This window comes from Clarias gariepinus, chromosome 25 (genome assembly GCF_024256425.1).
Source record: "Clarias gariepinus isolate MV-2021 ecotype Netherlands chromosome 25, CGAR_prim_01v2, whole genome shotgun sequence".
NCBI classification, from domain to species: Eukaryota; Metazoa; Chordata; class Actinopteri; order Siluriformes; family Clariidae; genus Clarias; species Clarias gariepinus.
The window spans coordinates 16118856-16263034 of record NC_071124.1 but is presented as its reverse complement, the minus strand read 5'-3'; the positions used below and the strand labels follow the sequence as shown (position 1 = coordinate 16263034).

The 144179-nt window shown below is 39.1% G+C and overlaps 3 protein-coding genes and 1 long non-coding RNA gene across 5 annotated transcripts in view; 2 read left to right on the top strand and 2 right to left on the bottom strand.

The window, feature by feature from the left end:
- rorcb (RAR-related orphan receptor C b) overlaps positions 1 to 14637 on the bottom strand; it is a 21879-nt gene extending 7242 nt beyond the window's left edge. The window contains exons 1-5 of the mRNA XM_053486836.1: positions 14384 to 14637; positions 3451 to 3536; positions 3059 to 3200; positions 2218 to 2664; positions 1 to 110 (exon numbers count right to left, since the gene is read on the bottom strand). The exon at positions 1 to 110 is cut by the window's left edge and continues 12 nt beyond it. Of these exons, the coding sequence (XP_053342811.1) occupies positions 1 to 110; positions 2218 to 2664; positions 3059 to 3200; positions 3451 to 3536; positions 14384 to 14390 (792 nt within the window). The 5' untranslated portion in view covers positions 14391 to 14637. The remainder of the gene's footprint in view (positions 111 to 2217; positions 2665 to 3058; positions 3201 to 3450; positions 3537 to 14383) is intronic.
- A 37124-nt stretch (positions 14638 to 51761) lies between these two features.
- LOC128513337 (uncharacterized) lies at positions 51762 to 59914 on the bottom strand. The gene is made up of 7 exons (XR_008356370.1): positions 59854 to 59914; positions 59660 to 59714; positions 53265 to 53325; positions 52384 to 52466; positions 52212 to 52257; positions 52029 to 52120; positions 51762 to 51873 (listed from the first exon to the last, which is right to left on the bottom strand). It is a non-coding gene; the product is annotated as an uncharacterized LOC128513337 (long non-coding RNA).
- A 6003-nt stretch (positions 59915 to 65917) lies between these two features.
- LOC128512754 (G-protein coupled receptor 55-like) lies at positions 65918 to 143680 on the top strand. Of its 2 annotated transcripts, none has more exons than XM_053486157.1 (2): positions 65918 to 66493; positions 142677 to 143675. In XM_053486157.1, exon 2 carries the CDS (start codon positions 142680 to 142682, stop codon positions 143559 to 143561), a length of 882 nt encoding a protein of 293 aa, XP_053342132.1. In that variant the 5' UTR covers positions 65918 to 66493; positions 142677 to 142679; the 3' UTR covers positions 143562 to 143675. The 2 variants fall into 2 exon arrangements, with proteins under 2 accessions (XP_053342132.1, XP_053342133.1); XM_053486158.1 differs by lacking the exon at positions 65918 to 66493 and adding an exon at positions 138208 to 138290 and having other exon boundaries at positions 142677 to 143680.
- Positions 69168 to 70645, top strand: LOC128512755 (G-protein coupled receptor 55-like). Its single transcript, XM_053486159.1, has one exon. It carries the CDS (start codon positions 69168 to 69170, stop codon positions 70047 to 70049), a length of 882 nt encoding a protein of 293 aa, XP_053342134.1. The 3' UTR covers positions 70050 to 70645.
- Positions 143681 to 144179: the final 499 nt, after the last annotated feature.

Here is a 144179-nt window from a genome sequence, read left to right as displayed (position 1 = left end):
GGAGCGGGTTTCCTCTGGCGTATACAGACTCCAGGTGAGTCGTTTCAGCTCCTCTGTGCTGTACTGACACGTCTCTAAATGGGACTTCGCCACATTCTGAGTGATCCGCTCTGGACACACAGGTCAATACTTTAGCGTTACTACATAGGTAAATATCTAATATAATAAGAGCATGATTTCAAAGAACGCATTTTGGAGGCTCTGTATAAAAACAAGGCTTTTTTTTGGCTCTGTATTTTTTATTATTAAAAAATCTTCAGAATAATAATTTTATTATTATTTATTATTATTATTACTACAGCAAGCTGATGAAGGCTTTTAAATTCAATGGTTATGAGCTGCAGACAGTCCTGTATCTGTTATTCACAGTGAGAGGGTGTTATGCACTGCATAGCATCTATGGGTGTCATGTGACAAAAGAACGGACGACGCGGACCAAAAGATATGAACAATGAGCTGCTCATTCTGTTTATCATAATATATTCTTAGTGGCATTGTAATATTTTCATTACTGTAGATGTGACGGGTTTGTTTAGTAAAAATGTAACATTTTATTTTATTTTTGATTAAAAACTGAAATTAACTAAATGGCAAAAAAATATCTGCTCATTTTAATGAACAAGATTCAAAGAACCGAATAACTAAAATGATCCAAACTTCCCATCACTAGTAGGAACTGTTGGAAAAGTCTGAGACTGAGAAGGAGCTGCAGCCAACCAGGAAAGAGCAAGTACACATGTTCAATGGATATGCAAGAAGTAATAATCTTCTTTTTTTTTTTCCTTCTTGCTGAATAAGTAATGAGCTTAGGTTCTCTGTCTGTCTTCTTTAACTTGGGAGTAAGTTGCTCAGTTGGAGCACTCATTATTTTGTTATTCTTGTACTTCAAACTCGGATATACCAGGCAAGAGTGTGCGAGTGTATGTGTGCCTTCTCGTTTTATCTTCTTGTGTGAACTTTTACTAGCCTGCTTGGACTATCCACAGGCTGGAGAACAACGTACAGCAAGTTAGGTAACAAAACATATGTAGAGCACAGACTGGGATTAAAAGATATTTGAAAGATTTGTTCCCTACAATAAACTTTAGATGGCTAGTGAGAGGTTAGTGGAATAGGTGTACTTGTTAGGCTCAGATGTGCCTTAGCTTAAAACTTAGCTGTACAACATCTGCTTAAGATGAATGTTGGCATTGGCATTCGAATAGAGTTAAGGATGAGAGTTTTTTAATAGATATGTTGACCGATGCAGTTTAAGCACGATTCCCTATAAAGCTCATAAAAGAGCACTTAATCTTGAATTGATTAAGTCATGAGCTGCTAAATTAAGAGCATATGATCACAATATGAACTAAATATTTTAATAATGCCAGTGTTTTTGTCAATTTAATGCATTCACCAGAGGACAATTATCCAGATAAGCAATGTTCTTGATTAAAATGGTGTCTCCACCGATGTCTTCAAAACAAAACATTTGTGTGTTTACAGTGTAATTACAATGTCCAAAGCACAAATAGTATTTTAACATTGTTGTTATTAAAAAAAATAATAAAAAAACAACTGTCACACAGTGGGGCTGAGTTTAATTTTGTCTCTTGCTTAAGTCGATATTTTACAAGGATAACAGACCAAGGTCAGAATCATAAATGGCTTAGACAAACCATAAATTTTTAGTTGCCTATGCCAGGGCAGTTAAATGAGTCATGCGTACTGTTCCAGGCCTAGTAACAGAGGTATAATGACTAATTTGCGCTGAAGATATCAATAACAGTCAATTGTCATATACCATTATAACCATTTAATTCAAGAAATAAAAATTAACAGATTAATTGTTAGACAGAAAGCTAACAGATCAGCTAACGCTCAATAAAAACATCTTCGTATGTCCATCTCTTGATATAGGAAATATTTTGGTACTTTAATGTGAATTTTATTCAAGAAATAAAGTAATAATAGCAAGAACAACATGCTAACATTAACACTCATGTTAATCATTTATGAGTTAATCACTGACGCTAAACACTTCACAAATGGAAATTCTGAAGCTTTTATTAATTTACACATTATTAAAGTCATACGGTTGTCCTGTCATGAGCTAAGATTGGTTATTCATAAATAACACTGCAGTTATCATGACTCTAGCTGTGTATTATTTTTGCTTGATTCCAGAAGACGCGCACACATTGCTAACCATGTTACCTCTAATTAAAAAACACTCACCTATATCAAGCAGGGAGCAGTCATCGGATAGCGCCCCCAGCAGCGCGTGCGTGAGAAGGCTGGGTTCAGGAAGCAGCTGGTACTCGTGCTTCACCCGACCTGCTTCCACTATATCCAGCATGCTAGGCTCTGGAGAGCTTTGATTGGATGAGCTGCTGCTCACTGCACTTCCTGTTCCACTACTGGCCCCACCTTCGAGCAGCTCGAGGGCACAGTACTCAGCTGCCTCCCCTGGTGTAAGTGGCAGGTCGAACAGCAGGCCGTCGGGCAGTGTGGTGATGTCGTCTAGATCACTTAGGGTGGTGTTGGAGCCTGTGCTGCCGTACGAGCGGCTGTGTACACCTTCCTCGCCTGTCTCCTCAGGCTCCTGAGTCAGCTGCTGGTGCCGCTGCACCTCCGCGTACAGGCTGTCACGTTGCTTTTTTGACATGCGCCCAAACTTTACCGCTATGGGACAACGGACATGTAGGTGATTTTTAACATGTTGATTACTTTTGATAAGTTTGTATTTTAAGAACTATAATATTTTGTGCTATGTTTTTCATTTAGTTAAAGCTAAATATTACATTTCGAATGAAATGAAAATAAAAAAGAAACAGAGAGTGAACTCTTTGCTTTTAGTTCAGTCAAATCATGTCCTTGGATTTCTAATCAGTAAGCAACAACATAATGGAGTCATTCGTGTATCCATCGAAGGGTTGGAGAATTAAAACAAAAATTAATTTGCTTGGGAATGCTACAAATGTAAAACATCCTAATGATTTACAGCTGCCGGTTTTTAGCTAGCAAACAACAAGTCCAATTGCATTTACATGGCAGAACTATGTGGTCGATATCTTACCATCTCGGCTCATGCCAAGTGCCAAGCACTTCTGGAGACGACAGTGCTGGCAGCGGTTCCTGTTGGTCCGGTCGATCAGGCAGTTCCTCTGCCGTGAACATGAGTACATAGCGTTGTTCTGTTGGCTGCGTCGGAAAAATCCCTGTAAAATGATTTTTAAAAAACTATAAAACTATGCAAGTATGAAAGATGTTGCCTTGGTTGTAGTTAGCAACTAAAATTGCTAAGGACGATTCTTAAGAAATTGTTGTAGAATATGGCTTAGCATCAGTGCAGTGTAACATGTACAGTATATGGCCTTGTAGGAGGTTCTGTTCAGTAGGTTGCAAATTTATGAAAATAATACGATATGACTCAAAGAAAATGGAAAATAAGATATAACGAGTATCTACCTTGCAGCCTTCACAGGTGATGACACCATAATGGATCCCAGAAGACTTATCACCACAGATCTTACATGGAATCACCTCTATTTGAGCTGCGGAAATATAATGAATAGACACAAAATGAGATCATAGTCATTAGGAAACCACCCACTCACATATTACATGCTATAGAAAACCAACCCAGTGCTGTTGATAATTCCACTGAATGGTACAAAATAATGGCCTCTTCATAATGACCTTCACTAACACTGCCTTTGGCCATGTCTTTTCACAAAATAAAGGTAAGAAAACATTAAAAAAAGAAAGAACATGAACTAGTGATGTACCTTAAAAAAGAGACACAATATTTTTAAAAGATGCTACAATTGAAAAAGACCTGCAGACAAAACAAAGTACCACAGTGAACAGCGCCATTGTTATTCACACATTTCTGACACTAACTTTAGGATGAATAATATTAAGGAGTAAAATGCATAAAAAGCAGGGTGACTCAGCAAAAGGTTAGATGTTTAACAGCAGCTCATTAACACGACGGCTTTTGTGATAGAGCACTTATAAGCATGTTGAAATATGAACAGATGGGCTGTGCATTTCATTAATTATATGGAAAAGAATACCATTCTGCAAGTCCAAAACAGTTATCTTTCTATATCACACGGCTCCTGTTAAAATGACTGCTATAGCTTTTGTTCGGTTATCTTTATCCAAATGTACAATGTCGCATCTCTCAAACCATTACAAGCATTCTTAAGAGAGGTGGGTGGAATAAACCTTAGATATCCAGCATGAATACTGGAACTATTGTCAAACCAATGCCATTTCCTCTCCTTATTTATAATTCGAGTCCTGATTTTAACTGAGTTGGCTTGTTAGAGCACAGATTACCACAGAAAAGTCTACATGTAGAAGATGCCACAATCACACACTTATTCACACACTACAGGCAATGTTGTGAACGCCGATTAGCCTAATCTGCAGGTCTTGGACTGTGGAATGAAGTACCCGGAACCCCATGCACACAGAGAGGGGGGAATCGAACCCGGACCCTGGAGGTACAAGGCGACAGTGCTAACCACTACACCACCATGCAACTTGTATAATAAATTTGTTCTGAAAGATCATATTGTTTTATATATGTCACCTAAAAAGTAAAAAAATTCACTGTTTGTGTAAAGTCTTCTCCAGCACAAGTCTTTCAATTGGATTGAGGTCAGGACTCTGTGGTGGCCAATTCATGTGTGAAAATGATTCCTAATGCTGCCCGAGCAAGTCTTTTACACTTTGAGCCTATTCAATATTTGCATTGTTGCTGTGGAACATGGCTGTGCTGTCATTATTAAAAAAACGATAACCTGGTCATTCAGTACATTTAGGTCATCAGTTAACTTTATTTTATTGCCACATAATGCTGCTGAAGGGACCAACTCAACTCCAACTCCAGAGTCTTGTACCATGGGCATGATGGGTGCATCGCAGCATGCGTTACCTTTTCTAGATAGACGTCCCCCTGCACGAATAAATTTGCTCTTATTAGATACACATCACCCTTTTCATTCCTACAAAGTCTAATTTTTAAAACCCGTCTCCTAAAATGCTTTACTAATAAGTCTTCTTATGATCACACACTGCTCTGTCCCGATCCTATAAGTTCTCATCACATGTTTGGCAGGAATAATTAATGAATAATGAATTTTACAGTATGTTATGTTTAATTTTGAATGCACCAGAAAAAAATAAATCTACCGAATACCTCTTTATGTTCAGCTCTAGCATACTGCAGTGAATGAGTGGTTACGTTGACTTTGCCAATGTTGCTTTTTTCTGGGTATAGGCCTATTTTACAGATTGTGCAGAGAACAGTTTGTCCTCCATTTTCTACTCTTTTCTCTGACGCAGCAGACAGCTGAAGGCAAATGACCACGACATTGTATTCTGGGGCACGAAGCGGAAAAATCAGTAAAGCCCCGAGTGCCCTTGCCCCTCCCGCTCCGATTTTTTCAGTTATATAACCGCCATCTGTGGGCACATTGTCTTGATTGTTTCTCCACCTCAAATCACAATTTTAAACCCATCCACCCCACTACAAATCTTTCCAGACTGTAACTACATATCTGCAAACATTGGGTAATTTTTCTCCAGCCGAGTTTAATTACACACAGTCTACAGATTCTCTCGGGGGTTTTCGGTTAAGACGCACACCAGTCCCACCCACTCAGTGTTTTCTCATGTGTACTGGTATAGAAATATGTAGCTTCATCTCTGATTGGCCAAAGAACATGTTACGCAGCAGGTCTTGGCTTTCAGCCCATGTGCACTTGATGTCCTACTGACACACTTTCTCACTCAAAAAGCAGGAGACAGTCTAGGCCACTTTATTTGATTTTTTTTTTTTCCTATTTTCTCTGTAAAGGTGAAACCTATGTGATAAACATATGGTGATAATGTTGTAAATGGTAAATGATCTATGTCAGGTAATAATATATGTGCATATCCAACTTGTACATTCTTTAAAATGTATGTTAAAAAGTACAGCCTAATTACAGATCAATATCTGAAAGATTACATTTTATTTAAACTGGTAGAAAACCTCTGGGAGTGACAAAATGATAATAAAGAAGAAAAGCATATTACATGACCAAATGTTTGTGCACACCTGTCCATCACTCACATATGTGCTTGATAAACAATCCTTTCCAGATTTAGTTCTGCCTTTGTTCAGTTATGTTAAGCCTTTATTTGTCACATATAGATACCTGCACAGTTAAATTCTTTATTATTTGCATATCCCAGCTTTGTTAATAGTTTGGGGTCAAAGCGCAGGGTCAGCCATTAAGCGGTTCTGGGCCCAACAGCAGCAACCGGGCAGAGGTGGGGCTCAAACCGCCGAGAACGCAGAGCCTTTACACGATGAGCCACCACTGTCCCTAAAATTTGTGACATCGAACCACCAACCTTGTGGTTGACAGCCAAACACACTAACCGATTGCCAGAGAGTCCCACTAAGCCTTTGCTGTTATATAATAAGTTCCACTCTTTTACACTTTACTTATATACTATATTAAAAGCTGCTGCAATGCCATGCTCAACATGGGCAGTCAACTTTAGAGAATAGTTATCCAGATACTAGCTTACTTGTACAGTATTTCAGTGAACTATGGTTTAAAATTTAGCTAATGTTCATTTGGCTTGCTATGAAAGGAGTCAAAAGTACAGCAATTAAAAAAAAAAAAGAGAGAAAGGTTGCTGTGATTTGTTTAAACAATCAGAGAGACTTTGAACTTCACACAGACATCCACCAGGAGTGAGCAGAGAAGCATCACCAGACATGTTGTATACAGATTCATGAGATGAGTGAATATCCTAGAAAGTTTTGTGCCAGACAGTTTGGTTTAAATATGGTCGAGAAATGCCTATGTGAGTGGGGTAGGTATATTTCCTCAAAAGCTGCAGTTTGAAACAGAATGAAATCAAATCCCATTACCTTTGATATGAAGATGCAATTTCATAAACTGCTCATGAATTACGAAGGGCGTTCAAATCAAACCAGGATTTGTGATGAAATTCCGCATGAATGAAGACGCAAATAGAACTTCAGAACTACAAAAGCCAGGAACAGTGAGGAGACTCTTATCTGCAACGAAACATCTGAATGGAAGAATGAAGAATCAGATGTTGAGCCTAAAGTGCCCACTGCAGTTGTTCCTATAAACATTCAGCGAATGGAACACATGACGTTTGAAAATCGATGGATAACTTGTGGAAGAGACACATTTGTTTGTAATAAATGCATCAGTGTAGCAGATTATACAGAAAAATAATGGTAGTTTTTACTTTCAGAACTGTGTTTCTGTTATTCTGCACAATTAAATCCCGGTTTGACTTGAACATCCCTAGGAGAATGAGGATCTATTTTACTATAATTTCTGATAGTCTTGACTAAGATGTCTAAAATGACTAAGGTGGTGATCAGTACTCTGATCAGTCAAAGTACAGAGCGCATCAAGAGTCCCAACACCCTATTCAGTTGGGAATTGCCATGCAACAGTCAATATGCAAAAGTCAGAATGACATAATATGGCTCTGAGAAGAAATAAATGAAAATAATTTGATAATACAAGATAATAGAGATAATTAGCAACCAAGATAATATAAAAGTTTCATGTGCAGTTCTTTAATAATCACCATATTAACCTATAAGCCATTAAACTGGCCAATAACATAAAACATATCCAAAACCAAATAGGTTTTAAGGCATTAAGGCTGTTATATGAGGAAGATACTGTATAGCTGGTTCAAAAACTGAATATTTTTTTAAGGATTGTCATGAAGACACAGGCAAGATTTCAAAATTCTTGGGTGTGTATATGTTTGTAGCCCACTGACTGGTAATGGCAGCAAAACAGGAAATAATCAAAACTAAATCTCAGACAAGGCTGCCCTCTTTTAACAGGAAGGGGTATTGTCTTGTCCTGACTTGTTGGGACAAAAGAAAGTCAACGCACTTTAAGAGATATCCTAAATGCGTAAACAGACAAAAATCTGCTAAGAACAGTTAAGAATTAACTGACAAATTTCCTACTAAGAATACCTGTACAAAATCTTATTTATTTATTGTATTACTAAAATGTACTAGTATAACAGGACACACTTTCTAAAATGATCATAAAAAACAACCCAAAGCGGAATGACAAGAGAAACTGATATGACTCAGTTTGCCTTTATGGAATTTTTCGAATAGCCAATAAGAGATGGATAGCTTATGACCATCGAGGTACGAACATAGTCAGAAAGAACATGCTAGCTGTAACATGCAATTAAGGCTGTTATTCACTTTCTTACTCATTGTCTTTACTGCCTTATCCAGTATTCAGGGTCACAGGGAGCCTGGAGCCTATCCCAGGAGACTTAGGGCATGAGGCAGGGTACACCCTGGACAGGGTGCCAGTCCATCGCAAGGAACACACACACACACACTTACACACTTAGGGCAATTTGGGAACATCAATTAGCCTAATCTGCATGTCTTTGGACTGTGGGAGGAAACCAGAGTACCCAGAGGAAACCCACCAAGCACGGGGAGAACATGCAAACTCCATTAACACACAGACAGGAATCGAGCCTGGACCCTGGAGATGCAAGTCAACAGTGCTAACCACTACACCACTGTGCCGTGGCTGTTTTTCAAATATTGTGTTAATCAAATAATAAAAGGCAAGGATTGGGGTATGGAATCATGCTGGTGATGCCAATCAGCAGAAATCAAGATTTATCAGACTTCAGCTACCAACTGTACAGTTTTGTTAAATCCTGCCCTAATGTATCCTACTGCATGCTACTGTATGTTCTCGGTCTACAGGAGTGGAACACAAGATGAACTCAATGTGTAGTCAATCCACTTGTTTGACAGACTGTGCATTCTAAGATGCTTTTCTGCTCACCATGGTTGCAAAGAGTGGTTATTTACCTTGAACCAGCCTGGTCCATCGCCTTTCATTTTACATTAACAAGGTATTTCCAACTCAACAAGATAATTTTTTTTCCAAGTAAACTCTAGCAACTGGTGTGGTTAAAAAGCATCAGTGTTTAAAATACATAAAAAGCGTCCAACCTTGCAACGTTAAACAAACAAATCACATTCTGTTGTCTCCAATAAACATTACCTGATGTTATTGTTGATGTCCTAATAAAAAGGCTGGTGGGTGTACAGTACAGTATATTTTCATCAATATATAATCTGTCTCTGTGGCTGTCTAATGTGGTAAAGTGCATTACACTTCAATACATTAGATTAATCAACATGCTACTGAATGCAATGATTTGACTTTCCTTCTGTATCTATGCACGCTGTCCTAAACATATTTTTATAAAACAAGTGTTGCTTTTGAGAATTATCTCCTTAATCAAATACTAGAGTTTCAGATGAACAGAGTGCATCAGGGACATCGTCATTGGGATTAACACTCAAATAGTGCAAAAATCGCAGCTCAGTCTCAGAGGGACTGCAAATCCATGACGCTGTTTACATTACTTTCCTCTGACCTCAGGACTCGGTGATAAAGGATAAGAGAACTAATAAACTCATAAAAACAGAAAATGAGCTCTGACAAAGGGCCTTGATGTTCCAGGTTCACTAATAAATCTCAATGGGAATAATCACTTGTTCCTCATTTACTGTTTACTTTATTTCAGTGTATCTTCTGATGCACTGTTATTACTACTAGCATATAGCATTTACATAAAGACACGTACGACCATATAATAATTTTCATTCCTGCTCCAGTGCTACTGAATTTTTGAATCTGTTGTAGTTAACAGCTCCTAATACATTATCGTTTCATAAATTATCATTATCGTTTATCGTTTTAAAGTAACAACGGATTTCTTTTCAAAAATGTGTAAATGTTGTAACAACAGAAAATACATAGTTTCACACACATTCTAAAACATTAAAAATAAGTATAATATATATATATACACAATCCATCTTTATAAATTAGAGTTGTTGTTTTTTGATTATAGATTATAGAATTTCGAATCATTTTGTTTAATTCTAAAAAAAATTCTCATTTATCTGTAACAGAGAAAGTGCTGTTGTGATGAATAGCAGCACCCCAAACAGTACCAAAAAACAGCTTTTAAATACAAAATACAAAAAAAGCTGCAAAAAGAACAAAATATATGTAACCGATTTTCTACCTTCTAACTAGAATCAGGTACAGCTCCCCAGCAGCCAGCCGACCCCCGGAGCAACTGTGAAACATTATGCTCAAGATGTGTGCTGCTCATTTGTTGATTTGTTTTTTTTTCACACCCACTTCATAATTATGAACTATCCTTTAAATATGGCTACTGATTCTGAAAACAGTTTAAAGGTCAGCTCAACATTAATCATTCACATACAGCAAGTGACTTCTATTCAAAAAAGAATGACTGGATCTAAGGAAAAAATTCAGAACAGAACAGTTTGGCTTGTAGTACTGTACGTCTACAGCAAAGTGGTACGAAGCAAACAGGACCACAACAGCATTGATTTGATTTATTGATGCTTCCTCTGATTTGCAAATATTTTTCATTCATTTCCTTGTATGTACTGTACATCGATGCAATATTGCATACACCGTGTCTTACTGAAAAAGGAAACTGCTATGCAATCTCAATGCTGTCTTTTTGAACACAAACAAAGTGTCTTATCATGCTACATCTCGCAGGCTTAAAGAGCATGGACTAAGACTCTCTAATGTTTGTGTCTTGCTCTGTCTGTTTTTTTTTTTTATAAAAACAGTGAAAATCTGTTCTCTGCAGCACTGTCAAAAACAGTTTGTGCGATAATTATCTACATCTGTTCTCTTCATTTTAAATGTGTTAAACAACTGTGATTACTTGCATTACAATAAGGAAGGATATAAAAATAAACGTTCTTTATATACACTGTAAATGCTGTATATACATTCGCCTCTGAAAGTACTGGAGCAGGAAGGCAAAGACGTTTGGGTCAAATAAAAAAACTTAAGATGGGAACAGTGAGAAACAGGTGCTGATGATTACAGATGTTTAGGCTGGTCATTGGTATACTGGTGATGCTCAATGCTGAGTGGTTGGAACAGATGAGAGGGGAAATTAGGTTGCTGCGACCAATTTATAAAATTGCATCTTTAGGCAGTTCACAGCTTGTCACGGTCAAACATTTCTTCCCATTACTTTAATTCAATTTACATTATTTTAATTTACCTATGAGGAGTGGCTCAAGATCTTATGTTTGAAGCCACCTCTTTTTTCCAATGATAAAAAATATTGAAACATTTGACTCAGAGGTAATTATTTTTGCCCAGATATGCCCTTTTAGACAGATTGTTTACAATTTTTACTTGCTCTAAATGTCTGTACTTGGTTTGATCCTTGGGTTTTGACTTTGAAGACTGCATTTTGGTAAACCAAAATAAAGACAAGAGAGCTGTCATTGGGAGAAAAGCGAGCCATTTTAAAGCTGAGCAAATAGAAGAAATCATAACAGCATAACCAGGATTGGATTGTAATAACAGACAGAAACCACTATTATACCCACAACCAGACATCAAGGACTCAACAATGCAAACAATAGTGAATGATCACAAACAATTTAGGAGAGTTATGAAGAAAAACTAAAAAAAAAAAACAATAACAGGTTGTGACATAACCAACAACCTCCACAAGACAAAGATGAAGGTATCAGACTTATCCATTCAATGAATACTTTGAAAGCAGCAGTATAGTAATGCGCCACAAAGGTTATGGAACAATTATCCTCTACCAAAGGTATGAAAATGATTAAGCAAAATATTTTTAGGTTGAAAGAGCTCTACAAACATAACTACATTTTAAGAATAACACATGATGATAACATGTAACATGAAAAAAAGCCATTTTATGACTGAGTCCCAAAGCATGCACTTGTATAGCAGGTCAACTCTGTTATGTATAAGTGAAGTAGAGCATCAAACATTGTGTTAATTAACAACACAGTATTGTGGGAGAACAGGTCATCACTGAGGTCAGGTCTTACATGATCCACAAAAATGCATATACCGTATAACGCATAAATTTTTGAAAGAGATTATTAAATAAAAATGAAAAAAAAAAACCATCAATGCTCCAGAGTATTACATAAGGGCTTTTTACAATCTCAGTAATGCACTACAGTACATGTAGACCATGCTATACAAGCTTCCCACAGAAAATGTATTAGGGAATCTTTATTTATTTATTCATTTATTTATTTATTTGTATAACAAAATAAAAGTACCTCATATTCTTTTTATATTTGTGTAAAATTAAAACCTGTCATTTAATTCTCCCCTAATAATCCTTTTACAAGTAATAATTCCTAAAAAAAAAAAAAAAAAGAAAAAAAAAAGCCATCTTAAGCCAGGATGAACACTTTTAAAAACGCTTTTTGTAAAATATGTTTATGCCTTTAGGCGTGGGTGACTTTATGTATGCATTTATGTACAGTAGGTCACGTTAAAGAGCATGCGGAATGTTGTTTAAGGCAACAATTAAAGCACAAGAGATCTACATCTATATTCTGGCAAAAACAAAATTGATGCACTCCTAAATTTAAGCAAACACATTATTTACATGCTTTCTTTTGTTATATAAACTTGATGTTAGCAGATTTTTTATCCAAATACAGTGTGTTTTTAATCTTTTAAATATGCTATTGTACATCTTGTAAGATTATATTAAAATTAAAATATGAAAATCTTTCTAAATGCCAACAAGCATAATGACAAATTTTGGTTTGAAATTTACATTCAATATGACATTCGAAAAAACTGCTGGAGCTTCAATTAAAATGAGAAAGAAAAAAATGCTATTATTATATATATATTATTATATACTTAGATTGTCTTTGGATTATTATAATATATAAAAATTCTATTATTAGCAACAAAATGTTGAGCAGCCAAACACCTGATGAAATGTCGTACAAAAAAGTAATAATCTGATGCACTTTTGTAACACCAATACTAAGGGTCTTACGCTCTTACCTTACCGCTGACGTCTGAGGAGTTCAGACCCAGGGAGATCGATTGGAACAAAAAATCTCACCACCACCAGGTGAATGGAAAAACGCTTTTAACCCACGCTTTTCAGTTAGGTGACAGGTACTAGCAGTGCCATTTTCACATACTGTACATCATTTCAAAAAGGACCGTGCATGATGAAAAAGAGATTGTTTATCTATGAAATTAACAAGATGGCTTAGCACTTATTACAAGAATAACAATCATAGTTAACTAAGTGAACATTTATGTAGTTTAAAAAACAAGTTAAAAAAAAAGGAAAATCTCACATTCTAGTACCTATGTGCCCACATGGATAGAAATAAAAATAAGATTTTTGCAATAATGCCCAACAAAATAAATATTTATTTTGTTAGTAAATAAACATAGTTTGTAGCATGATTTCCTTGAGCTTTTATATCTTATAACATCGTGCACCTGGAACTGCCGATGAAATACATAGAAACGTGGTAATGTGGTAAGAACGAGCAAGTGGTTGAGGCCGGTGCGGCTCCGCAAAACAAACCGCGTGGCTCTGCACGACTCTGAGGTAAGCCCCGCCTCCTAGCTCATTGGCCCCTCCCCTTTCCTTCGGCGTATAATACGCGCTGACTTAAGTGGGTCAGTGGAACAGCCGGCTCTTCCCTGCTCACGCAGCCGGCCATGCTGGTGCGCAAAGAACAACAACAACACCATGACACAACACCCACCACAACAAATATATTAAATAAATACACAATAAAACACGCATACTCTCCTTCTCTCTCTCTCTCTCTCTTTATATATATATATATATATATATAAAACCCTGTATATATGCATTTTAACTTATTTCAGATGCTATGCTTTATTTTCTTACTGTTTAGTTCAAGATCAAAGTCAAAGGCATGGACTTGAAAGCGAATCCCGTGTCATGAGTCATCCAGCTTTTTCTTGAAGTGTGAAACCCAGGAATGCATCAATTCTGTTTTTACCAGAATATAGATTGTGCTCTCTTGTGCTTCAATCGTTGCTTTAAACATTTCGCATGCTCTTTAACGTGACCTAATGCATACATAAAGTCACCCACGCCTAAAGGCATGCATAACACTCCCAATGCGTATGAAAAAATAAGGGCATGAAAAGCTCATCACAAACTTAAAACACACACACACACACACACTGTGAGGAAGGATTAGCTCGGTAGCCATTACTACGCAGTTTAAAATACCGGCCGACAAACATGCGCACTGCACGTGAGGAAACGCGCATATGATCCATACAAACAAACATAAAAATGAATTCAATCTGCGTGTTTTACTTATTAGTTTAGTTATGTGTTCATACAAGATTAATAAATCGGTACGTACGAGCAATGTCTTCAACCAGATTAGGGAAAAGAGATTAAGCAGGCTTACCTCTCATTTCTGAGTTTTTTTCTTCCTCTTCTTCTTTTAAAATGTATGAATCCGCAAAATGCTGAGAATGAAACAAGTTCGAGAGTTACGTGGCTAGCTTTAGTAAGCTTAGTAAGCTAAACCAGGATAATGTTTCATCTCCAAAGAAGCGCATCATCGGGAAAAGCAGCGCGTTAAACTCGGTCCAGTTCCTTGTGGCGCGCGCAATAAACCTGACCAGACCACGCTGATGACACGTTTGTGCGTGCTCGGAGCTGGTGAGTGTGTGTGTGTGTGTGTCCCTCCCTCTAAGCCTGCTAACCTACTTTTCGGACGCGTGGACTCGCACATGATCTCGCGCACAGTTCTCACGGGGACGCGCATCCCTGCTCGGGTTTTAAGGTGGAACCGCGGAGTCAGTCTAATACCGTGATGTAATAAAAAAAAAAAAAAACGTGCCTAAAAGCCTTTTCTACACTCACTCATCGTGTACACCGCTTAATTCTTCATACAGTCTGTCCAGGAGTTCCATCGCAGGGCACACACACATACACACGCTTATTCACCCACTACAGGCAATGCAGGAACCCAGTTTGCTTAATGTCTTTGGACTGTGGGAGGAAACCCAAGTACCCGGAGGAAACCCACCATGAACATGCAAACTCCATACACACAGAAGTGGGAATCGAACCTGGACCCTGGACGTGCATGGCCACTAAGCCACTGTGGCTCCACCTCTGATTATTGAAATGAATAAATAATAATAATAATAATAATAAAAAAAAGATCAAAGGTTGAGTGAAATGGTAGAAATAAAATGGTAAATAAATCACAGTGTTTTTTGTGCCTCCTATAATGTTTAACTGTGCGCAGCCATCCATGCATTTCGGTTATTTTCAGTGTAACACTATAATAAGCGGCATGGTGGCTTAATGGTGGTTAGCACTGTTGCCTTGCACCTCCAGGTCCTGGGTTTGATTCCCTGCATGGAGTTTGCATGTTCTCCCCGTGCATGGTGGGTTTCCACCCACAGTCCAAATACATGCAGATTAGGGTGTTCCCGAATTCCCCCATAGTGTGTAATAGTTGATGGGGGGTCCTACCATGGTTGTACTGTACAGAATAGGAATAAATACAGTGGTCACCTTTGATCGTGATGGTCCCTGGTTGGACTACAGAGGTTCTTGGATAGAATACTGTGACTGCTGCATTTGAGTGCACTTAATGACCTTAAAACATCAATCGAAATGCGGCTTTACAAGAAGCAAACCTTGAAAGACTTGTTTACTTCTATTACAGGAAAGTACCACAGGCAGCGCCTGTCACTTCTCAGGCATGTGCTAATTGATGCTCCGAGAAAGAAGTCATGCAGCATGTTTGCACGTGCATGCCCTTATGATGTATTATAAACATCTGAACTCGCCAGAATGCCAATAGCAACACACAGTGTTCGTGAAGGTCAAGGTCAACACTGTCTGGGAGGGGGACTTTCAGAGAACAAGTCAGGGGTGGAGGGATGGTAGTGTGGATGAAAGAATGTCTAAAACAACCTATTACATGTAAGCTTGTGCCATACACCATGGCATTGATTTGGCTCAGCATGATTCTGAGTCACTTTATATAGGCAAAATGTCTTCCTTTTAAAGTCTATATACTAGGTAAGTTCTCCTTTGTGCCACCAACATACAGTAGCTCTTAACCATTGAGGCATGACTCCACAAGATCTCTGAAGGTGTGCTTTGGCATCTGGCACCAGGACATTGGCAGCAGATCCTTTAAGTGGTATAAGTTGCAAGGTGGAGCCTCCGTGGAACACATTTGTTTGTCTAGTGGTGTTATTTCATGTTTATTTTATAACTGATTGGTGTATATATTTGATAGCCTGTAAAAATCCCAGTGACACTAAAATTAATGTATTTAAATCTTTTTCACGACATGGGTCATGAAGCTATCATATTTAGAACACTCTGGGAGTACAATTGCTATTTGTGTTTGAATAAATAAAAAAAAAGGGGGGGGGCCCTTAAATCTGGCATTAGTGGAACGGGCTTGAAAAAGCTGACAGGCTAAACAAAGTTAATTGATCAAGAAAGCCACTCATTAAGATCAGATCCATTGTGATACGACTAGTTTGATTGATATATATCATATCAATCTAAATAGTTTATACTGTATATGGACTGGAGCCTACCAGGAGACTGGGTACACCCTGGACAGGGTGCCAATCCATCGCACTGCACACACATTCACACACTCATTCACACACTACAGCCAATTTGGGAACACCAATTAGCCTTTTAAAGATTATCTGCAGGTCTTTGGACTGTGGGAGGAAACAAGGCCCAGTCCTACAGTTTCAGGTTTTCCCAATTACAAGCACAGACAATCCTGTCACTTGGCAGAGAGGAAATCATCGTCACCTTACAATTTCTATCCTGAGTTCAAGTTGCTGTCAGTAGAATTCCTCCACATGTCCTCCTAATGATTGTGTGAGATTTCTCTGGCTTTTTACCATGTAAATGATGGTGGTAATGCGAATGCCATCCGGCATGCCATCCAGGGAATATATGGGGTGAAGGTAAATCAGTAGTTAAGGCATTGGACTACTGATCGGAAGGTCCCAGGTTCAAACTGCAACACCACCAAATTGCCGTTGTTGAGCTTAACCTTTAATTTCTCAGATATATAAAGAGATAAAACTGTTACTGTCAAGTGCTGTAAATGTAAATGAGTACAGTATACCAGGTTCTCGCTTTCGCTTCCTGCGATAAACGCTAAAAATCACTGCAACCCTGAACTGGGTAATGTACAGTAGTTACTGAAGAAGAAGAATTAAAGGTCATGAAAATTACCTACTTATAAAATATACTGTAACAATAACGATATAGACCGGTATAAGAGGCGGGGCACAGGTATAAAATAAGGTTCAGATTTGAAACACTGTGAAATCCAAACTTACAGTTGAACCACATTAGTCTTGTGTTACACTTCCCATTACTGTAATTGTTCCTTATGTGCATGAACTGAACCATTTTTTAGATTAAATGGCATACTACTGTATCTGGGGAAGTATCACTAGATCCTAAAATTGGCCTGAAGTATGCTGTTAAACACTACGGAAATACCTTTTTTAGTCTCTTAAATTCTTTCTTTTTATATTACACTTATAACAAAGAACGCCGTCCGTAAGTGGCTGAATAAGCTTAACAAGCACTCGAAGTGAAAAACACTCCCTGATGAGTCAGCCTACCTCATGTCAGGGTTACACGCTGCTCAATTACGAGTCATGATTTTACCATGGAGACTTCAATTAATTAAAATTCGGCACTGTTTCTCGTGGCATCTTACTGCTAATAAATTGTCTTTCATTTAGTAAAAGTGTCATTTTAAGGTGTGGGGATAATCCCGACCGCCTGAGCGGTGAAGTTGTTTGTGTAAGTCAGGTGATGTAATTCTCTGCCATTCTCTGTTATGAAACAGGGAGGCGATTACAATAAGTAGGTTAGTGGAGCAGCAGTGTGAATTCCTCCTTCTCTCTCTTTTTTCCGGTCACACACCCTGATTGGACGAAACAGGTTCTTTTCACTGACTAGACTTGAAATGTAACACCCAAATCAGCCTTCAGGAACAGTTTAGAGTGAAAACTATTGAGAGGTGAAATAAATGAGAAATGACCAGTATGAGCATGTTAGTCAGCATAATAATAAGTTAGTTATTGCAAGTTAGTTATTGCCTAAAAGTATCTAACATTTAACTGTAGTGTAACCTTTTTAAAATAAATAAATAAATTAGTAAATAATAATAATCACAATGCAATTCTTCAACTTCTTTTTCTTTCAAATTCACTTGATGCAATTATGCTCAAATTACATCATGTATATTCTATCACTTTTAATAAGTACTGTAAATTTACGTTTTCTTGAACCTAGTAAAAGGTTTATCAAAAGTTTCTTATTAAAACAATATAATAAATCAGATATCAGCCATAACCTTAACACTGCTCAATTATATAACAGTAAGGCACCAGAATACCCAGATCTCAATCCGATCAATCGTCTATAAGATCTACCAGACAAACAAATCTGATTCATGGAGACTCCACCCTGCAACCCAAAGCATCCTCTGCCATCCTTCTGGTGCCACACATTTCTTTTATTCTTACACTAAATCATAAAAGTGAGCACACCCCACTAATGTCAGCAAACATATTGTAGCATTTTTCACCGCTAAGCAGGAACTTGGAGAGACGAGTGAGCTTCCTGGCTGTGCAAATGGCTGGGAGTACTTTATTCAACACCAGCACAAAACAGCACATCCAACCTCCATATATACACATCCACACTAATTAAAACAGACATCTACCCACACACACACAACCTGGCCGAAACCACTACCCCAAACACCTTTCCCCAACACGGTGAACACATAACAATCCCTCCCGCAAAGCATGATGGTTGTCACTCAAACCCCACCCACGCCACACTGCCCCCACCTGAGCTGTGACTGTCCCCGGTCACTATGGCAAACTCAGTCTTGGAGGCGTGACGGTGGTCGGCGCTGGCGTTGTGAACGCCGGAGTCTTTTTTTCGGAGGAAGAAGGGGTGGAGCCCTCTTCCTGAGGCGGACCGGCCTCCACAGAGTTCGGTGTTTTACTGGCATTGGGCCGATAGGGAGCGAGACGGTCACGGTGGAGCACGACCACTCGCGACCGCCCCATCAACCGCACCCGGTAGACTACATCGGAGAGCTGGGCAATGACCGTGCAGGGGCCCACTCAGTGAGACATGAGCTTAGGGGAGAGCCCCCTTTTCCTTCCGGGGGAATACACCCATACCTGCTCCCCAGTAGCAAAGTCTCGCCCCCGGCTGTGAGTGTCACAAACGCCTCCGGCCACTTTGTGAAATAATCCATGGCCACCAGCACATACCGGTTCCCGCGATCGGAGATGGGAAACGGCCCAAGAATGTCCACGCCCATACGCTCCATAGGTGCCCCCACCCGAAAGTCTTGCAGGGGTGCTCGCGAGCGCTGGGTAGGGCCCTTCTTTGCCGTGCAGACGTCGCATCTGTGCACAAAGAGTTCACTATCAGTGTGGCAGCCCGGCCAGTAGCAGCGAGCGCGCAACCGCCGGAGCGTTTTAGTGACTCCGAAGTGTCCTGCACCCGCATGCCCATGAACCATTCCCAACACTCGTGCCCGCAGATTCCGCGGCACCAGCAGCTGAAAAGATTCGCCAGCGCCACACGGCCGTTCCCAGTGGCGGTAGAGTAAACCTCCCCGCAACGCTAGTCGGTTGAACTGCGAGTGGAGAGCTTTTTCCTCGGGCCCCAGGTGAGCAACAGCGGCATAATCCGGTCTTTGGCCCGCGTTAACCCACCCCAGGACCCGCTGCAGCACCGGATCTTTCTCCTGTTCGGCAATTAGCTGATCACAGTCCATCTGTGGCACAGGCGAAACGACTACAGGCGATGGTTTATGCGACGCAATAACTCGGCTGCACGCCGGCTCGGACAGCTGATTACCGACGGGGGCTCCGGAGGACTGCGCGGGGAGAACTCCCGCAACTTCGCCCAGTCCTTCCGCTCATCCGCCCGGAGGTCTTCCAATGCCCGGAGTGCTTCGCCCTCCAGCGAGAGGGCCACCCGGACGGCTGTTTTCCCCGGGGACCAGCCCGCGAAGCTGGAGCTGTAGCTTGCTCCGGGGTGCGCTCTAACCCGTTACTCTCCATCCCACTTCTGACACCAAATGTAGCGTTTTTCACTGCTAAGCAGGAGAGACGAGTGAGCTTCCTGGCTGCCCAATGCAAATGGCTGGGAGTACTTTATTCAACACCAGCACAAAACAGCACATCCAACCTCCATAAATACACATCCACACTAATTAAAACAGACATCTACCCACACACACACACAACCTGGCCGAAACCACTACCCCAAACACCTTTCCCCAACACGGTGAACACATAACAATCCCTCCGGCAAAGCATGATGGTTGTCACTCAAACCCCACCCACGCCACAATATCTTCTCAAAGGACAATAATATAGAAATGAAACTTGGATATATTTTAGAGTAGTCAACGTGCAGCTTGTATAACAATACAAATTACTGTACCTCAACATACAGCCATTATTGTCAAAATAGCTGCCAACAAAAGTACATCTGGACATCTAGAGTACATCTGAACCCTATTGAGCACTTGTGGGGCATCCTCAAGCAGAAGGTGGGGAAATGCCATTCAGCTCCATGATATCATTATGGAGAAGTGGAAGAAGATCCCAGCAACAACATGTGCAGCTCTGGTGAATTACATTACATTCTGGTGAGGATTCAGACTGTACTAGATAACAATGGTGCTCACACAAGATATTGATTGACACTTTGGACACAGTTTTGACATGTTCACTTAGGGTGCACTGATTTTTCGTTGCCAGTTATTTAGAAAATTAATTCTGCACGTTGAGTTATTGTTTAAGGACAGTAAATCTGTACTGCTATACAAGCTGCACATTGACTACTCTAAAGTATATCCAATTTTTATTTCTATAGTATTGTCACTTAAAAACATATAATAAAGTGGTTGCTGAAATGTGAGGGGTGTGCTCACTTTCGTGAGATACGATGTATGGTACTCCTGAGCTTCGCAAATCTTTGAATCTTTTTAGTATATATTACATTTCTTATTTTTAGAAATACCTGGTCTTACTCCATCAACATCATTGCGTTACTTTTTTATGTCCCTTTATCTTTCATACAGCAATATAAGCCCCTCTTAGTTTTAAGTAATTCTATATGCTTTTCCCTTCTTGGAATAATTAACCAATCTGAAAGCTCCTGTTGCTGTATGGACTAAGCTGATCCTCTTTTTTAATTCACTTAACTGATGTCAGCTGTATATAGGCTTAAGTAATGCTGATGCTCGGCAGAGACGGTATTTGTGAAACATCTGATACTTCAGTAAACAGTGTTACGTTCCCCTCTAGTCTAGGGGTGGAAGGGAAGTAAAAAAATGAATTGAGATAGCAGATTTTGATCTAAAATTAAGGGAGCAGACACTTCAGGTGTCTGCAGCCTTTAACTCCACAGAGCTCTCCTCGTTAGCCAATGTGGATCCAGCGGTGATTGGTGCAATTAGGCACAGCTGAGCTACATCAAGCAGGCAGTGTGGTAGACTAGAGAAAGAAACCAAAATACTGTAGCATGACAGTTCATGTTTACACAATATAATATAAACATAAAATAAATACGTCAGAGGACGTAACAACAGTTAGACACACCGAATTGTTGTTGTGCACATGTTGTGTCTCCAGGGCATTGAGAGAATTCATCTATACCATTTCATAGCCATGAAGCATGAAATCATTCACCAAGGGAGCTCATAAGCGAACAAGCCAAGTGCATAAAACACCACAGTACTAATGAGGGTATAATTTCTTGCCTGTTGTATCCTCGGTTGTTTTTATATTATATACACCATGTTCATTTCTGTCTTGGTCCCTTTGCATCTGTGAGTCTTGGTCATACAGTATGTTCTCTAGTGCTTATGTAACAGACAAAAATGTAGGTTTAAAAATATCTGGTTATTTAATTTCAAACACTCATTATTTGTGTGTGTGGTTTTTTTTTCTTATGTTTTTTTCTACAGCAATGCTTTAACTAAGAGCTACAACGTGACCTTCTAACCCTAGGTCTTTTATAACCGCCTGCAGATTCCAATCCTGTATTACCATTATTTGTGCCGGAATAATACAGCCATTTATGCTCTGCTTCAAGGCCACACCCAATAAAACATACATTGTTAACTGCTGAACTATACGTTATTATATTTCGCTGGTCATAAGACCCCTCTGTATACAAAGAAAGATAGATATAAACATCAGCAATGACATGTTTTTATAGAGAAGTTATAATTTTCTAGAGAAGTGTAATACAAGTTATATCATACAGAAACCTAATAAACCATTATTGCTGATTACTAGATTTAAAATTCACACTCATACAGTATTGCTGCCACATGATGAGTTTCTTTTATTCAATTATAGTACAAGCAATGTAATAATAAATATTTGACTACAAGGCTAGTTATTTGTCCAGCAGGAATTAGATTGTAACTCGAAAAAGCCAAAGAAAAGTTTTCCAGATTTCCAGTGAACTCTCAGTCCAGCATACAGTATGGTGTCGTGTCATCATGGCCACTCACACCATCACCCCGTAAATTAAATAGTTTAATTAAATGAGTTTATATTTTTTCATTTATTTCATTTCAAATAACTCATAAACATGTTAGTTCTATAACATTTACTTTACCACTGCTTTGAGAAATTAAATACATCATAAGACAATGATTACTGTAGTTACTGTAGCTGACTGAGTTGTTGTTGTTATTGAAACCGGGTGCTCCGGTTTCCTCTTACAAAGACATGCAGATTAGGCTCAGTATTCCCAAATTGCCCGAAGTATGTGTGTGTGTGTGCCTTGTGATAGATTTGCACCCTTTCCAATGAGTATGCTGTCTCGTGACCAGAGTCTCCTAAGATACTGTGGTCACCAGGCCCCTGCAATCTTGTACAGCATACAGTAAGTGGTATAAAAGATGAATGAAAGGAATTTCTTGGCTTTTTATGTTCAAATGAGGAAGAGTACAGCAAAACTGAATGAGTTTGGTTAGGATGGGTGATTTCATGGCTTACACCTCGCTCACAGCAGACAGCTCTAAAAATCATAAATTACTACCTTGACTTGCATCTTGCTTGTCACCAGTGCTATTTTCTTATACTGCTACTATACTGTATATCCCTGCAACTGCTACAAACAAAGAAAAAAGAAACTAGTATTGATGCAGAATTATAGTAGTTTAGTGAATCGAGTAATATAGTATAAACTGGATTGGATTCTTAACATTATCAACATGAAAATGTTACTAAATTATTATTATTATTATTATTATTATTATTATTATCATCACTAGGAGCACCGCTAGTCTCTACGGGCACCTTAAAGACCAATATACTAGGCTCCCAACTATACCCATGCCAACACTTTTTAACTGCTACTGTATATAAGGCATATTTGTGGGTCCCACAACCAGTCACTCAGGGGCCCTTGAAATCATCCTTAACATCATCTAGCCAACATCTATCCAGGTTAAAGAACACCACTACTGGAAAAGGTAAGCATATCAAAAAGGTCTACATTCAGAAGACACCTTCATGAATGTACCATAAATACAGATGGTTTATCTCAAGATGCAAAGCATACCACATGGTATGGTGAAGTGAATAGATATAGGTGTATATTGCTGGCATTTCACTGGTATTTATTTATGACCTGATTGCTGAAAGAGATATCAGAGTTAATTTTGTGTATAGAGCTCTGGGGGTGTATAGATTCAAATGCTGCAAAACTGATAGGAACCAAAGGCGGAAAAATAATGTTTTTAAAGGGATGAGTTATTAACCTGACCTTTACAGGACTGAACATGCATTTCTCTTACTGATGACAAAACTGAAAGTAGACAGAACCACAAACAAGCAGCAACTGAAGGTGACAACAATAAAGGCCTGATGAATCAGATCAAGGGAGGAAACTCAATATTTGATAATGTCAATGGGTTCTAAAATCCGGGCAAGCATTGTGTTTAAAGTTTTTACTTAAGTATTAAAAATAACCCTAATAATTTTTATTATGTTAGTTTCTTTAGTTACTTTTAAGCCTGTGAAAATCGAGGCAAAAAAGAAAAAGAGTAGAATTCCAAAATGGTTATTGTATTTTTGTTGTTAAACCTGTGAAATTAAACCTGAAATTTCCATCTCCATCCCATCCTAATTACTTTTTTATTTTTTATTTTTTTTACATCCATTGTGGTGGTAAATAGTCTTTAGTCACCATCCAAATACTCATGGACTACCACAACCAATACGAGGAAAAAGGTACAGTCAGGCTTATTGTGAGTAAAATACAGTATATGCCGAAGGATCCTGACCTGTTTTCATTTGAATAAAGTGAGGAAAGATGCTTCTTTTTATATCTTTTATTCAAAATGTAGAAACAAAACATGACTCTTTTACATGTGGACAAGAATCTCTAGTTTCAAGCTGATTGTTACTGAATGTTTTATAATTACAGTTCTAGTGTGCTTCATGTACAGTATATGATTTTGCAATGTGTCACATTGTAGTTAGTGCCTGAATGAAAGGCTCTTAATGTGATTGCTCTCTCTCTCTCTCTCTCTCTCTCTCTCTCTCTCTCTCTGGCTGTTTCGTAGAAATCCAGATATCCACAGGGATTACGTCTGAATCACACTCCTGCCTGGTGGTGTAATCCTCCTCCCCTCTCCATTAATCCCTTTCATTTTTCCTCTTTTGAAAGCTCTCTAAGCTGAGCTCACTTGGGCATAGTAATCTGATGTGACCACAAAGGACCACACAACCAGGTTAGTGTGTCAGGAGAGCATGCAAAAACATACCTTCTTCTCCAGACTCTTCCTTATCACAGTTAATTTTTACATTCCTCTTGTTCTGATACAAAGTATTAGGAATATAGGATTAAATTATTTTGCGCTAGTATATGGAATGATTTACCAGTACTCCTTGTTGGGTTAACTTGGGCTAGTATACTTGCCATTTTCAAGTGAGGTGGCTAGTTTGAAACCAACAACTTTATTCAAAATGTTCCCCATCTGACATACTTTCTCTAATTTTTCCATGTAAAACGCACAACATGATGCAAAAAAGGAATGGGTATATACTGTGTGTCCAGGAGACAAGGTGGAAAGGTAGCAAGGCTAGAGGTGGTGGAACAAGGAATTCCAAGAAGCTAAGAAGAAGTGGGCCACTAAGAGGACTGAATAGAGTAGGCAGGAGTACAGCAAGATGTAGGCTAAGGCTAAGGTAGTGGTGACAAAGGTCAAACAAAGGTCATATGAGGACTTGTATGCTACGTAGGACAGTATGGAGAGGGAGGTGGATTTGTAAAGGTTGGCAAGGCAGAGAGATAGAGACAGAAAGGATGTGCGGCAAGTTAGAGTGATTTAAGGTAGGGATGGTAATGTACTGACAGGTGCCAGGAGGGTGATGGGAAGATGGAAAGAGTACTTTGAAGAGTTGATAAATGAGAAAAAATGAAAGAGAATGAAGAGTAGAAGAGATGACTGTTGACTGTTGGAGCAGGACGTAGCAAAAATTAGTAAGAGTGAGGTGAGAAGAGCGTTAAAGAGGATGAAGAGTAGAAAGGCTGTTGGTCCTGATGACATACCTGTGAAAGGATGGACATGCTTAGGAGAGATGGCAGTAGAGTTTCTGATTAGTCTGTTTAACAAGATCTTGAAGAGTGAGAGGAACTTTAAGAACAAGGGAGATGTGCTGAGCTGTGGCAAATACAGAGGAATAAAGCTAATGAACCATACAATGCAGTTTTGGGAACATGGTTTCATGCCTAGAAAGAGTACAACAGATGCAATATTTGCTTTGAGGATGCTGATGGAGAAGTACAGGGAAGGTAACAGGGAGTTCCATTGTGTCTTTGTAGATTTAGAGAAAGTATATAATAGGGTGCCGAGAGAGGAGCTGTGTGAGGAAGTCTGAAGTGGGAGAGAAGTATTTAAGAGTGGTGCAGAACATGTATGAGAGCTGTAAGATGTGGTGAAATGTGCTGTAGATGTGACAGAAGAGGTGGAGGTGGGCCTGCCTAAAGGATCGGCTCTGAGCCCCTTCTTGTTTGCTAAGGTGATGGACAGAATGACGGATGAGACAGGAGTCTCCATGGACTATAATGTTTGCAGATGACATTGTGCTTTGTAATTAGAGCAGAAAACTGGTGGAGAAATGCTATAAAGAGGTGAAAGTGTGCTCAAGAAAGCAGAGGAATGAAGGTTAGCTGTAGCAAGACAGAATACCTGTGTGTGAATGCAAAGGACCAAAGTAAAGGCTACAGGAAGCAGAGGTAAAGAAGGTGGAGGACTTTAAGTACTTAGGGTCAACTGTCCAGAGCAACGGAGAGTATGGAAAGAAGGTGAAATGGTGTATGCAGTCGGGTTGGAATCAGGGGAGGAAAGTGTACAGGACATTTACATTTATATTTAGGCATTTGGCAGACGCTCTTATCCAGTGCGACTTACATTTTTCTTTTTATCTCATTACACATCTGAGCAGTTGAGGGTTAAGGGCCTTGCTCAAGGGCCCAACGGTGGCAACTTGGTGGTTTTGGGGTTTGAACCTGGGATCTTCCGAACCGTAGTCCAATGCCTTAACCACTGAGCTACCCCTGGCCCAGGACAGTGGTGAGACCAGCGATGCTCTATGGCTTAGAGACGGTGGCACTGAAGAAAAGACAGAAAGCAGAGTTAACGGGGACAGAATGTAGCAGAGATAAAGATGTTGAGGTTCTCTTCTGGAGTGACAAGGAAGGATAGAATTAAGAATGAGTACATCAGAGGGACAACCCATGTTTTGAAAATAAGGTCAGAGATGCCAGATTGAGATGGACATGTTCAGAGGAGAGATTGTGAATATATCAGTAGAAGGATGCTGAGATTTGAACTGCCAGGCAGGAGGTCTAAAGGAAGACCAGAGAGGAGATTTATGGATGCAGTGAGCGAGGACATGAAGTTAGTTGGTGTGAGAAAAAAGGCTGCACAACCCTCAAAAAGAAAACAGCCGAAGGACAAAGGAGATATGTCATCATTGAATCAATAAATACATTCAATACATTTTAACACACAGAATAAAAATAAATAAATAAAAACTTGTAAAATAAGTCTTAAATTAAATAGTTAAATTTATTATTCCACTTAAAGATGGTCTATTGTACCCAGGAGTGAAAGTAGTTTAAAATTCTTACCAGTACTATGTAGCCGAAAGGTGAGGAAAATAAACCATGTAGGTGGTAGACAATCCTGTAATTCTTGTGAGTTTCTTTTTGTGTCTCCAGATATTCCACTTTAGAATAGCCTTAGCTAACTACCTGTCCCGGGCTTAAATCCCAATTAACCTTAAAGGGGAAAGCTATTGTGCTATGTAAGATATTTAGATAACAATCCCTTGTTCCACACATCAAGTGATGTTCTTGTTCATGGGTTAGAGGGGGATTTGGGATTCAGCCTTGTGTTAGCCATGAACAAAGATTTGAGGTTAACTAGCAGTAATGAAACATCATAACACAACACAGACGGTTCAGAGGCAATGACTTAGAAGCAATAACTGTAGCCTACTAATAAGACAAAGTGTTGTTTAAGATGTTTAAGATCTTGCTGAAAATACTTCTGTAATTAGTTTTTAATATGAGAAAACCAAGCCATGAAAAAAACCTTCTAAATTGGACAGAACAAAATTTATCAGGGTAGCATAAGTTGAACATAGAGGAAATTTGCCAAAAGAGACAGCTGTGTGCAATAAGATGAAGTTTCACTGTCCCCTTTTTTGTCTTGATCAACACTGTCCTTTCTGAAAGGATGTCTAGATCTGGCTTTGTAATGCATTAAACTGGGAATACACTGTAAAAAATGAAAACTATCATAAATCTTGCTTGAAAACGACTTCCATCTCATGTACTATGTGAATTCCAGAACATTTTTTAACTTGAATAAAATTAAAACTAAAAGACTTTCAAATCACAATATTTTATTCCCAAAAGAACATAGAGAACAAAAATGTTTCAACTGGGAAATGCTCCAATTTTATCCACTCATTTTAAATTTCATGCCTGATACAGGTGTTAAACTAGTTGGGGCTATTGTTTACCATGGTGTAGCATCTCCTATTGTTTTCAGTAGACTTCTGGGCATCGAGGTTATGAGTTTCTGGAGTTTTGGTGTTGAAATTTGTTTCCATTTTTACTTGATATGTGTAGGTTTCTAGCTGCTGAAGAGTTCGTTTTGGTCTTTGATGTACAAAGCCATGCTGTTATTATACCTGCAGTACTGTATGTGGTTTTGCATTATCCTGTTTAAATACACAAAGCCTTTCCTGAAATAGATGTCGTGTAAAACCTTTATATATGTTTTTGCATTCATAGTGCCTTCCAAAACATGCAAAATATACACTTACGCACCCCATACCATCAGAGTTGCTGGCTTTTGAACTGAATGCTGATAACATACTGGAAGGTCTCCCTCTTCTTTAGCCTGGAGGACACGCCATCCGTGATTTCCAACAAGAATTTCAAATTTGGACTCGTCTAAACATGGAACACTTTTCCACTGTGAAAAAGTCTTATTTAAATGAACCTTGGCCCACAGGACACAATGGCACTTCTGAGCCATGTTCACATATGGCTTCCTTTTTGCATAATAGAGCTTTAGTTGGCATCTACAGATTGCTTGGTGGATTGTGTTTATCGACAGTGGTTTCTGAAAGTATTTCTGGGCCCACTTAGTGGCAATGACACAATCACGCAGATGAGTGACGCAGTGTCGTCTGAGGGCCCGAAGTACATGGGCATCCAACAAAGCTCTTCAGCCTTGTCCCTTAAACAAAGATATTTTTCTCTAAATCTTTTGATGATGTTATGTACTGTAGATGATGACATTTGCAAAGCCTTTGCAATTTAATGTTAAATAATGTTTTTTTTTAAGTATTCCACAATCTTTTTAAAGAGACTCTGCCTCTCTAAGACATTCCTTTTATGCCTCATGTGATTTAAAAGTCTTCTAGTTTTCATTTTATTTATATTTACAGTAAAAAATGTCCCAATTATTCCGGGATTCGGGTTGTACACTGTCAGAACACGTCCACTGAATGTCTTTGTTGCATTGGCAACACCTCGGGGTAATATGTGATAAATTGTTACCTTTTTCTTATTGATAATAAATAATACAGATATAGCAGTTAAAGGTTTGCTGTAAATGGTAGGGATTTAATCAAACGCTGCATATCTTCTTTGAGAAAACTGTACAAGCATAGGAAAAAGACATCTTTCAAGCTTTCTTTATATAGTAGTTAAAAGGTTATTAGCTTCATTAAAGGCTGGTACTTGATACCACTTCCTTACAGTGAAATACTATATAGGTTCTGTTTAGAATAAGGGGTTTCCTCTATAATAGACAAACTAAGAAGCTTAAAGGGGTCATACGCTCCTACATGCATTTTTTCATGCTGTTTGGACTAAAATGTGGCCATTGCCATATATATATATATATATATATATATATATATATATATATATATATATTCTTTATATAAATGTTTGACAGAATTCAGTAACTTTTAGCATTTAGTGCTTTTATTGTAATGGCTCATCTCCTCCTTTTCATAAAGCCATGCCATCTCTGAATCATTTAGCTCAGTGACTCAGTCTCTGAACATAATGCATGCCATAGGTCAACATAAGCCTAAATAACAAAAGGCCAAGTTCTCATCATCTCCTGATCTTCAAATTTCTTTTTTTTTCTACAGATGAACAGGGGCCATGGGCTCCTGAAATGGCACCAATACATGAAGGGGGACAAAAACGGAAAGACAAAAGATATTTTATATATATTTTCTAATTGATTTCTTTCCTGATATTATTACACAATTATTTCTTATATCCATACCTCATGTTTTAGAAAGTCCATAAAGGCTCTCATGAAACACAATATGGCACAACTAAGAAAATTAGATAATTTGGTAGGCTGATAGTAAACTGTTTTAAGCACAAACTGTATGAGAACAGATGCTCACAGGACCATGTGAGGCATGTAAAAAGGATGGACAATAATTCCAAGGTGGTGCTGCCATGGAAACGAGAGAGCAGGCATACATGTGTGTGTGTGTGTGTGTGTGTGTGTGTGTGTTATGGCTCAGATGAGTCAGCATCAGATGCCATGTCAGAGTGACCTATATACCCAGCAAACATAGATAGATAGATAGATAGATAGATAGATAGATAGATAGATAGATAGATAGATAGATAGATAGATAGGTCGATCACATTTAAACATCAAAAATATATATTTTGCAATAGATTTTTCACATTTCTGTTCTCTGCAAACTGCAATGCTTTCTATCTGGCCTGGTGGCCGACTTTTGTTGTCATTCTTCCCTCCTCCTCTTATATCCCTCACCGCAGGACAGGCACTCTCTCATTTCCTCTCTTGCTCCCTAACCAAGCCCCCCCACCTTTCTGTCTCTTTCTGCCTGCGCTTTTTTTCATGGCTCACTTTTTCCCCATCATCACAATTCCTGTCTCCTAATTTACTCCTCTCTCTAAATGACCTCTTATCCAGGTTCTCGTTAGCATCACCGTCTGTCCTTCTCGCTATACATGAGTTTTTATTTAAATATACTGTACAAGCAGGCCAACCTCTCTATCACCATGGTTACCAATCTACTTGTCTAATATATACTGCAGTATGTTCCTCGTTTTTGGATCATCGTTTCCTGTGTTTTTAATAACTCTAACAATAACGCTTCTCGCCAGCTCTGTGAGTGTCACTGAGAAGTCAGCATGAAGTCACACTGTGTATGCTATTGCCAATTGTCAGGATTTATTCTCTGTTTATATTGATGTCTCATTCAGTCCCACTGGACATATTTAAGTTGAGGAAGAGATAGAATACCAACAAAGTATGTATCATTCTTATCTTTCAACAGCAATATAGCAAGTACAGAGTTTCATTAACATGATAGAATTGACAAAAAGCTAATAAAAGGAAGAGTCACAATCTGGCAAGTAATAACATGACACAATCCGAGTGACTGACAAATCGCAATGGTCTAATGCTGTTCCATATCATCATTGCACAGGCACAGCATATCTTGTCATACAGTATCTATTGTGCCTAGTCTCTTTTTTTTAACTTTCTTAATATCTTGACATAAAAAACTAACAAACTCAAAATGACTGATGCTACTAAAGATTCTTTCCACACACTAAGCAGTGCTTGACTATAATGCATGCAGTTGTGGTAATAACTCATACCTGTACTATCTGGTTTCACCCGGAAGAAGCTGGTTTCACCATTTTGGTACTGGTTTGTTTCAAGGTCTCCCTCATGCTGTCTTAGAGTTTTTATGATTATATAAACAAGATATAAAATGTCAGTAAATGTAACTGATTTTAATATTTTTGATTTCATCTGACTGCTGTTGTTGGCCCTTCGGGCTCTCCCGGCAAAGTGGACCCATCCAGTCCACACATACAGTACTAGCTTGGCCAGAGTTTTACAGCAGATGTCCTTTCTGGCGCAACTCTCCCATTTTATCCGGGCTTGGGACCAGCACTGCATCCAGTTGCTTGGGTTTGGGCACTGGCTGGGAATCAATCCCGGGCCTTTCGCATGACAGACGAGACACCTACTAAGTGGACTGCTAAAGACACAAAATGTTTATGAAGCATGGATGGGATGTTGGAGTTGGAAGGTATCAATCATGAGAAAGGTCCCAAAAAATTAAATTAACATTGGAACACCATAAAGTTTATAATCAACAAGTGAAGCAAACGGGCAACTAAAGTGGCATTACCAAAAACAGAAATTCTTGTTAATGTGAAAATTTACAATTGAGAAAAAAGGACAAGAAAAAAATTTGCCTTTTGCCTACAGTTGCTGTAGGAATATCTGGCAAGTACTATGCTCTTCCTTGCATGTGAAAATAATAGGCTTAAAGAATGACTCAACAGAAGCCATATCTCACAAATAATCATCTAAACCTAACATATTTCCCCTATGTTACCCCTATATTATTTTCCCTTGTCTTAAAATGTCCTAACATTTTTCTCCTATGTTACCCCTATATTATTTCCCCTATGTCTTAAAACGTCTTTGACTGAACAAGGGAGAATTTTTAGGAAAAAAGTCTAACATATGTTTGCTAAAAAAACAAGACAGCTTATCAAGGAAGGAAGACCATACCCCCAGTGAAGCATGGTGATGGTAGCATTATGCTGTGGCATACCTTTAGCTAGTACTGTGGATCTAGTCTAAACAGAGGGAATCATGGATAGGTCCAAAAAACAATGTATTTTGGCACACAACTGACAAACCTTGGCTAGACAGTTGAAAATGAAGAATAATTTCATGCTTGCAGCATGACACAGACCTTAAACCCAAATCCCCAAAAAATGGTTAAAAAAAAATTAAAAAAAAGGAAATGCCTTTGGAATAGTGCACTCAGAGACTAAAGGATTCCTCGACAGTTTGATATATCTGGAGATTTTTTTTTCTTTCAAGGAAAGTATGTTAAGGTGGGAAAACATTGTTTATTCTCATTACATTACAAAAATCTTTAGAATTAACAGAGACTATGTAGACATTTTATATAGACTGTATAAACAATAAAGATACATTGAATTTTTGATATTATTTACTGTCTGTACTCTATATTGCAACTATATTGTATAATGCTTCCTGCAATTTCTGGGCCATTTGCACCTTAGCAGAATATCATCCCATAATGAGATGTTATTATCACTGAATCATTAATCATCACTGCTCAATGACTAAGTCTTTGAACATGATTCGTGACGTAGGTCAGCATAAGCCAGCATAACAAAATGCCATCCTACCAGATATTTAGAATTATGTTTTTCTTCTACATAACAGGAACCAGATTGCATGAAACCTTCCATTAGACTACTGTACATCTTTATGTATGAATTAAGACAATTGTGCTCATTTAACCTGCTATTGAAGATATTAATTTGATCTTTTTTCATAATGTTATATGTGGTAATGATGGTTAAAAAAAGAATATGCTGAATTAAATTTAATATAGACAGATAATGTACTGTACTAGCAAATTAATGAATAGATGGAAATGTTAGACAGTGCCATCATGGGATGCTAGGATCAGCTTGCAACATTACATTACAGTACAACATTACTGTGCCCTGTTAAAATTAAGGAACATTCATAAGTAGGTTATTACACTGCAGTGAACCAGAACGACCATCAGAACCAGATAGTCAACATGGACACCTAAATATATACCTGGCCAGCAAGAAAATGGTTTCAGTTGCTGTTTTCACTTCCTGACCAACATACTGTTCTTTCCTCACCTAACATTTAAGTATATGCTCTGACAATACTCCAGTTTAATTGAAGAATAGTCCAGTTTATGCTTGGTTTCTTATCACCTGACCCTTATCTGATATGTTTTAATATTGAATAACCATGTGTGCCTAATTTTAATAAAATCTGTTTACCTGCAATTGAGTCCACCACTCTGGATTCTGACATCATTATTATGTCAGAAGTATTATAAGTTTATAATTCTATGTGATTTACAAGAAAGACTGCTTTCATGTGTCTTGCAGGAAGCAGGTGTTAGTCTGCATACTCCATGATTAGTATCTGGTTGGAGAAAGCTGGCTTGTGGCAGGTGACCACATTGGAGAGGACATATTGGGATGAACTGTAGACTTCGCACTCAGCTCTACCACCATTTTGTTTCAGCTGTTTACGATTATTGTAAAAAACAAACAAACAGACAAACAAACAAAAAAACACTATGGCACTGTAATAAGCCAGTTAGCCATAAAATTAAAATGACCTATAGGCACCTGTACTGTGTACACTATCAGTCAAAAGTTTGGACAAAAACTTTTTGATCAAAAAGCATCACTTTTTAGTGATCATTTTACAGCACCTTTACAGAGAATAAGTAGCAGACAGATCTCAATGTCTAGGCATACTGTAACTATTCAAATGAGATCATTGCATATTTTGGATGCCTTCAGCATTGTTTTACAATGTAGAAAGAAATAAAAATCAGAAAAGACCATGGAATTAGAAGGTGTGTCCACACTTTTGAGTGGTAGTATATGTCCCAAACAGTTCTGTCCCAATGATCAGATAAGTCCAATGCATTAATAGGCTCTGGCGCCATCCCAGTGTAAAGTGGTAACATACAGTATCTTACAGCTGGTTATGGTCATTGGATGCCCAGGTTGTATTACAAAAACAATCCAGGTTTAAAATAATAGTAAAGAAGGTTTATTCGAATGGTTAGGGTCATTCATTATTCTAACATTCCTGATGTTAATTAGTGACTCATTAATGGCACAAGTACAGTAGGTCCTTTTCCTCAATTATAGCCTTAGATCCTGACATACTGACACACTTATAAAATTGCTTTTTACCCAAAGCCCATCTCCGTCATGTTCTAAGAATGACTGTAGTCCATTCAGCATCACTGTTTTTTGTTATTTTTTCTTTATTCTGTGTGTCACAGTGACCCACAAAAGAGACATGTGGTTCGTATATGGCACAGTCAGTCAACCAATATTTCTGTCAGTTTTTTATTTTATTTCCTTTGTCCATGATGTATGCTCCACCTGATTTTTTCCCTCTAGACATATGTAAGATGGAATAGAGTGCAATTTTGAGGGAGAATGAGTAGGAGTTCTTTGCGTTGGGGAAAATGCCATGCGGACACATAAAATGTGGGACAGAGAGTGAGAGAGAGAGAGAAAGAAAAAAGAAAGAAAAAAGAAATAAGTAAAAGAAAAAAGAAAAAGAAAAGGAAAGAAAGATCTTTTGCATATGATATATGTATGTTTAAGTATTGTGATTAATAGCATTATTGAACAAAAAAAAATGTCTTCAGGTGCACATAGAATTCTTTTACTGTATTACCGTTGTAGTATCTCTGCTGTAACCCCACAAGTTTTCTCTCCTGAATAAACATTTGAATAGAACATTGTCTGTAGCGACCCGGTGGCCATTCTGTTTTTTTTTTCAATGAGTGTGCTTTTTAAATTAATTAATTAATTTCTTTATATGATGATGATGATGATGATGATGATTATTATACTGTGTTGTAACATGACAGTGACCTAAAGTCTACCACCAACAGAGGGTGCCCTGCACCTTCTCAATGCAGACCTTAGTGTTATACACATGCTGTGTTCTTGGAATTCCTAGACAATGTAAGAGCAGAGAACACTTGTTGAAAACCTTTCAAATAAGGAAAGGAGGTTCTTGGAAAGACATTTAAATGAATACTATAACAGAAAGAAAAGAACAAAAATGGCTTATTTCATTTCTTTCATCATGTCAGACACCACTATACAATTCACAAAATGCTTAATGGATTTATTAATGTTTTTTTATGGAGGAAGAATTCAAATCCCCAGTGCTAGAGGTGTGGAGTGACGATAGATGAAGGTGCATAGTGGATGAAGCAGTGACAATTAGACAGAAAATGACAAATGCAGTAGTGTAATGGTTAATATTCTACAATGAGCTGTTCAGTGCAGTAACAGCCACAGGAGAAAAAATGCATTTATGTCTGTTTGTGTGGCACTGAGGCAGCTGTAACGCCTGCCTGATGGAAGAACGGTGAATAGCCCATGATTGTGGTAAGAGGGATCTTTAATAATCCCTCTCGCCCTATTCAGACAGTGTTTCTTGTAAATGTGCTTCGAGCTCTAAAAAGCTTTAAGGTGCAAAGAAGTGCATTTGCCATACCACACTGAGATGTTTGTCAAGATGGTCTCAATGGTACAGTGGTAAAAGATCTCCAGTATCTTGGAACACAGGTGGGAGTTTTTAAGTCTCCTCAGACATACAGGTGCTGTGGTGCTGTGTCTAATCTGTAGAGAAAAGTTTAGAGACCAGGTGAGGTCTTCAGAGATATAGACTCCAAGGAACTAGGTACAACAGAAGTACCGTTGATATGAACTGGAAAATGGGATCCACATTTAGATTTTCGATGCTTTACAGGTATAGGACAGGAAGAGCTATACAAACTTATCACCATGGCAAAATCAACAACATGCTTCTTAGATCCAATCCCAACTAGATTTCTATAAGGACTGATACACACAGCTGGAGAGCCGCTTCTAACATTTATTAATTCCTCATTATATCTAGGTCACATCCAAAAATCTTTCAAGTTGGATAGTTAGTAAGTCTCTTCTTAAAAATTTTAATTTGGACTTGAATGAAATAACAAATTACAGACCGATTTCAAACCTTCCGTTCATAACAAAAATATTAGAAAAGGTGTCAGCTCAAATATGCACCTTCTTACAGGAAAACAATATCCTCAAAGAATTTCAGGCAGGTTTCAGGCCCCATCATAGTACAAAAACTGCACTAGTTAAAATCACGAATGATTTGTTTTTATCTTTGGACCAAGGCTGCACCTAAATACTAGTCTTAGTGCTGCATTCAACACTATAGATTATAATATTCTCATAGATCACTTACAAAATCACACAGGTATTTAGGAGCAGGCATTAAAATGGTTTAGATCCTACCTGTTTGTTCAATATAATTTTGTAGATCTGAATGAAGAACTGTCTGGTGTAATGGCAGTAAAATATGGGGTCCGACAAGGGTCAGTTTTAGGACCTCTGCTGTTCTCCATATAAAGTACATGCTTCCCTTGGGTAACTGTAAGGGTCCGCCACTAGAGGTCACTGTTTTTATTTTGTAGTTTTTGTTGGCTGACTTAGTTTTCCCTCTAGTCTCTACGTGCCATCCCTCTAGTCTCTACGTGCCTCCCTCTAGTCTCTACGTGCCTCCCTTTAGTCTCAGCTCCACGCATAGTTTGTGTCCTGTTATGTGTTTGTCTTCCTCCTGCCTGTGTCTCGCCACAGGACGTGTGTTTGTCCTCCAGTCTGTGTCTCGCCAGAGAGCCCCTGTTAGCACAGAGTTAAGTATTGTTTGAGTTTGTTTGTTCCTTTGTTTGTGTCTTTATTTATATTTTGTATTTAACCACCATTAAAAGACTCTTTTTGATTACACAACCCCTCTGCCTCTATGCCTGCTCCTTCTGCCCACGGCGTTCAACACCTGCCACAACACCCCGTTCGTGACAGTAACATCATTAGAAGACATGGGATTAGTTTCATTGTTATGCTAATGATACCCAGTTAGACATCTTAACAAAACCAGACGAAATACCCAAGTTGTCTAGATTAACTGAGTGTGTCCAAGATATAAAAGATTGGATGGCTGATAATTTTCTTTTACTAAAGTCAGATAAGACAGAGATATTACTCATTGGCCCAAATACCAGTACACAACAGCTCTCACAATTCAGCCTGCGTTTAGAGGGATGTACTTTTACTACCAGCTCTACAGTGATAAATCTGGGCATAATATTAGACAGTAACTTATCCTTTGAAAACCAAAAAAGGCTGTTTTGTATCATATTTCCAATATTACAAAAACAACCTTTTTCCACCTTAGAAATATTGCCAAGCTCAGGAACATTCTATCCATGTCTGATGCGGAAAAGCTGGTTCATGACCTCCAGACTGGACTATTGTAATGCATTACTAGGTGGTTGTCCTGCATCCTCAATAAACAAGCTACAGTTAGTCCAAAATGCAGCCGCCAGGGTTCTCACTAGATCAAGAAAATATGATCATAAAACCCCAATACCTGTACTGGCTACATGTTCAGTTTAGAATTAATTACAAACTAGCATTACTTACACCATTTCGGCTCTTAATGGTTTATCTCCCACATATCTAGCCAGTCTTCTGACCCATTACAATCCACCACGCTCATTAAGATCGCCAAACTCCGGACTTCTGGTAGTTCCCAAAATATTAAAATCTATAAAAGGGGGTAGAGCGTTCTCATGTTTAGCTTCTACGCTTTGGAATAGCCTTCCAGACAGTGTTCGAGGCTCAGACACAGTCTACCAGTTTAAAAGTAGACTCAAGACACATCTCTTTAATTGGGCATACGCATAATTCATTCCAGAACCTCGTACTCCAGTATATCCAAATGCACACTCCTATCTAGTGCTGCTAATATCCTGAACTGCATCTACGCTAATTCTTTTTCAACTGTTCTTCCTTTCTCTACCATTGAATTGAATTGGATTGAATAATGGTTGGGATTGCCAGCTCATATAAAATCCACACAGACCTTTTTCTTTTTCTTGGTGTTGAGTTCCAGGTTATTATCTTTCCACCATAAAAACGGGGTACTGGATCTCCTGCAAGGTATCAACTCATTGCTACCTCTGATCAGGCCTACCACCATGGGTAAGTACTGTAGATATTGCAGTCATGGGTAAAAAGATAATATAGGAGAGGGGGGCAATGCACACCCCCAAAGAACTCCAGTGCTGAGGGTGAGACTACAGGGGTTGAGGTTGTTATTCAAACAGACTCAAAAAGTCCATGGTCCAGTCCTGTGCTGATGCCAAGCTGTTTTATCTTCAATACTAGCTTAGAACGGCTAACTGAATTACAAGATAAGCTAACAATCATTGACTGTGTATAAGATCACACACTACCTCTAGTACACTGAATATAGTACCAAGGTTTTTGTAGTACTTTTGTAACAACCACATCTAAAACATGACAAATACAGTAATAATATGAATTGTTTATGCTGCTTACAGACAGAAGTTACTGATTACTGATTTAAGTTGACCCTCTGAGATTTATAAATGGCAACATTTATGTCCATACTGGACTTAGTAGGGGTAAATCAATGTGTAGTAGGACCCACTCATTAAGCAAGTCACACATTGGATTTAATCATATTCTTTGGATTAAGTATAAGAAATTTATTTTAATTTTTTCACAATTTCACTGTCTAAAGTCATCTCAGATCACTATCTTGTCTCAAAAGTGTGTCATAGTAATAATGTATGCACAATGCCGCACTACTGTATTTTTTACCATACATTCACATCAAATACCACACAGAGCTTTATCAGTAATCTCCCAGAGTTATCAACTTTGATTGGATCGCCATCTGACTTCAAAGAACTCGATCGGGCGACTCCGAGAAACTTGCTTCCTGGTATAATGATCACACACACACACACACACACACACTTTAAAACAGACTGCTCGGAAATTAGAACATAAATGGCACCAAACTGAATTGTTAGTATTAAATAGCATGGAAGGAGAGCATCCTGAATTATATAAAAGCTCTTAGTGTAGCTAGATCAACATATCTCTCCACTCTTATAGAAAATAACAAAAATAATCCTAGATCTTAATAACAACATTGTGCAGTAGTGAGGACTTCATGAACTTTTAAATAATAAAATTGTGAATATTAGGCATAAAATTGAGGCTTTAAAACCAGACATTTTAATTGATGCAGATGTTAAACTAACCAGGTCAAATCGGAACCTAGAATACTTTACTCCTCTTGAAGAGAATGAACTAATTTCGCTCATTTCCTCTGCAAATTCATCAACCTGTATATTAGATCCTATACTGACACATTTTCTCAAACAGATAATGCCAGAAATAACAGAACCCCTTTTGAGAATACTTAATTATTTACTCAGCATTTGGTATGTTTCCAAATCTGTTAAATTAGCAGTTATTAAACCGATAACTAAGAAACCTGACCTTGACCCCTGTCAGCTGTCCAATTACAGGCCGATATCAAACCTCCCCTTTATCTCTAAGATTGTGGAAAATATAGAAGCGGGGCGGCTTTGCTCATATCTACATAGAAATAGCATACATGAACTGTATCAGTTAGGATTTAGGCCTCATCACAGCACTCGTTAAAGTAGTAAATGACCTATTGGCCTCTGATCAGGGTTGTGTAACTATGCTTGTATTACTCGACCTCAGTTCAGCTTTTGACACCATTGATTATAATATTCTTGTTCACAGATTAGAAAATGTAGTAGAAATAAAAGGGAACAGCCCTCTCTTGGCTCAGATCCTATTTGATTGTTATCAGTATGTTATCAGTATGTAGGTTCTTTAGTGAAGTTTGGTGTTTCACAGGGTTCAGTTTTAGGCTCCCTGCTTTTTTCCCTTTACATGCTTCCTTCGGGCAACATAATCAGTAAGTATGGTATTAATTTTCATTGTTATGCTGACGAAACACAGTTATATGTCTCACAAAACCAGATGAGAAAAACCAGCTTGCTAAAGTTGAGCAATGCGTAAAGGATATAAGAGACTGGATCCTAATTAACTTCCTTCCGCTTAAACCTGATAAGAAGTTCTGTTCATAGGACCGCATGCAGCTAAAAGCAAGATTTTAGATCACATTGTAACTTAAGATGGCCTTTTTGTTCTGTCTAGTGCAACAGTAAGACACCTCGGTGTGATTATAGATTCTAGTCTTTCATTTAAAGCTCATGTGGATTGTGTGATTGTGTAAAGCTGCTTTGCGGCAATGACAATTGCTAAAATTGCTATATACAAATAAAATTGAATTGAATGTAGATAATATTACCAGGATAGCATTCTTTTACCTCAGAAATATTGCCAAATTAAGGAATAGACTGTCACTAAACGACATAAAAAAACTAGTTCATGCTTTTATCACCTCTAGGTTGGACTGTTATAACGCCTTACTGTCTGGTTGTTCAGCTAGGTGCATAAACAAGCTTGGCTTGTCTTCTGAGTCCAGAATGCAGCAGCGAGAGTCCTCACTAGAACCAGAAGATACGAGCACATCACCCCTATCTTATCTTCACTTTATTGGCTCCCTGTTAAATTCCACATTGATTTTAGAATACTACTTTTGACATATAAAGCATTAAATGGTCTTGCGCCACAGTATCTGAGTAAACTACTAGTGTCTTACAATGCGGCACGCCTACTTCGATCAAAGAATGCAGGCTGCTTGTCAGTACCGCGTATTATGAAAACTACAGCAGGGGGCAGAGCTTTCTCTTACAAAGCCCCAAAGTTATGGAATAGTCTTCCGAATAATGTTCGGGACTCAGGCACAGTTTTTAGTGTTTAAGTCTAGGGGCAGATCTGGGGGACTTATAGACGTAGAGTATTATGGTAAACTGGTATGTTGAGATGCTGTCTTCCCCACTCTCATTGATTACTCAGGTTGTTGACGGTAAGGTAATTGGTTGCTTTACATCTCAGGGAGCCCTCATGTTTGTTTCCTTCTGGCTCTACCTTTTAGTTATGCTGGTAAAGTTAGCCCTGCCGGAGTCCCTGCTTGCACTCTACACAAAATATACATTCACATTATACATTATGTGACTGTGACCATACCTAACTGTTATCTCTCCTCTTCTGCTCTCCCATCTCCTGTTCTCTCTCCCTCTCTCTTTCTTGAGCTACACATGCCGTTTTTTAAGCTGCCAGTGATCCAGACCAGGCCCATCCTGGTGCCCTGCTTCTGGTTGGAGATCTCATCACATGGATGCCCCGTGTGTATCTTTGGGATGTGTCCAGTGCTGGGGACGGTTTCATTTCACCATGAAGACGGTTCTGGCCTCAACTGATGTTGACAGCTGTTTCACTTGACATGGCTGCAGTTGCTCGATAGTTCAGGACTGAAAGTTCCTACAAGTCTACCTGAGCCTCCAATAACTACCTGGACTCCATATTACACAGTATGAATACAGATCAAGCCTTGCTATCCGTTATCACCCAGATAAGGATGGGTTTCCTGTTGCGTCTGGTTCCTCTCAAGGTTTCTTTCTATTGCCATCTCAGGGAGTTTTTCCCTGCCACTGTCACCCTCAGCTTTCTCATCAGGAACTATTTGACCATTTTGATTTATACACATTCATATTCCATACAAACTTAAATAATTCTTTTGATTGTGTAAAGCTGCTTTGCGACAATGACAAAAATGTTAAAAGCGCTATACAAATAAAATTAAATTGAACTGAAAATAAAATTCAGTTAAAAACACTACAGTGAAACCTTGGATAGCGAGTAACGCGGTTTAAGAGTGTTCCGCAAGATGCGCAATTTTTTTTAATACATTTTGACTTGGAAAACAAAGTCTTGGTTTTCGAGTACCGAGTATCATTTATCAAGCATGCGCTTCCTGTTTTGACGCCGAGCATCACATATTTATCTCTTTATCTCTCTCTTGTGCTGAGGAATTGTGGGTAACCGTCTCCCCTGCTGGGTCTTAGTGCGCGTCTCTTACTGGTATAATCAACATCCGTGCACGCATGTACTGTTTACTTTAACACTGTGATCATGTGTGTGCGCATAAAACATATTTTATTTTGTGTCTGTATGCGTGTGTGTACAGCGCGTGTGTAAAGCAAAAGCAAGTATCATTAAAGAGGTTAAAAATCCATTTTCTCTCTCTGTATCAGCCTCCTCTTTGTGTCTGTGTGCGCACGCATCATTGGACACCGTGCCCCCCCCCCACACAGACCCCTCCTACTTTTGCCTTTACAGACATACACACACACTTTTCTCTGCTCTATACAGAAACACTGCTCTGTCACGTAAAGTGCAGGTTAATTTGTTTTTTTACTTTATAGCAGTGATTTTGTTAGTGTGTCACTCAGTCGAGTGTCATTAGAGAGATTTCTGGTTAATTTTTTTTATAAAACAGTGTTTTTCCGTTGTGTGCGCATGTATGTGTGAAAAGAGTGAAGGAAGTGTAACTGTGTAAGACAAGAAGTGGGGGAGGGGCTCTTTAGCTTCAGCTTCTTTAGCTTCTTTAGTTCTTTAGCTTCACACACACACACACAGCGCACAAACAAAAACACCTATCTGCCGGGATTTATTTTTACTTTTTTTTTAAGGTAAAGTGCAGGTAATTTTTTTTTTTACTTAATATTTTGTGTTAATTAGGCGGCACGGTGGCTAGCACTGTCGCCTTGCACCTCCAGGGTCTGGGTTCGATTTCCGGCCAGGCTTGATTCCCGTCTCTGTGTGCATGAAGTTTGCATGTTCTCCCCGTGCTTGGTGGGTTTTGGAATACGAGCCCACTTCTGGAACGAATTATGCTTGTAATCCAAGGTTCCACAAGGATTGGGTGTCGTTTAGGTTTTTTCCGACACCTGTGCCAAATCGATACTTTTAAAACGGTACCAGTGATAAAATGGTGCCTGAACTTTACAAAAGCCACAAAATAATGGTGGATGACTCAAAAATGGTGGATGAACAAAAAATTTGAAAAAAATTCCCCTTAGTCAAATTAGCATTCTTTGCAATAGTAAATGGGGTCACTGTTGTAATACTACTAGTACCAGCTGGAAAGCCATAATTTTAAACAGAATCCATGTTACATTAGTATTTTACAAATGAATGTATGATTTGCATTTTGCAATTAACAAAACATTAGCCTACGACTTAATCTGCGGAAAGGCTGCTGCCGTCATTATAATCGGTGGACTCCTTTTTGATATGGTTGGTATGACTGGGGCTGGGGTCATCCACAATGATAGTACCAGCTGTTGTCCGCAATTTGTCAAACAGGGTGCATCCCTCTGCTTTTAAGTTTATTCCGTGTGCTAAAATGTTTGAAATGTGAAATGTTTCATTAGATTTGACGTGTTTCCCCTTTTACACACAACTGCTGTAAAACATTTGCTGCACTTCGCGGTGTCGGAATCCTTTCTTGTGAAATATAGCCACACTTTCGACCATTTAGTTTTAGGCATTTTAACGAAAGTTGTTTAATTTAGCAAGTTAAGGTAGCAGTAGATCACCTGCTGCCGTCAGAGGTGCTCTCACCCTCTAATTTTATTCTCTGTTAGTAGACATGCAACTGTGTAATAAGTGTTTTGTGGTGATTTCTTTCAATAGAGGAAAAAATTAACTATGGCAGCAACTAACATTATTTTAATAATCGATTAATCTGTAGATTATTTTTTTCGATTAATCGGAAAAAAAGACAAAAACAAAAAAAGCATTTATTTCCAACCCTTTATTCAAAAACAGAACTAAAATCTTTAGAAAGTGCAAAAACATGTTGCTCTTTGAGCAGAACACTCCAAAACAAAACACTCGTAAACTAAATTTAATTTTTAAAAACACACTAACGGAATCACTGCTGTAAAGTAAAAGTAAAACAAATTAACCTGCACTTTACCTTTGAAAAGAATCGCGACAGAGCAGTGTTTCTGTGTAGAGCAGAGAGAAAGAGAGTGTGTGTGTGTGTGTGTGTAACGGTGTCCAATGACGCGCACCCTGTGTCTATACCATACAATTTGTGGTCACTCCACTCCGCGCTCAACTAAAGTTTTTTTAATAATCAAATGTCTCCGCCAACACTTTTAGTAATCGATTTTTACCATTCAAGAACAGTCACAGAGGTGTTGTCAAGCCACTCCGTTATTTTAGCTGTGTGCTTAGGGTCATTTCCTTGTTGGAAGGTAAACCCAGTCTGAGGTCCTGAGCACTCTGGAGAAGGTTTTCGTCCAGGGTATCCCTGTACTTGACCGCGTTCATCTTTCCCTTGATTGCAACCAGTCGTCCTGTCCCTGCAGCTGAAAAACACCCCCACAGTATAATGCTGCCACTACCATGCTTCACTGTTGGGACTGTATTGTCTATGTTAATTTCATGTTTATGTTGTAAATTTATGTTGCATGTAGCACCTTGGTCCTGGAGAAACGTTGTTTCGTTTCACTGTGTCCTAACTGTATATGGTTGTAATGACAATAAAGCCTACTTGAACTTGAGTATTGGACAGGTGATGAGCAGTGCCTGGTTTTACCCGCTGCAGTTTAGTCTGTTTTGACAGAGAAGGGTCAAAAAATTTGTTTTGGATGCAATATATTTAGGCTTTGCAGAAACTTTGGGTCACAATATGCTACGACCAAAACAATGAAAACACGGTGAAAGGAAAGCTGTGTAAAATATGTTAAAAATCAGGTGGTCAATACCCATTAATTTCAGTTGTTATATGCATCTGTCAGTGTGGTAAGTCCAGATACCATGGAGCGTCTCTGTTCTGTGAAAGTGATCGAGAGAGAGTGATCATGACTGGCGTGTCCTGTCTGCACGTTTGGCATCCCTTGGTTTCCTCTGCTGTGATGTCTGTGTTTTCTGCAGACACTGGAGAAGTACATACAATCCCTTTCCAGACACAATCTCAGTTTTATTCTCTCTCTAATCCTGATCCTGAAGACAACAGGTAATTGTGCTGAGACCAAGGCGATAAGTAACCTTCTCCTTAAAAACAGGGGTCTGGCTGATCAGACCATCATCACTGGAGGTGTTTATGAACCCCGAATGATTAAGAAAAAATTGAAAGCTTGCTTTAATAGAAACATGAACGAGATTATGGGAAATAGGAACAGGACAAATCGGAAGGAGTATAATATTAATACATTCTATCCCTGAAACCTGTGATTGTCTAACTGAATTAACCTGGATTCTGCAGCTTCTGCTTTTAAAGCTCTGTGATCTTAACTCTGTATGATGCTGTATGTTTCTTATACTGAATTACGCAGAACCTTTTCTTTGACACCTCTGATATTTGCGAGTTAAACATCAAATAATGCATGTTTATAAGATTCTAAAAAAAACAGCATGTATTCAGCATTTTGATTGCATTAAATAAAGCATGACTGATACAATATTTACTCTCCTGTCTGTGTCTCTTTAAAAAGCAGTAATAAGAAATTAATTTCTAGTTTTTAAGGGAAAAAAACAATTTGGACAGTTTGAACATTATGTCATATGGACAGCATCTACAGGAATACTGTAGGAAGGCCTGGCATGCTATGGTCCACGAGGTCACAAAGAGTCGGGCACGACTTTAACGACTAAACCAAAAAACAAAGACCTATCTATAGATAGATAGATAGATAGATTTGCAAGCATGACTGATAGTGTCCATAAAAGGTCTAACCCCTAACAGACGATCGCGTTCAATGTGTCCCACTTCCTGTCATTCACCGCGTCTGCATCTGGGTGAAATACGATCCCAATGTAGTCAACAATCTCAGTGATGCTGACGTCTGTCCATTTATATTTGCGTCCTTTCGCAGTTCCTTTGGTAGCCTGAGCATTGGTGTTGTGGCACAGAGTCGAAACAGCACTCGTTGAAAAAAACAGCTTGAATAGACTCATGGGAGAATGTGAGTCAGCAGACGGCAGTAGTGGTCCAGGTTCCTGTACGGGCAGGAATCGCAGCGTCTGTGGAACCGAGTCATCATCAGTCTGGACACACAATATATACAGAGAGCCCCAAAAAATGTATCCACACCTTAACATGAAAAATATACATCCCTCTTCTGTAAGTCACATGACAGCACCAATGATGGTGATACAACTGACATTTTTAAAGGAAGGATAATACTACACACTGCTGCAATAATTCAATTTGAGTTTTAAAAAAGGCTATAGATAACAATTGTAATAGTGTGTATACATTTCCCAAACATTTACATCCGAGACATTAGCAAACACCATCCACTGTACATGCTTTACCTACATATTTAACACATTCTAAATATTTACACCTAAGCAGGTATTTGTAAATACTAAACAAAAGGCATGATGAGCATTTACCACATAAATCAATAAACATCTCTTAGCTACATAAGGCAGTATTTTAGCCAACTGGAGCTAGCTTGTTTGTGCTTAATAACATTACAGATAGTAATGTTATAAGCTAACCAAAACTGAGCCAAATATATATAAGCAACCATACTCTAAAGCTATTCAAAACGATGTGAAATACATTAGAAGATTAACTAACATCTGTAAGCTCCATAAAGCATTAGCTTAGCCACTGGGAAATAACACGTTTGCTAAATAATGCAGCATGTTAGCAGTGTTATCTACATGCTACACTAAACTATGTAAATGGCATTGAAAGCAAATGTGTCACATAAGCTGACAAAAGCTAGATGAAGTCAGGAAAATATTAACTAATATCAGTTTAATATTATCAGAATAAGAGTTATGTAGGACTTCATAACTTACCTATTATTATATCAGCTTGCTTGAATGCCCTCTGCTGGTCTGTGTGTGTGTGTGTGTGTGTGTTTTTTTTAAGGCGGTGTCCGGGGGCGTGGCCTTGTATGTAGATTACCCGGACTGTTTTCCGTGTGAATGGCGTGTGGGCGTGTCTTGCCTCGAGTCATTGACAGATAAAGAAGTGCGACACAAATTCTGTGCCTCTCCTTGGTTTCACAAGGATTACATAAACTGAAAATATTTATAATATTAATAATTTAAAAAAAAATCTTTATTTAAAAGTTGACGGTTTAAGCTTTCTATAGACATATTGTTCATGTCTGTCTGTGCAGTATTCACGGAGTTTCAGTTCATTTTATTGACGCGTTTCAAAAAGATTTTTACGGAGACTGAGACGGCTGAAAGCACATCCTGTTTATTTTCTTTATTTTACAAAGGCACAATGATTTGTGGATATTGTGAGTATACATAAATAAAAGTAGACCCTTGACAGATTCGAATGATGTACTTCACTTTTGTGTACGATCAAACGTGACGAAGCATTTAAGTTCAGTTCACGTTTACCAGAAAAAAGCAAGTGAACCCGCCGGCGGTTCCGCCGAGTTCTAACGCTACCAAAGCCCCGCCCTCTGTATGGCTTTTACGCATGCGCGGTAACGTCACAGTCTGTCGCCTGCTCAGTCCTCAGTCGAAGTTTGGACAGTGTTTTCTCAGGATCTTCATCTGAGCATCAGACATGAGGTGAGCAGGTTTTCTCATTTCTATTTGACTCTTTAATAATAATTATTATAATGAAGAACTAATAATATCATGGATTCTTCTCTGTGCTCGTCTAGTACACAAGATAAAATTCAGTTGGACTTCCTTCTCCCTGATCTGAATAAAGGTAAGAGTTTATAACTGTGTTCCTGACTCTGGTGTTAATAAGCCTGTGTGTGATGTGTGCCTCTGATAAAATCTGTGCTCGTTAGAGCTGGACAAAAGGTTTATCTCCAGATGATCAGAGATGTTGTTGATAAACACAAAGGGTCACAGATTAAACTTAAGAAGTTGGAGAACTACAGTTTCAAGGTGGGATTTTTGGCACAATCTTCATACAGAGATACTCCTGAGATGTTAGTGGAGTGGGAACAGTACTATCTCCCACACCATATGTTCATGGAGATGATTGGTGTTCTTGAGGAGTCCCCCTTAATAATATTTGGCTTGAATTAAAAAGATTATTTCTCCCTAAAACAACTCCATCCTATTTAATAAACATAAAATAAATGCTTTTAGCTTTCATAATTCATTTTCGTGAAACCTGTTGACAAGAAAAAAATAATTAAACCCAACGTTTCATTTTTTTAGCATAGACAGAACCTCTGATATTTGCGAGTGAAACACATCAAATAATGCATGTTTATAAGATTCTACAATTATAAAAAGAAAAACTGATTTCATTAAATAAAGGATGACTGATACAATATTCACTCTCCTGTCTGTGTCTCTTTAAAAAGCAGTAAGAAGAAATTAATTCCTAGTTTTAAAGGAAAAAAACTATTTGGACAGTTTGAACATCATGTCATATGGACAGCATCTAGGAATGCCTGGCATGCTATGGTCCATGAGGTCACAAAGAGTCGGGCATGACAACCAAAAAAAAAAAAAAAACTATCTATTTCTTTAATATTTGGGCTGATCTCTTTTCCCCAATCCCCCAGCCTCTCAAAAGATAAAAAAAAAACCTTCCCCACAATGTTTGACTGATAGTACTTAGTTAGTTGCATACAGTAGTAATGCAGTGTAGGGATCTATTCAAGTCGGAAACTTAAAAGCACTTTAAGTCATTTTGAATGAAACTGAAAACTGAACGGTGCTTGCGTGTCCCGATGTAAGGTGCTGGTGAAGGCAAGGGTGATGCAGACACATTTCTAAAAACAAATAAATTTAAAAAATGTTAATGGGAAATAGGCTGGAGAAATATCTGTTGATGGGCCATAGACCATGTATATGGAAGCAAATCAGTTTCATAAATTAAACAAAAGACATGATGCACAAATGCATATCCCAATTTATGTGCACAAAAAAATATTAATATTTACAAAAAAAAACTCACGTGCACAATTTTTTTTTTTAAATATATATATACACATTTATACATACACAGTATATATAATCATAATATACATTTCACAGATGCAAAACACAATTCACATATGTAGAACTGTGTATTAAAATTTTTAATGTTAATGTATTTTTGAGCCAGCAAAGTCTCAAAAATACACACACAAATCCAGGGATATTCACACACGTATGTCGATTTTCACATGCACAGTCCATGATACATTCAAGATTTTTTTACACAGTTGTACATATGTGAATCGTGTTTTGCATTTGTGAAATGTATATTATGAATAATATATATAATGAATTATATATACAGTATCTCACAAAAGTGAGTACACCCCTTACATTTTTGTAAATATTTTAATATATATTTTCAAGAGACAACGCTAAAGATATGATACTCTGATAGAAGTTAAGTGCACGTGCTCAGCGTCATGTCCTGAGGTTGGCTTTTGAAAATAGACGTGTGAGTGCTGCCAGCATTGCTGCAGAGGTTAAAGGGATGGGGAGCCAGCCTGTCAGTGCTCAAACCATATGCCGCACACTGTATCAAATTGGTCTTCATAGCTGTCATCCCAGAAGAAAGCCTCTTTTAAAGATGGTGCACAAGAAAGCCCGCAAACAGTTTGCTGAAGACAAGCAGACTAAGGACATGGAATACTGGAACCACATTCTGTGGTCTGATGAGACCAAGATAAACTTTTTTGGTTCAGATGGTGTCAAGCGTGTGTGGCGGTGAGAAGTACAAAGACAGATGTGTCTTGCCCACAGTCAAGCATGGTGGTGGGAGTGTCATGGTTTGGGGCTTCATGAGTGCTGCTGGCACTGGAGAACTACAGTTCATTGAGGGAACCATGAATACCAACATGTACTACGCCATACTCAAGAAGAGCATGATCCCCTGCCTTCGGAAACTGGGCCGTAGAGCAGTATTCCAACATGATAATGACCCCAAACACACTTCCAAGACAACCACTCCCTTGCTGAAAAAACTGAGGGTAAAGGTGCTAGACTGGCCAAGCATGTCTCCAGACCTAAACCCTATTGAGCATCTGTGGGGCATCCTCAAACGGAAGGTGGAAAAGCGCAAGGTGTCTAAGATCCACCAGCTTCGTGACGTGAATAAGAAGGAGTGGAAGAGGATTCCCGTGGCAACCTGTGAAGCTCTAGTGAACTTCATGCCCAAGAGAGTTAAGGCAGTGCTGGAAAATAATGGTGGCCACACAAAATATTGACACTGGGCACAGTTTGAACATTTTCATTTTCACTTTTGTTGCCAGCAGTTCAGACATTAATGGCTGTGTGTTGAGTTATTTTGAGGGGACATCAACTTTACACCATTATACAAGCTGTACACTGATTACTTTACATTCTATCAGAGTTTCATATCTTTAGTGTTGTCCCTTGAAAAGATATAATAAAATATTTACAAAAATGTAAGGGGTTTATGTGGGTGTATGTGAGATACTGTATATATAATTCATAATTAACATATATATATAAAATAAGAGATTAAAAAGAAAAATCTAATTGTTCTTCACTGGTTGGCCAGTATGTGCTGGATGTTGTGTTCATGTAATTTCAGTTTTTGTTTTATGTTTTTACATATTTGGTCACTGACTCTTCTATTTGCATTGGATAACATAATAAAAAACACATTGTTAAAAATTTACAAAATATGCTGGAGGGGAAAAAAAGTGTTGTTCACTGTTTACCCAGTACGTGCTGTATGTAGTGAATTGTTGCTAGAAAGATATCAGTACCATATTGTCATTGACAATGACGTTATTGGTCCCATGGGATTAATGGCTGCTTGAAGTCCTGCTAGTTCTTCTGGGCTCAATAGGCTATCAGCTGTAGGAACAATCACTTCATGTTGGGGGTCACAAGGGAGGCCACAATCTTCTCAGTCAAGCTGTTGAAGATACAGCTCCTAAATCAGAAATAAATAAATTTTATCAATCATTATTTTACTTTTTAAAAAATAATAATTTAATTCCTTTATGGATAAAACCATAGCTTTTCTTTATAATAATTTATTTGATGTTGCTTAGCTGACTGAATTGTTTAACATTGACTGGTAAGCAAGCTACAATATCTTTTTACAACAGAAGAATGCTTACAAATCTTTTCACCTAGGGTTAGGTGAAATATGGACAATTTCAAGGTCTGGCTCTGTCACTGTATGCCGGATGTTTTCCATCTCCCATAGCTGATTGGGTGTCATGTTCCCCTCAGTTCTAATTGGGTGGTTGTCCCAACCATCAGGAAATGTCTCCAGGCTAGCTTGTAGTCTGGGCAGGAACAACTAAAAAGATGTATGTTGCTAGATAGGTCAAGAAACCCATCATCTTCCAGTGAGTGCAGCACACTGTAGTATATGGAAGTTACAGTACCCATATACTCTCCACAGCACACATCTCTCCACAGCCTCTAAATCCTGGGGAAAAAAAGAGTGATATATCAAATAATTGCCTTTTTTAAATTGTGTTTTCAAAAAAGAACCATAATGCATAATTTCTTTGTTTTATCTAAGAAAAATGGCAAACAATAGTTACCAAAACAGGTTTTGTAGATGATTATTTTTTAAAAAGTTGATTTATAAATTAGTAAAAAAAGTACTACAATATTTCTCATTACCAGTCTCATAAGTATTATGTATACATTTTAACAATGTGTAAATTAATTTTACGAAACCTGTGTTACATTTGTTCTACAAAACAACCACAAGCTATTGACTTAAGGAGAAGAGAAAAAATAACTTGCCTTTGGTTATGCACGCTCTTTCCAGCAATAAAGCTGGCCCTTCCTGTGCCACGTACAGTGAACGTGAGGCATGCTATGCCGACATTCTCTACGCCATGATCGACTCTTACTCTAAATAGAATTAATCAACCTTAATCATGATCATGCAGAATAAATATAGTAATACATGTTACAAAAACATTTATCATTAGGTTTTGCTGAAGAAATCAGGTCATACAGGTTGGGAATGAGGTGAGTAAATATTTGTTTTAGTTATTTTTTAATACCTCAATGGAAATCCATATTCTTCAATGGACTGCTGGTAGAAAGCCAAGGCTGTAGATGATAGATTGTTATTTGCTGCACCTAGGTACATTATCTGTGGAATATATAAATAGGATATAAATAAGTGGCAAAAAGTTTGGTCAAGCTGACTTTGCGTTGACTTATGTTTTAAAAGATATTGTTACCTTTCGGGAAAACACATCAATGGCACCAAAGATGACTATATTGTACCTAGATATACAATTGACAACTCTCAGACAACTCTCTTGAAGAACTTAGCATTTCCTTTTAGACAACAAAATACTATACAGTATTGAGGAGTTTGTGTCAGACAGACAGATACATACACATACTCACTGGATCAGTTGTGGTTTGTATTAACAAGGACAAGTGCTTTCGGTCCAGGAACTGAGTATTTGCGCCGTACAACACACCCCAGCCTGTTCAAACGGGAAAGAATGCCCATGGTGTCAACACGATGCATTGATGCCCTAACTCTCTACCATTGAACACGATGTCCTCTGGCTTGCAAGCCTCCCATAACAAGCAGATAGCCAGCATGTGGCATGTTTTCTTTTATTTCAGCAACAAGGTTGTCATGTTCGGAGTCTGATAAAGTGCTATATAGACCTCTAACAGTGACATTTAAATCTGACATCCGTCTGTATACGGTTTGCCTAGACACTCCAAGAAGACTGGCAATACATGACACAGGAAGGCCTTGATGGAGCAGATGCAGTCGATAATCTTGCAACACATCAAAACATGGACGTCCAGCTGCTCCATAAGTAACTCAAATAAACACTGTTGTGACATTTTTTGATTTTTCCTCTGTTGCTAATCTGTACAGCTCTGTGAGACCATCCACAATAGACCCAGGAAGAGCAATCTGATCAGAAAATGCACTAAACAGCACCATCTCTTGTGTGCATATGAACTGTAAGTAGTTTAAGTCCAGAGGCTGTCGACTGAGATTATGCTAAAGCAACTGAAACCGCTCCATCATTGTGCGAAGCACCTGGGAGATGTGATCAATGGAAAAAGATAAGTTGTTAGAATAATTAATACATATTAAAATCTGCTTAAAAAAAAATCTGAAATGCTGATCTAATGATTAGGCTAGCCCTTTTGGAATTACATTTGGAAACAGTTGACTTTGTTATAATTATTTTAATGTAAAACAACAATAAATGAATATGAAGAACAAAAACAAATGTAGGAAATGTTTCTTAACTCACCCATGACATTGCTATAAAGTCACTTAAGGGTATATTTGTTCACGAGAAGCCATATTAGAACCTTTAAGAAATATTTACACCACATATGTAAGTTAATTTAAAGCATGTTCAACTTATATATTTATTTTGCAAAAACATATTCAGATTTTTTTTTTAAGTCTTTTTAAATCTAAAGTCTTTAGATTCTCTAAATTCTAAAGCCAAGTACAAAGTTATAAGGGGGAAAAAAGGCTTTAAATAAACATTAAACATACTGAATTACAGACAGAATTCAATGACAAACCTGCTTGTAAAAAGTTTCATAAATTTTGTGCATGCTGTCTAATACAATGATTCTTGCATCTTAATGTAACTACACCTCGCGCTGCAACAGCTGTCTACAATGTAGTAATGTACTACAGACAGATGTTTTAGATGATTACTAATTATAAAAGATTTTGATGCATCATGTCGCACATGTCCGTTATGGATATAAAAAGCCAAACATGATGGCAGTTCTTTTAGCCTTCAATAGTTATTTAAAATGCAACTGTGGTTTGATACAGTATAACTGTTATCCCCTACAGGGCTCTATCCTAAAGATAGTGGATTGTTAATACGTCTGGCTGCCTGGATATATAATCAAGGGCGTAGATTTGCTCTGGACATTGGTCCCATGGCCCCTGCCCCACCCATCAACCCCAACTCCGTCCACGGAATGCATATTTTTTAAATATGCTGCAAAATGCGAAATCACTTTACATTTATACTAGCAGTACTTCGATTAATATTAATCCACTTGAAATGCAATTCATTAAGTTAAATTAAGGATTAGTGTAATGTTAAAGGAATGTTTAATAACTGACAAAAGATAGTTTAATAAAGACTATTCTTTATTGAGCCATAGTGCAAATGAAACATCTCAAACATCAATATATATATATATATATATATATATATATATATAAAAGTAGATTACATCTAAACATGAACTACTGTTAGGTACCACATAACAGTTCAATGCCTATTGCTCCTATATGAAGGAGCCAAAAACATGCCTTCGCCTCTCGTTAACAGAAATAAACTGCTGGCATATTTGTTTGACATCAATATTGTCCAGACTGTTCTGGTGGACATGGCATACAGCAGCATTGTTCAATCTCATTTGTGTCATTGTTAATTTGAGCCAGAAAAAGATCTGAAAAAGAACTTCAAATGCAGCCACAATTCTAACACTGTAAACTGAAAAAGTTGCTTTAGTATTTTTACAATATAACTGTATAAAAACAGTGGAACAAATAAATCTAGGAATATTATTTCTTTTTAAATAACCATTTTTTTTGTGGTATCGGCAGCATTTCCGATACTAATATCGGAATCGGACCACCCTACTTTTAGAGTCTCCCTGTTAAGTTCTGGATACTAATAAAAAATATCATCCACCTCTCCTGTGAGAAGAATCTCTTTCAGCCTATTCAAGACACCTAGATCTGGTTGGTTAAACCTCTCCTGAAACTGGACATCAAGACAATCCAACAATTTGTAAAACTCTGCTCTGTAATACTCTTCAGGTGACTTGTGAGTGTGCTATTTTAAAGAATGCTGAAAACCTGTAACCAATGATTTACATAGTATTTGTATTACATAGTATTTAGGATTTTTCCTGCTTCGGAAGTCAATGTTCAACAGTTTTCATTTTTTTTACAATATCTTATTTTGTATTCAACAAAACAAAGAAAATCATAAAAGTTTGGAACAACTTCAGGAGTAAATAGTGAGTAAATTTTTTTTGGGGGGTGAACAATGCCTTTAATAGGCCTCACCTTTGACCCTTACTCTTTCCCTCTGACTGCACTAGTACCTGACAGGATTGCCACCTGATGAAATAGCGTGACAAAAAAGTGAGACATGTAAGTTCAAAACCTTTGCCAAAAACACTAACGAATCACTTACATCCATAGCCTACAGATCTGGCCTTTAAAAACGCACGTTTTCGGAAAAGGGATCCCACGACTTGCCGCGGTTGCGCGCGGCAAGCTGTGAAAATGCCCTTCAATACCTGTAGGGGGCAGTCGTGTTTCAGTCTAAAGTATTGTGTGTCTACTGAAGCCGAAAAATTTTATGTCTCTTAGGCGCCCATTGACGGCAAGCGACAGAGCTCATAAAAGTGTCAAGCTCAAACTGATATGTATTTATTCATCATTTTCATTCAGAATTATTATTATTAGTAGTAGTAGTAATTTTCCGAATTTATTATTATTATTGTAACGCACCCGCGCGTGTGCAAAAGGACTACAAAGATGTATGACGTTAGCCTATAACAGTATTGTTTTTATGCGCTTAAAATGCAGACGGGTATTATGCACTCAATATGCTGGTGCTATTCGCTAAAATGCCATAGATATAGCCATTACATTATCAACTTATGCTTCAGTACTAAATGCATGTTTGCAATTGAGAATTTTTTTTTGCTTAAGCAATGAAACACATTAGCACTTACCTCACAGTTGCTGTAATTTAATGATTATCATAAGCAAAAAGTGTAAAACAAAGGATTCACATTTATTACATTTTCACCCAGAGCGGGATTCGAACCAGGGTCTGGACGATTTTATAGGATATACGGATATTATACGGATATTATTTAAGCAACGCCACACCACGTGGAAAGCGGCAAAAATGCTTCAATTTCATTGGCTGTCACTGAGTGTCAGCTATTCACGACTGGCCCTCGCGGAACACAGAATCCCCGGGCTTCGACTGCGCTTTCTCCATTCGTTATTACAGGGGCGGACTGGGACCAAAAAGTGGCCCTGGACTTCCTGGCCCACAGCAGCCCACACCATAATACATTGGCTCATTAATGTAGAGATACATTTTTAACACCAGTTACTAGTATAAAAATATAACACAATACAGAAATCAATGCTATTTGAAGTATCACTGAACATATATTGGGTCAAAGAAACAAACAAAAAAAAGAACATCAAGACAAACAACATATAAATCTATAAAGACAATATTTTTTATTTTATTCTTTATGGTAGTCAATATTAACACGAAATAATGCTGAGAAACATTATTTCAATTAATATTGACCACCATCATAATAACTAGCACAAGTTAATGCTGCTACTAATTTTATTCTGTTTGATTGCCATTCTTTTTAATTGGCTCTGGTAGATCAGGGGAGACGTGTTGGTCATCATCAGCATGTATTATGATGTGGGATGTGGTGCGCTGCTGGATCCAGCCTCACTGTCCCTGACCTGTTATAGGCAGAATCTGTTCATTTGAAGCATTTCACAGCATTTACCTCTAAAGCTTTTTCTTATTTTCGCGTAACCTTTTCTTCTTCCTCCTTTTCGTTCATGGAAATTATTATTAATTTGCTCAGAAAATTCGCTGCATCGAGAAAGGATCAATATCTAAAAATTGCCCACGTGTGTGGACAAAGAATACAAAAGTGTATAATCTTTAATAAAGTTAATCTATTACAATGTTGTTTCCAATGCTGAAGCAAACATGATTTAGTTTTAGTCTATTCATTGAATACAACGCGACAGCGCGCTCCGAGGTGAAGCGCACCCACAGTTACTGTAATCCCCCATCTCACCTTTACAACAGGTGTGAAGTCATCAAACCGGTTTCGCTGCTGGGGGAATTCACAGAATTGTTTTTTTTTAAAACAAATTAACTAAACCGAGCAGACTTCAGACCAGGGGGTTTGGTTGGTTAGAAGTGGCGCTGACGGGGGCGGGAGGGAGTCTCGCCCGCGGAGCAATTCAGTGTAGAACCGCCACTGCCTATTTTCCACCACATCACGTACTTCCCTGATCTCGGACTAAACTCCGCGCTTTGCTTTTATAATGTGGAGCAAGCCCGAGATCATATTAACGTAGAATTTATCATTCAAAGTTATTCATATCAGTGTATAGTAAGTGTGATTTGAAAAGTGCTATAACTCCACCTGCTACAGTTTCAGCCCAGTGGAACAATCTGACTACACGTGAAGTGCCATGAAAATTATATTTGCCCCTTCCTATTTTTTTTCTTTGCATATTTGTCACACTTGTATAGGTGGAATTTTACCTAAACACTTTAGGTGAGAACGTATAGGTTAATATGTATAGGTGAGAACAGTTGATTCACACTTGGGGAGAGTGAATAATTTGCATTTGAATGTTGTCTGGCATTGTAAGCACACGCAGTGACACTAAAAGAACAATAGGATTAATAGGAATAGGAGGCACTAAAGAGGAGGATTTTAATTTAGACTATAAAAAAATTAACTTGCGTCTATTTTTAGGCGTGCCAGCTGCCACTTTTTAGTCTTATAATGCCCACATGACATGCTGGTACAGAGCTGGACATAGCTCATCCATGCCAATGATCCCGGGTTTGCACCCTGCGCTATAAAATACGAGTACGACGGCCATCCGCGGACAGCAGCTCCTGCCTCCGTCCGCCTGCGCTGGCTCTTCTTTGAAGTCCCTGGGGCGCGTTCCATTTGCCTCGTTTACATGCCGCACTTCCGCGTTGTGTGCGCGCGTCTCACTCACACCGCGTAGTAAAATCCACTGTAAACCAACAAACCCCGAGTATTTTATAGCGCGGATTGGAAGCCCGGGAATATTAGCAAGGAGAGCTCTTCTTCACTATTCGTGCTTAATTCCGCAGCCCCGCTTTTTCGCATATCTGAAGGAGAGGCCGCCTAACTAGTGAGCGAGGAGCGATATTAATTTGGGTGCACGCCGTGACAGGCTGAAAAAAAACTATTGTCCTCAAAAATGTAACAGATGAGGACTCTGATTAATGTGCAAAAACTATATAATAAAACTATATAAGACTACATGCCTTTATAAGACTCAACTTTTATTTAAGCGCACTCACAATAACGAAAAAACGTGATTTTATAAATGTTTGGAAGCAAATAAGGTGCGCTGTTCTGTATTGTTTTTGGTGAACTTGAGCGCGTCAGAAAATGAACGCAAACGTTTTTTTAAATGGTCAGAGTCGGTCTGCTTGCTGTTTTATCGACGCGTTCATAATCATTAGTCTACTTCTGCCGGTGCGCTCTGGAAAACTCCATGCATGTGGCTGAGCGCTGATTAAAACTATGTAGTAAATTAAAGAGGAGATTCACGATGCCGAATTAAATTCTTGAGCCCTAACCTCAATTAAATTAAATTAACAAATACTATAAGTAAAAAAAAAACAATAGCCCACGTTTAGAAACCGTTTATAAATTCTTTTCGACATGAGTTGGCCCGGTGTTATGCGCAGAGCGCCGGGAGATTTCCTGAAGCTCCGAAATCACTGGGGCATTTTTTCTAAATAGATGCTTTAATAACTAATGGAGGTTTTGAGCTGTATATACACGCAGTTTTGAGGGGTTTAAAACGAATTAGTCCGAGCAGACCTACATGAAAGGTGAGAAGTGAGTAACTGCGCGCGCTGTCGCGGTGTATATACTGTACAACACACGTTTATCAAGCTTTTGATAGAAACGCTGCCTTTTGTAAAGTGAAAGTACTTTACAAAAGACAAACTGCTTTATTTTAGTCATGAATTCACAATCACATCACATTCCAGCTATTATTTTCAGCCGTGGTTAAATAATGTATGAAATAATTATTAAATGCTGGACACAAACAGCGAATATGATGATTATTATAAAAAGCCCGAAAAAGTTTGTGGTCATAAGATAATATTTACTTAATAATATAATATATATAGTTCATTCATGTCTTCTGATGATGTCGACACATTTTTTACGTTTTAAATAAGATATGTTGGCATATTCACGAATCAGGACATTCGCATAGTTAAGACTATCAGATAGCCTACTATCAGGAAATTAAATTAATTTCAACACCATGTAAACCGAGACATTGCCATGTCTTTCACTGTTTTGTCCCTGTTAAAACATTACAAAAAATATATAAGAAACTTATTAAGAATTTTAAAGCACAAATTTGGGCATCTCATTTCATCATTATGAAAATAATATGAAGCACATATACACGCATTTATCATGAAAGATCTGTTGTAAAGCAAAATAAAATTCATGTTTGCTTCAGCATTGGGAAAATATTGTTTTAGAATAAGTAATTATACACAATTCTTCGTTGTACAGTACTTGGTCCGGCATTTAAATAAAGTCCTTCCATGCGCCATCTGGCGGATATTCAGTGAAGCACAACACATTTATTTAAATTCCCGAATGTTGCTTACGGCAAGTCGCGGCGCGCCGCGTGCTAAATTGAGGCATCCCGCGGGAAAACACGCGCAGTCTTAATGACCACATCTGTATCACTCCTCATAACGCTAAATATTAGTATAAATCAACATGTATAATACACACACATACACACACATATTATATGTTATATATAATCAACATTCAGATTCACCTCCTGTCACTGCCTCTTCACCTGAACTACAACATGGCTGATCTGCTTCAGTCCCCTAATAAAAAAAAAAAAAAAAACATTGAGGGATTTCTTATGAGCATTTTCAGAGAATGCCTCAGCCTATTATTGGTAACAATGTTAAGTCTCAGGACAACTAGGTATAGTAATATTATCAAGTCATTGTTCAACATCACCTGTGACCCCTTCTCTCCAACGCTGTCTGATATACAACACAGTTGTTTAGGTTCTGTCACCTGACAAAACAGGATAAACAAATGCCATTTAAACAGCAATCATTTTATTTAACTTTTTCTGAGTATTAGTGTGCAAATCTCGAATCAAATCATTAATGTGTGCCAAGTCAGTGAACGCATTTTAAAAATTATTTGTGCAAATTGGATTGTCTATTGGTGAACTGTCAACAAAATTCTAGCCATGGCAATATTAGTATGTAGCATACCAATTTATTTCACAGGACTGATTTCAGGGAAATAGTCGTCATTAGATTAGGAGAACTGACAAGGATCATACTTATACTTTTACATTTAGATGTTTAAACTGCTGTTAGTTTTAAGTCTGTATTCACAGACTATAGCCTGCCCTGCTATAATGAATGTGCGTCAAAGTGGTAAAAAAACAAAACAAAAAAACACTAGCATTAACGTTAACTGTTGTCGTTACTTTGATGGATTCACTAGCGAACTTAAAGTGACTTACACTTTTCTTTGAAAAAAAAAGCGCCTTATATGTTTTTTTTTCTGCCGCCATCCTTACATGTACTGTATGTCACCCAACACACCTTCTTGCACGGAAAAAAAAATCCACTGCATTTGGCGCTGCGATCTGAACGCAGCCATAGCCTCTCACATGATAGCAGGGAAAGGCACAGCCAATTAAAATGTTCATATGTGTTTTGGGGGAGAGAAAACTCAAGGACAGAACGTGATTCATCCCTTTTTGCGCGTCTAGGTTAATGTTGACAGCACGATTTTTTAAAAAGAGGATTAAATTATTGGTGGGGACATTTCAATGGTCGGAGGACATTGGTGGGGACACATCCCCTCCGTCCACCCTAAATCTACGCCCCTGGTTGATGGGCAATAGGCTGGAGAAATATCTGTTGATGGACCATAGACTACGTAGTGCATCCCAAACATTTACACCCGAGACATTAGCAAACACCATCCACTGGACATGCTTTACATAACAGTGTTATAAGCTAACCAAAACGGAGCCAAATATATTAGCAACCATAATCTAAAGCTATTCAATAAATGATTCGCTGTGGCGACCCCTGAAAGGGAACAGCCGAAAGACAAATAAGAATCTAAAGCTATTCAAAACGATATGAAATACATTAGAACATTAACTAATATCTGTAAGCTTCATAAGGCATTAGCTTAGCAACCGGGAAATAACACGTTTGCTAAATAAGGCAGCATGTTAGCAGTGTTATCTACATACTACACTAAACTATGTAAATGGCATTGAAAGCAAATGTGTCACATAAGCTGACAAAAGCTAGATGAAGTCAGGAAAATATTAACTAATATTAGTTTAATATTATAAGAATGAGACTCATATAGGACTTCATAACTTACCTATTATCATAGCAGCTTGCTTGAATGCCCTCTGCTGGTCTGTGTGTGTGTTTTTTTAAGGCGGTGTCCGGGGGCGTGGCCTTGTATGTAGATTACCCAGACTGTTTTCCGTGTGAATGGCGTGTGGGCGTGTCTTGCCTCGAGTCATTGACAGATAAAGAAGTGCGACAGAAATTCTGTGCCTCTCCTTGGTTTCACATAGATTACATAAACTGAAAATATTTATTTATTTAAATTGCTTTATTTAAAAGTAGACGCTTTAAGCTTTCTATAGATATTGTGGCGTAGGCGGGGTTTCGGCTGGCGACCATCATGCCTTGCGGGAGGGGTTGCTGTGTATTCCCCCTGTTGTGGAAAGGTGTTTGGGTTAGTGGCTTCGGCCATGTTATGTGTGTGTGAGATATGTTAAATGCTCTTTGGTTCATGCTAAGGTTGAATTAAATGTCGGTTCTTGAAGTGAATGTATTGCTCATGCTGCCGCAAGCTCACTTATATTTCAAAGTTTCTTTGGGTGGTAATACACTACAATATATTTTTCATGTCTGTGTGTGCAGTATTCGTGGAGTTTTAGTTTATTTTAGTGACGTGTTTCAAAAAGATTTTCGCAGAGATTGAGAGGGCTGAAAGCGCACCCTATTTATTTTCTTTATTTTACAAAAGCACAATGATTTGTGGATATTGTGAGTATACATAAATAAAAGTGGACCCTTGTACTACACTTATGTGTACGATCAAACGTGACGAGGCATTTTAAGTTCAGTTCACGTTTACCAAAAAAAAAGCAAGTGTACCCGCCGGCGGGTCCGCCGAGTCCTAATGCTACCGAAGTCTTGCCCTCTGTATATTTTTTACGCATGCACGATGACGTCACAGTCTGTCGCCTGCTCAGTCCTCAGTCAAAGTTTGGACAGTGTGTTCTCTCAGGATCTTCATCTGAGCATTAGACATGAGGTGAGCAGGTTTTCTCATTTCTATTTTATAATAAATATCATAATAAGGAACTGATAATATTATGGATTGTTCTCTGTGCTCGTCTAGTACACAAGATAAAATCCAGGAGGATTTCCTTCTCCCTGATCTGAATAAAGGTAAGAGTTTATAAACATGTTCATGACTCTGGTGTTAATAAGCCTGTGTGTGATGTGTGCCTCTGATTAACTCTGTGCTTGTTATAGCTGGACCAAAGGTTTATCTCCAAATGATCACAGATGTTGTTGATAAACACAAAGGGTCACAGATTAAACTAAAAAAGTTGGAGAACTACAGTTTCAAGGTGGGATTTTTGGCAGAAACATCATACAGAGATACTCCTGAGATGTTAGATGAGTGGAAGCAGTACTATCTCCCAGACCATATGTTCATGGAGGTGATTGGTGTTCTTAAGGAGTTCTACTGTGAGTCCTCCCATAATGAACTGATGCTGATGGTGTTTGAGGATGAGAGTTTTTTACACATATAATTATCGAAATAATCATTAATAAAAATAAAAGGTAAAATATTATAGATTTCCATGTTTTAAAATAAAGGTTCTTTTTAATTCTTCTTCTTTGTCTTTCTACTGTTCCCTATCAGGGGTCGCCACAGCGAATCATCTGCCTCCATCTAACCCTATCCTCTGCATCCTCTTCTTTCACACCAACTAACTTCATGTTTTCTTTCACTGCATCCATAAATATCCTCTTTGGTCCTCCTATAGACCTCCCGAATAGCAGTTCCAACCTCAGTATCCTTCTACCGATATATTTACCATCTCTCCTCTGAACATGTCCAAACCACCTCAGTCTGGCCTCTCTGACTTAATCTCCAAAACATCTAACATGGGTTGTCCCTCTGATAACCTCATTTTTGATCCTATCCATCCTTGTCACTCCCAGGGAGAACCTCAACATCTTCAGCTCTGCTACCTCCAACTCTGCCTCCTGTCTTTTCTTCAGTGCCACTGTCTCTAAGCCGTAGAGCATCGCTGGTCTCACCACTGTCCTATACACCTTTCCTTTCATTCTCGCTGATACTCTTTTATCGCACAACACACCTGAAACATGTTCACTAAATCACCAGCGCTTCAATTCGCAAACCCGATCTTCTCACACAGCCGCTCACTTTGCCCTCCCCACACCGCACACACTCTGCATCACTTATCTCCTAACCCCTGTCAATCCACGCCACTGCCCACCACAGACAGCACCCCACGTACTGGTTCGCTGCTTAACCTTCCTCTTGTTAGCTTTCTGTTACTATCTCTTATGTTAACGGATTGGTTTTGACCCGTGTCTTTAATTAGCCATATTACCCTCAAAACAATTATCATCCAATTTGTTACGCTTCCTTGTCCATTAAAATAGTGTTTTAATATTTTTGCTGTGACCTCATAAGCTTTTACTTTAACAGCATACCTCTTGTTTTCAATTTTAAAAAAAATATTAAATGAACCTCAAGAGAATAATTTAAATAAATAAAAGGTTGTTATGTTACCTGACTATTACTGAGGGGTTGTAGAACACATATCTTAAATAAATTTGTTATATATTTTTTTTATTATAATATATTAATCACTATAGTAACATGTATGGTGTTACGGATCAAATTTGACCCATATATATTTATTTCAAAGAAAAAGGTAAAAAAGGTATTTTAAAAAATAACTAATATAAATGGAAAGTTAAACAAGTAAATCTCAAAATGTGGATTTGCAAGGTCAAACAAACAACAAACAATCAAGCAAATCAAACCAATGGAAATGAGGCACCAGTTCCAAAAAACGTCTTTGTGTGCAAGAACATGCATGTGCATTTAGATGCATGTGTGGCAAAAAGTAACACTTTTAGTGTGTTCTTTGCAAATATATTTTTGCAGTAGAAGCAGAGTATGTTTGTCTTTCTGTCTTTATTGCTAGGCAGACCTGACACCTCTTTCTTTAAGAATCAGGTGGCCTCAGTGGGGTTTTGGCTGTGTAGGTTGATGTTGAGGCAGTGCTGGCCGAAGAGGATGCTGGCACTGATGCTCCTTATGTTGCTGATGTGTTGTGGAAGGAGTGCTATGTGAGCTCTACAGCTGTCTGAACAAGGCTCCAGCGGCTTGGTCTAGGGACACCCGTTCCCTTTGTTTAATGTGTGCCTTGACAAGGAAACTTCCTAACTCCTTAAGAAACATTCTCCGCTTGCTTTTTCTGGTTGTGTTCCACCTTAGGTGAATGTAGGTCCACAACACAAATACATTGTATGCGGACACATCTAGAATGTTATAAAACACAGCCATTGCCCATCTCCTAGTCATTCTCTGGCAATTGTAGGTGGCAGTCAGCTTGTCCAGGTTGTCCACTCCGCCTTTGTTTTTATTATAGTCCAAGATAATTATGGGTTTTTTGTCACTTGCTGCGTCTTTGTGAAAAGTGGACATAATTATCACACTTCGGTGGTTTTTTGGACAATATAAAACAACCGTGGTGGTGTCTGTAAAAGCACATTTTAAAGAAAGTGGAGCCCTGAACTTCACCTGCAAAATTGCGTCAGGCAGCTCAGGTTTATTTGGCTCAGGTATAACACAAGAGGAAGGTTAAACTTCTCCTTCTTATCCTATCCTTCACATTGTTCATTAAAATCACTAAAACTAAGCTCAGTTTGTTGTCTGCTTTTGGGTCCTCCAAGCCTGCCCTACACGAGCACCCCATGACACATACAGGCTTGTGTTGAAATTAGCCTTTAGTATGCTTTCTGGAGACAATGCAACATGTTAAAGTTAACAATAAAGTGTTTTGCATTATTATTATTATTATTATTATTATTATTATTATTATTCAAAAGAGATCCAGAAATTGCTTTTCGGGCTATTTCTGAACATTGTTTGTTTAATTTTACAGAACCATACAAAAAAGAAAGATAAATAGATAAAAATAAGATAAATAAATAAATAATTAAGATAAATAAGAAATATCAAGGGCATATGAAGAAAGGATCACATAAAAAAATACAACTTTTTTTCAAAACAACAAAAATTTCATGCCTGTATATGTCTGTTTTAATTCATCAGTTGTAGCTAATTAAATTATGGCTTTTAAGTTACAGTTTGTCTGTGGGCAACAGATTACATATATATTTTTTAAATATAATCAGGTTTATTTTTTCAAGTTCTTAGAAACAGATCTTTGTATACTTCAGGTGGTGCATCCAAAACCAAAGACAACCAAAATCTGGACAAACTGTGATTTAGATAGCTGTGACATCGGACCACTGTTTTGGTTGCATTCAGTTCTTATTACTTTTCTTATTTCTTTATAGCTTTATTTGCTTATAGATACATTATCTACCTGTTTACACTGTAATTAGTTCATCTTATTGTTTTGGTTGTAGCTATATTTTATTATTGTTAGCCATCTTACATAACCTGCTTACTCTTTAAAGCATGTGTTAGTGACGTGTTTGTGTGAGTCACTGCTTTCCACTTCAACTAAACTTTTGAACTTAAGTTCAAAAGTTTAGTTGAAGTGGAAAGCAGTGACTCACACAAACACGTCACTAACACATGCTTTAAAGAGTAAGCAGCAGTGATATTATCAGGTTAGTTTTATGACTCTGTGTTAACTCATTTGGTAATTTTTTAAAAACTTTATTCTGATCAACTTATACAATGGCTGCATTAGTGTAGAATTCTGACTAAATACATGAAGCAAATATCATACACTAGACCCGGCAAAAGCCTAGTGGTCTAACACTTTTTACTGTATACTAACCATTTTTATAGTATACATTCATAGCATCTCAGGCATACACACCATGGGTAGAGATAAATAAGAAAGGATTTAGACTGACATTTTTAAATCATAACATGGTGTAATTTTATTGTAATTATATTGTATTCATTTATATACATATATTCAACATCCTATTTGATTGGAGTTAGATACTCCTTAAGACTTTTACACACTTGTTTAGCAATAAAGACCAATAGATTTAGAAAGACAAGCACCCTCAGTGATAAAGAGGAAGTGTGTGCTGTTTAGTATACAATACGTGACTAGAGTCAGCGCCTGTAAGTGTCAAACCACAAAACTATAACCCACCCACTCCAACATTCAGACAATAATGTTTTCTTTTGAGAAATGGAAGGGTACTTGCGCCTGTTACCCCTGTCTACCCACATCCATTTGCATTTCGTTTCAATTTTGAGCCTGATCGGGGTTTCACAACTGTTCTGAAGTTCTAAGCTGTAAGAAAAGGAAAGCCATCTGTGCACAACGGTAAGTCAACTTTTTAAAATACAGTACATAAATAGATAAAAATGCTTTGGAAAAAAAAAACTGTAAAGTTTTTTTTCACTTCCTAGTTTTATACAAAAAAGGGTATCGTCATGGGCGAAGCCTGTAGACACACAGGACTCAATAAGATACGAACGCATGTGAAAGTAAACTGCTAGATCATGCTGGAGTCCAGTCTAATCTGGTTATTTGGCTTATTTTAACCAACCATGATTCATGATTCAGTTATGTCAGTTTTTGGTCATTTTCCCTGATCATCTACACAATATACTGCTGTCTAATAAGACTAAGCAATTTGTTTAGTAATATGTGCCAAGAATGTACGGAGTGCCTGCCATACACAAGTCATTAGTGAGTGTTAACAGTGACAGTCAGGGTGAACGTGTTCATAATGTGTGTTTATTTCTAATTCCTTCACCTGACATCAGTGCAGCAAATGAATCAGGCAATGGCAATGATCATAAAAAAGGATGGTATGCCCAGTGTAGTGCTGTATATCATCATGACATATTGGTACACATTTACTACCATGACAGAAGTTAATGATGTTGTTTTACTTTTTAGTTTATGCTATGGGTCTGCTAAGTATACTTTGCAATATATTCTATTCAGTGCTTATAAGTGCTAATCATTAACTAATGAGCTATGTAAACATGCTGAAGCATTAAACTTTAATTTAAAATAAGGTTATAACCCTTATATGGCTATGAAGGGGTCTTACAGACCCTGGACCAGTTTTGCTCATATATCATTTTTTTTTTTTGGCAAGTATTATTGTCACTTAGGCTTATCACAATGGTTTCTATGGAAGTGGTTTGTAACAGGAAACATAAATGAGAAATTAAGCAATAGTCGCTTTGGTTGCAAGGTGTAGGAAATAGTTTTGTAATGTTTTTTGATCAATGCAATTTTGTCATGGATCTGTTCAGGACTGCAGGTACCTATAACCAAAAGGACATTTTAATAGCATTTATTACTCTGCCAACATTATTTGTTAAAATTATTTGCTTTTCAAAAGTCTTAGGCACATGCAAAGAACTGCATGAATGTCTTAAAGATTAAAAAACTACTATAAAAAGGGTATCGTCATGGGCGAAGCAGTAAACGGTAATTAATGAAACTAAGTGAATTGTTGATGTGACGATCCTTTCCTTTAAATTTAGTATCCTGTACAATTTGTGTGGTTTTATAAGAAAGTTTAGTTTTACTAAACATCTTGCATAACCAGCCTCAGTCCTTTTGAGGATGTTGTCACACCGCTTCTTTCTTTGCATGAATGCAAAACCGAGAAGCTTTTTTTTCTTCTCATTTGAGAAGTGGTCTTTATATAATATGCTGCTTTCTTTTCTGGCCTACAGCTGTTTTCTTGCCAGATTTTTTTTTCTTCTTTGCACAGTTGAGTATTTTTTAGCAAAAATGTACAGTAGTGTGGCCAAAAGAAATCCACTCGTTAGTGAGACTAATCAGTTACAGAAAAGAAAGAAAGGAATGTCATGGGTCCAGAGTGATGGGTGCGTCAGGGTAAGAAAGGAAATTCATGCACCTAACATGAGTAGTGCCCTGAATGAACTGAATGATCAGGTTATCCCTTAATCTCTTAAGATTAAAATGTCCTCATATGAGCACATGCACATTTTCTCCCAAGACATTTATTAAATTTATATTCATCAGGTGCTAATGAAGAGTAACAATGGGAAATTAAAACGTACAGTACAGTAGAGTCAGGGTTTTAAAAGGAAAACTTTTTACTTTCCATATGGCACAGCCATATTCCACGGTTCAAATTCAGCAAGAGTGGTTCTGGGAGCATGATTATTAATTTTCATGCCTGAATTGGCCACTTGACTGCACAACTTAATTAAAACTAAAAGTGGCTAAATACATTTTTTAGAGTATGCACCTGTTCTCTTTAGCTGGGCAGAACTGTCTCTATCAATCAATCTTATGTAATTATTGTACATTTTCTTGTAATACAGTCACTTTCTTGTAATACTTTTACATTTTACTTAATATAAAAAAAAGTATGTATTTAATATCTAAAGTAAAATTCACATTTACCATTACAGAGTTAAAAAAATATATGTATTTAATCCTAAAAGACTGTAACTCAATGAGAAGACGTATTGTGAGGTTTTTAATTATTCAGTCCCATGACCCAGTCAAAATCAAGAAGTTTGTGATAATTAAACATTATCGCTTATTCAGCAACAGCAGGGTCTGAGTTTGGCTATCCAAATGTTTCCACGCCAATTTTTGCACCAATTATTTGCAAAACATTTACTCCCTGCAGACTATTTCTACCTGTCCTTCCCTCCAATGTTACACTTGCTGCTTATGGTATAGAAGGGGATGGGGAGGGGCTTAAAAGTTGGTACGAACAACAAGTTAATGAGGAGAAAATGGGCATGCCTTGGTGTGAAAAGCTGCTGAATATTATCTTAGAAAGTCACTATAATGTATTTTGATGTAAATAATAATGTGGGGAAAAAACACCAAACAGTGCAGATATATTTCTTAGCTCTTTAAAACTGACCCAGTTTCCAACGATACTTAATACATTTATCTTGGTCACTTGGTGGCAATGATGTTTACTAAGCTGACAGGTTATAGACTGTTTTCATTCGTTCTCTCATCTCTGGTTCCTTTGTTTTAGGCAATGGCACTTAACTGCAGTGTGGGGCCGAATGCGTCTGATGTGGCCCATGTAACATTCCAGCGCGTGGCCTACACACCTGTGTTCATTTTAGGCCTCGTCCTGAATGCCTCAGCATTGTGGTGCTTCACGCGCATCCCCCAGTGGACGGACACTCACATCTACATGCTTAACCTCCTGCTAGCAGACCTCTTACTGACCCTTTTCCTCCCCGTCCGCATATACGAGGCCTACTGCCCCATGTTCCCAGGGATGTTTTGTACATTTCTGATCTGTGTGCATTACTGCAATATGTATGTTAGCATTTTCACAATCACAGCCATCAGCATCCATCGTTACGTGGCCGTCATGTTCCCTATGCAAAACCAAACCTCAAGGGCCTCAGAGGCCAGGAGAAAGAAGATAGCAAGCGGGACATGTGCTTTTATTTGGCTTGCAGTAATAACAATCTGCACAATTTTTTCAAGAAATATGCTTCCAGACCAGCTGCTGACATGCTATTCGCGCAAACATTCTGAAAAGATGACCTTAGCATTCTTATTGGTTTTGGAGATTCTTGGGTATCTTCTGCCGATAGTCATCATCACAACCTGTTCAACGCAAGCAATCAGGACAATTCTAAAGTCATTAAAGAAAATCCATCAGCACTCAGAGGATGAAATTGTCGACAGCAGAAAAAGTGTTGTCGCCATAATCACAGCAAACATGATTGTATTCATGGTGTGCTTTACCCCGATCCATCTTGGTTATGTGTTCAGATACATTTTTGGTGATACTTTTTATGTTTTTTATGATGTCGCTGAGTGTTTAGCAACAACAAACTGCTGCCTAGATTCTGTGGGATATTACTTTTTGTTGAAAAAAATTTTCAGAGACAAAAGATAGTATAGGGGCCTAGTTTAATAATAATTATTATATATATATTTTGGTCTTTCGGCTGCTCCTGGCAAGGGGTCGCCACAGCAGACACGTTGTCCGCACATACAAGCTTGCACAGATTTTACGCCGGATGCCCTTCCTGACGCAACCCTCCTATTTTACCTGGGCTTGGGACCGGCACTGTAACCAGTGGCTGGGGTTTGGGCACTTTGATGATTATAATAATAATAATATTAAATAGTTAAATATAGTTGCAAGCAACGATGAGTAGGCCCAAGCACCATCACTACCTGGGTGCACCACACAACTTACACCTTCACACAATGTGACGTAATAGGGCTGATGTCACATGCGTGTGTGTTTGTGGGTGTGCGCGTGTGAGAGTGAGAGATGTGAGTGTGTGAGTGTTAACATTTGTAATGGGTGTGTAGAATAGAGGGAATTATATGTAAAGACTTCCAAAAAGCTGGTGTGTGTGTGTGTGTGTGTGTGTATACGTGTGAGTGTGTTTATGCGTGTGTGTGTGTCTGCGTGTGAGAGAGATGTGAGTGTGTGTGATATGTGTGTGTGTGTGTGTGTGTGTGTGTGTGAGAGAGAGAGAGAGAGAGAGAGAGAGAAATGTGTGTGTGTTTTATGTGTGTGTGTTAACATTTCTGATGTGTACATGTGTAGAATAGTCATACAGCTAAATCTGGTGTGAGGACCACGCAACTCTCAGGTATCCTAATGGCAGCAGATTTCAACCTGTCTTACAATATTTATGAGTCTTTGAGCATGTTTAAATAAATAAATTAAAAGAAAAAAAAATTCCCTTAAATCTGGCATTAGTGCACAGAACAGGCTTGTAAAAGCTGACAAGCTAAACAAAGTTAATTGATCAAGAAAGCCACTCATTAAGATCAGATCCATTGTGATACGACTAGTTTGATTAATATATATCATATCAATCTAAATAGTTTATACTGTATATGGACTGTAGCCTACCAGGAGACTGGGTACACCCTGGACAGGGTGCCAATCCATCGCAGGGCACACACATTCACACACTTATTCACACACTACAGCCAATTTGGGAACACCAATTAGCCTTTTAAAGATTATCTGCAGGTCTTTGGACTGTGGGAGGAAACAAGGCCCAGTCCTACAGTTTCAGGTTTTCCCAATTACAAGCACAGACAATCCTGTCACTTGGAGGAAATCATCGTCACCTTACAATTTCTATCCTGAGCTCAAGTTGCTGTCAGTAGAATTCCTCCACATGTCCTCCTAATGATTGTGTGAGATTTCTCTGGCTTTTTACCATGTGAATGATGGAGGTAATGTGAATGCCATCCGGCATGCCATCCAGGGAATATATGGGGTGAAGGTAAATCAGTAGTTAAGGCATTGGACTACTGATCGGAAGGTCCCAGGTTCAAACTGCAGCACCACCAAATTGCCGTTGTTGAGCTTAACCTTTAATTTCTCAGATAAATAAAGAGATAAACATAAGTTGCTGTCAAGTGCTGTAAATGTAAATGAGTACAGTATACCAGGTTCTCACTTTCGCTTCCTGCAATAAATGCTAAAAATCACTGCAACCCTGAACTGGGTAATGTACAGTAGTTACTGAAGAAGAAGAATTAAAGGTCATGAAAATTACCTACTTATAAAATATACTGTAACAATAACGATATAGACCGGTATAAGAGGCGGGGCACAGGTATAAAATAAGGTTTAGATTTGAAACACTGTGAAATCCAAACTTACAGTTGAACCACATTAGTCTTGTGTTACACTTCCCATTACTGTAATTGTTCCCTATGTGCATGAACTGAACCATTTTTTAGATTAAATGGCATACTACTGTATCTGGGGAAGTATCACTAGATCCTAAAATTGGCCTGAAGTTAAAACACTACAGAAATACCTTTTCCAGTCTCGAAACATCTTTCTTTTCCTATTACACTCATAACAAAGAGGTCCGTAAGTGGCTGAATAAGCTTAACAAGCACTCGAAGTGAAAAATACTCCCTGATGAGTCAGCCTACCTCATGTCAGGGTTACACGCTGCTCAATTACGAGTCATGATTTTACCATGGAGACTTTAATTAATTAAAATTCGGCACTGTTTCTCGTGGCATCTTACTGCTAATAAATTGTCTTTCATTTAGTAAAAGTGTCATTTTAAGGTGTGGGGATAATCCCGACCGCCTGAGCGGTGAAGTTGTTTGTGTAAGTCAGGTGATGTAATTCTCTGCCATTCTCTGTTATGAAACAGGGAGGCGATTACAATAAGTAGGTTAGTGGAGCAGCAGTGTGAATTCCTCCTCCTCTCTCTTTTTTCCGGTCACAAACCCTGATTGGATGAAACAGGTTCCTTTCACTGACTAGACTTGAAATGTAACACCCAAATCAGCCTTCAGGAACAGTTTAGAGCGAAAACTATTGAGAGGTGAAATAAATGAGAAATGATCAGTATGAGCATGTTAGTCAGCATAATAATAAGTTAGCCTAGTTATTGCAAGTTAGTTATTTCCAGAAATTATCTAACATTTAACTGTAATGTAACTTTTTTTTATTTAAAAAATAATTAACAAAATGCAATTCTTCAATTTCTTCTTCTTCTTCTTCCAAATTCACTTGATGCAATTAAGCTCCATTTACAGCATGTATATCCTATCACTTTTAATAAGTAAATTTAAGTTATCTTGAACCTAGTAAAAGGTTTATCAAAAGTTTTTTATTAAAATATTATAATAAATCAAATATTAGCCAAAATTTTAACACTGCTTAATTATATACAGTGGCTTGCAAAAGTATTCAGCCCCCTTGAACTTTTCTACATTTTGTCACATTACAGCCACAAACATGAATCAATTTTATTGGAATTCCACGTAAAAAAACAATACAAAGTGGTATACACGTGAGAAGTGGAACGAAAATCCTACATGATTCCAAACATTTTTTTACAAATAAATAACTGAAAAGTGGGGTGTGCGTAATTATTCAGCCCCAATAATATAGAAATGAAACTTGGATATATTTTAGAGTAGTCAACGTGCAGCTTGTATAACAGTATATTCAATTCAATTTTATTTGTATAGCGCTTTTAACGATTTACATCATCATAAAGCAGCTTAACACAATCAAAAAAATTAAGTTTGTATAAAATGTGAATGTGTATGAATAAAAATTATATGATTGTCCCTGGTGAGCAAGCCTACGACGACGGCGACAGTGGCAAGGAAAAACTCCCTGAGATGGTGATAGAAAGACACCTTGAGAGGAACCAGACTCAACAGGGAACCCATCCTCATCTGGGTGAAAACAGATAGCAGGGATTGATGTGCATAATAATATGCGAGACTGAAAGTTCAGTATAAGAGAAGATGTGTAAGATTAAAGTCCAGTTTGTTCCTGGAGGCTCAGGTAGACTGTGAGAAATTCCAGTCCTGAACTACTGATTGTATAGATTACTGTAACTCAACATACAGCCATTACTGTCAAAATAGCTGCCAACAAAAGTACATCTGGACATCTTTAAAAGTCACATGTCCTATTTATCATGTTCATGTCAGTGGCCAAGTACTGTATGTTTCCAGACCTGAACCCTATTGAGCACCTGTGGGGCATCCTCAAGCAGAAGGTGGGGAAATGCCATGTGTCTAATATCCCGCAGCTCCGTGATATCATTATGGAGAAGTGGAAGAGGATCCCAGCCACAACATGTGCAGCTCTGGTGAATTACAGTGCATTCTGTTGAGGATTTTGACCGTACTATGGTGCTCACACAAAATATTGACTGTGTCCACTAATATTGGATACAGTTTTGAAATGTTCACTTAGGGTGTACTCATTTTCATTGCCAGATATTTAGAAATTTTAATTCTGCACTTTGAGTTATAGTGACTACTCTAAAGTATATCCAATTTTAATTTCTATAGTATTGTCCCTTTAGAACATATAATAAAGTGATTGCTGAAATGTGAGGGGTGTGCTCACTTTTGTATAATACAATATATGGTGCACTTGAGCTGCACAAATCTTTAACTCTTTTTTAAATATAGTATATATTACATTCCTTATTTTTAGAAATACCTGGTCTTACTTCATCAACATTTATGTGTTACTTTCTCATGTCCCTTTATCTTTCATACAGCAATATAAGCCCCTCTTAGTTTTAAGTAATTGTACGTATATGCTTTTCCCTTCTTGGAATCTGAAAGCTCCTGTTGTTGTATGGACTAAGCTGATCCTCTATTTTAATTCACTTAAAGCTGTATGTAGGCTTAAGTATCGCTAATTCTCGGCAGAGACGACACTTGTAAAACATCTGACACTTCAGTAAACAGTTAGACACACCGAATTGTTGTTGTGCACATGTTGTGTCTCTAGGGCATTGAGGGAATTCATCTATACCATTTCATAGCCATGAAGCATGAAATCATTCACCAAGGGAGCTCATAAGCGAACAAGCCAAGTGCATAAAACACCACAGTACTAATGAGGGTATAATTTTTTGCCTGTTGTATCCTCGGTTGTTTTTATATTATATACACCATGTTCATTTCTGTCTTGGTCATACAGTATGTTCTCTAGTGCTTATGTAACCGGCCATTCCAGTTAAACTTTACTTTGCGTTGTGGGAATCAGACACGGGACACAGGTGGCGGTTCACTGGAAGCATTTAATTTCTTCTCTCTCTCTGACACATAAAGGAACAAACAGCCTGAGTGAGAATTGCCCTTGTTTTCTCTTCCATAAAGTTCCATCAGGAAAAGGGCAGAATTACAGCATGAATAATTCAATATATGTAAATAAATGTAAAAATTAAATATCAAGAAAGATGGAAAACATACCTGACACAAAGGAACAAACAGCCTGAGTGAGAATTGCCCTTGTTTTCTATAAAATAAAACGTGATGTACATCGTGTGCTTGACTTCCACATGTTTAAGCCAAAATTAGGGGAAAAGGGAAGAGGAGGGGACAAAACAGGAAATTGTGCTGGCTTTGGGTGACATCACAGGATTTAAAGGAGAAAGGGCTCACCTCGATCAGGCACTTACATCAGGTATATGAAATGAACAATTTTGTGTAAATTCTAACAACAGGTTTATTTTTACAGCACTGCTTTAACTAAGAGCTACAACGTGACCTTCTAACCCTAGGTCTTTTATAACCGCCTGCAGATTCCAATCCTGTATTACTATTATTTATGCTGGAATAATACAGCCATTTATGCTCTGCTTCAAGGCCACACCCAATGAAACATACATTCGTTCAACTGCTGAACTATACGTTATTATATTTCGCTGGTCATAAGACCCCTCTGTATACAAAGAAAGATAGATATAAAAATCAGCAATGACATGTTTTTATAGAGAAGTTATGATTTTCTAGAGAAGAGTAATACAAGTCATATCATACAGAAACCAAATTAACTATTGTAACTGATTACTAGGTTTAAAATTCACACTCATACAGTATTGCTGCCACATGATGAGTTTCTTTTATTCAATTATAGTACAAGCAATGTAATAATAAATATTTGACTACAAGGCTAGTTATTTTCCCAGCAGGAATTAGACTTGTAACTCCGAAAAGTCAAAGAAAAGTTTTCCAGATTTCCAGTGAGGTCTTAGTCCAGCATACAGTATGGTGTCGTGTCATCATGGCCACTCACACCATCACCCCGTAAATTAAATACCACTACTTAAAATTACTTAAACTACTTAAATCAACTCACAAACTTGTTAGTTCTATAACATTTACTGTACCATACAGCACACTGCTTTGAGAAATTAATTACATCATAAGACAATGATTACTGTAGTTAGCTACCTGGGTTGTTGTTGTTGTTATTGAAACCAGGTGCTTCGGTTTCCTCCCACAGTCCAAAGACATGCAGATTAGGCTAAGTATTCCCAAATTGCCCGAAGTATATATATGTGTGTGTGCCCTGTGATAGATTTGCACCCTTTCCAATGAGTACGCTGTCTCATGACCAAAGTCTCCTAAGATACTGTAGTCACCAGGCCCCTGCAATCTTGTACAGGATAAACGGTATAAAAGATGAATGAAAGGAATTTCTTAGCTTTTTATGTTCAAGCGAGGAAGAATACAGCAAGACGGAATGAGTTTGGTTAAAATGGGTGATTTCATGGCTTACACCTCGCTCACAGCAGACAGCTCTTAAAATCATAAATTACTACCTTGACTTGCATCTTGCTTGTCACCAGTGCTATTTTCTTATACTGCTACTATACTGTATCTCCCTGCAACTGCAACAAACAATGAAAAAAGAAACCTGTATTAATGCTGAATTATAATAGTTCAGTTAATCGAGTAATAGGGTTTAAACTGGATTGGATTTTTAACATTATCAACATGAAAATGTTACTAAATTATTTTATTATTATTAATATTATTATTATTATTATTATTATTATTGTTATTATCATCATCATCACCACTAGGAGCACCGCTAGACTTTATGGGCACCTTAAAGACCAATATACTAGGCCCCCAACTATGACCATGCCAACACTTTTTAACTGCTACTGTATATAAGGCATATTTGTGGGTCCCACAACCAGTCACTCAGGGGCCCCTAAAATCATCCTTAACATCATCTAGCCAACATCTATCCAGGTTAAAGAACATCACTACTGGAGGAGGTAAGCATATAATTAAAAACGTCTACATTTAAAAGACACCTTTATGAATGTACCATAAATACAGATGGTTTATCTCAAGATGCAAAGCATACCACATGGTATGGTGAAGTGAATGGATATAGCTGTATATTGCTGGCATTTCACTGGTATTTATTTATGACCTGATTGCTGATAGAGATATCAGAGTTAATTTTGTGTATAGAGCTCTGGGGGTGTATAGATTCAAATGCTGCAAAACTGATAGGAACCAAAGGTGGAAAAATAATGTTTTTAAAGGGATGAGTTATTAACCTGACCTTTACAGGACTGAACATGCATTTCTCTTACTGATGACAAAACTGAAAGTAGACAGAACCAGAAACAAGCAGCAACTGAAGGTGACAACAATAAAGGCCTGATGAATCAGCTCAAGGGAGGAAACTCAATATTTTATGATGTCAATGGGTTATAAAAAATCTGGGCAAGCATTGTGTTTAAAGTTTTTTCACTAAAGTATTAAAAATAACCCTAATAATTTTTAATTATAATAATAATAAATAAATAATAAATAATAAATAATTTTATGTTAGTTTCTTTAGTTACTTTTAAGCCTGTGAAAATTGAGGCATTTTGTAAAAAAAAAAAAAAAATAGTATAATTCCAAAATGGTTATTGTATTTTTGTTGTTAAACCTGTGAAATTAAACCTGAAATCTCCATCTCAATCCCATCCTAATTACTTTTTTATTTTTTATTTTTTACATTCATTGTGGTGGTAAATAGTCTTTAGTCACCATCCAAATACTCATGGACTACCACAACCAATACGAGGCAAAAGGTACAGTCAGTCTTATTGTGAGTAAAATACAGTATATGCCGAAGGATTCTGACCTATTTTCATTTGAATAAAGTGAGGAAAGATGCTTCTTTTTATATCTTTTATTCAAACTGTAGAAACAAAACATGACTCTTTTACATGTGGACAAGAATCTCTAGTTTTAAGCTGGTTGTTACTGAATGTTTTATAATTACAGTTCTAGTGTGCTTCATGTACAGTATATGATTTTGCAATGTGTCACATTGTAGTTATTGCCTGAATGAAAGGCTCTTAATGTGATTGCTCTCTCTCTCTCTCTCTCTCTCTCTCTCTCTGGCTGTTTCGTAGAAATCCAGATATCCACAGGGATTACGTCTGAATCACACTCCTGCCTGGTGGTGTAATCCTCCTCCCCTCTCTAATAATCCCTTTCATTTTTCCTTTTTTGATAGCTCTCTAAGATGAGCTCACTTGGGCATAGTAATCTGATGTGACCACAAAGGACCACACAACCAGGTTAGTGTGTCAGGAGAGCATGAAAAACATGCCTCCTCCTCCAGACTCTTCCTTATCACAGCTAATTTTTACATTCCTCTTGTTCTGATACAAAGTATTAGGAATAACCAGTAGCATTTCTGCCAGATTAAATAATTTGGGCTAGTATATGGAATGATTTGCCAGTACTACTGGCTGGGTTTAGTAGTATACTAGCCATTTTCAAGTGGGGTGGCTAGTTTAAAACCAACAACTTTATTCAAAATGTTCCCTATCTGACATACTTTCTCAAATTTTTCCATGTATATGCCATCATGGTGCATACAACGCACAACATGATGCAAAGAAGGAAGGGGTATATACTGTGTGTCCAGGAGACAAGGCTAGAGGTGGTGGAACAAGGAAGTCCAAGAAGCTAAGAAGAAGTGGGCCACTAAGAGGACTGAAGAGAGTAGGCAGGAGTACAGGGAGATGCAGGCTAAGGCTAAGGTAGAGGTGACAAAGGTCAAACAAAGATCATATGAGGACTTGTATGCTACGTAGGAAAGTATGGAGAGGGAGTTGGATCTGTACAGGTTGGCAAGGCAGAAAGATAAAAACGGAAAGGATGTGCGACAGGTTGGAGTGATTTAAGGTAGGGATGGTAATGTACTGACAGGTGCCAAGAGGGTGATGGGAAGATGGAAGGAGTACTTCGAAGAGTTAATGAATAAGAAAAAATGAAAGAGAATGAAGAGATGACTGTTGACTGTTGGAGCAGGACGTAGCAAAAATTAGTAAGAGCGAGGTGAGACGGGCGTTAAAGAGGATAAAGAGTAGAAAGGCGATTGGTCCTGATGACATACCTGTGAAAGGATGGACGTGCTTAGGGAAGATGGCAGTAGAGTTTCTGATTAGTCTGTTTAACAAGATCTTGGAGAGTGAGAGGATCCCAGTGGAATAGAGGAGAAGTGTATTGGTGTAGATCCAGATTCGGGTTGTACACTCTCAGAACACATCCACTGAATGTCTTTGTTGAATTGGCAACACCTCGGGTGATATAGGATACATTTTTGCCTTTTTCTTATTAATGAAAATAACAGATATAGCAGTTAAAGGTTTGCTGTAAATGCATTGTCCTCTATTAATCTAGTCATGTAATGAATCTAATTTATAGGGATGTGAAAATGTAAGTATTTAATCAAAAGCTGCATATCTTCTTTGAGAAAACTGTACAAGCATAGGAAAAAGACATTTTCCAAGCTTTCTTTATATAGTAGTTAAAAGGTTATTAGCTTCATTAAAGGCTGGTACATGAAACCACTTCCTTACAGTGAAATACTATATAGGTTCTGTCTAAAGGGTTTCCTCTATAATAGCCAAACAAAGAAGCTTAAAGGAAATGGATTTACCTTTCTAGATATATTTGACAGAATTAAGTAACTTTTAGCATTCAGTGCTTTTATTGTAATGGCTCATCTCCTCCTTTTCATAAAGCCATGCCATCTCTGAATCATTTAGCTCAGTGACTCAGTCTCTGAACATAATGCATGCCATAGGTCAACATAAGCCTAAATAACAAAAGGCCAAGTTCTCATCATCTCCCGATCTTCAAATTTCTATTTTTTCCTACAGATGAACAGGGGCCATGGGCTCCTGAAATGGCACCAATACATGAAGGGGGACAAAAACGGAAAGACAAAAGATATTTTAGATATATTTTCTAATTGATTTCTTTCCTGATATTATTACATAATTATTTCTTATATCCATACCTCATGTTTTAGAAAGTCCATAAAGGCTCTCATGAAACACAATATGGCACATCTAAGAAAATTAGATAATTTGGTAGGCTGATAGTAAACTGTTTTAAGCACAAACTGTATGAGAACAGATGCTCACAGGACCATGTGAGGCATGTAAAAAGAATGGACAATAATTCCAAGGTGGTGCTGCCATGGAAACGAGAGAGCAGGCATACATGTGTGTGTGTGTGTGTGTGTGTGTGCGTGCGTGTGTGTGTTATGGCTCAGATGAGTCAGCATCAGATGCCATGTCAGAGTGACCTATATACCCAGCAAACATAGATAGATAGATAGATAGATAGATAGATAGATCACATTTAAACATCAAAAATATATATTTTGCAATAGATTTTTCACATTTCTGTTCTCTGCAAACTGCAATGCTTTCTATCTGGCCTGGTGGCCGACTTTTGTCGTCATCCCTCCCTTTTCCTTTTATATCCCTCACCGCAGGACAGGCACTCTTTTATGTCCTCTCTTGCTCCCTAACCAAGCTTCCCACCTTTTTGTCTTTTTCTGCCTGCATTTTTTTTTCATGGCTCACTTTTTCCCCATCATCACTAATTTACATCATCCTAATTTACTCCTCTCTCTAAATGACCTCTCATCCGGGTTCTCGTTAGCATCATCGTCTGTCCTTCTTGCTGTACATGAGTTTTTATTTAAATATACTGTACAAGCACGCTGACCTCTCTATCACCATGGTTACCAATCTACTTGTCTAATATATACTGCAGTATGTTCTTCGTTCTTGGATCATCCTTTCATGTGTTTTTAATAACTCTAACAATAACGCTTCTCGCCAGCTCTGTGAGTGTCACTGAAAAGTCAGCATGTATGCTATTGCCAATTGTCAGTATTTATTCTCTTTCCACACACTAAGCAATGCTTGACTATAATGCATACAGTTGTGGTAATAACTCATACCTGCACTATCTGGTTTCACCCGGAAGAAGCTGGTTTCACCATTTTGGTACTGGTTTGTTTCAAGGTCTCCCTCATGCTGTCTTAGAGTTTTTATGATTATATAAACAAGATATAAAATGTCAATAAATGTAAAGGATTTTAATATTTTTGATTTCATCTGACTGCTGTTGTTGGCCCTTCGGCCTCTCCCGGCAAGGAGTCACCAGTGGACCCATCCAGTCCACACATACAGTACAAGCTTGGCCAGAGTTTTACGAGAGATGTCCTTCCTGGCACAACTCTCCCATTTTATCTGGGCTTGGGACCAGCACTGCATTCAGCTGCTTGGGTTTGGGCACTGGCTGGGAATCAAACCCGGGCCTTTCGCATGACAGACGAGACACCTACCAAGTGGACTGCTAAAGACACAAAAAGTTTATAAAGCATGGATGGGATCTTGGGGTTGGAAGGTATCAATCATGAGAAAGGTCCCAAAACATTAAATTAACATTGGAACACCATAAAGTTCATAATCAACAAGTGAAGCAAACGGGCAACTAAAGTGGCATTACCAAGAACAGAAATTCTTGTTAATGTGAAAATTGACAAAAGGACAAGAAAAAAATTTGCCAAGAGACCTACAGACATTAAAGTTTCTGTAGGAATATCTGGCAAGTACTATGCTCTTTCTTGCATGTGAAAATAATAGGCTGAAAGAATGACTCAACAGAAGCCATATCTCACACAAATAATCATCTAAATCTAACATATTTTCCTAACCTATATCTCAAAATGTTTTTGACTGAACAAGGTAGAATTTTTAGGAAAAAATTCTAACATATGTTTGCTACAAAACAAGACAGCTTATCAACGACGTAAGACCATACCCCCAGTGAAGCATGGTGATGGTAGCATCATACCGTGGCATACTTTTAGCTAGTACTGTGGATCTAGTCTAAACAGAGGGAATCATGGATAGGTCCAAAAAACTATGTATTTTGGCACACAACTGACAAACCTTGGCTAGACAGTTGTAAATGAAGAACAATTTCATGCTTGCAGCATGACACAGACCTAAAACCCAAATCCCAAAGAAATGGTTAAAAAAAAGAAATAAAAAAGGAAAATACTTTTGGAATAGTGCACTCAGAGACTAGATTCAAAAAGATATCTCGACAGTTTGATATATCTGAAGATTTTTTTTCTTCCAAGGAAGCATGGAAAAAAAATTAACATGCACATAAATGCTGGTTGCAGTATGTTGCATTGAAGGTGGGAAAACATTGTTTATTTTCATTACATCACAAAAATACTTAAAATTAACAAACAATAAAACAATAAAAATACACTAAACAATAAAAATACACTAAACAATAAAAATACATTGAGTTTTTGATATTATTTACTGTCTGTACTCTATATTGCAACTATATTCTATAATGCTTCCTGCAATTTCTGGGCCATTTGCACCTTAGCAGAATATCATCCCATAATGAGATGTTATTATCACTGAATCATTAATCATCACTGCTCAATGACTAAGTCTTTGAACATGATTCAGCATAAGCCAGCAAAACAAAATGCCATCCTACCAGATATTTAGAATTATATTTTTCTTCTACATAACAGGGACCAGATTGCATAAAACCTTCCATGTACATCTTTATGTATGAATTAAGACAATTGTGTTAATTTAACCTGCTATTGAAAATATTAATTTGATCTTTTTTCATAATGTTATATCCGGTGATGATGGTTAAGAAAAAAATATGCTGAATTAAGTTTAATATAGACAGATAATGTACTGTACTAGCAAATTAATGAATAGATGGAAATGTTAGACAGTGCCATCATGGGATGCTAGGATCAGCTTGCAACATTACATTACAACATTACTGTGCCCTGTTAAAATTAAGGAACCATTATAAGTAGGTTATTACACTGCAGTTAACCAGAACGACCATCAGAGCCAGATAGTCAACATTATATATCTGGCCAGGAAGAAAATGGTTTCAGTTGCTGTTTTCACTTCCTGACCAACATACTGTTCCTTCCTCACCTAACATTTAAGTATATGTTTTGACAATACTCCAGTTTGATTGAAGAATAGTCCAGTTTATGCTTGGTTTCTTATCACCTGACCCTTATCTGATATGTTTTAATATTGAATAACCATGTGTGCCTAATTTTAACAAAATCTGTTTATCTGCAATTGAGTTCTCCACTCTGGATTCTGACATCATTATTATATGTTTATAATTCTATGTGATTTACAAGAAAGAAAGTCTTCCAAAAAGGTTTCTTTCAAGTGTGTTATTCTGCAATACATCCTCAACAAAAGTTTAAAAATATGTGGTTGACTGGTTTCATGTGTCTTGCAGGAAGCAGGTGTTAGTCTGCATACTCCATAATTAGTATCTGGTTGGAGAAAGCTGGCTTGTGGCAGGTGACCACATTGGAGGGGACATATGGGGATGAACTGTACACTTAGCACTCAGACAAACAAAAAAACACTATGGCACTGTAATAAGCCAGTTAGCCATAAAATTAAAATGACCTATAGGCACCTGTATTGTGTACACTATCAGTCAAAAGTTTGGACAAAAACTTTTTGATCGAAAAGCACCATGATCCAACTGATTCTCGAAACTTAGCTCTGCTTCACAGGAGAAGTTCATTTAGAGTTACCAGCCTAAAAAATTAGCATTTTACAGCACATTTACAGAGAATAAGTAGCAGACAGATCTTAATTTTTAGCCATACTGTGACTATTTAAATGAGATCATTGCATATTTTGGATGCCTTTAGCATTGTTTTACAATGCAGTAAAAAATTAAAATCAGGAAAGACCATGGAATTAGAAGGTTTCAAAAAAGAAAAGTGAAGAAGGTTTATTCGAATGGTTAGGGTCATTCATTAATCTAACATTTCCGATGTTTATTAGTGACTCATTAATGGCACAAGTACAGTAGGTCCTTTTCCCCAATTATAGCCTCAGATCCTGACATACTGACACACTTATAAAATTGCTTTTTACCCAAAATCCCATCTCCGTCATGACTGTAGTCCATTCAGCATCACTGTTTTTTTGTTATTTTTTCTTTATTCTGTGTGTCACAGTGACCCACAAAAGGGACATGTGGTTCGTATATGGCACAGTCAGTCAACCAATATTTCTGTCAGTTTTGTATTTTATTTCCAATGGCTCTATGTTCTGGCCCTTTGTCCATGATGTATGCTCTTCCTGATTTTTTTCCCCCTAGACATACGTATGTAAGATGGAATAGAGTGCAATTTTGAGGGAGAAAGAGTAGGAGTTGTTTGCATTGGGAAAAAATGCCATGCAGACACATAAAATGTGAGACAGAGAGTGAGAGAAAGAAAGAAAATAGAAAGAAAGAAAGAAAGAAAGAAAGAAAGAAGAAAAAAGAAAGATCTTTTGCATATGATATATGTATGTTTTATTATTGAGATTAATAGCATTATTGAACAAAAAGAATGTCTTCAGATGCACATAGAATTCTTTTCCTGTATTACCGTTGTAATATCTCTGCTGTAAGCCCACAAGTTTTCTCTCCTGAATAACTACTTGAATAAACATTGTCTGTAGCTACCCAGTGGCCATTCTGTTTTTTTCAGTGTGTTGTTTATTTATAATTTTTTTATGTATTATTATTATTATTATTATTATTGTTGTACTGTGTTGTAACATGTCAGTGACCTAAAGTCTACCACCAACAGAGGGTGCCCTGCACCTTCTCAATGCAGAACTCAGTGTTATACACGTTGTGTTCTGGGACTTCCTAGAAAATGTGAGAACAAAGAACATTTGTTGAAAACCAATAATTAAAGGAGGTTCTTGAAAAGAGATTTAAATAAATATTAAAAATGAAAGAAAAAAAACTAAAATGGATTTCTCCAGGCTTCTTTCACTTAGACACTACTATCCAATTCACAAAATGCTTAATGGATTTGTTAATGTTTTTATAGGAAAGAAGAATTCAAATCCCCAGCAAACCGATGAAGACTAATCGGTAGCTGGTGAACATTACCAAAATATAACCATAATTACTGTAGCATTTGTAATTACTAGCTAAAAATTAGATTAGATTAGACTTTTTTGTCATTGTGTTAAGTAATGTACATGTAAAAAGCAATAGAAATGCAGTTAGCATTTAACCAGAAGTGTATAAGTTACACCTATTTACAATAAACATCAAATGTGTTTAATGACTGTATGAATTTATATGTTCAGGGGTGTGAGTGATTAATGTACATAAGGTGTAGTATGTAATATACAGGATAGTGTATATATGGTAATATACTGTACAGTGGAACTGTGCAAACATTGTGCAGTGAAGAATACGTGTCAAGAAGATAGCATGCTCAGCACAATATACATATGTACATATACAATATGAGATTCTGTATGATACTGTATATCCAGAATAAATATAGGTGGAATATACAGTAGAACAATGATAAACATAAATTATGGATGGTGCGAAGATGAAGGTGCATAGTGGATGAAGCAGTGCAAAATACACAGAAAGTGACAAATTCAGGAGTGTAATGATGAGCTGTTTAGTGCAGTAACAGCCACAGGGGGGAAAATACATTTCTGTCTGTTTGTGTGGCACTGTAACGCCTGTCTGATGGGAGAACAGTGAATAGTCCATGATTGTGGTGAGAGGTATCTTTAATTATCCCTCTCGCCCTTTTTAGACAGTGTTTCTTGTAAATGTGCTCCGAGCTCTAAAAAGCTTTAAAGTGCAAAGCAGTGCATTTGCCATACCACACTGAGATGTTTTTGAAGATGGTCTCAATGGTACAGTGGTAAAAGTTCTCCAGTATCCTAGAGCACAGGTGGAAGTATTTAAGTCTCCTCAGACATACAGGTGCTGTTGTGCCTTTCTAATTTGGAGAGAAGAGTTCAGAGACCAGGTGAGGTCTTCAGAGATATAGACTCCAAGGAACTAGGTACAACAGAAGTACCGTTGATATGAACGGAAAATGGGATCCACATTTAGAATTTTAATGTTTTACAGGTATAGCACAGGAAGAGCTGTACAAACTTATCACCACAGCAAAATCAACAACATGCTTCTTAGATCCAATTCCAACAAGATTTCTATAAGGATTAATATATATACAGCTGGAGAGCCACTTCTAACTATTATTAATTATAATAGTAATTATATCTATTATATCTAGGTCACATCTCTAAATCTTTCAAGTTGGATAGTTAGTAAACCTGTTCTGTTTTTATTTAGACCCGAATGAAATAACAATTACAGACCGATTTCAAACCTTTCGTTTATATAAAAAAATATTAGAAAAGGTGTCACCTCAAATATGCGCCTTCTTACAGGAAAACAACATCCTCACAAAAAAAAATTTCAGTCAGGTTTCAGGCCCCATCATAGTACAGAAACTGCACTAGTTAAAATCACAAATGATTTTTTTTTATCTTCGGACCAAGGTTGCATCTAGATACCAGTCCTACTTGATCTTAGTGCTGCATTCGACACTATAGATCATAATATTCTATAGATCGCTTACAAAATCACAGGACAGGCATTAAAATGGTTTAGATCCTACCTGTCTAATCAATACCATTTTGTAGATTTGAATGGAGAACTGTCTGGTGTAATGCCAGTAAAATATGTGGTCCCACAAGGGTCAGTTTTTCACAATGACCTCTTTCTTCTCCTGGGTGTTGAGTTTCAGGTCATTGTCATTGCACCATGAAACTGGATACTGAATCTCGTGCAAGGTATCTTACTCATAAGGATTCAGCTGAACCGAGGTAAGTTAATTAAGTTGAGTATAAAGAGCCTGACTGAAGTTCAGTCAGGCGTCTAGCTTTTGTTGCCATTTATATGCTTTATGTCGGTGTTTGTTTTATGTGTTCTTTAATAATAAAAACCTGTGTTGAATTACCAGCTCGCCTCCTGCAAATATGCCACGGCCGCACATACACCGATTGAGGAAGCCTGACAGAAAGCTAGACCGTCGTAGTGGCATAGCGGAGGTCGCTCCCCCAGACGTTTTTTGGGGGGGCGCTATCACCATCTCGCCCGAGCTGGTGGAATGGCTGGAGGACAGCGAGGAGCAAGGGGAGAGAGAGCTCTTGCAGAGCTGGGAAGGCTGCAAGCTGAGCTTACCGGCGGACTGGCTGGAAAACAGCGAAGAGCAGCGAGAGAGAAGAGCGCGGCACAGCTGGGAAGGCTGCAGACTCGCCATTCGGTGGACGCCGTTCAAGGGTGAGGCAGCGAGGAGATACACGGTCCCAACCACCATCCAAGAGTCGCGGGCCGAGGAGGTCTGGCAGGACGGTGGCGAGGATCAACCGGGAAATGACTACGCGGTTGTGGCGCAGCAAAATAGGCAGCGCATTTCAGACCTGCGGGAGCAGGTAGCGCAGCTCCAGATGCTGCTCATCCAGGTTCGGGAGAGCCACGCAGTAGTCCCGGAGGTTCTCCCTCTCCCTAATCTGGAAGACGCGCTCCCTCTCCCGCCCCCCCCTGTGGTCGACGCGGATGTCTACGCGCCGCGGCTGCACGGCGACGAGGACACGTTTCCTCCACCGCCGCCGCCTCTGCCCGACATGGGGGACGTCGCTCCAGCTCCTCAGCCTGGCTGCGAGGACAGCACGCTTCTTCCTCCACCTCCCGGCTTTAAGGACATCGCTCCAGCTCCTCAGCCTGGCTGCGAGGACGGCACGCTACTTCCTCCGCCTCCCGGCTTTGAGGACATCGCACCAGCTCAGCAGCCGCCGATGGAGACAGCGAACGACGCTCCGGCTCCTCGGCTAGACTTCCAGTCCGGCCTGCTGCTTCCTCCGCCGCCCGGCTTTGAGGACGTCGCTCCAGCTCCACCGCCGCCGCCGCCGCCCAGCTCAGCGAGCGTCGCTCCAGCTCCGCCGCCGCCGCCGCCCAGCTCAGCGAGCGTCGCTCCAGCTCCGCCGCCGCCGCCGCCGCCCAGCTCAGCGAGCGTCACTCCAGCTCCGCCGCCGCCGCCGCCCAGCTCAGCGAGCGTCGCTCCAGCCCCGCCGCCGCCGCCGCCCAGCTCAGCGAGCGTCGCTCCAGCTCCGCCGCCACCGCCGCCCAGCTCAGCGAGCGTCGCTCCAGCTCCTCAGCCGCCGCAGAGCGTCGCTCCAGCTCCGCCGCCGAGCGTCGCTCCAGCTCCTCAGCCGCCGCCGAGCGCCGCTCCAGCTCTTAAGCCTTGCATGCGGGCATGGATTACACAGGCTTGCCAACCCTGCTTGCGAGAGGGGATCGACCGCCTCGGTGTTGGGGGTCCAGACTGGGACCGCTGGGGAGGGAGTCCGGGTCCTCCGGTAACGCTCCGGAGGAGCGTTTTTTAGGGGGGGGTACTGTAACAGTTAACCCCTAGAGGGCGCCCAAGCGCCTAGGTTTGTTTGTATTTTGTTAAAGTTTGTGTTTTAGTTGGACTGCATGTCCCAGACTGCACCTCGGTCAGGTGACATAAGGATTCACTGAACTGAAGTTCAGTCAGGCGTCTAGCTTTTGTTGCCATTTATATGCTTTATGTCGGTGTTTGTTTTATGTGTTCTTTAATAATAAAAACCTGTGTTGAATTACCAGCTCGCCTCCTGCAAATATGCCACGACCGCACATACACCGATTGAGGAAGCCTGACAGCTGCATTCTGGACTAATTCTGAAGCTTGTTTAAGCACCTTGTTGAACAACCAGACAGTAAGGCGTTACAATAACCCAACCTAGACCTAAAAGCATGAACTAGATTTTCTGCATCATTTGATGACAATATATTTCTTACCTTGGCAATATTTCTGAGGTGAAAGAATGCTATCCTGGTAATATTATCTACATGTGCTTCAAATAAAAGGCTGGAATCTATAATCACACCAAGGTCTTTTACTGTTGCACTTGATGAAACAGAAAGGCCATTTAAAATCACAGTGTGATCAGAAAGTTTACTTCTAGCTGCTTGTGGTCCTACGACTAGAACTTCTGTCTTATCAGGATTAAGCAGAAGTAAATTAATTAACATCCAATCTCTTATGTCCTGCACACATTGCTCAACTTTAGTAAACTGGTTTTTCTCATCTGGTTTTGCTGAAACGTATACTTGTGTGTCATCAGCATAACAATGAAAACTAATACCATGTTTACGAATTATGTTGCCCAGAGGAAGCATGTAAAGGGAAAAAAGCAGTGGGCCTAAAACAGAACCCTGTGGAACACCAAACTCAACTTGAGAACATGATGAATGGTTACCATCTAAATCTACAAACTGATAACGATCAGTCAAATAGGATCTAAGCCATAAGAGGGCCGTTCCCTTAATTCCTACTACCTTTTCTAATCTATGAAGGAGAATACTATAATCAATAGTGTCAAAAGCTGCACTGAGGCAGCAACCCTGACCAGAGGCAACCCTGACCAGAGGCCACTAGGAGGTCATTTACTACTTTAACGAGTGCTGTCTCTGTGCTGTGATGAGGCTTAAATCCTGACTGATACAGTTTGTTCATGCTATTTCTATGTAGATATGAACATAGCTGCTGTGATACTACCTTTTCCAGAATTTTTGAGATAAAGGGAAGGTTTGATATCGGCCTGTAATTGGAAAGCTGACAGGGGTCAAGGTCAGGTTTCTTTATTAGTGGTTTAATAACTGCTAATTTAAGGGATTTAGGAACATACTCACTGCTGAGTGAGCAGTTAATTACTTTAAACAGGGGTTCTGTTATTGCTGGAACTATCTGCTTGAGAAAATGTGTCGATATAGGATCTAATTCACAGGTTGACGATTTTGGAGAGGAGATGAGTGAAATTAGTTCTCTAGCTTCAAGGGGGGTAAAGTATTCTATTTTCTGATGTGATATGATTAATTTATTATCTGTATCACTTAAATTGTCTGGTTTTAAAGCCTGGATTTTTTGCATAATATTTATGATATATATATCAAATTCAAATCAAATTCAAATTTTATTAGTCACATACACAATCATACAGAGTACAATATGCAGTGAAATGATTTTGTGCGACCACAGAGTCGCGACGGCAGCCACCTAACCGGCGCCATCATAGAAAATAAGGAATAAGATACATTAGGATAACGATGGTAAAAAAAAACCCTCCCAGACTGTCCTTCGAAAAGGGCAGTGTGCGATCAGGGGTAAAAAATACCTCAGCAACGAGCACATAAAAACATGTAACAAGACATAAACATTGCAACGATGAGGGTACAGGGGATAGGAAATGTCTAATGTAGGCAACAGTTCCAGTCCCTGCAGCTAGAGAGCGCTGGTCCCGATTCCGCCTACCCACACTGAAGGGAATAAGCACACGAAGGATATGGGGAAGGTAGGGGGGGGGGGGTGTAGGATTTCAGAGCGTCTCGTTATCTTGGTCTTCGGGGAGTTAGTTATGTCTCCAGCGACGGCCTTGATATGCAGTAGCTGGAAAGAAAAAGGGCAGCCGAAAAAGAAAATCATATTTTCCAGGTTTCGATCAATATCTGCCAATTTCACAGATATTTAATGTCCATCACTGGTCTCCAGGTCTGTCCAAATCACGTTGCATAGCTGCTAGTCTCACCAAGATGTTATCCAATTTGCGGTCCAGAACCACAGTCTGATTACTGACAGCTCTCGTCACCACTATTTCCCAGCCAGCCAGTCTCTTGGGGTTGAGACTGACTGCTTTTAAAATTTTTCGATATCCAAGTATCCCACCTAATCCAATCAGCAGAATCCCTGTTATCAGAGTTCCGAATAGGTAGATATCTTCAACATCCTCCAGAGACAGTGCGGCCAGGCACACAATGCGACACTTCTCCCAACCGTCCATCGTGTATCCAGCAGCAAACGTCCCAGCAGGACAAGTAGGTTCCCCAGAACCCACACTTCTCGTCGAGAAGATCGTGTCAATTGCATTCAGAGACCACTGGATCAAATCCATATTCCTTTTTATTTTCAAGAGCAAGACGAAAAGAGTCTCTGAATAGTATTCACAAGACAGACAGAGAAGCAAGTGGGGAGAGATAAGGGAGGGAGAGCAGATGCGACCGCCTTCGTCAAGAGCTAAGTGTATATTTTTTGTAATTGAAAAAGTTCATGAAATCCTCACTACTGTATGTTGTTGTTGTGGAGATTTTTGCAGTGGTCTTGTTTTTAGTTAATTTAGCTATGGTATTAAATAAAAATCTAGGATTATTTTTTGTCATTTTCTATAAGAGTAGAGGGATACATTGATTCAGGATGCTCTTCTTACGTGCTATTTGGAATACTAACAATTTAGTTTGACGCCATTTGCGTTGGTATACAATGTACTCACAATTCGACATTTTTAATTCCAGATACAAGCTGGCCAAGTGAGATCCTGAGGGAGAACAAAGGACGCGCCCCTCGGGGGCGACGCGAAGCACACCGCACACTTCTGCCTAGCATCCTGCTCGCCAACGTCCAGTCACTGGAAAACAAGCTCGATGACCTCAGGGCCAGGGTAAATTTTCAGAGAGACATTCGGGACTGCAATCTCCTCTGCTTCATCGAGACATGGCTGAACCCAGCGGTGCCGGACCACGCCATCCATCGGTTCACCGCATGGACAGGACACGGGACTCGGGGAAGTCAAGGGGAGGCGGCGTATGTTTAATGGTGAACAACAGCTGGTGCAACAGCGCGAGCGTTGTTCCTCTCACACGCTCCTGCACACCAAACCTGGAACTACTGTCCATCACGTGTTGTCCTTTTTGTCTACCTCGGGAGTTCACATCGGTCATAATCAGTGCCGTTTATATTCCACGGCCGCGTTACAGGACGCACTCGATGACGCAAACTGGGACATGTTTAGGAACAGCTCCGATGACGTCAGCGTGTTTACGGAAGCGGTTGTGGGATTCATTGGGAAACTAGCAGATGATACCGTGGAGAAAAAGACTATTAAAACGTTTCCCAACCAGAAGCCGTGGGTGGATAAAACCATCCGCGACGCTCTGAAATCTCGCACCGCTGCCTGCAACACGGGACTTGCATCGGGGGACATGAAATCGTACAAGGCTGCGTCATACAACGTCTGGAAGGCCGTAAAAGAGGCGAAGCAGCGCTACGGGAGAAAACTAGAGTCACAACTCCAACAAAGTGACTCTAGGAGCCTGTGGCAGGGACTAAGGACAATAACAGATTATAAAACAACAACATCCGGTATGACGAACGCGGACGCGACTCTGGACTTCTTCTATGCTCGCTTCGAGGCTGCAGCTAAAGACGCTAGCGATGCTAATGCTAGCGGCGCTAACGGCTGCAGACAGAAAGACACTGCCAGCACCGGAAACGCGTTTATCATCACTGAGCATGACGTGAGGAGAGCCTTCAAGAGAGTGAACACCAGGAAAGCAGCAGAACCAGACAGCATCTCAGGTCATATCCTCAGAGCCTGCGCAGACCAGCTAGCACCTGTGTTCACTGAGATATTCAACATCTCTTTATCTCAGTCGGTGATCCCCACATGCTTCAAAGAGTCCATCATTGTTCCTGTCCCGAAGAAACCTCATCCTGCTTCACTCAATGACTATCGCCCTGTAGCCCTCACCTCAGTAGTGATGAAGTGCTTTGAACGCCTGGTCAGAGACTTCATCATTTCTTCACTACCCGACACACTGGACCCACTACAGTTCGCTTACCGTCCAAATCGTTCCACAGACGATGCCATCCCTCATCTTCTCCACAGATCACTTACTCACTTGGACACTAGAAGGGGGAATTATGTTAAAATGCTCTTTATCGACTACAGCTCTGCATTAAAGACCATAATTCCCTCCACACTCACCAACAAGCTGGAGCACCTGGGACTCAGCTCATCTACAGTATGTGTCAGTGGATCTCCAACTTCCTAACTGGCAGACCACAGGCAGTAAGGATGGGCGGACACGTCTCAGCCTCCATCACTCTCAGCACTGGAGCCCCCCAGGGTTGTGTCCTGAGCCCCCTGCTGTACTCTTTTTACACATATGACTGTGTGGCCACTACCAGCTCCACCACCAACATTAGGTTTGCTGACGACACCGTCGTGGTGGGCCTGATCTCTGATAACAACGAGACGGCCTACCTGAAGGAGATTAGGAATCTGGAGAACTGGTGCCAGAGGAACAACCTCCTTCTAAACGTCAGTAAGACAAAGGAGTTGGTAGTGGACTTCAGCACCAAGCGGGAGAGGAACTACCAGACCCCCGTCATCAACGAGAGCCCAGTGGAGAGAGTGGACAGCTTCAAATACCTCGGTGTTAACATCACGCACGTCATTGTCCTGTCACATCAACACCGTGGTGAAAAAGGCCCGACAGCGTCTCTACCACCTCAGACGCTTGAGAGACTTCCGACTGCCCTCCAAGGCATCATAGAGAGCATCCTGACGGGAAACATCTCAACCTGGTTCGGGAACAGCACCATGCAGGACAGACAAGCTCTACAGAGGGTTGTGCGATCAGCTGAGCGCACCATCCGCACAGTGCTCCCTGACCTGCACTCAATCTACAGCAGGCGGTGCTGGACCAAGGCCAGGAAGATAGTGAAGGACCTCAGCCATCCCAACAATGGACTGTTCTCTCTGTTGAGGTCAGGAAAGCGATTCCGCTCCCTGAAGGCCAACACAGAGAGACTGAGGAGGAGCGTCTTCCCGCAGGCAATACGGTCTCTCAATCACAATCACACCACCACACAGTACTGACCCACACATATGGTTTTTACACACACACTGGACATTCTGGACATTTGTTTACACTATTGGCAACTGCACAACTGCACTTCGTGGTCATCAAATCAAATCACATCAAATCACTCCATCACAAGTCACTTTAAATAAATCACTTTAAGCATATTTGCACTGCATAAGTCACTTTTAATATGTGGATTGCACAACCATGGACATTACTATTCTTTTATTATCATTTATTCGGCTGCTCTTATTGTTTTACATTTTTTCATATATTCTCCATATATTTTCTATATTGTGTATTTTTGTGTACAGTTATTTTATTTGTATATTTTTATTTTATTCTTCCCTAGTTAAACTTACCCTTTATTTTAATTTTCATATTTATTTTCTATTCCTATTCCTATTCTTTTATTCTTAGGTCACGAGCAGTTGTCTAAGCATTTCACTGCATATCGTACTGTGTATGACTGTATATGTGAGAAAAATTTTAATAGGAATTTGAAGACAGTGATCTGAGATAACTTCAGACTGTGGAATTGTAATTATGTTTCTTATACTTAATCCATAGGATAATACTGTATTAAGTCCAAAGTGTGATCTGCTTTATGAGTGGATCCTACTACACACTGATTTACTCCTACTCCTAAATGCTGTTCTCAGAGGGTCTTCTAGATTCTCAAAATAAATATATTAAAATCTCCAGCAATTAACGCTTTGTCTACGGAAACGACAAGGTTTGAGAGGAAATCTGCAAATTCACAGAGAAACTCAGAGTACGGCCCTGGAGGTCTGTAAATGATGATTAGCGGAATCGGAGCTGACTTTATGTTACTATAGAGGATTTCAAATGCATTAAATTTAAATCTGTGTTTTTGTACGATAGCCAAATTATCGTTGTAAATAACTGCGATGCCTCCTCCTCTACCAGTTAGCCGAGGCTGATGTATGTAGCTGTATCCAGGATGACTAGCTTAATTTGGAGCTAAATACTCATCCTGTTTAATCCAGGTTTCAGTTAAACATAATATATCAAACTCCTGGTCTGTGATAGTTTCGTTAACAATAACTGCTTTAGATGCGAGAGATCTAATATTTAACAGTCCTAGCTTCAGATCAGAGGTGCCGGCTGCTTTAGTATGATCCTAGTTTGTGGTATCTATGATAATTAAATTACTAAAACAGACTTTCTAAGGCTTTCTAATTTTTTGCTTAACTCGTGGAACAGACACAGTCTCAATAAAGTGAACCCTAAGTGACGACTCTATGCAGCTAGCAGACGGTTGGTTTAGCCTGTCTGTCTGCTCCCTGGCCTGGGCTCTGGATTGTCACCGATTAACTAGGCCTCTTCTGAGATTATGAGCTATACTACAGGAAATGAGAGCAGCACCTTCCCGAGTGGGATGGATACCATCCCGCCCTAACAGGCCAGTTTTGCCCTCAAAGGTGAAATGAAGCCACATTATTTTGGGAGCACCACCTGGACATCCAGCGGTTCAGCGACCATAACCTGCTATGTCGCCACGTCTCATTGGCCACTCCTATCTTATCCACATTGCATTGGCTTCCTGTGAAATTTTGCATTGTTTTTAAAATACTACTCTTGACGTATGAAGCATTAAATGGTCTCGTGCCGCAGTATCTGAGTGAACTGCTAGTGTCTTACAATCTGATCAAAGGATACCGGCTGCTTGTCAGTACCACGTATTACTAAAACTACAGCAGGGGGCAGAGCTTTTTTTTTTTTTACAAAGCCTCAAAACATTTCACTGCATATCGTACTGTGTATGACTGTGTATGTGACAAATAAAATTTGAATTTGAATTTGAAAGTTATGGAATAGTCTACCAATTAATGTTAGGGACTTAGACACAGTCTCAGTGTTTAAGTCTAGGCTAAAAACCTATTTATTTAGCCAAGCATTTTTGTAAATAGATTAGCCTTAGGTAAAAGAGCAGATCTGGGGGACTCACGGACGTAGAGTTTTAGGTAAACTGGTATGTTTAGATGCTGTCTTCCCCACTCTCATTGATCACCCAAGTTTTTTAACCGGTGAGGTGATTGGTTGCTTTACATCTCAGGAAGCCCTCATGTCTGTGTTTCCTTCTGGCTCTCCCTTTTAAGTTATGCTGTCATAGTTAGTCTTGCCTGAGTCCCTGCTTACACTCTGCACTAAATATACATTTACCTTATACATTGTTCGACTGTGACCATACCTAACTGCCATCTCTCTATCTCTTTTGCTCTCTCCTCTTCTGCTCTCTCCTCTCTCCCTCTCTTCTTTTTTCTCTACCTATCTCTCTGTCGAGCTTTACATGTCGCTCCTGAGCTGCCAGTGATCCAGACCTCCTCTGCCCTCTGGACCTGTCTAACTCGTCCTGGAGTCCTACTTCTGGTTGGAGATCTCATCACATGGATGCCCCGTGTGCTCTGCCTGGAATGCGTGTGGTGACTGGGGATGGTTACACTTTTCCTTGAAGGTGGTCCTGTCCTCGACTGATGCAGACAGTTGCTCTCTGAGGACTTGTGACCTCAGTCGCTTAATAGTTCAGGACTGGAATTTCTTACAGTCTACCTTAGCCTCCAGGAACAAACTGGACTTTAATCTTGCACATCTCCTCTTATACTGAACTTCCAGTCTCGCATAATATTATGCACATCAATCCCTGCTATCCATTTTCACCCAGATGAGGTTTGGGTTCCCTGTTGAGTCTGGTTCCTCTCAAGGTTTCTTCCTATTACTATCTCAGGGAGTTTTTCCTTGCCACTGTCGCCGTCGTCCTTGGCTTGCTCATCAGGGACATCATATCATTTTGATTCATACACATTAAAAATTTATACAAACTTTATTCTTTTGATTGTGTAAAGCTGCTTTGTGACAATGTAAATTGTTAAAAGCGCTATACAAATAAAATTGAATTGAAAAGTATAGATACAAGGGTTTAAAAGGACTTCTTTAGAAGTTGATGTATCAACTTAAGCTTTTTACTCAAGTAAAAGTGTAAAAGTACTACTTAAAGTATAAAAGTAAAAGTAACGTGAGGGGGAAAAAGCATTAAGGATAAAAGCTTAGGGCCTAAATAGTGCACTAACGCCTCATAAAAAATAAAGAAAAAATTTTTTTTTTTGGCGGATTTTTTAACGGCCATAGTGATTTGGGATACTGTATATGGCAATTGAAAAAGAAAGTAGGAATCTGTGAGGGCAACATACAAGAAAATAAGTGTACCCAGGGCAGGCTTAGTAACAATTACAGTACCCCTGTATGGTTGTCTACAATAAACATTAGTGCTGTCAGAATAAAAAAAGAAAAAAAAGAAAAATAAAATATATAACATATAATAATAATATATATATATATATATATATATATATATATATATATATATATATATATATATATAATTCCTGTCACCTTCCTGGTGCTGTTACCTTCCTCGCTGGTGCTTGGTTGTGACACTTCGCTCGAATCTTGAGTCACTATCACCGACATCTTCGTCTACTTATCACAACCTTATCAACTGAAAATGCTATTTTATTTAAATGTCCTTGCTGGAATGTGTGAAGTGACGTCATGCGCAATTGCGATGGATCGCGTACCAACCAATAGGGTGTCGGAATGGTATGTTTATACTTCTCATCCAAACACAATCAAATTCGCTCCATCTCTTTTTTTTTGTTTGTTTGTTTTTTGAATGACGAGCTAAAATAAAAAGTAAGCGACAAGGTTATTTTTAAAATGTAAAGAGTAGAAAGTACAGATAATTGCGTGAAAATGGAAGGAGTAGAAGTAAAAAGTCGGCTGTAAAATAATTACTCCTGTAAAGTATAGATACCCAAAATTTCTACTTAAATAAGGTAACAAAGTATTTGTACTTTGTTACTTGACACCTCTGGTACTGTAGGTATTGCAGTCATGGGTAAAAAGATAATATAGGAGAGAGGTTCCTTAGGAACTCCAGTGCTGAAGGCGAGACTACAGGTTGTTATTCGAACAGACTGTGGACTGTTTGTCAGAAAGTCCATGGTCAATTTACAAAGTGGTGTGCTGTTTCATCTTTAATACTAGCTTGGAATGGCTAACTGTATTAAAAGCTAAGCTAACAATAATTGACTGTGTATCAAATTACACACTAAATCTAGTACACTAAATGCAGTACCAAGATTTACATAATACTTTTGTAATGACCACTACATCTAACACATGACAAATACAGTAATTATATGAATTGTTTATGCTGCTTACAGACAGAAGTTACTGGTAATCGTCTCCCCTGCTGGGTCTTAGTGCGCGTCTCTTACTGGTATAATCAACATCCGTGCACATGTGTACTGTTTACTATACCACTGTGACCATGTGTGTGCGTGTAAAACATATTTTATTTTGTGTCTGCATGTGTGTGTGTGTACAGCGCGCGTGTAAAGCAAAAGCAAGTCTCATTAGAGAGGTTAAAATCCATTTTCTCTCTTTGCTCAAGGCTCAGCCTGCTCTTTGTATCTGTGTGGATATATGTCATTGGACACTGTGCCACACAGACACAGACCCCTCCTATTTTCGCCTTCACAGACTCATACACGCACATTTTTTCTCTCTGCTCTACAGAGAAACACTGCTCTATGGTGATTCTGTTCAAAGGTAAAGTGCAGGTTATTTGTTTTATTTTTACTTTACAGCAGTGATTCTGTTAGTGTGTCACTCAATCGAGTGTCAATAGAGAGATTTCTTGTTCATTTTTCCGATTAAACAATGTTTCCATTGTGTGCGTACGTGTGTGAAAAGAGTAGAGGAAGGGCTGTGTAAGACAAGAAGTGGGAGGGAGGGGCTCCATACTTTAGCTTTACACACACTGTATTAAAAGCTAAGCTAACGGAAACACTTTTCTGTCTGGATTTATTTTAACTTTTTTTTTAGGTAAAGTGCAGGTTAATTTATTTTATTTTTACTTTATATTTTGTGGTAATTATTTTCATATATTTATTTTTTGGGGCTGTGGAATAAATAATTTGAGTTTCCATTATTTCTAATGGAAAAATTAAATTTGGAGTGTTTTGGAATACGAGCCTGCTTCAGGAACAAATTATGCTCGTAATCCAAGGTTTCACTGTATATATAATGCAGTGAATTAATAAATATTATCTTTATTTTCTTTCTTCATATACACAATTTTGAGCCAGACTCTAATTAATGCCTATTCTGAAAATGCTCTCTTTTTTAAAAAAGATAAAGTTAGCCATATATCAAACAATTATATCTATGCTATATGCTACATGTTTTTACAAACATTCTGGTCATCAACATCAACAACCCTTTTGGTCAGATTCCACAGAAAACCCAATGCAGCACAAATTACTGAGAAACTCTATGCTGGCCATGATAGAAAAGCACCAGAACAGCTAGTGCAGGAGAGCCGACCCCAAACCAGACTTCAAACTTTAAACCAAAACAATTAAAGGACCTTCTTTCAATGTGCTGCTGTAAACACTTACAGTTTTGCTTCCTTTATGATGTACTTAGGCTGAGACTCACACAGGGAACCGGTCATTTCTTACACTTACTTTCCTCCGAGATGGCTGAGGTAACACTGCTCTCACTCTCTCATTTTATTCTCTTTTACTAAGCATGCAACTGTGTAATGTGCGTTTTGTGGTGATTTCTTTCAATAGAGAAAAAAATTAACCAAAGACAAAAGGTAAGCTGTGTGTGTTTCTTTTAGCTCCTAAGATTGACCGAGATTAAAAAGTAATAGACTGTAAGCTTGTGTTGATTCTGTTTGTCTCCGTAACTTCATCTACAGTGCATTCGGAAAGTATTTGCAGTGCATCACTTTTTTCACATTTTGTTATGTCACAGCCTTATTCTAAAATAGATTTTAAAAAATCCTCAGAATTCTACACCCAACACTCCATAATGACAACTTGAAAAAAGTTTACTTGAGATTTTTGCTAATTTATTAAAAATAAGAAAATTGAGAAAGCACATGTACATAAGTATTCACAGACTTTGCCATGAAGCTCAAAATTGAGCTCAGGCGCATCCTTTTTCCCCTGATCATCATTGAGATGTTACTTCAGCTTAATTGGTGTCCACCTGTGGTAAATTCAGTTGATTGGACATGATTTGGAAAGGCACACACCTGTCTATAAAGTCCCACAGTTGACAGTTCATGTCAGAGCACAAAACAAGCATGAAGTCAAAGGAATTGTCTGTAGGCACAAATCTGCAGATGGTTACAGAAAAATTTCTGCTGCTTTGAAGGTCTCAATGAGCACAGTGGCCTCCATCATCTGTAAGGGGAAGAAGTTCAAAACCACCAGGACTCTTCCTAGAGCTGGCCGGCCATCTAAACTGTACGATCGGTAGAGAAGGGTCTTAGTCAGGGAAATTACCAAGAACCTGATGGTCACTCTGTCAGAGCTCCAGAGCTGGTCTGATGATACAAAGATTGAACTCTTTGGTGTGTCATTTGGAGGAAACCAGGCGTCACGTTTGGAGGAAACCAGGCACCGCTCATCACCAGGTCAGTACCATCCCTACAGTGAAGCATGGTGGTGGCAGCATCATGCTATGGGGATGTTTTTCAGCAGCAGGAACTGGGAGACTAGTCAGGATAAGAGGAACGATGAGTGCAGCAATGATGGATGAAAACCTGACCTCAAACTGGGGCGACGTTCATCTTTCAGCAGGACAACAACCCTTTTTTTAAAAATAAAATTGCAAAAACCTCAAGTAAACCTTTTTCACGTTGTCATTATGGACTGTTGTGTATAGAATTCCAAATTCCGGAAAAAAATGAATTTAATCCATTTTGGAATAAGGCTGTAACATATCAAAATGTGGAAAAGGTGATGCGCTGTGAATACTTTCTGGATGCACTGTAAAACTATTTTTATTTATTTAAAAAGCTGTTCTCTCATTTTTCTGTGTACTTACAACAGGGAGGTAAGGTTCAAGTCTCAAGAGCAACTTTCTATACAATGCATTCTTCCTTTCTTCCTTCTTTTCCAAAGCCACTGAAATAGCCACTGAATGTTATGGTTGTGACCAACCGACGAATGTGAAGGAGAAACTGAACCAGGTGAGTGGAACTGCTTTAACATAATGGTTTAATCTTTGTGCCTAGTCTGAGCAGAAATGCTGAGAGCACAAAGTGAGAATGAACTTGTGATATTAATTCTTAGCTGTAGTACTGTCCATACTTCTTCCCTGTGGGGTAAAATAATCACTTACAAAATTGATACATATACTTTATGCTTCGTACTCATCCAAATCGATACTCATCACTGCTTTAATCGTCCAATACAATTTCTTCATTTCTCCTCAAGGTGCTACACAGTATCCTGTTCTTTAGTAATATTCATCCTGCACAATACAAACCAAAAGACATATTTTCTGAGACAGGTGTATTAGAGAAAACTATGGATAATTTCCCAGCACCATTTACATGTTACCAAACCCATGTGGCTAAACACACACCTTTCTCCTACTTTCTGGAACTGGTTAGTGAGGAGTTAAAATACTAACATTATGTCTTTTATTACCCTAAATGTTTCTGTGAAGTTTGTAATGTCTGCTCTTTAGGTCACAATATGCTAGGACCAAAACAATGAGAACATGGTGAAGGAAAAGCTGTGTGCAATACTACATGGTTGTAAAAAATCAGGTAGTCAATACCCACTGATTTCAGTTGTTGTATGCATCTGTCAGAGTGGTAAGTCCAGATACTATGGAGCGTCTCTGTCCTGTGGGAGTGATCGAGAGAGAGAGAACATGACTTGCGTGTCCTGTCTGCACATTTGGCATCCCTTGATTTCCTCTGCTGTGATGTCTGCGTTTTCTGCAGACACTGGAGAAGTACATACTATTCAATTCCAGACACAATTTCAGTGTAGAGCGTATGCACTGGAGAACATGGCACAGGAGAAACCACCTTGTAGACCAAGGCTACGTTTACACTGCAGTTCTCGATGCCCAATTTTGATTTGCTGCCTATATCTGATTTTTTTTGACTGTCTGTTTACATGTTCTTTCAACTATGTCTCATATCCGATACACGTGTGTACACTTGCCATACCATCTGGAACATTGCGCATACTTAAAGGGAGGTTTTTGCGCTACACACTAGCCAAGATAGATGAAGGTGAAATATGCTTAACACTAGCGCTGCGATATATGCAAAGTTCGCGAAACGTCACCACGGTTTTAAAACGGAAGAGGGGAAAAACGGCATAATTGCAGCCATATGCTTCATTCATCAAATACAGATTTTTTTAATGGTATTTAGCCCTAATAAGCATTAAGGAGGGGTGGGGGGGTGCTTTTCCTTTTTCATGTCACCTGCGATGTTATAATTTCACAAGTGCTTCCACCGGAGAATAACATTACATCATTGAACCGCGAAGAAGTTGCAGATTTAATGGCGTACAGAACGCAATGCTTTAAAAAAAACGATCTGTTTGTTTACACGACAATCACTGTCACGGAACGCCGGGTGAGGGCCCCAGGCGCAGAGACGCCATGTTGTGTTTCCTTTGGTTTCTTTTGAACTCAATTTCCCAATGTGCACCTCGGTCAGGTGATTGGAGCGCTCACCTGAACCGAGGCAGATAATTAGAAGAGACTAATTATGTTAGTGATAAATAGTCTTGTCTTTAGTGTCCCCTTGTCATGCATTAGTTGAAGTTACCCCTGAGTAAGTAACTCACTTCTGCCTCTTCCTAAGCCCACACCCCAGTTCCGTAACAGAATGCACGACCAAAACAGTGACATAGTGGAGGGGCTTCCACTAGAAAATGTTTGTGGGGCTGAGACAGTGACACCAGGGCAAGCAGGCGCTGTGGGTAGCCGGCTTGCCATCCGACAGAACAATCTGGAAAGCAAGGAGCATCGACGGAGGCGGTTAGAGCTCCAACAGCTGGCCGGCGATCGAGTAGATCGGCATATGCTGGGCCACAGTGGATCATCGCCACATCGCTCCGTTGGCCCAGAGAGCCCAGTGGGGGGCTCCGTTGTTTCAGAGAGCCGCAAAGGGCATGAGACAGCTCAGTGGCAGCCCTGCTTCGTCGACAGCTTCGTGCTTTCACCGCTGCCTTGCTTCGCCGGCCTCTACTACGTCAAGCTACTGTCTCTTCCATGCTTTGTTGGGCTTGATGACATCGTGCTGCCGCCTCTACCCTGCTTCGACTCTTGTCTGGCTTGTAGAGGGCAGAGGGCTCCAGGCTCAGAGACGCCATGTTGTGTTTCCTTTGGTTTCTTTTGAACTCAATTTCCCAATGGGCACCTCGGTCAGGTGATTGGAGCGCTCATCTGAACCGAGGCAGATAATTAAAAAAGACTAATTATGTTAGTGATAAATAGTCTTGTCTTTAGTGTCCCCTTGTCGTGCATTTGTTGAAGTTACCTTTGTCTCATTACTCCCTGTCTCTGCGTCATGCCTATTCTCCCCTTGACTTTTTAGCTGTTTTCTGGTTTTGTTTGTATTTTCCTGGTTTGGTGTGTTTAGCCCCTAGCCTGTTTTACTCAAAGCCCGCTTAGCTCTTGTCTGGCTTAACTCCTTGTTTTATTTAGCCCCTTGTTATGTGTAGTTTCTTGTTATGTTTAAATCCTTGTTTAGTTTTGCTCCATAGAGTTAAGTTCCTGTTTTGTTTATGAGCTGTTTGAGTTTTCTGGCGGTTTGTGTCTCTCCTTGTTTCTGTACTCCCTGTTGAATTACTGAATATTATAGCTCTCAGTCAAGTGTAACTCCTAGTCATGTTAAGCACTAGTGAGGTTATGTTTATCTCTAGGTTGTGTTTATCTTTAGGTGATATTTATCTTTAGGTTATGTTTATCTCTATGCTTAGCCCTGATGTTATGTTAGACTTCATAGTGACTGTGTTCTATTTTGTCTTGCTCTGTGTTGCTTCTGTTTTCCTTATTAAAGAAATCATACTAAGTAACTCACTTCTGCCACTACGCCTCTTCCTAAGCCCACACCCCAGTTCCGTAACAATCACATTAGCACATATCTGATTTATTTTTACATATGAAGGAGGCCTGAAACTGATCTCGAAATATCGGAATGCGTGCGTTTTTTTCTTGTTTACATGGACATAGAACATATCGGATATGTGTCACATATGAGCAAAAATTCAGCATTGGGTCACATTTACCTGATAGTGTAAACGTAGCCCAAGTCTTTCGAAATCTTGCTGATAATTGTGCTGAGACAGAGGTGATAAGTAGCCTTCTTCACAAGGGTGTGGCTGATCAGACCATCATCACTGAAGGTGTTTATGAACCCCAGGTGATTAAGGAAAGAATGACAGCTTGCTTTAATAGATTTCCGCCACTTGCTGGACTGGAGTGTGGATCATCAGTCAATAGACGTCGCTGCGCATGCGCAAAAGCCATACAGAGGGCGAGGTTTCTGTAGCGTTAACCTCATCATTGCAATCTGGCAAGTCCCCGGGTCCTGACGGTTTCCCTGCAGAGTTTTTTAAATCATTCTCCTCACACCGTGCACCACAACTAGCTTTGGTTCTATTTGAATCTTTTAAGCAAGGTAAGCTGTTCGCGTCATTTAATGAGGCTCGCATCACCCTCATATCGAAGAGGGATAAGGACCCAACAGAGTGCTCTTCATATAAACCAATCTCTTTCCTTAATGTGGATGTTAAAATCTAGGGCTGGACAATAATTCGATATCAATATATATCGCGATAGAATTTTTTTCAGTAACGGTGAAACAATTTTTAAACACATTTCCGATATTTGAATATATATATATATAAAGTGGCGGACTGGCCATCTTGAATACCGGGAGTTTTCCCGGTGGGCCGGCCCAGTCAGTACGCAAATATATAAAAAATGACAGAAACCATAATATTGCATCTCTTTCCTACTCATATGGATGAGTGCGTCGATCGCACGGGCGCCGCCAACAAAGAGCGTGTTGTTGCGGGAGAGAGAAGTTGATTTACGACAGCTGTTTACGGGAGTGTAGTCCAGTGTGGGAGATGCAGTGTGGGTAATGAGGTACGGTGTGTGTGAAGTTGAACGCGAATGCGAGATGTAAACTGGGATTTAGAGCCTGAGTTTTGTTTTCTTTTCAGTAATTTTTAGTTGGATTTAAGTGCGGGGTCCAACCAAAAGGTTGTAATATGCCCTGACAATGGGACTGAACTCGATTTCTATAGCGCTGATAGATAATCTCTATAGCGCTGATGTATACTTAAGACATGCTGTCAAATAAAAAAGGAGTTCCGCCATTTAAACAGCTCCTCCAATTATCATGCAGCAGCCCAGCATCCTGGCTCGATTTTGGTACATTTATCCAATTTCGTCCAGCTTTTCTGCAGTAAAAAAAGTTCCTCTGTGCTTGTCCATAGAGCTCCAGTGTAGCTGGGCTTCAGGAGGGTTTAACGCACTGTGCTGCACGGAAATGTATGACAAGAAAATCACGTCAAACAATCTACAATAAATACCTGATTCTGAACGTGCTAGTCATGAAGCTGAACGCGTTCTAGCGCACTTTTATTAAAACCAATATAAATACGACAGTGCATATGAGCATTTATTATCCTCAGCGTTACTGTTTTTATAAAAAAAAAATATATATATATATATATATATATATATATATATTCAAATTCAAATTTTATTTGTCACATACACAGTCATACACAGTACGAAATGTAGTGAAATGCTTATACGACTGCCATTGACCCTAAAAGAGAATTAAAGTTTACAAATAAGAAATAAATATGAATAAAAGAAATACGATAGAAAATTAAATAGAAAAATTAAATTAAACTAGGAAAAATAGAACTAAAAATAAAAATAGAAATGTGCTAGGAAAAATAGAACTAAAAATAAAAATAGAAATATGATGTACATAAAAATAGAAATATACTGTACAATTTGAAATATACTGTACTGGGTGTGCAAATATGCATAGAACAAAGTGTCTTTGTGCAGAGGTTATTAAAGTGTCTTTGTGCACTGGACCAGGATGTAAATGTAAATTTAAAACAGTTTAAATGGAAATATATGATTGTTAATACGCTGAGTCTGAGAGTTTCATTTATTTGATAGTTTATTTTACAAATAAAAAGGGAACTGTATTTTTTTGTACTGTTTTTATAAATATATATATATATATATATATATATATATATATATATATATATATTCAAATTCAAATTTTATTTGTCACATACACAGTCATACACAGTCATACACAGTACGAAATGTAGTGAAATGCTTATACTACTGCCATTGACCCTGAAAGAGAATTAAAGTTTACCAATAAGAAATAAATATGAATAAAAGAAATACGATAGAAAATTAAATAGAAAAATTAAATTAAACTAGGAAAAATAGAACTAAAAATAAAAATAGAAATGTGCTAGGAAAAATAGAACTAAAAATAAAAATAGAAATATGATGTACATAAAAATAGAAATATACTGTACAATTTGAAATATACTGTACTGGGTGTGCAAATATGCATAGAACAAAGTGTCTTTGTGCAGAGGTTATTAAAGTGTCTTTGTGCACTGGTCCAGGATGTAAATGTAAACATGTAGTGTAGTTGTATATATATATATATATATATATATATATATTAAAAAAATAAATAATTCTGATTATATTAAAAAATATGTAATTTGTTGCCCACAGACAAAGTGTGACTTAAAAGCCATAAACGTTAAAAAAATAAAATGTGTATACACTAAATAATATATATATATAGTGTATATGCATTTGGTGTATTATTTCAGATTACAATTTCCAGGTTGATGCAGTCGAATATTTCCTGGTTATTGTTTTTTTAAGAATAATTTTTCCAAATTCTAAGTAAGTTATTACTTCATTAACAATAGACATAAATAAAGACAGTTATTTAATTAGCTACAACTGATGAATTGAAACAGATATATACAGTTATGAAAATTATTTACTTGGATAGATCTTTACGCTGTGTTACTACTGTATGTAACTAAGTACCATCAGTCGAACACACTGGGGAAGGTCCATAGCACCATGACCTCATGGACCATAGCACGCCAGGCCTTCCTAGATGCTGTCCGTATGACAATGTTCAAACTGTCCAAATAGTTTTTTTCCCTTAAAAACTAGGAATTAATTTCTTATTGCGGCTTTTTAAAGAGACTCAGTCAGGAGAGTAAATATTCTATCAGTCATGCTTTATTTAATGCAATTAGAATGCTGAATACATGCTGTTTTTTTATAATTGTAGAATCTTATAAACATGCATTATTTGATGTGTTCAACTGGCAAATATCAGAAATGTCAAAGAAAAGGTTCTGCGTACTTTAGTATAAGAAACACACAGCATCATACAGATTCAATATCACAGAGCTTTAAAAGCAGAAGCTGCAGAATCCAGGGTAATTCGGTTAGACAATCACAGGTTTCACATCTGAAATCAGTGGGTATTGATCACCCGGGGCCTCATGTATCAACGCTGCATACGCACAAAAACTTTGCTTACGCCAGTTTTCACGCTCACGGTCGGATTTACTTACAGTGAAACTAACGTGAGAATGTGCGTTCTTCCACGCCAACTTTATGTCTGTATTATGTGTGTATTTCTTGTGTGTGTTTGTTTTATTTCCGTTGGCGACTCCTAGAGGCAATTATGTTAAATTGCACACTACAAAGTATCGCACCAACACATGTGAAAAACATTGCTTTTATCAATTTATAATTGATAAAATGGGTTAATTGACACAATATTTTTCTACCAATTGTGTGATTTAGAACATATAAAAGCATTTGCAAATGTATACAACCCTTAGTCTATGGCAATGGCAGTGTTGGCCTTATTAGAGGACATTGTCAATAGCTGAATCCGAAAGGAACACATTTTTAGGGATCACAGTGATTTTTTGGCCTACGATGATAACTGGCTTATTAGCCGTTTCAGATTTCCAAGAGCTATCCTCTTGGAGCTCTGTGCTGAGTTGGGTCCAAATTTGGAAAGAGAGACAGCGAGGAGCCACGCATTACCTGTTCCCTTAAAGGTGCTGACAACGCTTGGTTTTCTGGCAACTGGTTCTTTCCAAAGGGAACTGGCAGACCGCTCAGGGTTAAGCCAGTCGTCTTTGAGCCGTGCAATGCCAGCTGTATGGGACGGGATCATCCGCATGTCTAGCAGGTATATAAGGTTTCCATACCATGCAGTTGAACAGCCAAGCATTAAAGCGCAATTTGCAGCGATCGCCGGTTTTCCTAATGTAATCGATCAAAAATGAAAGCAATCGACTACACGCACGTTGCTATAAAGGCGCCATCTGAAGATGAATTTGCATACGTGAATTAGAAACATTTCCATTCGATAAATGTGCAAATAATATGTGATGCTTAAATGCGCCCAACAAATATTGTGGCAAGGTGGCCTGTTTCAACCCATGATTCATTCATCCTCACAAACAGCATGGTTAGAATGAGGCTCCAAGGTGGCAGGGTGGCTTCTTGGTGAGTGATGTATTTAAAGATATTATTCCAGCTAAGTTTTTTTTTATTTTGTTATTAATTCCGGAGGACAAACTTGCAAATAACACAGTTTTTCTCCAGTCTACCTCCGATAGGAGCACCTCCAATTCACATTCTGTAAAGTTTCTCTTCTTGCTTGCTTTTGCCATTGCTTTTTCGTTTGGTTTTGCCAAAGTGGAGTCATTACCATATTTATACGGGGGAAAAGGCAGGGAGGGGTTATGCTTTGTCTGTACGCAATGTTTTAGTATGAATTCAACGAAAGTCTTTGTACATGAGGCCCCTGATTTTTTACAACTACGTAATATTTCACACAGCTTTCCCTTTACCATGTTTTCATTGTTTTTGTCATAGCATATTGTGACCTGGAGAAAAGAGTAGATATTACAAACTTCACAGAAACATTTAGGGTAATAATGTATGTAGACTCATGACCTGTGAGGAGATGCTGCGAGACTGACCAATTTTTCAACTTTTTTGTCCCCTTACGAAGAGTGAACATATAACAGATAAGTATTTAATACTATCTTATAATATATTCACTCGAAACGCGTGTTATATCATTAAGTTTTCATTGTTTTCCAGCACACCGCTTTTAACCGGCATTAGCATCACTAGCCCGTTAGCCCGGCTATCACAAGTTTGTTTACGCTCTTTCAAACCGGTTATCTCCGTTTCTATACACCATGTCGGTTGTGTCTCTGCCTCTGTGTGCAGGTGAGGAGACATTGGAGCTGCAATCGGTGAATTTGGAGCTGGAGGCTGTGGAGAAGCTTATCCGTGACCTACAGGTGAAGCTGGCCCGGCTACAGCAGCGGAAAGCCACGCTGGAATCATCGCGGACCAACGCTCACCTGTCCCAGGTAAATTCTCGGTGTGAGAATTCTCTTACAACCTCTACCCCATGTGTTTCTCTGCCCAGGTCTAACGCACCGAGGATGCAGCCCGCCCAGGTTTTCTTCACCCCGGCGCCGGGATACCACGAGGCCTGGATACTGCAGCAGCGGAAGACGCGCGCCAAGCCCCGGGCGAGGACCTCACCTCCTCTCCCACCACCAGTCTTCGAAATCTCGACCCGAAACCGCTTCGCTCCTCTCCGTGAGACGGTACACGACGCGCTGGTCATCAGAGACTCCTGGTGCTCGTGTTCTTGATGTTGCTGCACAGGTGCCTGCGGCCCTAAGGAAAAACATTCGAGCTGTGGTTCTTCATGCTGGCACGAACGACACCAGGCTGAGGCAAACAGAGATCCTAAAGAAGGACTTCAGGAGCCTGGTTGAGAAGGTCCGCAACACATCACCCATGACAAAGATCATTGTATCTAGACCACTTCCGACATTTCAGCGAGGAATCGAGAGGTTCAGTAGATTATTTACCTTTAATAAATGGTTACAATCTTGGTGTCAACAACAGAGATTACCCTTTGTTGATAACTGGAATGTTTTCTGGGAGCGTCCTAGGCTCTACCACACTGATGGCCTGCACCCTAGCAGAGCTGGAGCAGCGGTCCCTTCTGACAACATCTCCAGAACACTACAAACCATCTGACTGGCGGTAAGTCATACCTTAGATTCTTTAGATATTAGCCACAATACAACTCGCCATACTAATAGACGCACACACATAGCTTGTCCTATAGAAACTGTGTCTGTTCCCCGAATAGTGAGAAAAAAGAATAAATTTGTTAAATCCAGCCGAAACAATCTGGTAACCATTAAACCAGAAAAAGGCCAAATAAGTAATCGAAATCTACCTCTAAAGTTTGGACTTCTCAACATTAGATCCCTTGCGCCTAAAGCACTTATTGTTAATGAAATTATATCAGATTTTTGCCTTGATGCACTCTGCCTCCGAAACCTCGCTTAAAACAAATGAATATATTGGTCTGAATGAGTCTACTCCGCCAGGATATTTTTATAAGCCCGTCTAAATGGTCGCGGTGGTGGTGTCGCCACTATCTACAATGATGTACTTACTGTTACTCAGAAAATAAGGCCCAGGTTTAACTCATTTGAAGTGATCATCATTAAAGTTGCACTTAATAAAATTCATATTAAACCCGCGCTATATTTTACAATGGCCACTGTACACATGCACCTTGGTACAATAGTCATACACATAAGTTGTCTAGATTAACCGAGTGTGTCCAGGACATAAAAGATTGGATGACCAATAACTTTCTTTTACTTAACTCAGAAAAGACAGAGATATATTAATTATCGGCCCAAAAACCAGCACACAACAGTTTTCACAATTCAGCCTGCGTTTAGAACAGGGGTTGGAAACCTATGGCCACGAGCCAAATGTGGCTCTTTTGATTGCTACATCTGGCTCACGGACAAATCTTTAATAAAAAAAATAAAATAACGTTAAAAATATAAAACATTCTCATGTATTTCCATCCATTCATTTCCTGCCGCTCATGTTCATGGTCGCGGGTGGATGCAGCCAATCACAGCCCTCCTCCAGGACGACACCAAATTTTTATTGGATAATGCGTAACGTACACGGGTCATTGTGAGGTCAATTAAGTAGTCAGCTAGCAAACTGCAGAAACCCTTTTATCGAAGAAGATGGCTAAAAGAAAAAAAGATGAGGACTATCGTACTTTTTAGCAGGAATGGACAGAGGAATTCACCTTTGTGAAGAGAGCAGGTTCTGCAGTGTGTCTAATTTGCAATGATAAAATTGCATAGATAAAACGGTCAAATATAACGCGGCACTTCGACACATGCCATACTACATTTGCATCAAAATATCCTGCGGGGGACAGCAGGAAGAAAGCATGTCAAGAGCTACTGTGCAGAGTGCAAGCTAGTCAGCAGCAACTCCGTGTGTGGACCCAACAAGGTGACTGGAATTCGGCTAGCTTTGCTGGTGCTTTAGCAATTGTGAGAAACGGAAAGCCATTCACAGATGGGGAGTATGCCAAAACATTCATGCTTGATGTTGCTAATGAACTTTTTGATGACTTTTCGGATAAAGACAAGATAATCAAACAAATAAAAGACATGCCTCTGTCGGCAAGAACTGTTCACGATCGTACCATCATGATGGCAAATCAAATTGAGGCAACACAAGTGAAGGACATAAATGCAGCACCATTCTTTTCTCTCGCTTTGGATGAGTCAACAGACATAAGCCATTTCTCCCAGTTCAGCATGATTGCAAGGTATGCTGTCGGTGACACACTACGTGAGGAAAGTCTTGCTGTTTTGCCTATGAAAGGGACAACAAGAGGGGAGGATTTATTCAAGTCTTTCATTGAGTTTGCTAAAGATAAAAATAAACTTATTTTGGAGTGTACTGATGGTGCTCCGTGCATGGTGGGGAAAAACAGAGGATTCATAGCGCTTCTTCGTGAACATGAAAAGAGACCCTTTCTAAGTTTTCACTGCATCCTACATCAGGAGGTGCTTTGTGCTCAGATGTCTGGTGAACAGCTTGATGAGGTGATGTCACTGGTCATTTGGGTGGTCAACTTTATTGTTGCCCGAGCTTTAAATGATCGCCAGTTTAAAACACTGCTGGATGAAGTTGGAAATAATTATCCTGGTCTGCTTCTGCACAGCAATGTGCGTTGGTTGTCAAGAGAGAAGGTGCTCAGCCACTTCGCAGCTTGTCTGAGCGAAATCGGGACTTTTCTTTAAATGAAAAACGTTGAGCATCCTGAAGTTCCCTTTCAAAGGCTACACTCGATGCTGCGTGAAAACGCTATGGGAAACATCTTGTCATGTTGCCGGTTGTGAAGCATGTGTGTATCAAACACGCCAAATTTTTGGCTTTTATAACCTCGGTCGGGTGACGTCATCTGATAAGATGCACCTGCAGGTTATAAATAGGAGTATATGATGACACCCAGATAAAAGAGATGCTTCCAGGCTATCTCTCTCCTGGGACATCATCCTTCTTGAAAAGCTACTTCTTTCTTTCAAGCTGTGTAGACTTTTTATCTTCCCTGGAGGGAAAAGCTTTTCAGGCAGCAGGTCAGGTTGGTGCTCCATTGCACACCATGGCGGTTTTGCACGCCTACCAGGCTGACCTGCTGAGAGACTTGAGTACTGGCGGGGTGTATTGGAATTACGCCAGGCCACAGACTTGTCTCTTCATGCAACAAAGCAGATGGCTCGTGCTATCGGCCATTTTATGGCTGCGATGGTGTCCGCGGGGAGGCACTTGTGGTTGAATCTCAGGGGCATCAAGGAGAAGGATCATGCATTCCTCCTTGATGTCCCCACCTCGCCTCCTGGCCTACTTGGCGATGCCATTAACTCGGTCGCCACTAGGTTCATGAGGCGAAGTTATATAACAAGCCTTCGGGAAAATCCTTCCCCGCCGTGCTCAAGAGTCGGGACTGTCGGCCACCCAGTCTCGACCGGGTCTGACTGTTGCGAGGCGTGAAACACACAAGGAGAGTGTTTTTGAGCCGGGCACCCCCTCGTAAGATTGGGGTGCGTCACGCAATCCGCCTCAAAAGAGGTCAGACTGGCATATTGTCTTCTTCACAAAGTAGCCCTGAGGTTCATGTGCCCAGGACCGTGGGGGTGGCCCCCCAATGGGGAGAGGCACGCAGAATTCCTTTCAAAGAATGAAGTGTTCTTCCTGGCACCCCCAGGAGATCGGTGTTCTTGCTCCGCCACCACTGGGCAACACCAGTCTCCAATAAAATGTTAGTTTTTAGTTTTTTTACTGCCATGTTTCAGGATGCCGAACATCTAACATCCCCCCCGTTTAACCAAGCCGCCGAGACTTTGCCCCTTTCTGAGAAACTGGCAGCGTGGAAGCTACTGCCAAGTATATCTCCTTGGGTACTAAGCACTGTAGAGAGAAACTACAGGATTCAGTTCTCACATCACCCTTCGCGTTTCAATGGCGTGGTCTCCACTTCCATGAAACTGGAAAGTGCGCATCTGCTGACAGAAGTTGCTGGGAAATGGGGCCATGTAACATGTTCCCCTACCAGACAGAGAGTCAGGCTACTACATTCTGTATTTCTTGGTTCCCATGAGAAACGTGGGGCTGCGTCCAATTTTTAGATTTTGCGGGCTTTACCGCTATCTAAAAATAAATCAATAGAAATATTGCCACAACACAGGAGGTTCCTGAGGTTTGCTTTCGGGGCGAAGCTTACCTGTATCGGGTCCTTCCATTTGGTCTAGCTCTCTCACCCGCACATACACAAAATACATGGATGTAGTTCTGGCTCTTACGATTTCAGAGCATCCGTATTTGAATTACATGACTGGCTGGCCCAGTCTTTGTAGCTAGCGCTTCGACATCAACATGTCATCCTAGCTAATCTTTATTTCTTAGGATTGAGATCCAAAGCATGCTCTTTCCTGTTCAGAGGACAACATATTTGGGTGTCACATGGGATTTGAGCGTAAGCGGGCACAGCTGTCTCCCGCTCGTGTTGAATCCATTCTCAACACCCTCAAGGAAATCAAGCTAGACCAGAAAGTGACCATCACTTTCAGAGATCTTAGCTCTCATGGCAACTGTATCCATGGTGACACCTTTGGGCCTTTTGCACATGAGAGCATTTCAGTTGTGGCTAAGAACCAGGGGATTTCACTCTAGGGCCTATCCCCAATAAGGGCTACGCCCCAGGTGCTTCGTACCCCTTCTATGTGGATCAGACCCCGTTTTTGACTCTGGGTCCCACTCTAAGTTTGTCTTGTCGTCGCAGATGCTAACGACAGACGATTCCCTCATGGGCTGGGGTGTGGTCTTAGATGACAACCGTTCATCTTCTTGCACATCAATTGCCTCAAAATGATGGCTTTATTTCTGGCCCTAAAGCACTTTCTCCAGCAGTTGAGACTACCATGTCCTAGTGCGGGTGGACAACACTATGGCAGTCTCATATCTCAATCGCCAGGACGGACTGTGCTCGCGCCGCTAAATAGCTAGCACACCAGGTTCCTGTCCCTCAGAGCTATTTACATTCTGGGAAAATTTCATGTAGCAGAGGTGGACCTTTTTGCCTCGCAAGATTAGCAAATGTCCCTTTTACTACTCTCTGACTCTTCCAGCCCCTGCGTCTGGACGCCTTGGCAGTCCCTGAACGGGACGAACTAAGTCAAGCTGGTCTTCCAGCCAGCGTAATTAAGACTATTCTAAGTGCTAGGGCTGCCTCCCCTAGAAGAGCTTATTCCCTCAAATGGAATGTATTTGAAAGTTGGTGCATGACGAAGCAGGTAGACCCAGTCCACTGCCGAATTGTTTCAGTGCTGGAGTTTCTGCAGGAAAATTTGTCCTCGGGCTTGTGCCCCCTTGTTGAACCACTAGAGTCAGCGCCTCAGGTTTCTGACCCTCAAGATGTTTTTTCTAAATGGCCCTTACCTCTCTAAGAAGATCGGAGATCTGTCAGTCTCCCCATCCTGCCTAGACTTTGCCCCTGGGCTAGTCAGGGCCATTTTGCATCCTCACTAACTATCTTGCGAAAGTTTCAATCCCAACATGCACCCTATTGTTTTTTGAAGCCTTCTGACCTCCGCCTGGGGTTCTGACGCATAGGGTTGGTCCTCTCCGTACACATTTGCCAATATGCATCCTATTGTTTTGAAACCTTCTGTCCTCCGCCTTTACAGCTTTGGAGCAGGAGAGACTTTACTTACTGTGTCCAGTACGTGCTCTTCAGATTTACGTCCACCGCATTAGCCAGTGGCGTAAGTCAGAGCAGCTTTTACATGTTTTGGGGCCGCAACTGGGGGCGGCCGCCACTACACTGGGCTATTGCCCTCTCCTATGAGGCGCGTGGGCTCACCTCGCCTCTAGGAATCAGGGCTCATTTAACCAGGGGGGTCGCCTCATCTATTGCACTAGCAAGAGGTATTCCCCTGCAGCAAGTGTGTGACGCGGAGAGTTGTCACGGGTCCTCGAGTCAGCTACCCAGACATAGTTCTGAGACCTTCTTGGCCTTGTGCGCACACGCTACACAACCTTAGAGTCCAGACACTTGCAGTGCGGCGGCGTTGGCACTCTCGCTCCCATAGCGTTTTCACGCAGCATCGAGTGTAGCCTTTGAAAGGGAATGTCTCTGATTATTTTGATGTAACCCTGTTCCCTGAAAAGGCGGGAACGAGATGCTGCGTCCCAATGCCGCACTGCCTACGTGACCGGACGTCCGTTCAAACAAATCAATCTGAGGAATGTTTCCGGTTTACTCCTATTTATAACCTGCAGGTGCGTCTTATCAGATGACCCGACCGAGGTTATAAAAGGCAAAAATTTGGCGTGTTTGATACACACATGCTTCACAACCGGCAACATGACAAGATGTTTCCCATAGCGTTTTCACGCAGCATCTCATTCCCCGCCTTTTCAGGGAACAGGGTTACAACAAAGTAACCCAAGACGTTCTACTATCTTGTGGACATGACTGAACATCTGAACCAGCTTAATGTTAAAATCCAAGGTGTTGGAAATACAGTCTTATCCCTTCAACAAGCAGTGTTTGCATTTAAAAACAAGCTAGAACTCTTCATCGCCGACATTGAAACAGGTCGTTTATGACACTTTAAAAAACTCGGGGAGTTTAAAGATGCATGCACAGCAAGTGACCCTGCTCAACATCTTGATCTTCAGCAGCTAGCGGGCTTCACATCTAATCTCCCGCAGTCATTCAAAGCTGCTTTGGAAAAATTGCGTAAGCGCACTCGTCTTTTTAAGTTTATCACCCATCCACACGAGTGTGCCGTAGACAGCGCCGACCTGAGTTACATCCCCGGTGTTTCCGTCAGAGATTTTAAGCTACAAGCTGCTGACCTGAAGGCCTCAGACATGTGGGTAAATAAGTTAAGTCACTGAATGAAGACTTGGAAAGACTTGCATGACAGCAAGCAGAGTTGGCGAGCAAACACAAGTGGGGAGAAATGAAAAAACAACTCATGGACCAGCTGATTGTCAAAACTTGGAATGCGCTTCCCGTCACCTACCACACACTGCAGCGTGTGAGTATTGCTGTACTGATTAATGGTAAGAAGTACTTTATTCATCATTGGTTAACAACAGCATTACAACGGTTTTCGTCTTACATAAAATGCACACATTTACTTGTATTTAGTTTTAAACATATTGTATGGCTCTCACAAAATTACATTTAAAAATATGTGGCGTTCATGGCTCTCTCAGCCAAAAAGGTTCCCAACCCCTGGATTAGAAGGATGTACTGTTACCACTAGCTCAACAGTAAAAGACCTGGGCGTAATATTAGACAGTAACTTTGTCCTTAGAAAATCATATTTCCAATATCACAAAAACAGGCTTTTTCCTATCTTAGAAATATCGCCAAACTTAGGAGCATCTTATCCGTATCTGATGCAGAAAAGCTAGTTCATGCATTCATGACCTCCAGAATGGACTATTGTAATGCACTACTAGGTGGTTGTCCTGCATCCTCAATAAACAAGCTTCAGTTAGTCCAAAATGCAGCCCCCAGGGTTCTCACTAGATCCAGAAAATATGATCATATAATCCCAATATTATCATCCCTGCACTGGCTACCTGTTCAGTTTAGAATCAATTACAAAATAGTATTACTTACATACAAGGCTTTAAATGGTTTAAAGTCCACCATGGTCCACCATGCTCCTTAAGATCACAAAACTCTGGACTTCTTGTAATTCCCAGAATTTCAAAATCTACAAAAGGGGGTAGGGCTTTTTCATTTTTAGCTCCAAAGCTTTGGAATAGCCTTCCAGGCAGTGTTCGGGGCTCAGACACAGTTTCCCAGTCTAAAAGTAGACTCAAGACGCATCTCTTTAATCTGGCATACGCGTAACTCATCCTATAACTTCACACTTCAGTACATCTATCCTGAATGGCAACTACGCTGTACTTTTCTACCCATCCCGAGGCATCTGGAGATTGTACCAGCTTCAGTAGACAAAGGGTTAGGGTTAGGGGTTTTATTATTATATATATATATATAATTTTTTTAATGAATTTCTTTCATTTTTGTGAAGCTGCTTTGAGACAATGACCATTGTTAAAAGCGCTATATAAATAAAATTGAATTAAATTGAATTGAATAATAAACACTTACCTTTATTCAGCTTAGGGAGAAGGAAGTCCTCCTGGATTTTATCTTGTTTACTAGACGAGCACAGAGAAGAATCCATAATATTATCAGTTCTTTATTATAATAATTATTATTAAAGAGTCAGATAGAAAAGAGAAAACCTGCTCACCTCATGTTTGATGCTCAGAGAAGCTGAGAGAAAAACACGCTGGCAGGACATTCTGGTGTAATGTCTCAGGTTGTCCGTGAGAGGGCAGAATTTCTACACAGGAATTTAAGATGGGGAATTACCATGTCAAATTCAAATTTTATTTGTCACATACACACTCATACACAGTACGAAATGTAGTGAAATGCTTACACGACCGCCAGTGACCTTAAAAAGAGAATTAAAACTTATAATAAGTTATAAATATCAATAGAAGAAATATGATAGCGTGCTGGCAGTAACTTCCTGTCTGCAGCTGTTAGCGCCGCTATAATTAGCATCGCTAGCGTCTTTAGCTGCAGCCTCGAAGCTTTCTTTCGATAGAAAGTGTTCAGCTTATCTGCCAGAGTCACGTCTGCGTTTATCATACCGGATGTTGTTGCTTTATAATCAGTAATTGTCCTTAATCCCTGCCACAGGCTCCTAGAGTCACTCTGTTGGAGCCGTGACTCTAGTTTCCTCCCGTAGCACTGCTTCGCCTTTTTCACCGCCTTCCGGACGCTGTATGACGCAGCCTTGTACGGTTCCATGTCCCCCGACGCGAGTCCCGTGTTGTAGGCAGCGGTGCGAGATTTCAGAGCGTCGCGGATGGTTTTATCCACCCACGGCTTCTGGTTGGGAAACGTTTTAATAGTCTTTTTTTTCACGGTATCATCCGCTAGTTTTCTCGATGAATCCCACAACCGCTTCCGTAAACACGCTGACGTCATCGGAGCTGTTTCTGAACATGTCCCAGTCTGCGTCATCGAGTGCGTCCTGTAACGCGGCCACTGATTTGTCCGTCATGTTTCAGCCTTTGTTTGTATTTTGGCATGAGGAAGATGGCGGCGTGGTCGGATTTACCAAACGGTGGACGAGATTGTGCCTTGTAGCCGTCCTTGACCGTTGTATAGCAGTGGTCCAGTGTCCTTTCGCCCCTGGTGGGGCAAGTGATATGCTGATAAAAGTTCGGCGCTGTGCGTTTGAGGTTGGCACTGTTAAAGTCCCCCGCCACAATAAGCGCAGCATCCCGGTGTTGTGTCTGGTGCTGTGTGAGTGCCTCATGCAGCTCGCATAAGGCAGTGTCCGTGTCCGCTTGTGGTGGAATATAAACGGCGCTGATTATGACCGATGTAAACTCCCGAGGAAGGTAAAAAGGACGACACATGATGGACAGTAGCTCCAGATTTGGTGTGCAGGAGCGTGTGAGAGGAACAACGCTCGCGCTGTTGCACCAGCTGCTGTTCACCATTAAACACACGCCGCCTCCCCTTGACTTCCCCGAGTCCCGTGTCCTGTCCATGCGGTGAACCGAGAAGAACTCGGCCGGCTGGATGGCGTGGTCCGGCACCGCTGGGTTCAGCCATGTCTCGTTTCCCTCGGGGCCGCCGCTTCGCGTCGCGTCCTTTGTTTTCCCTCAGGATCTCACTCGGCCAGCTCGGATCCGGAGTTAAAAACATCGAATTGTGAGTACATTGTATACCAATAGAAACAAGAGTGTCTCTATCATAACTAATGTACTCCATGGTGGTAATTTGACTGGTTTTAAAACGGTAAAAACTAACTTAAAGAACAAAAACAAAGAAAAGGTGGTCGGAGCAGTCGTGACGGCAGCCGACCTCACCGGCGCCATCTTGGAATCTCAAATAAACACAAAAATAAAAAATCTCTCTCTCTCTCTTTCACACACATACACACAGACAGACACACTGTTATAGAGAGTATAAGATAAGAGAAAAAAGTAATAATGTTTATTGACAAACCAGGGGGGTATTCCAGAAAGCTTGGTTAACTTAACATTTGGTTAATTATAACCTCTGGGTTGATTAACCCCAAACCCGATACCGCGAGTATGTCGGGTCCAAAACCCCTGAGAAGAGTAAGTTTAATCAACCTCCTACTGGTTACCCAGAGTTAGTGCCCATGCACGGTGCATTCATAAAGACATTTTCAATGGATCGCCGATTTCACGAGTCAAAATGGAAAATCAAAGTGAAAAAAAGTGAGCGGCATACTTCACAGAGGTTTTAATGCACGCATATAAGGAATTTAGGCCAAATAATGAAAAGAAAAAAAAAAGCAATACGGCTGCATCGGCTAAAGAAAGAGAGTTGGCTTGGCAAAAAATTGCGGACAGAGTAAATGCGTAAGTGTATTAAATTGCAATTTTGACATCGCCTCCCCTTTTATTATAATGCAAAATAATTAAACACCCCTTCCGCATCCTTTTGACTGTTAGGCCTTGTTCACACGGGCATAAATTTTTTGGATAAACAAACTTGCTAATGAAAGGAAAGGTGTACAGGACAGTGGTGAGACCAGCAATGCTCTACGGCTTAGAGACAGTGGCGCTGAAGAAAAGACAGGAGGCAGAGTTGGAGGTAGCAGAGCTGAAGATGTTGAGGTTCTCTTTGGGAGTGACAAGGATGGATAGGATTAAGAATGAGTTTATCAGAGGGACAACCCACGTTAGATGTTTTGGAGATAAAGTCTCTCTGGGCCAGATTGAGGTGGTTTGGGCATGTTCAGAGGAGAGATTGTGAATATATCGGCAGAAGGATGCTGAGGTTGGAACTGCCAGGCAGGAGGTCTAGAGGAAGACCAAAGAGGAGATTTATGGATGCAGTGAGAGAGGACATGAAGTTAGTTGGTGTGAGAAAAGAGGATGCAGAGGATAGGGTTAGATGGAGGCAGATGATTTGCTGTGGCGACCCCTGAAAGGGAACAGCCGAAAGACAAAGAAGAAGCTCTGAACGTCTAGCTTCTTTATGTTGCATTTTGTAGTGGCGATCGATTGACTTCTACACCGGCGTTCAGCCTGCAGCCCAAATTGTAGTTTGTGTGTTAACCTGTGGGCGCAGTGTCGGGAACTGGAAATGAAAGCCCACCGCTACTGGGTTCACCCTCTGACTGCACAACGTCGGAGTAAAGGAAGTTTTTTTTGTGGTTTATAAAGAAATGCGAAATTTCCGCGTATGTTTTTCAACAATTTATTTTATTTTATTTTGCCTTTTTCCGCATTTCCCTATGTATAGCATGTAGGATCATGGGATATATCCGGTCCTCCGAAGCATAAAATGAATGCAAAGAAAACACACTAGAAACGGTTTCCTTGCGTTCATTGGGATTTGAACGCCAAGAAAAAGTTGCATGCAATGTTTTTTTTTATGCCGTATAAACGCGCAGCCGGACAAACGCACGTCACCAAAGCCAGTGTAAACACTCTCATTGACTCCTTTGTGTAGAAAACACTCTGCGCTTGATTCGCGCTCACTGGACGCTACAAACGTAAAAAAAACGCTCGATTTTAATGCCCGTGTGAACAAGGCCTTAAATGAAAGCATTTACTTTCCTGCTATTCATTTCTTTAGGTTAAAATACCAATCTATACTGACTAGGAATATATGGTTTCTTATTTAATAAGGTGTAATCCTTCTGGAACCAGAAGCCAAGTGAAAATGAAACACAAAAATGTTCTGCAAAAAGGTAATATTTGATTATTACATGATCACTGAACAATTTTATCAAACATGATTTAGTATATTCTTTCTGTCATGTAGCTAATAGAAAGAAGGTTAAAGCCCATCTAACTGGTGGGGGCCCTTCACTACCTTCCCTCACCCCATCTGAGGAGCTGGCTCTGTCTCTTAATACAGGGCGACCAGTGACACTAACATGGTGAAATGTAAGTTTACCACTATTTATTTTCATTATACGACTTAATAAATTACTTTTTCTGTCACTTAAAGGCTTTTGAACATGCTTTATGTTTTTATGCAGGCTTACTTTATTTAACTACATATGATGTATAGGCTACTGTAATCTTAGTTGTATTACTGTACTTTGAAAAAAAAATTGTTGACGCATATTTAATATGTAGTCATACTATTTACATACATGTATTCATCCTGCATACACACACTTGATCCTTCCATATATGACTTTCTATTTCAGGGTTTCCAAATGTAATTGGGTGCATTGATGGCATCCACATTCCTATTAAAGCTCCTTTAATAAATGAGGGAGACGATGTTATTAGAAAATCTATTCATAAAAAATATATATTTTTTTGTTTTTACTTTTTTCTTTTACATATAATTATCAAAATCATCAAGAAGAAAAATAAAAGGTCAATGTAAAATATTGTAGATCTGCATGTTTTAAAATAAAGGTTCTTTTTAATTAACCACCAAAAAAAGGAGTGAATAATAATAATTATTATTATTTTAGTAAATTAATTAATGTTATATTCATTTTCTTTTCTATATACACAATTTTGAGATAGACTCTAATTAATGCCCTTTTTTAAATTTGTGATCTTTTTAAAAAAGATAAAGTCACATATACATTGCTAACAACAACCTTGTTGATTAATGTTTTATCTGTCTGTAGACTGATGCTGAATGGGACAGTGTAAATAAATCAGAAGATTACAGGAAGTCTTTGATGGAACATGCAAAATTTGTGGCATCTATAAAGGATTCTTACCTCACCAACCTGGACATCCCCCCTTTATAAAGGGGAGAAGCTCAGGGAAGGTGAGAAATACAGAAAATGTCTGAGTGACATTTCATGACATGATTATTGCTTGCTAAAATGTAATTAAAGGCCAGTGCATGGCATATAAATTTAAATTTGTCTGTGTCTACAGCAAAGACAAAGAAAAACCAGTCCATGTTCCTGAGCAAAGTCTACACAAAGTGTTTTAGCTTTGTTCCCTTATCTTCCTTTTACCTTCTTGTATGAAGTATGAAGTTCTTTGTGTCAGGGTCTTATAATTATTTTTGTAAATAGTAGTTCTAAAGCTTGCAGTTAGAAGACTATAGAAGACTGTAAAAAGCTAGTACTGTAATACCACACATAGTTCCAGTAAAAACAAATGCTTGGTTTATCTTGTTTTCATTATTCTGTATTTTATGTTTTACATGCAGTTAAAAAATAAAACTTAAAAGGTAGGTGTGTGTTTTTTGAATTAAGCATGGTGGTGATGGGGGTCCATTATCACATCTATTTAAAGTCCTAATTGTACATAATCATATTAATAAAAATAATAATTTCAATAATGTTATATTAATAAATTTCATATTAATAAAAATAATAATAACAAGATATTCAAAGCTTAAAATGCAACTGTTTAAAAAAAAGACTGGAAATGATTAAGAAGACACTTCGAGTTCGGTCTTTGCAGTGAGAATTAGAGGTCTGTGGATGAGCACGTTGAGGGGTTTTTGCGGGAAATTGTGTACCAAGATGATCCTAAGATGTGAGAGGAGATCTTATCTCCCAGACCAAATGTATATGGAGGTGATTGAAACTTGAAGTTCCCCTGTGATTCCCCCGATGAGCTTGTGAGGACAGAAAAGTGTTTGGGGAATAATCCAGCGTAGCCAGCACTACTGTGGGCAAAGCTTTGGAGACATGGTGAGATAGACATCAGTGTTTCAATAATTTCTCAATCTGTCTTTAATGAACTCTTTTGCATGAAAGCATAAAATCATGCTACAGTCTAGAATATTGCTTTATTTTATTACAAAAAGAAAAACAAGGTCAACGTGAAATATTTCAGACCTGCATGTTTTAAAATAAAGTTCTTTTTAATTAACCAAAAAATGAATAACTAGTAATAATAATACAGTGAAACCCTGGATTGCAAGTAACGCGGTTTGCGAGTGTTCCACAAGATGAGCAAAGATTTTTAATAAATTTTGACTTGAAAAACGAACAAGGTTTACGAGTATCATGTATCACGCATGCGCTTCTTGTTTTGACGCCGAGCGTCACTTGATCACAACTGAGCCAACGGTTTTTCTCTCTTTTGCGGTGTGGAATTGTGGTTAATCGTCTTCCCTGCTGAGTCGTAGTGCACGTCTCTTACTGGTATAATCAACATCTGTGCATGCGTGTACTGTTTACTATAACACTGTGACCACGTGTGTGTGCATGAAACTGGGACTGAGGTGAAGTAATATTTAATAGAAAATTTGGGTAACCTTTACACTATTAAAAAGAGTGCAGCTAGTTTTAAACAACATTAAGCTTAATTGAGCAAATTGTATTAAACATTTAATTTATTTTACTCAATTTTTGTTGAAAATACTTAGACTAAATATACTGAGTAAAAATTAAGTTAGGAAAATTAAAGTTAAAAAAAAGGGTGGATTTCACTAAAAAGACACTTTTTGGATTGCTTTGTCACATATCAAATAAAGACCCCAAGGTAAGATGATTTTAATGAATAAATGTCTAGTAGCAATGTTGGTGTTAATGCCATTTGACAGACTAACATTAGTTAAATTCATTGCACATGAGCTGCCAAAGCTAATATAGTTAACAAGTGCTCAAAGCATCTTTAACTAACTGAAGTCATGTTAATGCTAAAGTTAGGTTAACTTACTGGTGCTAAGTCTGTGAAAAACAAAGTCTTTGCATTCAATTTGTGTGTGTAACAAAGGTGACGGACATCTTAATTTGCTTCAGGTCAAGGATAGGACTGAGGAAGGCCTTCTAACTTTATAAGACTGTTTATAACTTATACCCTTCTAATTCAAAATTATCCGCATAAAACATGACACTAATGTCCCCTTCTATATTTTACTGATTGTAGTGGTAGCCTTGCATCTCTTTTCCCTACCCTACGTCAAAGTATTATTAGCAAAGTTGCCACATGAGAGACCACAAAATGCACATTACAGGGCAAATAACATGAGTAAATTAGTGTTAATTTGTTGACAATAAGAATTCATTGACTACGTTTTATTTAATGACAAAATTTTAACGACAACATTTTTTAATAAAAAGCTAATATTCCCATCTCAACACGCCAAAGTTTTTCCTTTTTTTAACCAATCGTTTGCATGTATCCGTTTAAACGTGCAAACCCTCTTTCTCATTGGACCAGAATCTATCCAGCAAGTCAGGTCTCGTAAAACCGGACACCTGTTAGCATGCTAACCAAGTCAAAGTTGCTGTTAGCTTAAAGTCCGGCTAAATAATGAACGACATGGCAGCCTCAAGTTCACCAGTGGCCTGTCAGGTGGGAAGAAAGAGGAGACATGATGTGGGTGGAAAAAACACAGCCAAATTGCAATACGCCACCCTACAGTGTACAGTATGCCAAGGTAGATAAAATATAAGCTAACGTTGTGTATATAACGTTAGGTAAACATAACCGTGTTTTAGTGACTGCTTCGCCTTTGAAACCAGCGATAATCACCCCAGAGCAGGTCTATCACTGTGTGTTTCCAAGTGTCGTAAGTTAACGTTAGTTACAGGTAATATTAGCCACTCCAGACCTCTCGGTAGTAATTTGCATACGCGCTGTTCTTGTGTTGTGCGTTGGATGCCACACGTGGGAACTTATCTGACTGACATTTGCCAACATGACTTTTCAACATGACAAGTTTTCTAAAATGTCTAAATGACGTACAGTAACAGTCAAAAGTTTAGACACATTTAACTGAATGTAAAAGTGTGTCCTAACTTTTGACTGGTACTGTATCTGAATCTAACCTGTTCTAAATATCTTTTGTCATAAATTCTTTAACATATTTATTTCTTTAACAGGTGCATGCAGTCTCTGACTGTCTCTTATCAACAGGTATTTATATACACCATACATACAATGTGATAAAGACAGGCATTCTGTGCCTTTTCCCAAAAAAATATATAATCATGTAATACAGAAAAAGGTTCATGAAGAATGTTGTATAGATTTCAAAGTAAAGCTAGGGGTATTGATGTTAATGCAGATCACAACTTGGATGGCAGATTTGCCAAAACCCAATAAACAGCTGTTATTTTGTGCTTTTTCCTTTAAGTTCTAAGTGGGTTACACACCTCGAAGCAATGAACATAAAGAATTATAGACAGTCATGGTTTTTTTCCTGCATAGAAGTCATTTTGCTTGAAAAATAAGCCATGGCTTGCAGGCAGTCCTACTCAAGGTATTATTCTACAAGGGTTTTGTTTGCCTATATGCGGAGTCTGGGATTTTAAAATCAAACTGGACTGTATAATGATATTCACAGTTAGGACCAGAAGTATTTGGACAGATAATTTTGGCTCTGGACACCACCACAATGGATTTGGAATGAAAGGTTCTGCTTAACGTGTAATAGCTTTGATTTAAGGGCTTGGCCTTATTATTTTTTATGTTTACATCCTGTGATAAAACCTCTTTATTTGCTCTTTTGTTAAGTATTTTGTTGATTGTTGTCACTGTCACAGATACCCCTACTTCTGGGAAGGTGTTCTTGTTCTTGACAGCTGTTCTAAAGGGGTTTTTCTTTAGCAGAGAAGAATTCATCTGTAATCCATCACACTTGTTTTCCATGGTCTTCCAGACTTTTAAAGTTCCTGAGCTCACCAGTCTCTTCTGTCTTTTTAAAGAATGCACCAAATAGTTAATTTGCGCACAACTAATGTTTTTATTATCTCTCTGATGGATTCAGTTTAGTTTTTTAGCCTAATGATGCTTGTTCCCTTGCAGTAACAGGTCTTTAGACTTTACATTGCCAGTTAACAGCAACAGGTTTGTAATGCAACACTTGAAATCAACTCTAGACCGTTTATCTGCTAACTTGTAAATAAACTCAAGCGGAAGGTGTCTTTGAACGAAAATGTCTGTAATGCCTACACAGTTCATCCTTTTTTTTTTTTTTTTTTCTGCTTCAGTGCAAAGCTCATTCTGCAATCTATTTTTTAGTATTACAGTAACTACAGTATTAATTACAGTAACATGATACTGGTTTATAATGTTTTTTTTTTTACCATTTCAGGTCAAACAATGCTGCTTGATGGAGTATGTAGGGGAACTAGATCAACTTACTGTATGAAAGACTATGACGTAAGTGAGTACACATGTAAAATCAGGGGGGAAAAAGTGCAAAATAAATGAAAAATGATTGTATTTTAGCATGTAAACATTCTTTGGCCGCAAAAGTAAATGCTGTTTGGCATTTTCATTAAGGGATGATAAGGATGACTGCAGTAATATGTTACCTACAAAATGTTTATGCTCTGAAACTGATCTTTCTCTTTTACTTTTTTTTATTTTTTATTTTTTCTTTATTTTTTATATGCATATTTCATTAGTTGCCAATTTGACAAATATTTGTAGGTATACAATATACAAATATTATTATTATTATATATATATTATTATACAAATATTTGTATAATTTTACACTGAACATTTCTTCTAACTATGATAAAGATCAATTTACTTAGGAGGTCCAAAGTGATGTGACATAAGTTCACATATATTCACCAGTACATAAGAACACCAGGGGAGTGCGGGTTATGTCTACTGTACATGAATGGATATTTTTGAATAGATTCAGTTTACACCTATTTAGAGAGAGGTTTCCAATCTCGAATATATGTTTTTCGAATATATGTTTTTAAGACACACACTATCCAGGGATATTCATGGCGCACTCGTAAATTTTCAACAGTTTTTTTTACACAGTTGTACATTTGTGAAATGTATATTTTATATATATATATATAATATATATATATATATATATATATATATATATGATTATTTTTTGTGCACGTGAATTGGGTTTCACGCATGTGAATTGGTATACGCATGTGCGCATCGTGTTTTTTGTGTGAATTATTTATGAGATTGATCTGCTTCCATAAGGAAAGGTAACTGTGTAAGACGAGAAGGGGGAGAGGGCGAGGGTCTCCTTACTTTTGCTTCACACACACACATACACACACACACACAGCGCCTGCGCCACAAACAGAACCACTTATCACTTTAAAGGTAAAGTGCACGTTAATTTGTTCTATTTTTACTTAATATTTTGAATTTTGTTTATGTTTATGTATTTTTTTTTTTTTGACTGTGGAACGAATAATTTAAGTTTTGGAATACAAGCCCACTTCCGAAATGAATTATGCTAGTAATCCAAGGTTCCACTGTATTTGCAATAAAAGTGTGTTGTTGTGCAAATATTTAGTCATAGAGCATACTGTAACGGTACGCCGGGTCATGCCCACGGCTCGAGTCAAGATGATTACCACCATGATAACCGCGACTTCCTTCCACTCTCCATTCCGCGGCTTCCGCTTTGCAGCCCAATTCACTGGCTTGAGCACACAGGCGTTCCAGGAAATTCAGTGTCCCTAGGTTTTCCCCGTCGCGCGCACACCGGCTCTCTATTTTTATTCATCACTTCGCTAATTGCAGAATTATTGCGTACTCCAAGCTCTGTCTTGAGTACTTTGTTTGGCTAGAATGCTGTACCTTGTTGTTTTTCACAATGTCGACCACTTTTCCCCCCTGATTACGTCTCTTTGCTTTACGTTTTGGAATTGTCTGCTACGTTGACTAATTACCCGGCTTTGATCTCTTGCTTCTGTTTCCACTTCGACCCTGCCTAAACCCCCAGGATTCCTGCAATTCTGATCACAGATGCATGTGCAGCTCTAAACCACTCACACAGCCGCGTTTACTCTGCGCGTTGGACACTGCACACGTGTTGCAGCTTTGCTCTCCCCACACTGCACATGCTCTGTGTCACTCATCTCCTAACCCCTTTGGAAGCAAAAATTATTCTTAATTATTATTATTGTTATTATACAGTCTTTTACTACTCTCATTACGTCTCTCACCACCTCCTTATCCTCCGAATCAATTTCTAATAGCTACTCCTTCTTCATCTGTGTAACTAACGTTGACGTTACTTTGTTGTACACTCCTTTGTGCTGCTCTGGCAGCCTGAGCACTTTGCACTGCCCCTGCTCACTCCTGAGAAGGAGAATATAATGAGCAACACAACAGTCATGCGATGCTTGTTCACTGTCTTTATGTGAATGAAACAAATATCTAATAATCAAACACACACATCTGGATAACTTTATAAAATGACAGTCTTGATACCAACTCAAACATAACAGCACATGTACAGTATACTCCTAATAACCCCATGCTCTGTAACTTCAGGTACTTAGCTTAAGAATATACAGTAACACAGCGTATAAACAATGCTATGTTCGCTCGGTACGACAACGCTGACGTGCTGATCACATGCATTAGAACACCCAGACGCATATAACACAGTAGCACAGATATAACACGTTCACATACATTGCCAACGACTCATATAATGAACATTTAGTGCTTAGTAAACCAATAGCCCTTTTCTTTAACATAAATCATACCTGAGAAGGAGAATATAATGAGCAACACAACAGTCATGCGATGCTTGTTTACTGTCTTTATGTGAATGAAACAAATCACGTGAGCTGATAGGTGATCTCGTAGTCACGTGGTGACGTGCCGGCGTACACGGTGACGTACCGGCGTACAACCAATTACAGCGCAAATCATCACGCATTCCCACACTACATCTCCTTCCAAAACAATAACGGTGATAAAGTTATAATTACTTTAGGTTGTGAAATAAATATATTACAGGGTACCACACTTCCCCCTCAAAAAAAAATGTCGTCCCGACATTAGATAACAATTTAGGTAAAGCCATTCTTGTTTTACAATATTTCTTGCCATTTTACATAACATCATCGTCAGCCTTTTTTTATTTTATTTTTACAACAAACATACATGTATACTGGGAATAGAGTCCACGTTAGCATACAAGCGTCTCGCTTAGTTGAGGCAAAATGGTATTTGTTTGTGAGCAGTCCTTTCACTGTAGTAAGGTCTACTGTCTACTGTTTCCACTCTCACAACAGTCCTCTTTTTTAACATGTAGTAACAGTCCATTTCCTTTATAGGGTATAACTACAAACAATAACATTTCTGTATGGTGCACTGTGTACTAAAAGTTCATGCTTTAGGCCTGGGCCTGCAAGTGCCTGTCAGTAGTATAAAGTCACTTAAATAGTAGTGTGATTCACAGTTAATAGCACGGATGTGACGGTTGGGGATTACTAAAGGGAACTGGCCACCAGAGTTTGGGGGTTAGTGTTGCCTTATATGTAAAGTTTGGGTAGCAGGTCATGTTTGCTACCTGCACCTTATAGCATGATGGGTCCCCAAGGGTGTCGTAAGTAAACCTTTTCGGGGGTCTTTGCTTTCTGCTAGAGAACTGATGGCCATCTTCCGGCTCCGCTACATCCCTTTTACTCTCCCGGGTTGTAATTGGTCCCTCTGCAGGTAAGTCTGATTCCATTGTGTCGACAGTTTGTATGTTTTCGTTACCGGTTTGTTCTATTGCAGGGGCAGGCTCTGGGGTTTTTATTGATGACCGTGGTAGTGGTTCCAGTGCTTTATGGCTAAATTGACGGTCGCAAGGTACAGACGGCTGTGCTATTTTCCTTCCCCTTAAGTTGTCACCGATTTGCTCTGACCTGAGCTGGTATGGCTCCAGTCGATAGTAGTGTTCACCCTCTTCACTTTCATTATCACTTCCTGTCCCACTTTCTCTTTCCTCCTTGGTCTGAGTTTTACTGTTTTCCACTGGCTTTGGCTTAGCACGTTGCACCGGTGTGATATTGAGAAGTAGGTAGTCACAGGGGAGGAGCAGGTTACGATGCAGGATTCTAGTTCTCCCTTTACTTTGTTCAGGTTTGATTTCATAGATGGGTGCATCCTCAGTTACCTGACGGACAACAATGTGAATTTCATCTTCCCAGTCAATTCGCAATTTCCCGGTACCACCCCTTGGGGTCAGATTCTTCACAAGGACCCTGCTCCCTGGTCCTAAATCAGTGCTCCTTGCCTTTTGGTCGTAATTTCTCTTGTTTCTTTCTGCACACTTTCTCACATGTTCCTTAGCTATTTCACAGGCCTCCTGCATCCCTCTTGCCCATCTTTCCATGTACTCGCTGTAACTCTGTGAGCTATTTTCCGGTTTGAGTCCGAACAGTGAATCTATAGGCAGTCTTGGAGAGCGTCCAACAGCAAACGGAAAGGTGAGAAGCCAGTTACCTCACATCTGGTACAGTTGTAAGCGAAGACTAGTTTGTTAAGTGCATCTCTCCAGTTTGACTTTTCTTTATCCGTCAGGGTTCTCAGCATTTGTAGTAAGGTCCGGTTGAAGCGTTCCACTTGTCCATTCCCCTGGGGGTGGTAGGGGGTGGTCCTGGAACCCGCGACGCCATTGTACTTGCACAGTTGGGTGAACAGTTGATTTTCAAATTCTCCCCCTTGATCATGGTGGATCCTGGACGAAAAGCCAAACTTAAGGGCGAAGTCGTTGAATAGGCGGTCAGCCACAGTTTTTGCTGATTTTGAAGCCGTGGCATACGCCTGTGCGAATCGGGTAAAATGGTCTACAATTACCAAAATGTACTCATACCCCCCCTTACACTTGTCCAGATGGAGGAAATCAATCGATACTAAATCGAATGGACAGGTCGTTTTGATGTTTTTGAGGGGGGCTCTTGTCTCACGGCATGGTTTCTTTTGTTTAATGCAAAAACACGTTCTCAAGACATAGTCTTCGATGTCCCTCTGCATATAGGGCCAGAAAAACCGATCCCTAATGAGGCTTGTAGTGCGATCAAGGCCCTGATGCCCCATCTCATCATGCAGTTCCTTGAAAAAAAATTTCCGGAATTGAGCAGACAACACAAGCTGAGCTTTTTGAGATGTCTGGCGGAACAGAATGTTGTGTTCATTCAGCTTTAATTTGTCCCATTCTCTCAGGAGTACTTTGAATGGCGAGCTGACCACCCGCCACCGGGGCTTGTAAGTGTCTTTTTACTTCCTTTGTGCTTGTCTAATTTCTTAATTTGACAGGGGTTTAAGAAAACCTTCGCTTTCCTCCACTCAATCCAACACGCTCTGGCAAACGGTGGCAAGAGGCATGTCTAGTTTGTGCTGATTTTCCACAGCTTGGATCACAGGCATCATGCAGTCGGACGAGAATTCCTCCATAAATTCTGCCATTGTCGTTTCTAGATTCACTGGCACCTAGAGAGTGAATCTGCATCGATATTCTCTTTACCTGGTCGGTAGCGGATTGAAAAGTGAAAGTCTGTCAGTTCTGACACCCACCTACTGTCAACACATAGGTCAGCGGGTTATTATCACTGAACACAGTGAAAGTTGGCGAGTAATAGAGGTAATCTCTGAATTTTTCAGTGATGGCCCATTTCAGGGCTAAGAACTCCAGCTTCCTGCTGTGCAGATGATAATTTTTCTCCGCTGCTGTGAGAGTCCGTGACCCATAAGCTATCACTCTCAGTCTACCGTCCTGATTTTGATAAAGGACAGCCCCTAGTCCTTGGTTCGATGCGGCCGTATGTAGGATGAACGGTTGGGAGAAGTCTGGAAACCCCAGGATTGGTGGTTGGACCAAGCATTTAATCAATCTTTCAAGAATCTCCTGATGATGCTTTGCCCACTCGATCGGCGTACTTGATGGCACAACATGACTCTTTCTGTTTTTCCTCCCTTGGTATCTTTTGTTCCCTTGCGGTTTATCACCAATTGTGTTACCCCTAAGGAGGTCGTAGAGAGGACTGGTGATCCGAGAGAAGTCTTTTATGTATTGCCGGTAGTAACTAAGTAGGCCTAGAATTCTACGCAAGTCTCCCACTGTGTTTGGTTCCTGTTCCTTGAGTGCAGTTACTGCGACTGTTTGCAGGATCCATACGACTGCCCTCCTCTGAGACAATCCTACCCAGGTAACGCACCTCTTTTTTGAAAAGCTCACACTTTTTTGGCTTAAATTTTACACCATAGGATTTCAACCTTTGCAACACTTTCCTCACTGCTTCCACGTGTTCGTCGAAAGATCCGGTAAATACTAGGGTGTCATCCAAATAAGGTATGCAAATTTTTTCTCTCAACCCTTCCAGGCATTCCTCCATGAAGCGTCGGAAGGTGGCCGGCGCATTCATGAGGCCAAAAGGGATACGAACCCATTCATAGAGCCCCCACGGTGTTGGAAACGCAGTCAGGTATTGACAGTCTGGGAACATGAATCCCTGGTGGTATGCCTTGCCCTGGTCCAGCAAGAACAACCATGCATTACCTCCAAGGCCATCGAGGACATCCTGTACCCTGGGTATTGGCTGGCGATCTGGAATTGTTTTGCTGTTTAAATCCCTGTAGTCGATGCACAGCCTGAGACTGCCGTCCTTTTTACGGACGCAGACGACAGGAGAGGAGTAAGGAGAATTAGACTTAGTCACCCACCCTTGAGCTATTAGGTCGTGTAAGTAATCCTTCATTTCCTGGTATAGTGGTTTGGGGACTGACGTATAGGTGCGGGCGACAGGAGTGTGATCACTTAAGGAGATACTCAGTTGCAATCCCGGGGCACGGCCAATATCATCATCGGACTTTGAAAAGGCAGAACATTCCTCGCGTAACATCTGTTTTACTTGTTTTTGTTGGGGCAGCGGTAAGGCATGTAACATGCCTTAGTTGGGGCTTGTATAGGCATGTATTCGCCACGCCATCACTAGATCCACCGCTCTCAGTTGCCCTCATTATTTGCTCAATGACATTGTATCCAATGATAGGTCTAGCTAACTCTTTGTCTTTCAGGACAAGCACAGGAATGATTAACTCTCCCTTGGTAGTGACAGGAGAGGCCAGCTTGAAGGACATTTCCACCCATACGCTATAGGGCATGCTTTCCCCATTGGCCTCTGGTGTTTAGGTAAAAATCCACCTATACAAGTGTAACAAATATGCAAAGAAAAAAAATAGAAAGGGGCAAATACTTTTTCATGGCACTGCACATGTAGTCAGATTGTTCCACTGGCTGAAACTGTGGCAGGTGGAGTTATAGCACTTTTCAAATCACACTAACTATACACTGATATAAATAACTTTGAATGATGAATGCTACGTTAATATGATCTCGGGCTTGCTCCACATCATAAAAGCAAAGCGCGGAGATGGAGATCAGGGAAGTACGTGATGTGGTGGAAAATAGGCAGTGGCGGTTCTACACTGAATTGCTCCCCGGGCGAGACTCCCTCCCGCCCCCCGTCAGCGCCACTTCTAACCAACCAAACCCCCTGGTCTGAAGTCTGCTCGGTTTAGTTAATTTGTTTTAAAACCCCCAATTCTGTGAATTCCCCCAGCAGCGAAACCGGTTTGATGACTTCACACCTGTTGTAAAGGTGTGATGGGGGATTACAGTAACTGTGGGTGCGCTTCACCTCGGAGCGTTGTATTCAATGAATAGACTAAAACTAAATCATGTTTGCTTCAGCATTGGAAACAATATTGTATTAGACTAACTTTATTAAAGATTATACACTTTTGTATTCTTTGTCCACACACGTGGGCATCTTTAAATTTTTAGATATTGATCCTTTCTCTATGCAGCGAATTTTCTGAGCAAATTAATAATAATTTCCATGAATGAAAAGCAGGAAGAAGAAAAGGTTACGCGAAAATAAGAAAAAGCTTTAGAGGTAAATGCTGTGAAATGCTTCAAATGAACAGATTCTGCCTATAACAGGTCAGGGACAGTGAGGCTGGATCCAGCAGCGCACCACATCCCACATCATAATACATGCTGATGATGACCAACACGTCTCCCCTGATCTACCAGAGGCAATTAAAAAGAATGGCAATCAAACAGAATAAAATTAGTAGCAGCATTAACTTGTGCTAGTTATTATGATGGTGGTCAATATTAATTGAAATAATGTTTCTCAGCATTATTTCGTGTTAATATTGACTACCCTAATAATTAAAATAAGTAACTAGTTTACTAGCGTGAGCTACTGCTGCTACTGATTTTATTTCAGCTTACCTGCTCAGTTTTATTGCCATTCCTTTTAAAATATTGTCTTTATAGATTTATATGTTGTTTGTCTTGATGTTCTTTTTTTTTCTCGTTTCTTTGACCCAATATATGTTCAGTGATACTTCAAATAACATGTTTAAATAGCACTGATTTCTGTATTGTGTTATATTTTTATACTAGTAACTGGTGTTAAAAATGTATCTCTACATTAATGAGCCAATGTATTATGGTGTGGGCTGCTGTGGGCCAGGAAGTCCAGGGACACTTTTTAGTCCCAGTCCGCCCCTGTAATAACGAATGGAGAAAGCGCAGTCAAAGCCCGGGGATTCTGTGTTCCGCGAGGGCCAGTCGTGAATAGCTGACACTTAGTCACAGCCAATGAAATTGAAGCATTTTTGTTGCTTTCCACGTGGTGTGGCGTTGCTTAAATAATATCTGTATAATATCCGTATATCCTATAAAATAGTCCAGACCCTGGTTCAAATCCCGCTCTGGGTGAAAATGTAATAAATGTGGATCCTTTGTTTTACACTTTTTGCTTATGATAATCATTAAATTACAGCAACTGTGAGGTGAGTGCTAATGTGTTTCATAGCTTAAGAAAAAAAAATTCTCAATTGCAAACATGCATTTAGTACTGAAGCATAACTTGATAATGTAATGGCTATATCGTGGTATTTTAGCGAATAGCACCGGAATTTTGAGCACTGGCTGGGAATTGAACCCGGGTCTCCCGCATGCGGGGGAAACACCTACCACTGAGCCACCAGTACCGGTCTGCGTTTAAAGCACATAAATATAGGCTAACGTCATACATCTTTGTAGTCCTTTTGCACACGCGCGGGTGCGTTACAATAATAATAATAATAATAAATTTGAAGAACTACTACTACTAATAATAATAATTCTGAATGAAAATGAAGAATAAATACATATCAGTTTGAGCTTGACACGTTTATGAGCTCTGTCGCTTGCCGTCAATGGGCGCCTAAGAGACATAACATTTTTCGGCTTCAGTAGACACACAATACTTTAGACTGAAACACGACTGCCCCCTACAGGTATTGAAGGGCATTTTCACAGCTTGCCGCGCGCACTCGCGGAAAGTCGTGGGATCCCTTTTCCGAAAACGTGCGTTTTTAAAGGCCAGATCTGTACAGTATACTCCTAATAACCCCATGCTCTGTAACTTCAGGTACTTAGCTTAAGAATATACAGTAACGCAACGTATAAACAATGCTATGTTTGCTCGGTACGACAACGCTGACGTGCTGATCACATGCATTAGAACACCTAGACGCATATAACACAGTAGCACAGATATAACACGTTTACATACATTCCCAACGACTCATATAATGAACATTTAGTGCTTAGTAGTCCTTTTCTTTAACATAAATCATACCTGAGAAGGAGAATATAATGAGCAACACAACAGTCATGCTTGTTCACTGTCTTTATGTGAATTAAACAAATCGCGTGAGCTGATAGGTGATCTCGTAGTCACGTGGTGACGTGCCGGCGTACACGGTGACGTACCGGCGTACAACCAATTACAGCGCAAAACGTCACGCATTCCCACACTACATCTCCTTCCAAAACAATAACGGTGATAAAGTTATAATTACTTTTATATTTACTATTATACAGTATATATTATATATTTTATATATACTATTATAATTTAGGTTGTGAAATAAATATATTACAGGGTACCACAGAGACAGCTACTACCTAAAAATAAAACAGAAAAATAAGCATGGCTTTTAAAATAAAGCTCCTACAGTAAATATATACAGTATGTTTTTAAGTCAGACTAGTTAATCTTGTGGTCTGCGTTGATTTTAAGCTAATTACTGAGAAAATTCATTGTCATAGCTGAGGTCATACTGGCACATTACAATCACCCAAATATTAATACTTACATCTAGTAGTTATCTGTATAGCTGTAGTACTTTTTCCCGTAGTTGGGGCATTGACTGATAGTTAATTTAGTCACAAGCAACTTTGATTAGAGAGGGCTACCTGGGTAGCTTACATACAGCAATTACTGGTGACATATTTGCATACTTGCTAAAGGGGAAAAGGTGTAAAATATTGGAAGAATTTTTACCGTTGAGTAAATTACAGTGGAACCTTGAATTACGAGCATAATTAGTTCCTGAAGCGGGCTCATATTCCAAAACACTCGTAAACCAAATTTTATTTTTTCATAAGAAATAATGGAAATTTAAAGTAATTGTTTTACAGCCCCAAAAAATAAATACATAAAATAATTAATACAAAATATGAAGTAAAAATAAAACAAATTAACCTGCACTTAACCTTAAAAAAAGTTAAATAAATTCCAACAGATAAGTTGGGATACATACACACACACATTAACGGAGAGACTGTTTTATCGTAAAAAAAAAATAGCAAGAAACATCGCTAATCACACTTGCGTGAGCACATACTAACAGAATCACTGCTGTAAAGTAAAAAAACAAAACAAATGAACCTGCACTTTACCTTTGAAAAGAATCGCGACAGAGCAGTGAATCTTTGCTCGTCTTGCGGAACACTTGTAAATCGTGTTACTCGTAATCCGAGGTTCCACTGTACTGGCTAGTGAAAAACGGAAGTCTTCAGGGAAAATCGGGAGGGTTAGCAGGTATGCATATTTGTGAGAAGATCAGTGTTTTGTAACACCCCAGCATTTTATTCTCTCTAGCAGTAAGATTAATAATGTTCTAATGTTAATGTGGTTGCTAACGCTAACAACCTAACTAAATGCTAGCATCATACTTGCTAGCAGCAAATGTGAGCTAAAATATCATACCTCAGACCAGCCGGAAAGTTTGAGTGTAACCTTAACACTGCAACAAAGTAGTAAATGTTACATAAAGTGATAATCTTTCAGTTATATGTGACTTAGGTGAGGGAACATGTGTATACAGACCTTGTATTTAACGTCATTTTCCCTTAAATGCACGAGGAGGATGAACCGTCATCAGCGGTGTGGAAGCTCAAAAGAGAAGACACAAAGCTGACACAGCCCCTGAATACACCGGTGAACTTTGGGGGAGGGGCTAAGCAAACTTCAACCTAGCAGCTGGGTTACACAAAAACCTTTTAACCTTTTAACCAGTTAATTAAATAACTGTCTTTATCCTATGGTTAATAAAGTAATACCTTACTTAGAAATTGGAAAAATTCTTTTATATAAAACAATAACCAGGAAATGAGGGCCTGCTTATAAAATTAAGCTAGTCTACACAGGGAGTTTTCTTATTCTCTTACTGTATCTAGTATATATTCGAGCCCAGCAACCTGGAAATTGTAACTGGAAATAATATACCAAATGCATATACATTGTGTGTATATATACTGTTATTTTGTGTATACACATTTTATTTTATAACATTCATGGCTTTTTAAGTCACACTTTGTCTGTGGGCAACAGATTACATATTTTTAAATATAATCAGGTTTTTTTTTTTTTTTTTTAATTATTAGAAACAAATCTTTGTATCTTTCGGGTGGTGCATCGAAAACTAAAGACAAACAAAATCTGGACAAACTCTGATTTAGATCTGACAACCGACCACTGTTTTGGTTACAGTCAGTTTTTTTTACTTCAATTTGATTATAGATAGATTATCTTACTGTTTACGCTGTAATTAGTTCATCTTATTGTTTTGGTTCTAGCTATATTTTATTATTGTTAGCCATCTTACATAACCCTTAAGTTCAAACGTTTAGTTGAAGTGGAAATGAGTGACTCACACAAACACGTCACTAACACATGCTTTAAAGAGTACGCAGCAGTGATATTATCAGGTTAGTTTTATGACTCTGCTTGACCTCATTTGGTCATTTTTTCCAAACTTTATTCTGATTAACTTATACAATGGCTGCATTAGTGTAGAATTCTGACTAAATACATGAAGCAAATATCATACCCTAGACCCTGCAAAAGCCTAGTAGTCTAACACTTTTTACTTTATAGTAGCACTTTTTATAGCATCTCAGGCATACTCACCATGGGTAAAAATAAATAAGTAAAGATTTAGACTGAAACTTTTAAATCATAACATGGTGTAATTTTATTGTAATTATATTGTATTAATTTATATACATATATTCAACATCCTATTTGATTGGAGTTAGAAACTCCTTTAGACTTTTACATACTTGTTTAGCAATAAAGACCAATACATTTAGAAAGACAAGCACCCTCAGTGATAAAGAGGAAGTGTGTGCTGTTTAGTATACAATACGTGACTAGAGTCAGCGCCTGTAAGTGTCAAACCACAAAACTATAACCCACACACACCAACATTCAGACAGTAATGTTTTCTTTTGAGAAATGGAAGGGTACTTGCGTCTGTTACCCCTGTCTACCCACATCCATTTGCATTTCGTTTATGACCGGGGTTTCACTGTTTCAACTGTTCGGAAGTTCTAAGCTGTAAAAAAAGGAATCTTTTCCATCTGTGCACAACGGTAAGTCAACTTTTTAAAATACATAAATACATTAAAATGCTTTATAAATAAAAAATTTAATGTCAAAAGTTTGTTTTCACTTTTTAGTTTTATTTTTTTTTAAAAGGTATCGTCATGGGCAAAGCCTGTAGACACACAGGACTTAATAACATACAAACCCATGTGAAAGTAAACTGCTTGATCACGCTGGAGTCCAGTCTAATCTGGATATTTGGCCATATTTTAACCAACCATGATTTATGATTCAGTCATGTCAGTTTTTGGTAATTTTGCCTGATCATCTACACAATATACTGCTGTCTAATAAAACTAAGCAATTTGTTTAGTAATATGTGCCAAGAATGTACGGAGCGCCTGCCATACACAATCAGGTCATTAGTAAGTGTTAACAGTGACAGTCAGGGTGAACGTGTTCATAATGTGTGTTTATTTCTAATTCCTTCACCTGGCATCAGTGCAGCAAATAAATCCAAACTATTTGAGCAGGCAATGATCATGAAAAGGATGGTATGCCCAGTGTAGTGCTGTATATCATCATGACATATTGGTACACATTCACTACCATGAACTACCAAGTTAATGAAGTCGTTTTAATTTTTATTTCATGCTATGGTTCTGCTAAGTATACTTTGCAATATATTCTATTCCGTGCTTATAAGTGCTAATCATTATCTAATGAGCTACAGTGAGGTCAAGAAGTATTCTCTTACTTAGAAATCATGGAGGCGTCTACAATTTTCAGCATACAGTAGGGGCATTTCCACTGTGAGAGACTAAAAAGAAAAAACTGGAAATCCCATTGTATGATTTAACAATTTATTTGTGAATTACTGTGTCAAATAAGTATTTGATCACTTGCTTATCAGCCAGATATCTGACCCTCAAAGACCAGTTATTTTGCTTTTAAATAGTCCAGCTACAATCATGATTCTAAATTAGTGGCACCTGTTTGAGGTCGTTAGCTGTCATAAAGACACCTGTGCACCCCACAATCAGCCAAAGTCTAAATAGCAAAATGGGCAAAAGCAAAGAGCTGTCAAAAGACACAAGAGACAAAATTGTAGACCTTCACAAAGCTGAAAAGGGCTACGGAGCAATTGCCAAGCAGCTTGGTGAAAAAAGAACAACTGTTGGAGCAATTGTCAGAAAACAGAAGTGGCTAATGATGACTGTCAATGTCCCTCGGACTGGGGCCCCACGAAAAATCTCTCCTCGTGGGGTATCAATGATGCTGGAAGAATGGTGAAGAATCAACCCAGAACTACATGGGAGGAGCTGGTCAATGCGGTGAAAAGAGCTGGGACCATAGTTTCCACGTCATGGTTTAAAATCTTGCATCGCACGGAAGGTTCCCCTGCTTAAGTCAGCCAATGTCCAGGCCCTTCTGAAGTTTGCCAGGGACCATCTGGATGATCCAGAGGAGTCATGGGAGAAAGTCCTGTGTTCAGATGAGACCAAAGGAAAACTTTTTTGGTCTTAACTCCATTCGCCGTGTTTGGAGGAAGAAGAATGATGAGTATCATCCCAATAATACCATACCTACAGTGAAGCATGGGGCTGGAAGCATCATGCTATCGGGGTGTTTTTCTGCACAGGGGACAGGACGACTGCACTGTATTAAGGGGAGGATAAACAGGGCCATGTATTGTGACATATTGGGCAAAAATCTCCTCCCCTCAGTCAGAGCATTAAAGGTGGGTCGTGGCTGGGTCTTCCAACATGACAATGACCTAAAGCACACAGCCAGGAAAACCAAGGAGTGGCTTCATAAGAAGCATATTAAGGTTCTGGAGTGGCCTGGCCAGTCTCCAGACCTAAATCCAATAGAAAATCTTCGGAGGGAGCTGAAACTCTGTGTTGCTCAGCGACAGCCGCAAAACCTGACAGATCTAGAGAAGATCTGTATGGAGAAGTGGGCCATGTAATTTCCAGATTCTTCTTTTTTAGATTCTGTTTCTCACAGTGGAAATGCACCTATGCTAAAAATTGTAGACCCCGCCATGATTTCTAAGTAAAAGAACTTTTAAATCACAGGGTGATCAATTACTTATTGATCTCACTGCATGTAAGCATGTTGAAGCACTAAACTTCAATTTAAATTAAGGTTAACCTTTGTATGGCTATGAATCTGGACCAGTTTTGCTCGTATATCACTTGGATAAACGGTTATGTTTTTTTTTGTTTTTTGGTAAGGTAGTGACACTCACTGTAGGCTTGTCACAATGATTACTGAACCGAGAAATTAGGCAATAGCCGCTTTGGTTGCAAGGTGTAGGAAATAGTTTTGTAATGTTTTTTGATCAATGAAATTTTGTCATGGATTGATTAGGACTGCAGATACCTATGACCAAAAGGACATTTCAATAGCATTTATAACATTATTTGTTAAAATTATTTGCTGTTCAAAAGTCTTAGGCACAAAAAAAAAAATACTATAAATTAAAAAACTACTATAAAAAGCAGTAAATAATAATTAATGAAACCAAGTAAATTATTGATGTGACGATCCTTTGCTTAAAATTTAGTCTCCTGTACAATTTGTGCAGTTTTATAAAAAAGTTTAGCTTAGTTTAGTCCTTCTGAGGATGTTGTCACACCTGCTTCTTTCTTTTCATGAATGCAAAACCGAGAAGCTTTTTTTTTTTCTGAGAAGTGGTCTTTATATAATATGCTGCTTTCTTTTCTGGCCTACAGATATATATATATATATATATATATATATATATATATATATATATATATATATATTTTTTTTATTTTTTTTTTTTCTAGAACACTAATGTTAAGAATCAGATTTTTTTGGACTATAAGTTATAAAATAAACATATATAAGAATGTTTGTACAAAAATAAAACTGTGTTATAAAAATACTGTATATAAAACTTTTATATAAAGTACTGTATATAAAACTACATCACAACATGCTTCGATAATACACATCTGACTCTACTACCGAACTGATAAATTCAGTAGGCATGTACTGTACGTTCTTTGCACAGTTGAGTATTTGTAGCAAAAATGTACAGTAGTGTGGTCATAAGAAATCCACTCGTTAGTGAGACTAATCAGTAACAGAAAAGAAAGAAAGAAAGAAAGAAAGAAAGAAAGGAAGAAAAAGCTTCAGTTTGCTAGGTAGAATACAGACTAGACTTTGGAGCAATGAAATTAGGTAATGGGTCCAAATTGACCCTATACGAGAGTGATGGGTGCGTCAGGGTAAGAAAGGAAATTCATGCAATGATCAGGTTATCCCTTAATCTCTTGAGACTCAAATGTCCTCATACAGTATGAGCACATGCACATTTTCTCCCAACTACAGATATTATTTTATAGCTCTTATATGAGAACTGTTAGGGATAATTCTTTTGGCAAACATCTTCCTGTTCAAAGACATTTATTAAATTTATATACATCAGGTGCTAATGAAGAGTAACAATGGGAAATTAAAACGTACAGTAGAGTCAGGGTTTTAGAAGGAAAATGTTTTACTTTCCATATGGCACAGCCATATTCCACGGTTCAAATTCAGCAAGAGTGGTTCTGGGAGCATGATTATTAATTTTCATGCCTGAATTGGCCACTTGACTGCACAACTTAATTAAAACTAAAGGTGGCTGAATAAAATTTTAGAGTATGCACCCGTTTTCTTTAGCTGGGCAGAACTGTCTCTATCAATCAATCTTATGTAATTATTGTACATTTTCTTGTAATACAGTCACTTATTTGTAATACTTTTACATTTTACTTAATATTAAAAAAGTATGTATTTAATATCTAAAGTAAAATTCACATTTACCATTACAGAGTTAAAAAAATATATGTATTTAATCCTAAATGACTGTAACTCAATGAGAAGACATATTGTGAAGTTTTTAATTATTCAGTCCCATGACCCAGTCAAAATCAAGAAGTTTGTGATAATTAAACATTATCGCTTATTCAGCAACAGCAGGGTCTGAGTTTGGCTATCCAAATTTTTCCACGCCAATTTTTGCACCAATTATTTGCAAAACATTTACCCCCTGCAGACTATTTCTACCTGTCCTTCCCTCCAATGTTACACTTGCTGCTTATGGTATAGAAGGGGATGGGGAGGGGCTTAAAAGTTGGTACGAAAGTTAATGAGGAGAAAATGGGGCATGCCTTGGTGTGAAGAGCTGCTGAATATTATCTTAGAAAGTCACTATAATGTATTTTGACGTAAATATTAATGTGGGAAAAAAACCCAACAAGGGAAGATATATTTCTTAACTCTTTAAAACTGACCCAGTTTCCAACGATACTTAATACATTTATCTTGGTCACTTGGTGGCAATGATGTTTACTAAGCTGACAGGTTATAGACTGTTTTCATTCATTCTCTCATCTCTGGTTCCTTTGTTTCAGGAAATGGCACTTACCTGCAGTCTGGTGTCGAATGTGTCTGATGTGGCCCATGTAACATTCCAGCGCGTGGCCTACACACCTGTGTTCATTTTAGGCCTCGTCCTGAATGCCTCAGCATTGTGGTGCTTCACGCGCATCCCCCAGTGGACGGAAACTCACATCTACATGCTTAACCTCCTGCTAGCAGACCTCTTACTGACCCTTTTCCTGCCTGTCCGCATATTCGAGACCTACTGCCCCATGTCCCCAGGGATGTTTTGTACATTTCTGATCTGTGTGCATTACTGCAATATGTATGTTAGCATTTTCACAATCACAGCCATCAGCATCCATCGTTACGTGGCCGTCATGTTCCCTATGCAAAAACAACCCTCAAGGGCCTCAGAGGCCAGGAGAAAGAAGATAGCAAGCGGGACATGTGCTTTTATTTGGCTTGCAGTAATAACAATCTGCACAATTTTTTCAAGAAATATGCTTCCAGACCAGCTGCTGACATGCTATTCGCGCAAACCTTATAAAAAGATGACCTTAGCGTTCTTATTGGTTTTGGAGATTCTTGGGTATCTTCTGCCGATAGTCATCATCACAACCTGTTCAACGCAAGCAATCAGGACAATTCTAAAGTCATTAAAGAAAATCCATCAGCACTCAGAGGATGAAATTGTCGACAGCAGAAAAAGTGTTGTTGCCATAATCACAGCAAACATGATTGTATTCATGGTGTGCTTTACCCCGATCCATCTTGGTTATGTGTTCAGATACATTTTTGGTCATACATTTCATGTTTTTTATGATGTCGCTGAGTGTTTAGCAACAACAAACTGCTGCCTAGATTCTGTGGGATATTACTTTTTGTTAAAAAAAATTTTCAGAGACAAAAGATAGTACGGGGGCCTAGTTTGATAATAATAATATATATATATATATATATATATATTTGGTCTTTCGGCTGCTCCTGGCGAGGGGTCACCACAGCAGACACGTGGTCCGCACATACAAGCATGGCACATGCCCTTCCTGATGCAACCCTACTATTTTACCTGGACTTGGGACCGGTACTGTAACCAGTGGCTGGGGTTTGGGCACTTTGATGATAATAATAATAATAATAATAATAATAATAATAATAATAATAATAAATAGTTAAATATAGTTGCAAGCAACGATGAGTAGGCCCAAGCACCATCACTACCTGAGTGCACCACACAACTTACACACTTTACTCTTGATGTCAGCTCAGGCCCTAAATATTTGTCATGTCAACTGTGTGTGTCTGTGTACATGTGTGAGTAAGAGATGTGAGTGTGTGAATGTTAACATTTGTGATGTGTCTGATGTATGAGTGTGTTTATGCGTGCATGTGTGTGTCTGTGTGTATGAGAGAGAGAAAGAGATGTGTGCGTGCATGCATGTGTGTTAACATTTGTGATGTGTATATGTGTAGAATAGGCTGCAAATGCATCACTCTATGATGTCACCCAATGTGATGTCACTGAATATAAT

What these genes read in the sequence shown, in the direction of transcription:
- LOC128512755 (XM_053486159.1), top strand. Translation starts at nt 69,168, where the DNA reads ATGGCACTTAACTGCAGTGTGGGGCCGAATGCGTCTGATGTGGCCCAT.
- LOC128512754 (XM_053486158.1), top strand. Translation starts at nt 142,680, where the DNA reads ATGGCACTTACCTGCAGTCTGGTGTCGAATGTGTCTGATGTGGCCCAT.